This window comes from Chenopodium album, chromosome 2 (assembly GCF_948465745.1).
Source record: "Chenopodium album chromosome 2, dcCheAlbu1.1, whole genome shotgun sequence".
NCBI lineage: Eukaryota > Viridiplantae > Streptophyta > Magnoliopsida > Caryophyllales > Amaranthaceae > Chenopodium > Chenopodium album.
Genome location: NC_137835.1, coordinates 83,335,426 through 83,462,904, shown reverse-complemented (window position 1 = coordinate 83,462,904; position 127,479 = coordinate 83,335,426). Strand labels below are relative to the sequence as shown.

At 34.4% G+C, this 127,479-nt stretch overlaps 11 protein-coding genes across 16 annotated transcripts; 3 read left to right on the top strand and 8 right to left on the bottom strand.

Moving 5' to 3' along the window:
* Positions 1-3,312: 3,312 nt before the first annotated feature.
* LOC145604088 (protein indeterminate-domain 12-like) lies at positions 3,313-8,175 on the bottom strand. Its single transcript, XM_081660038.1, has 3 exons — positions 7,730-8,175; positions 7,001-7,400; positions 3,313-4,602 (listed from the first exon to the last, which is right to left on the bottom strand). The coding sequence occupies exons 1-3, from the start codon at positions 7,902-7,904 to the stop codon at positions 3,636-3,638; spliced, it is 1,542 nt and encodes a 513-aa protein (XP_081516164.1). The 5' UTR covers positions 7,905-8,175; the 3' UTR covers positions 3,313-3,635.
* Positions 8,176-18,111: 9,936 nt separating this feature from the next.
* LOC145590889 (heat stress transcription factor A-7a-like) lies at positions 18,112-21,681 on the bottom strand. 3 transcript variants are annotated; one of them, XR_014102195.1, is made up of 4 exons: positions 20,752-21,681; positions 19,154-20,009; positions 18,850-19,074; positions 18,112-18,747 (listed from the first exon to the last, which is right to left on the bottom strand). XR_014102195.1 is itself a non-coding variant. In XM_081647290.1 (2 exons), exons 1-2 carry the CDS (start codon positions 21,061-21,063, stop codon positions 19,170-19,172), a joined length of 1,152 nt encoding a protein of 383 aa, XP_081503416.1. In that variant the 5' UTR covers positions 21,064-21,681; the 3' UTR covers positions 18,816-19,169. The 3 variants fall into 3 exon arrangements, 1 of the variants encoding a protein (XP_081503416.1); XR_014102194.1 differs by having other exon boundaries at positions 18,850-20,009; XM_081647290.1 differs by lacking the exon at positions 18,112-18,747 and having other exon boundaries at positions 18,816-20,009.
* An 8,450-nt stretch (positions 21,682-30,131) lies between these two features.
* LOC145604084 (uncharacterized) lies at positions 30,132-55,592 on the top strand. The gene is made up of 20 exons (XM_081660032.1): positions 30,132-30,578; positions 32,497-32,752; positions 34,230-34,329; positions 34,417-34,558; positions 34,747-35,011; positions 35,307-35,602; positions 36,149-36,222; positions 36,984-37,137; positions 37,403-37,589; positions 48,616-48,850; positions 49,237-49,740; positions 50,150-50,207; positions 51,294-51,381; positions 51,512-51,586; positions 52,493-52,576; positions 52,765-52,908; positions 53,596-53,677; positions 54,311-54,393; positions 54,486-54,540; positions 54,907-55,592. The coding sequence occupies exons 1-20, from the start codon at positions 30,305-30,307 to the stop codon at positions 54,967-54,969; spliced, it is 3,219 nt and encodes a 1,072-aa protein (XP_081516158.1). The 5' UTR covers positions 30,132-30,304; the 3' UTR covers positions 54,970-55,592.
* Positions 55,593-55,782: 190 nt separating this feature from the next.
* Positions 55,783-59,814, bottom strand: LOC145590881 (putative protein phosphatase 2C 51). The gene is made up of 7 exons (XM_081647275.1): positions 59,678-59,814; positions 58,517-58,807; positions 57,772-57,991; positions 57,297-57,381; positions 57,051-57,198; positions 56,766-56,940; positions 55,783-56,375 (listed from the first exon to the last, which is right to left on the bottom strand). Exons 1-7 carry the CDS (start codon positions 59,697-59,699, stop codon positions 56,090-56,092), a joined length of 1,227 nt encoding a protein of 408 aa, XP_081503401.1. The 5' UTR covers positions 59,700-59,814; the 3' UTR covers positions 55,783-56,089.
* A 730-nt stretch (positions 59,815-60,544) lies between these two features.
* LOC145604076 (ETO1-like protein 1) lies at positions 60,545-65,563 on the bottom strand. 2 transcript variants are annotated; one of them, XM_081660024.1, is made up of 5 exons: positions 64,618-65,561; positions 62,795-64,507; positions 62,194-62,485; positions 61,342-61,651; positions 60,545-60,932 (listed from the first exon to the last, which is right to left on the bottom strand). In XM_081660024.1, exons 1-5 carry the CDS (start codon positions 64,746-64,748, stop codon positions 60,712-60,714), a joined length of 2,667 nt encoding a protein of 888 aa, XP_081516150.1. In that variant the 5' UTR covers positions 64,749-65,561; the 3' UTR covers positions 60,545-60,711. The 2 variants fall into 2 exon arrangements, with proteins under 2 accessions (XP_081516150.1, XP_081516153.1); XM_081660027.1 differs by lacking the exon at positions 60,545-60,932 and having other exon boundaries at positions 61,470-61,651; positions 62,199-62,485; positions 64,618-65,563.
* A 3,579-nt stretch (positions 65,564-69,142) lies between these two features.
* Positions 69,143-70,582, bottom strand: LOC145577933 (hevamine-A-like). Its single transcript, XM_081635351.1, has 2 exons — positions 70,086-70,582; positions 69,143-69,569 (listed from the first exon to the last, which is right to left on the bottom strand). The coding sequence occupies exons 1-2, from the start codon at positions 70,541-70,543 to the stop codon at positions 69,143-69,145; spliced, it is 885 nt and encodes a 294-aa protein (XP_081491477.1). The 5' UTR covers positions 70,544-70,582.
* A 13,147-nt stretch (positions 70,583-83,729) lies between these two features.
* On the top strand, positions 83,730-86,476 carry LOC145590868 (protein LIFEGUARD 2-like). 2 transcript variants are annotated; one of them, XR_014102184.1, is made up of 5 exons: positions 83,730-84,237; positions 84,794-84,907; positions 85,749-85,906; positions 86,000-86,264; positions 86,423-86,476. XR_014102184.1 is itself a non-coding variant. In XM_081647262.1 (4 exons), exons 1-4 carry the CDS (start codon positions 83,994-83,996, stop codon positions 86,204-86,206), a joined length of 723 nt encoding a protein of 240 aa, XP_081503388.1. In that variant the 5' UTR covers positions 83,731-83,993; the 3' UTR covers positions 86,207-86,476. The 2 variants fall into 2 exon arrangements, 1 of the variants encoding a protein (XP_081503388.1); XM_081647262.1 differs by having other exon boundaries at positions 83,731-84,237; positions 86,000-86,476.
* Positions 86,477-87,124: 648 nt separating this feature from the next.
* On the bottom strand, positions 87,125-96,668 carry LOC145604055 (VAN3-binding protein-like). Its single transcript, XM_081660009.1, has 7 exons — positions 96,294-96,668; positions 95,800-95,946; positions 88,792-89,239; positions 88,144-88,362; positions 88,009-88,058; positions 87,849-87,903; positions 87,125-87,691 (listed from the first exon to the last, which is right to left on the bottom strand). The coding sequence occupies exons 1-7, from the start codon at positions 96,633-96,635 to the stop codon at positions 87,450-87,452; spliced, it is 1,503 nt and encodes a 500-aa protein (XP_081516135.1). The 5' UTR covers positions 96,636-96,668; the 3' UTR covers positions 87,125-87,449.
* Positions 91,301-93,386, top strand: LOC145604070 (caffeoylshikimate esterase-like). Its single transcript, XM_081660021.1, has 2 exons — positions 91,301-91,995; positions 92,931-93,386. The coding sequence occupies exons 1-2, from the start codon at positions 91,348-91,350 to the stop codon at positions 93,267-93,269; spliced, it is 987 nt and encodes a 328-aa protein (XP_081516147.1). The 5' UTR covers positions 91,301-91,347; the 3' UTR covers positions 93,270-93,386.
* A 4,126-nt stretch (positions 96,669-100,794) lies between the features above and the next one.
* On the bottom strand, positions 100,795-104,080 carry LOC145604062 (uncharacterized). 2 transcript variants are annotated; one of them, XR_014104925.1, is made up of 3 exons: positions 103,693-104,080; positions 101,126-102,479; positions 100,795-100,813 (listed from the first exon to the last, which is right to left on the bottom strand). XR_014104925.1 is itself a non-coding variant. In XM_081660014.1 (2 exons), the coding sequence occupies exons 1-2, from the start codon at positions 103,963-103,965 to the stop codon at positions 101,361-101,363; spliced, it is 1,392 nt and encodes a 463-aa protein (XP_081516140.1). In that variant the 5' UTR covers positions 103,966-104,080; the 3' UTR covers positions 100,985-101,360. The 2 variants fall into 2 exon arrangements, 1 of the variants encoding a protein (XP_081516140.1); XM_081660014.1 differs by lacking the exon at positions 100,795-100,813 and having other exon boundaries at positions 100,985-102,479.
* Positions 104,081-104,678: 598 nt separating this feature from the next.
* LOC145604048 (serine/threonine-protein kinase Nek2-like) lies at positions 104,679-114,739 on the bottom strand. The gene is made up of 15 exons (XM_081660002.1): positions 114,233-114,739; positions 113,032-113,170; positions 112,851-112,917; positions 109,076-109,141; positions 108,621-108,667; positions 108,464-108,509; positions 108,260-108,340; positions 108,117-108,159; positions 107,986-108,035; positions 107,817-107,898; positions 107,674-107,723; positions 107,365-107,438; positions 107,128-107,179; positions 105,980-106,444; positions 104,679-105,586 (listed from the first exon to the last, which is right to left on the bottom strand). Exons 2-15 carry the CDS (start codon positions 113,115-113,117, stop codon positions 104,972-104,974), a joined length of 1,824 nt encoding a protein of 607 aa, XP_081516128.1. The 5' UTR covers positions 113,118-113,170; positions 114,233-114,739; the 3' UTR covers positions 104,679-104,971.
* Between the last annotated feature and the right edge of the window lie 12,740 nt (positions 114,740-127,479).

The window sequence follows — 127,479 nt, the reverse complement described above, 5'->3', positions numbered from 1 at the left end:
GACTGGATTTAACTAGTATTAGTACCCCCAACCTTTATTAGCTAGTATTAGTACTACAGTAGTGTAAATCAAACCAATTATTTATAGAGTTTATAATGTTCTATTTAGCTTATGATTGTGAATAGTTTATTCAGCTTTTCTGTTCGCAAAAATCGAAAAGACCCGTGATATTATTGAATGAATGGCTATGATTTGATTGATATGAACTTATAATGAAGATTGATGGACCATGTCACCTGAATTTTTTTACCAGTAATCATGGAAGGGGTCAAGGGGGTCATCTAATTGCAAAGCCTTTGTTCTTTGTTGTTTGTTGTTGGATTTTTACACAGAATTTGAGAAAATAGAGTCACATTAATGTTTAAGGGTAACTACATTTTTAAGGATCATTCAAGACTCCTAAAGCTAAGGTTCCTTTAGCATCTTTTCAACAACCTTTGACGTTTTTTTTTAGGGTTTTCATATTTTTGTAAGGAGTAGTAGATCTTACATCATCTCCCGGTCAACTTATTAGCTATTCACTACCCACCATATTCCGGACCACTTGGTATGACACACGCTTGGTTGAAATGTCGTATGTATAAATTAGAGGATTGAACTAATTCTTTTTCACGCTTTTCAACATTCTACACGCACTAAGTTGATCAGTCTTTTGTATTCTTAGATTTTTATGATTTGGATGCCATAGGAAAGTTTCATTTTGGTTCTTTTGGAGATTGGAGGAGTTTTGTTTATATCTTTAAGGAATTTAAGTATGAATATTTATAGGATACAGTTCTATTGATTTTCAATTTTACATGATTAGTTTAGATTACATAATTAAGGATAAAAGTAGAGGTATGTAGTAATTAAATCCATTCATAGGAGGAATCTTAATTATGAATAAATTACTATTACTCTTTTTATATTGAACATTAACTTTCACCCAAAAAAAAAAAAAAAAAAAAAAAAAAGGTGAAAGCAACTAGTGTTCCATGTTTTGTTTAATTCAAGTGTACGTATATATATGGTGGAGGAAGAGGTTCGAACCCGCGTCTGCGGTGTGGAAGGCAGTAGTAAACAACTAATAACTCAACCCAGTTTTTCTGGAAAATTTTCTGCTTAATTAGATTTTTTATTTTTTGAGGGGTTGGGTATTAATTTGTTTAATTATGAATTAAAGAGGTCAAAATTCAAAAAAAGAACAATTTATTTTCATAGTAGTTATTTCCCAAGACAATGAAATGTATCCTTCCTTTACTGCTTGAAAGCAGCAAAATTTTCCTTGTCACCTTTTTTCTTCTTTCTATTAGAAAATTCTCTGATCTTCCTGATTTTTGGGTAGAAAGCCTAGACTAGAAAGCCACCAATTTGATTTCCTCCTTGACTTCTTTATTATTTATTGACCATTATCTTTATTTGAATGATGATGTTTGCATGTAGCAAATTCTACTAGTTAGTCAAAGAAAACCCTAGATGTATTTATCATCATAGAAAGAGTTTTAATGTTGAATTTTCGACTTTTTTTAATCACAAGGTCAGGGTAGAATTATCTCTTATTAGGCACACTATGCAAAATTGCAAATGAGTAAAACATTTTTGTTGTGTGATCTCTGGTCTCTGAATAATAAACTGTATTTAGTTATAGGTCTCACGAACTATTCTTCACTATTTAGCTTTTTAAGTTTTTCTCTATTCTATATAAGAAGTAACATACATTCTTGTTAGCTAAATGCAATATTAAAGGTGATATAGAAAAGATTTGAAGTTTTACTAAATTGAGAAAGTGACCAATTATTTTAAGAAAATCAAAATTGTAAATTTATCATATTATTAAATTCATAAACGAAGATAGATTATTATATAAAAACGACAAAGGCGGCTATTCAGTGTTTAGTAAACATAAGGTTGGTGTTTACTTTAACAAATAAAAGTCTATTTTACTAAGTAGCATTGGAATTCTAGTTAATTATAATAAATAGTAATAATATTCAATAAATTTAAAAATCATGACCTTTAATTATTATGTGCTTGTGGTAGTACTTGTAGTAAGTAATCTAAATAAAACATGTGAACCTTTTGGCATTATTATGGATTACTCCTAGTTTATTGGTCCAGTGGTCCTAATACCTATCACATACATTATCAAACCAATAATTATTGTCTTATTAAGTGTCTTTTATCCACATCTTCCTAACTGAAAGAGGAATCACTAGTTTCGTCATGCCTTGGTTTTTTTTTTCTAGATCTACTAAACTTTACATTACATTTTTACATATACTATATAATTATGGACCATGAGCTGTGTTACTTGTGCCCTGCCATATCATTATCATATTATAAGGTATGATTATTAATTATATTTATGCACTCATGCATCATCACCATATTTTAGCTTAGATTATGACCTGCCACTAGCTAGCTTTACCATGCATGTATAATGCTACTTTACCTAAGATTTGATATGAGAGTATTACAGTCCATGCATGCAGCAGTTTGTATTAGCGGATCTTTCTTGTTATACTCCTTCTGTTTCTAAAAACTCGAAATAGTTTGATTTTTTGCAATATATATATATATATATATATATATATATATATATATATATATATATATATATATATGACAAACAAATGTTGTCATGTACTGTGTTGCTGGGTTAGTCTTAATGTATACAGGATGACGGTTAAAAATTAACAAACAATGTATGTATTCGAAATTTTTTCCTTATAAATCAAAATTAGATGATTCTTAGATGTATATCAGTATATGCATGTTGTAGTGAATCTGGTCTTTTATATAAGCCAATCAATTGCATCAATTTTTAAAACAATCTTAAATAATCAACCACAATAATCCTTAACACATTATCATGTTCTTCAATTATTTATGAAGGGAAAGGGAATTCGAGGTTAGGAATATTCCCTTTACATTGACCCATGTCTTTCTTCATCAATATTTGCAGGAAAGCATATGGATGGAATGCTGTTAATTATTGTTTCTAAAATAGGGTGAGAATACTTATACATGTTTTAGTTTGTTACTCCGTATTTTATATATTGGAAAAATGAATAAATATACCGGAAAAAAATGGCATTGGCATCACATATACTCTTGTTAGTTGTTACTACCCCGTACTTACTAGTCGTAGCATATGTCCTAACACGACACGTGAAGGACCTATCTAAGGGCACCGTGCACATGCTATAATATCACGTGTTTGTATAACTTTTTAAACTTATATATTATTTTTAGGCTTTATCGACATAATTAATTATATTGGTCCCAAGTGATTGGAGATGTTTAATTACAAAATACACTACATTTGGACAATTGTTCTTATGAAACTAGCTATATATAATAACACTTGCTCAAAAATATTACAACATTTTGATGATATAGCATACTATTTAATTGAACTTAAATAAAATTACTACAACGTACAATTGCATGATCCTTAGCTCCTCATCTCTAATTACTCCTTGAAATGGAGCCTCTAAAAGTAACTTAAATTCAAAAAATTAAAATAAAATACAACTAATTTAATTAAACTCTTACTCGTACTAACTTTGCATGTTGTGAGGGGTAAATACGTAATTTCATAACGAGTGACAAAAAAATAATTCATGATGATGCCATTGCCTAGCTAGATAAATTCACCCCCACCTTGACCCCGGCGCAGCTGCGGTTGTAGGAGGCTCAGCCGTCGTAACGAAACCGAACCCGTCTACTTGCTGCTGATGATGATGGTGTTGTTGATGAATGTCAATAGGCTGCTGATGATGCTTTAACAATACAGATGATGATGAATTGTCACGGTCATAAGGGGCTGTCATCCCGTACTGTAACCCACCCGTGAACTTTAGCATATTCCCCACCACCTCGTCGCTATCGAATCCTCCTCCTCCTCCTCCACCGGCATTGGTGTTGTAATCGCCTGCGGTTAGTCCTAGGAAGTCCCTAGTCATACCATCATTGTTCTTTCGCCACGTGTTGAGCATGGCGGTGAAGTGATCAGCATTAGGGTGATCAGAAGGGGTTGTTGTGGTTGTTGCATTAGTCGAATTCGTGTTTGTCGATGAGGATGAATGTGGTGGCAAAACGGATGACATGTCATCGGTGGTAGGGGGTCCCATGTGGCGGGACATTGCTCCTAGCTCATCAAAACCGTTCATCATTGCTGACATGGTGTTGTTTCCGACTGCCCCTACCGTGGTGGCCTTCTGGAGGAGGGCCGTGGCGGAGAGGAAGTGAGCCGATGACATGGCGGATGTATCGGAGGATGTGAAGGGGAGGGAGGTTAGTAGAGTCTTGGATTGGTTGGTGAAGATTGAGGGTGGTTGGAAGAAAGGTGGTGGTGTGGAGAAGTGGGGGTTTTCGGTTTTGATGTGGATGAGAGGGTTAGGGTTAGGGTTTTGAGGGGACGGGTCCCACAGGGACGAGGAGAGGGACATAGACGACGAGGTGGTGAAAGGGAAGAGAGACGAATTAGGGTTTTGGGTGGAGAAAGGCGGTGGTTGTGGTGGTGGGAGGATGGGGTTTGCAAAAGGGTTTGTTGAGAGTCTTGCACTTTCTTCAGCTAATGCATCACAAAATGCTCTATGTGTGATGAAGCTATCTTTCCTGCATTACAATAGTGTTGCATACAAATGCCTAATGGTTAGAATTTAGATAAAGACACAATATAACAACTTTATCAAATAGAAAAACAAGACACCTAAAATGTGATCAACTTTATAGAAAACACTATATGAGAATAAAACGTGTAAGGAATGAAAGCTTTATTGTAACAACATGCATGTAATCTACTTAGCTTGTTTGAAATTATTAGCTTAATGATAGCGCAATTTGAACTAATAGTGTGATAATCTAAAAATAATGTGAGTGCAATTATTATGCAAATATTTGAAACTTATCATTAAAAGGTGATATTAGAACTCATTTCATTTCTTGAAAAATCTCACTATTCTTATAATTATGAAGGTTGTTTGTGCACACAATATATAGGTGATTTTTATGCCAGTGGAGTTTGACTGTAGAGATCAGATTAGCAGCTTGGTGTATGTTCAACAAAGGATAATTAACAATTGAAGAAGATGAAAGAATAATTAGAAGTCCTAAAATAAATACATTTAGCAAAAAAAAAAAAAAAAAAAAAAAAAAGGAAATAAAAGCAGATTTAATACTCTCATAGTTTTACAGGCATCTCTTCCTATAATCCTCTCCCGGCCTCAATTTTAGTGAAGGTTATTGTATGTAAAGTCTGGATATATACAATGCTCCCGCCTTATTGGTACCGAATCATACAATAAATTCTTCCATCTTGACTACAATCTACCTTACATGAAATACTAAATATAGTAATATTTGAATTCATTCTTTCAACTTAGGCTCTATTAGTTTTGACGGAAATCAATTCATTAGAAAATCATATTTCTTTAAAAACAATTTATATTGGTGAAACCAATTCATATTCCTTGTCTTTGCAAGAAGTTAGAATGAAAAGAAAATGGAAATGAAAGGGAGAGGAGAAGAAGAAGGTAAGGGATAGTTCAAGGGGAAAATGTGGTTTCTCTTTCTTACACAAGAACATTGTAGACACTAAAACAAAAAGGAATTAGGAATCTCAAACATTTTTAATCTTCTAGGATCCTATATTCCCATTGACCTATTTTTGAACATATTTTGACTACAAAGTGTATGATTTGTACCAAGAACATGTGCTTATATTTCTATTAGTGTTTGACTAAACATGTGATTCTTGTACCAAATAATAGTCACAAAAAAGTTATCACATTGAAATTAGAGCTTAAACAAAGTGTACTCTTTTAATCCAAACATAGAGCGACCTAGCATGCAAAATTCAGCATATAGGGGGTCCAAAAAAAATAAAGAAAAAAGGCAGACCAAATCAGATATTTTTGCAGGTTATATCAGTTTTTCCTCTATTATGAAGAAATTCTGAGCTACTCAGAAGACAGAAGTGTTCTGCTACTACTACAAAAAAGAGAAAATCTTGAAAAATATTATTACTTTGTAATTAAAAATATATTGTAATTTATCATCACTTGTTTAGCATTACTTTTTCCTCATATACACGAGCATAGCAGTGACCTATCATTGTTATTTTTGGGACTAACATCTAGCATTACAAAAAGAAAAACCAAAAGCCTGCCTTTTTTCCTATTCAAAGATCTTCTTTAGAAAGATAAGTAATCAATTACAACTCCTAAGGTCTTATAGTAGATAAAATCTTAGGGTGGACAATATATATACATTTTAAAACCGTGTCTAAACATGATTTAAGACGAGTATTGACTAATTAGACACGGATAATATGTTTGATACTTATCTGACTCGCTCTAGATAACTTGCATTACTTTATTTGCTCATTAAATATGTTTTATCTAAATTTGATAGACTGTAAAGATTGTAAACTGTGAAAAATAATTTGCATAATTTGGAAAATTAAAGGGATGTTATATAATGCTGATGCATTAATCAGTAGTGAGAAATTGAGGACAAAAATAGACAGCAATTGAATCACTGGACAGAACATTAAATAAAACAAAAGACAGCCTGTTTTTGATTGTTCTTTGTTTGTATAATATACAGTGTTTGTGTGTGTGCTACATAAAACTTGGAAAAAAGGTACAGATTTCAACAGATAAAATTCTCTTACCAATTGCATTTTATTTATTATTATTCTCATCATATATTATTTCATGCAAAACTTACCATTCTTATGTAACAATATTTTCACCAGAAAACAAAAGGCATATATCAGAATCCAAGAAAAAATACCAGTACTATATATATATATTACACACCCTTGATAATCAATATTATGCTCATTTAATTCAAAAAACATAATCAAACAAAATCAATCCCACATAAAATCAATCCCACATAAAATCAATCAAAAAAATGCAAATTATATCGGAAAATATAATAAAGTCTTGTAAAAGACGATCTAACAGCTTTCATTATATTCCACAAAGAAGAATTATAATAATTTTACCTGGAGAAAAGGGTGCCACAATCACATCTATACTCTCTAGTGCCACAAGTTTTAGAGTGAGCTTTCCAATCAGATTGAACAGCATAAATTTTGGAGCATTTTTCACACTTATATTTCTTTTCACCATGTTTTCTGCAAAAATGTTTCTTAATTCCAGTAAGATCTCCAAGTGCCCTTGAAGGGTGATGATGAACACAACTTGGTTCTGGACAAACATAAGCTTTCTTTCTTATAACTTCTGTTTTACTCCTTTGTTTAAGCTTCCATGGTAAATTATGCCCTCTTCTATGAAGCTGAAGATTCTGATCTCTTTGAAACCCTTTGTTACAGATCTCACAAATAAACCTATTTGTTGCTAGTAGTGTTTTTGGTGACAGTGCAATCACCTCAGCATCTGGGTCTGCATAAATCAAATCACAACCATTAGGGCATACTTCTCACAAATTCGGTCGGGTTTACAACAACCTACATACCCGACCTTTATATGTTACTCGGACTCTTCATTTAATTTCAACAACACCCAAATAATCTATAACCACATATGTTACTTAGACTCTTCATATCAACAATATCAAAGTGATTTAGCTATGGATCAATATAATAAAAGGTTGTTTTGACTTCATATATAGATATCGAGCTATATATGTTACTCGAACTCTTTATTTCGACAGTATCGAGATACAATTAATCGATGAAAATAATAAAGATTGAAACTTTTTGAAAATTTACCTGGATTTCCGGGAAGACTTCTCTTTTTCTTGACCTTTTTAGGAGGAGGAGGTTGTTGTTGTTGTTGGTGGGAAGTGATGATATTAGTAGTGTTTTGTAGTAACAAAGGGTTAAAGCTAGAAAGACTATTAGCTTCTTCAGACAAAGTGGAATTGGACATAGCTCCTTGGAACATTGTCTTGCTTCTACAAACCTCCAAGCAAAATAAAACAAAACAAAATATGAAATTTTTTTAATTTTACAAAGTTTTGTTTGTTTGATTATCAAATCTTAAATAAGTTAAACACCACCCACTATACTAAAAAATTTTGTAAAAATCCCATCTTTTTTGGGTATGTACCCTTTGGAAGAAGGGATGGTTTTAGAGAGAGAAGTAGAAAGAACAACCCCAATTGTAGAGAGAGAAAGATAGTAGCAAAGCAAAGGAGGGATTTTTTTTTCAATAAAAACAGGGCCACAGGTGGCAGTGACATATATATAGAAAGCAAAAAAATAAAATTAGAGGAAAATTCAAAGAGAATCAGACAAAATTCATTAACTTTTTTAAAACAAAAAATAAATAATTTTAATTTTCAAAATAAATAAATAAAGAAGAACTAAAACTAAGAATTTCCCGTGAAGAGGTGATGATGATAATGATGAAAGTTACAATCTTTAACAGTTTAACCCCCATGGATTACTTGTCTCAGCTAACTCTGCTGCAAAATTTGCAGAATTCAGAATATTTTCTCTTTTTTAAAAAAAAATTATTTTCTTTTTATGGGTTTTTAATATTTAAAATACATAATATGTAAAATTTGGAAAAAATAAAAATGGGCAGAAAATTGTAGAAAAAGATTCAATTAATTTTAAGAAATTTCTATTAGAATAAGTTAAAAACTCTGAAAGAGATGTGTGGATGAGGCCAAAGCAGGAAAAGACCAGGAAAAATCCTATCCCTACCCTCTATTCTCAAAAATAAAATGTTAAACAGCAATAATTAAAAATAGTGGCAATATTAATTATTTAACAATATTTTCTTGTAATTTTGTGTTTTCTGAGTTTGATGTTGGCATTTTCCTGTCTTTTCCAAATCCTGTTACATAATACTACCCAAACCCTAGAGATGACCTTTGATATGAATGGAATGTTATGTTATGCATTTTATTTTATAATTTTATGTAATTACTTGTATTTACTTACTTATTTCATCTCTATATTTATATACGTAGTACAGAGTATATATTTTTTGAAACTTATTTCATCTTTATATAATTTTTTCATTTTTGACTTTTTTTGTGACACAATCACCGTCTATTAAGATAAAATTTATTAAATAAAGAAATTCAATTTTACATCAGTGATTCTAATTTTAAAAAGCTTTGCTTTTAGCTTAGGAAAATGAGACCCTTATAGTAAAATTGAAAAATTGGAGAACATAAAAAGAACTTTGTGAGACCAGAGAGTTACTTTTTTAGTCACTATCATGAGAAAAAATAATACTCAATTATTGACTCTTTTTAGTTCAAAGTCTTACTGCCTTCTCCTTTATAACAGTCAAAAGTCAATTAATTACATCTTGATTTTTTAATCTATGGTAATGATTTTTGCATGTTAATGCAAGAATGATTCATTTAAGATACTGCACGGATGGGGCTGAAAACTTCAATCACACTCCTAATAAATCTTTTTGTGTAAAAACATGCTGGAATGTACGGAGTAATTTAATAAAGGGCTCTGTTCTTTTAAGCCACTGTAGTATGCTCTGTTCTGTTGAAATTTGTTCTGTTTTGCTAAGTATTAATAATCTGTTCTGCTGACGCCTGATCTACTTTGTTAAAACTGCTCAGCTCGACTCAGCTAAGAAGCTCAAAAGAACATGACCTTATCAACTTATTGTAAAACCAACTTTTGATTCACCATGTTAAAATTTGTTTTACTACATGATAAATCATTTACTTATGTTAATTTCCCCAACTCTTTGAGCTAATAATATAATGTGTTCGAAATGAGCAAAATATTAATTTTATAATTAGCTGTACGACACATTTGTCATCTTATAATACAAAAGATTACATGATTCAATATTGATCACTTATAAGTTACAACTTTATAAGTATTTCATCAAATATATATATAGTTTTTTCATTTATTTACTTTTATTGCGTGGTTTGATTATGACAGTGTTTGTTATAGTATGAAATCTGATGCATACTACGCACCAAAGTCCAACTTTGCAAATCCACTAATATCTTAGGCTTCATTATATGAGCTTTTTAGTCTATTCAGATTCACTATTGAGAATATTGTTGCCTTTTCATTTTCGTACGTAGAGTGTCTCATCATCATTGTGTTGCATATGTATGTGTTTCTCAATTCAATTTAAATTTGAACAATTTTCATTTATTTTAAGAAAAAATTTGAAATACCGAAATTATGTTAGTAACTAGTTATATCTTATAGGAAGTAATTTTTTGAAACTATCTGACTAGCTTATAGAGCGAGTAATTTAATAATTTATTTATTAAATCTCGTTTACATCTGTCTATATCATTTGTCCTTTATTACTTTCTTAGTTTCTTTATACTGAAAGAAAATCCCAGAACCTAGATAGTCAACCATATTCTATCTTCCCCCACTAGCGTAGAAGGAAAGTGCCTAAAGTTGATTAAAACCCCCACCAAGATCCATGGTGGGAAATTGAAAAGCTTTGATCTTCTTCTTTACTTCTTATATTTCCCCACATTATGTGGAGCCTAAAAACGTTACTAACCTTTTTAAGGAATCAATATAAAATATGATCTTAAATAATTAAAAATCGATCTAGCCTTTTTACCTTGCATATATACTTTAACATTCAGCAAAATTTAGTTTAGACACGTTTTGATAAGGGCTAATAAGTCCTTATATAAAGAAAGTTTTGAGTTCGTGATAGTACGTACATAATCTGATTGTACAAAGTTTGTTTGTTCATACATATAAGAGTGAGTTGGGAAGACTTCCGTTGCCCTGCAAGGTAGCCAGCGCCAAGCCAGCTAGTTATAGTTTTTCTCTAAACATGCATCATATATAGTTTTCAAATGCCAAAAAGTAGTGCGGAGAACTTTGAACAACGATCGACGAGTTAGCTGGCTGAAAGGGCCTTTAATTGAATATACTTCTCCCGTTCACTAATAGTTGCGCCATTTTTTATTTCATAACTGTCATCAATAATATACAATTATACATTAGTACACACTAAGATGAATTGAAGCTAACAAGCCTTTTATACTTCTTCTGGTTTTTTTTTTTTTCAAATGCTATATTTGAGATTTTGCACTATTAATTTGAATTTTAAAAGAGAAACAGTGCAACTAATAGTGAACCGAAGAAGTATTATAGTATTTCCTTACATTAGTTGTTGCTCGATATAATATAAACACACATTCCTTTTTCTTTAAGATATTATAAAAGTTGACAGATAATAATATTGAATTTTGAAAGATGAAATTTCCGGAATTATGTCATACGCGTATCAAGCTATCATAACTGGGTTACAATGTACAAATGAACACACGTTCAAACAAAATTAAACTAAATAATTTATATGCTAAAGGGTAACAATATATTGACAACATTATTCGGCCCTACAATATTATTTTTTGGCAGCAAAAATCATGCATGAATAGATGTATACTACTATTTACAAATTTAATTTCATTCAAATTTATTTTCTACTCAAACCTGTTTTATTGCTTATTTGATCAATTTTACAATATTTTGACATCTATATCTCTATTCATGCACGAGAACAAATTAATGGAATTTTATCTAATTTGGTTCATTGATTATTGATAATTGGTAAAGCCCCAAGGGTAAATATATAATCTGATTTATATTAAATTTAAACGCATTACAAAAAAAGTACTAGTATATGTCACAACTAAAAATAATACATAGTATATGATTTAAAGTATTACTTTTAGTGAAACGAAATTTGCTCTTTTCATTACTCCTTTCATCTCACATTACTTTGAATACTTGGCACATATCAAGTATAAAGCCTGTTATATATGTGCAATTAATCTGACATAAACAAGAATAAAACTAATAATAGGATAATAGGGCAAAAGCTATCTATTATTCAATCTATGAAGTTACAAATGAATATAGAAGAACACTTCAACTTTGTCACTTCACACCCAAAAGAACCTAAGATAAACTTCTATAAATATATATATATTAATCATAGAAAAGAAAAAAGTACCTATCTTATATTCTATTTTAATAAGAATGTTAAAAATTAATAATTGCATGCCGACTTAGTACTTACTTGGTACAATAGCTCAAATGAACATGATTGATATGTATTTGGAGTATTTTTTTAATTAAGAGAGACAAATTATTAAGCTACAATCCATATTTTTACGCTTTTAAAATAGAATACTCTTGCATCGTTATACAGACGATCACTTTTTTGAATTGTTTGAGTTTTCTTAACATAGTAAGTCACTTTCAAAATCATTATAAATTTCATATAACGTCCCTTAATAGTATGTACCGTACCATTAACTTACAAGAACGAAGATTATCAATAACATATGGCATGCATGGTAGGGTGTGTCCTAAATTTTGTTTACTAACTACAAGTAAAACACATTGATTTTAGAGAATGTGTAACTAGTTAATTAATTGATCTCTTAGAAACATGTCATAGAACAATAGAGCCAAAAGAAAACGGAAGTAACAAACAAGATAAGAACTGAATCTTTCAGGAGGATGTTTCTTGTCTAAAATAACAGTATGCATAATTATTTTTACAATTTTTACTATCTTTCCTAAATTGTCTTATTGTAGATTTGTTGACAAGTAGTAGGACATGAAATATTACAAATTTGAAGACTATAACTAAGGGAAATAGGAAATAACATAACATTGCCTTATTTTTCTATGGTGAACTAACTAACAATATTGCCTACCAAAATTCCAACAGTGAGAAGTGTGAAACTTCTAGGAAATTTTGAAAAGTAGTAATTTTAGCTTTATCATTTCCTTTTGAAGTTTCCTTCTTATCGACATGACTTGCAAATAATTGTTAGGAGAACATGTTATTGTGGGGTTAGGGGGAGTGTAGCCTTCAATTTAAGGGAAATATTTGAATATGTACAAATTATCATGATTTATTTCGACATTGTTGAGGGTTTTGAGGCAATATATGTAGACAATAAATAATCAATTGGCCGAGTGATAATGTGGATGAGAGTATTGTTTCTTGAAAGAAAAAAAAAAAAAAATTGTTTATGTCGACTAGTTTAGCTAGGCACGACGTGCTGTCCCGGACTAATAGACTTGAAATTAATTCTAATCATGTTGATCAACAACTTATATTGAAAAAATCTAACGACCTATGATAAATTTTGTGTTACTAGGCACTATTATATGAAATGCATAATTAATTAAGGTTGTATTCTTTACTACAATTTAGCCAAGCTATGAAAAAAGATGAAAGGTGAAATGTTGTGTTAGATTTAAACATTTCCGGCAAAACAATGCTTCTTTTATTTTTGTTGAGTTGAGGTCAAAGGTGAAGTATTAATATATATTTTGACATATGACTTGTTGCAATTGTTGAACTTTTTTGGATTGCCTAATGCTCCAAGTCTCTAACACCACTCCTCTCTTTTTCATCACCCACCTTCCTCGATCACTATCCTACCTATCACTGCACCCTTCACAATTTGAAATAAATCAAATAAATAATTTTTTCCCGTAAAAAGAATTGATGCCACAGCTATATCGATCACCCATTTATTAACACGCTACGTAGATAATACAGAATAATAAATGAGGAGGAAGTGATAGAGAAATAGTAGCAAGACAATATCTTGTAAAGGACGATGAGGGTGATTGATTGAAGGCAATATATAAGGTATTTTAATTTCTTGATATTTCCTCTTCTCGAAATACAAAACACAATTACCAATTTAATGTGAATAATGTCTGATATATTTAGGTCGTTTGATCAACACTACTTAAAACAATAATTGTATCGAGTTAGCTTAACAATGCAGGTAAGATAATCAGCTTAACAAGTTTAAGCTCATGTCATAATAGTTGATACAATGCATGTAAGATAATCAACTTAACAAGTTTAAGCTCATGGATGAAGCTAAGTTCCGTCCTTGCATGCATGATTGCTTTTTATTCTCTATAAAAAAAAATCCATATTCCGACTGATTTATGACACGTATATGAGGTGGTGAGCTAACTCGATCGATGTTGTTGAATATGACAAAGTGAGGGGAGATGATATGATGATGGCTCCTATATAAAAAATTCTTGGGGTTGCATCATTAATATTCCTTAGCATACCTTAGATGTTAGATGCATCAATATAATGTAATCGTGAAAAATGCAGTAGAAACTATAGGAAGCAACAGCCAACAGCAAGCAAAGGAAGGATTACATCGCCAGCAACTTTCACACACATTGATGGGGCCACCACAACTTAGCTTGTTGAGGTTCACGGGTTTCTCTATTTCTAGATTCTCTCATGCACTCATCTTCTGTCCCTCTCTTTCTTTCTCTCTCTAAAATTGAACAAAAAGCCCACAAATTTTTTTATTGGTTACTTTTATTTTCACCCTTTTAATTTTTTTGTCTTTCACATGTGCAAAAAATAAAAATAAGATATTGTGTATGTACTCCTACGAGTCCTATTGTTGAGTGTAATCATCTTAGGGCATGTTCCGATTAACTGAACTCAGCTGAACTGAACTGAACTGAGCTGAGCTGAACTGAACTGAACTGAACTGAACTGAACAAAACTTATTAATTAGTGATTTTTAACTACGGATTAGTGATCTTTGATTATTTATTGATTATTTATTACTATACATATGTGTATATACAAATGTACATATTAAAATATTTACGAAAAATATACTATATAATTATAATTATAAAATGTATGGAAAATATATTATAAAATGTATGGAAAATATATTAAAAACTTGAAACCTCTAAACGTTTTAAACACATATACTATTTATTATTATTATTATTATTTATTGATGATTATTATTATTATTATTTATTGATTATTATTATTAGTATTATTATTTCAATTATTATTGTTATTATTATTATTATTATTATTATTATTATTATTATTATTATTATTATTATTATTATTATTATTATTGTTAATATTATTATTATTATTATTATTATTATTATTATTATTATTATTATTATTATTATTATTATTATTATTATTATTGTTTTTGTTGTTGTTGTCGTTGTAATAAGAGCTTAAAAGAATGAAATTTGGCTTTATATCATTAGCAATATCATTAGACATAAATTAAGAGCTGAGCTGAACTGAACTGAACTGAATTTCAACGGAACAGAACATACCCTTAGTAATTGTTTCTAGTAAATGGTAATTATATGAAGTTTATTGTGTGTAAAATTCAATTATTAGGGTCTATTTTAATTTACTAAGCTGAACTAAGCTGATTGGAGCTAAACTAAACTGAATATTTTATGAGAGAAGGAAATTAGGAACTGAATTGAAGTGAACTGAACCGAAAATAAGCTGAAGAGAATAGGCCCTTAGTGTGCCAAAAAAAAGTATATTGTATGATATCATAATCAAGAAAAAATTAGTGACATTGATAACATTTGTGAACCATGAGGTTGCAAACTAATGTTAATAGTCCTTAATACAATTTAGAAAGAAATTTCTTTAGTTGTTAATTGTATATTTACGAGTCTACATGTTGGCTCTTGTAAGAGTTGTAGCTAATTACTTGATATATCCAAAGATTAACAATAGTAATAATACACGTACCTCTAATCAAATAGATTTTCATCATATCATTAGCTAAACATAAGTTGATTAATAATAGAAAAGTAGTGTGGTATATTGTTGGCGCCCTAATAAGAAACTAAGCAAGTAAATGGTTAAACACAGTGCGAGTACAACATATAACTACGTAGTGCATAATATACTTCTTCAATGTTACAGTTTACAACATACCTATCAAGGCTTTAAAAAAACGAGAATAATTGATAACCTAACAAATTAATGACCTTATATTAATTAATAAGCCTCAAAACAAGTCCTTTTTACATTAGCAAAAAGAAAATAACACACTACCTATAGTAAAATGATACGATGTACGTATATGTTTGATAAGTAGCAAACTCGATGTTAATCTAAAAGTCTGATGAGACCGCTACAAAATAGCTAGCTCTAGCTAGTTTACGTCTTCAAGGCTATTCTTCATAAACTGAAATCTACATTATGAAAAATATTCAGCAATTGCTACCAACATTTCAATGCAAGAAATCATTGGAATGAGAACTTTGTTGTGTATGAATGTAAACAATTACTCATAACATATAACACGTTACACTATAACAGAGTTAGTCTTAAAATAATATTGTCCTTACTTTTTGCGCACTTTTTCCCCTTTAAAGAAACAAATACGAAATATGTAACATGTTCGTGAGTTATAAATTCTTAAATCAAACTACACAGAAAAGAATGAGGAAGCCAAGCACATGCATTAGACAAAGGCATCAATCAAAATTATGGAATACCTTGACATATGGTCGTAATACAATCAAAAGGGAGTCAAATACATAGGCCACAATGTCTCCTTTAATTATTTGAAAGAGTTAATAACGGGATGACAATTTAGTCTGAATCTAAAAACCAAAATAATCGTATATGAATCCGAAATCAATAAAGGCCAAATAGTAATAAATCTAAAAATGTGAACGTGTCCAGCGTTTTCTAAGTTGCTAGGCCGGACCCAATTTAAGTTACAGATCACGGGCTTAATTGATGGCCCATAAGATTGTCGTTTGTGGATTTAGTCAATTACAAGGCCCAATCTATTTTTGTTGGTTTTACTAGCCTGTTTAGACCAGTTTTTTTCACCTGCTAAAATTTTATTTTTATCAGCAAATTCTACAAAAGTTTTAGGTATTCTTCCTTGATTTGGCTAGATGATGTAGTACGAACTACGCAGTAATATTGTTTCTTTATTGATTTTAGAATACAGTCCGTACCTCACTGCCTAAGCCTAATAGGCTACATATGGACATCGCTCTATAAATCATTTAAGAGCGATATATATTGATTCCGTGCAATTTTCTAAAGTTAATTCATATCGACATCTAAATATTACTTATATAAGTCTTTACATCTTATCATCGTTATATGTCTATCAATTACGGCATTTGAATGGTTTGATTCTCCATAGTCGATGAATGAAGATTGAATGCATTCGTCAAACTTCTAATATTTGTTCTTCAACCAGATGTGAGTCATGTGACATAAAAATATGAATTTGCTAGAATACTAGATGATAATTTCTAATGAATTTAAATCAATATTATAGTAAATTACTCACTCTGACAATTTTAAGTGTAATTACGATAAAAAGAGACTATATAATTAATCTGCGTTAAACATCTAGTTAACAGCTCGATTTATTTTGTAATAACAGTGTAATATACATATAAACGCGGGAGACTAATGTTTACAACCAAATCAGTAATCATCCATCTTGCAAAGAATTTGACAAAGGCCTTGAAAGGAGTTGAACTGAATTGGTTTATGATTATAATTTACAAATACTGTAGCTAGTAACCTTTCCTTCTCTAGTAAGTCTAAGTTAAAGTCAAAGTCAAACAAATTCTTATATTTCGTATGTACACATTATACAGTGTGTAGCAGTGTACTTAATACAACCATAAGTTCAGAAATTTTAAATCCTTTGAACAGTAAGATTTGGTCTTCCTTGATAATAACACACCTGTTACTATGTAGTACTTGCAGTGTTAGCAGCTAATGTAATACACTATGTTAATAATTGGATTTTTAAGAAAAAGTCTCTACTCAGGAGAGCAACAAGGAATCCTGTCCCCTCCAATCCCCACAAATTCTATAAAAAGTTGGGGTTAATTTGCTTGCTTTGTTATCCCTAATTATCTCATGTTATTGGAGCATTTGTACGTAAATGTATTGTATACAACATGTTTAGTCACCCCAAATCATATAAGAGTCAACTCCGCAAATAATTGACTTTAATGTAATTTAGGAATACTAAACAAGTTATATGCAATACACTCATTTAATACAAGTGTTAAATTTCTAGTTTCACCACTATATTTTATACAACTTCTAATCGTGTGGTAATGTAGGGTTTTGTGCACCAAGTAAAACTCAACAGCTAATTATCATCTTATATCCCCCTCCGCCACTCCAAAATTCTCCCCACCACATATCCCCCCTCTCCCAATCCCCCGTCACCACCACAACTCTGCCTTGCGAACCACCAACTCGCAGACTCACATCCGAGCGCCCTTCAACCCCCCCCCCCCCCCACCCAACAAAGGTACCTCACAAAGGCCACACCCCCTCCACAATTGTAGCCAAGTCCTTCACGTTGTGAGCACTTGGCATCCTCACTGCTGCAACCATCTCTCGACAATTTTTTAAAAAAAGTAAATACAAGGGGATGGACAAAAGTTTTTTCTCCAACAAACCCATGGGGAAACAAATAAGACCTACATGGCCACTGCATAGGTCTTATTCATATAACTATATGCCCCATAAGCTAGGGTGCTAGACGAACAAGTCCATGACCAAAGTGAAACACGTGGAATTTGTTCGTCCCCTCATGGGCTAATGAAAAAACATCCATCAAACTCTTTTCGAATATTTTCTTTTTTAAAAAAACACGTCGAAAACAGCAGGAACAGTGGGGATGTGGTGTAGGGGGAAGGGGTGGAAAGAGAGAAAGTGTTAGGAGGTCTAATCACTAATGGGGGTGATAGGGACATTGTGGAAAAAGATATGACTGGTGTGTGATACTTGCAATTTACAAGGCAGTGAATAAACCAGGATTCCCCAGCTGAATCCTGACCAAAAGCCACAAAACTTTAAAAATTTTCAACCAGAAATTAAACTACCATGTTCTCAATCTTGTTGATTTGTTGGCACAGCAAGCTCTTTTCGATTTGAACTTCATCCAATCAATCTACATGTTAATAAAGCAAAACCATATTATTGGAAAATCTTATGTAACCAACTGTTGAGACAGTAAAATATTACTGAAAGAAATTAATTTAAAAGTAGCAACCTTTGCACAATTTTGGTGCAAATAACTTCAACTTAGCTTCTACATTCTGAAATATTCCTGCATTCCTACAATATGTAAACACAAATGAGAAGGAAAATTCGACAAGTCCAAAGACTTGAACCGAAAACAAAGAGAGGAATCATTAGAAAAAGACTTGAAATTTAAGCATTGTAAATCTTCCTCTAATTAGTTATTGTTGGCTGCAGATAGGTTCTTCCCCCTCTCCTGTAAATGGAACAAACACATTAAGCTACACAAAAACATGGCAAATATTTAAGCGAGCATCAACTGATTAAAATCCTACCATAGAAATGAACCATCTACTTGGGGCTTGAACCTAAGTATCCCAATCTATCAGCTAGCACATTCACATCCTCCTGCTCTTCGCCCCCTTGATCACTAGAGGCAGCAGCCTTAAACCTTTCATTTAGTAACTCCTCCCAAAATTCCTCATCGAGTTCTTTATCATCGCCTTCAAATTGGTCCAAACCACCACGCCGTTCCTCCCCCAGCTCGGTCCCTCCCCTATTATAACCTTGCATCTCAAGGGCTAATGCCTCGAGCTCAGAAACTGGACCAAGAGGATCATATTGATCATACCCATAAGAACCAAAGTCTAATGGCTCAGCCTTAACATGTCCCATTCCTAAAGGTACACTACTACCACTTGTTACACTTGCATACCTACTTGACACCCCACAGTGTAAATGACCCTTTTGCCCTTGATCAATAGGCCGCCTCCTTTTCTTGCTTAATGCTTCCTCAAGTTCTTTCCTTTTCTCCTTTTGTTGGACTAACTGTTGGAGAAATGCAGGGTTTTGCATTGCCCTTGCTAAAAAGTTCATCATTTGTTGTTGCTTCATCTCAGTAGCTTGTAATCTTTGTTCCATTGCTTGTAAGAATGATCTTGTGTTCTGTTGTTGTTGTCTTAGCTTCACTAATTCCATCATTAACACTTGTTTATCGCGTCGCAATCGATCCACTTCACCATCAACCCCAAATCTACCTAGCTCTACACAAGGGTCTATCACTCCCTGTTGAGAAAACATAGGATTAGATGAGTGTTTCCTTCTCCTTATGTTCTTCAGTTGATGCTTTTGCCCCTTTAAAAACCCTTCATTTGCAAATTCCCATCTATCAGGATCAATCTTCCTAAAACCCTGCAAATTTTTCAAACAATTTTGTAAGTACCAAGTTAATCAAATCACTAGAAATAAATAACCGTTAAAAGTAATTAGAGACGGATGGAGTATTAACCAAAATGTCCATATTAAACATCATTTCCATCAAGAGAAGTCGGCAGCAGTATAAAAAAATCAAAATTATTAAATTACATCAAGCAAAGTTGCAAAATATTTTATTAAAATCTAAGGACCCACATCTAGAATTTTTGCAATTTCAAATTTAGTCATGAGATTAAATAAGATAATAGGACAAACTAAAAAAGAATCATTGGGTAGATTTCACATGATCAAGAAAGGAAAGTTGTATTAAAATATATTCAACCACATTACTAAAGTTAATTGACAAGTTGCCAACTCATTTCACTAAAATCCCATTAACATTTTCATTATTTTATTTTTAATTGCTAACAAATCCAATTCTAATTCTAGCACATCAAAATATAACACATGGATATCACAACAAATCAAGAAAGAGAAAGACAATGAGACAGGTGGCTTCTGTCAAGAGGTGAATTTTAATCAACTTTTGTCTTTACTAATTATAATATTAATCAACTTCTACTCCTTGCTAATTGTGTCATTGACTCCATAAAACTAGATATTTAATTAGATTATAATGTCTTATTCAGAAAAGAACGGTTATGATATATGCAATCCTTAACGCGTAAGTGGCAACTTAAATGGTACAAGTAAAAAGGAATGAGATAAGAGTACTTACATAAGTATTAAGCTGCCTGACAAAGCTAGAGAAATTATTATGCTTGAAATTTCTAGGAAGTAAACCAGAAGCAAAAGCATGAGGATCCCAAACCACAAAGCTTTGACCTCCTCTGTTCCAAGACACTATACTATCAGTACTTGGATCATCAACTATTTCATATGTTTTCGTTAAAAATGGAGGTGGACCCACTTCATGTAATCCTTCTCTAGGCTGAGGTGCCGGAAAATTTCTTGAAATCTCACCGGAAAAGGTCAACGTCGTCGAGCTGGATTCTGGGAACTCTTTTTTAACTGGATATAAAGGATTCATAGTTAAAATGTTATAACAAAGGTTGAATTTTTCTGGGTATGCTTTACTTTTGGTGATAAGTCAAAGATAAAAAGCAATTTTTTTTTTCAAAGATTGAGTCACAATGTGACTCAAATTGAAGTGAAAATATTGAAATTGAAGCAAATCAAATGAAATTCAAATTTCCAATTCTTCAAATTGAAAGGGAATTAAGCAAAAAACCAAGATGAAATTTGATCAACTTTGTACAGAAAATATTAAAATCAATAACTTAAAAGGCAGGGAAAGAAGAGAGAGAAAGGTTACAAATTATACAAAAACAGAAGGAAGCTTTGATTGGTATATAAAAGAGGAGAAATTGAGAGAAAATTGAGGAAATTTGAAGAAAAAAGTTGTATGATTTTTGGAAGACAGTAAGACATGCTCTGTTTTAGCTCTGCTTGGAAAGAAGAAGGTAGGTTTTGGCAGTTATTGTTGATTTGTTGGGGAAGATTATGTGATTAATAAGGTTGAGGGGATATAAAAAGTGTGACATTTGGACCCTTAAATAGAAACTTATATAACCTATGATAATAATTAAAATATAATTTTGAGTAGAAAGTTCTAGAGTTTAGAAGGGATGGAGAAAGGAACCATCTAAAATAGCAAAGGCTTAATATTTTATTTGTGGATTTGGGTAGGTGTCCTCTTTTAATTTGTTAAATTTTTTATATTTTGGTTGATATATTGGGATGAGGAGCCTTGGAAAGTTCTGGAATTTATTCAGGAAGGGGAGCAAAAAAAAAAATAATAATAAAAAAAAACTTGTTTTGCTGAGTCATGCTGACCATGCTAATGTGGAGTGGGTTTGATTATCCAACAGAAAAAAATAAAATAAAAATAAAAATATGAGGAATAAAGAATTGTTATTTTGAGCAATTTGATTGGTGTAGATAGGAGAAAATGCCCCACCTGTTATTGGGGGTCATATAAAATAAGGTACTCACTACTGATCACAAGGTTCTAGGTTTTTTTAGAGTAATTATTTTTTATTTATTTTTTGAATTTTGTTTTGGGTGACCCCCTAAAAAGGGAACTTTGAAAAGGAAAAAAATTAATTAAGAAAAGGGTGGGAAGCAAGAAAAATAAAGGATACAGTACTCCATATTAGAGAGACAGATATTAATGAAAGCTGATTTGCAGAATTGACATTGTTGAAGAATGGGAAGTTATGGGCAATTTCAGGATAGAATTGATTGTTTCTAGTCCATGATTTACTTTTTAGAAAAAAAAAAAAAAAATGAAAAACAAAATATTTTTCTGCTCGGCCAAAAACAAAAATTCATTTCTAAAATGTTTCATCATTTTGATTAGACACATTTGTCAATTAGACTATTATTTTTTTAATGGAAAACTTTTGTATACATCCGGTTTTCAGTAATTTACTGTACATCGGGTACACTTTTGTCAGATTTAGTGTCACTTTTGTCAAATTTAGTGTCACTTTTGTCAAATTTATCAATGAAGCATATGTAACTATTATATATGTCAGGGTAACTTTTGTGCGTTTTAGTGTAACTTTTGCACATTTTATTGTCACTTTATAACGGATGTTCACCGTTTTATTTAAAAGTTTGTGTTTTTTAATTACTGTTTTATAAATAAATAAATAAATAATGCATTTTTATGGTTAGCCACATACGAAGTATAAGAATATGTGTTTAACAATATATGCTTTGAGGTTTAATACAACAATAATTAATACTAATAGTATAAAATTTGTTTTCAATTAATAGTAAACAACTAAGCGTGTAAGTTAATGAAAAAAAAAATGATGCAATTATTTAGAAATGGACCGCAATAATAAATAATGTATACACTATCTCATTTTACTTTACCCATTTCATCCAAAAAAATCTATTACAAAAGTTGGTCAAGAAAATAAAACCAATTTTACAAAGATGATCTCATCCGTTTAAGATTGATCTTTCTACTTTGACCACTTTTGTAAAAAAAAAAAAAATGTAAGATTGTAATGTAAACATTGTGATGACTACAAAAGCTATTGCAAAATTGTCAAATTATGAGCAATTTCAAGATTGTATTGATTGTTTCTCCACCTTAATTTTAATTACTAGCACCAAGCTACCAACCATTGTAAATAAGCAAGGACAATCGCTACTACTTATGGCACACAAATGCAAGTACTCCGTAGGCAACTCCTCACATACTCACGTATAATAGGACGTCACATTTCTATAAGACAATCGCTACTACTAATGGCACACAAACGCAAGTACTCCGTACGCAACTCTCGAAAACAATAGTCACATACTCACGTATAATACAACGTCACATTTCTATAAAACCATAACTAATCGAGCCATCTACCCCAATCATGTCATATCATTAATTGTGGGGTTAACCTTAAGCATCGGACTAAAGTAAGGTTTAGTTCGCCTTATTTTTACTTATTTTCCATAAAAATAATAATAATTCCACATAAAGCCAAAAATTGAGCAAAAGAAAACTACCCTTGGAAGATTGTAAATGAGGCATTTGAGTTTTATCAGCTTCTCACTGCATCCTACGCTCCATTTTGCTTCTCATACTCCGCCCTTTCGCCGTCGAAATCCACCGTCGTTAATTATTGAATCACGAGTCCAAAATTCAGGGAGAAGACGAAGAATTTGAGGGAAATGTATTGGAAATTGATGAATCATTTTGTTGAATTTCAGCGTTTGAAGAAGAAAATCGAATTTCTGTGTTGAGAAGAGCAAATAGAGTTTTGAGGGTTTGTTTTGGAGATTTTTGGAAGCAAATACAGTAACTGAAAAAAGGGAAGAAAAAAAAAAAAAAAAAAAAATCCTATTTTGCTGTCCATTGAAGGGTTAGCAAAGGTTTTGGTATGACATACCAAACGAAACTAGCCTTATGGCCCGTGCAATGCACGGGTTATTCATATAAAATTGTATTGAGAGATAAGTGAGGAAATATCAGTAAATCATTATAGGGTATAATATGTAATCGGAAAAATTGCATTAAGAGATAATGAGGAAATATTAGTAAGTCATTATAGGGTATAATATGTAATCGGAAACGTGATTAAAGAAATTAAAATTTTGGAACTTTAATCGAAAAAGAGGTTTAAATAGAAGGTGGAATGGGTAAAATTAAAGAGAGAATAGGAAAAGGTTGAATTAAAGGGGAGAGATGAAGTGTGTATAAAAGATGAACTATAAGTTTAATGAAAAAATTAAAAAAAAATGGTGTAATAAAAAATTAATAGTGTAAGATGACATGTGACATTATGGTTAGAGAAGTGTAATAGAATGGATAGAGACATGTGTCTTTCTTAGTATCTTGGTTATAGTTTTTAAATACTAAGTATAGATATAGATTCCGAAAAATAAAACTAATACAGAGTAGAAAAAGTGAAATTAGAACGCATGATTAGCATGAATAACCCGTATTGTAGAGGTGATAAAAAATCGGGTGGGTCCGAGTCTTAACATAATACATCGTGTCTAAATCTAAAAAAAAAAAAGTAACGGTGTAGCCGGTGGGCAAATTTTAAGATGCACCACCACGCCTATAGTTTTGTACAATTAGTAAAAAAATCTGAACAATTGCAAATTTTGAACATGTAGTAAAAACATCTGAACATCGCAAATTTTGAACATTAAGTTAAAAAATCTGAACAATTACAATGCATCATGCCTATACTTTTGAACATTTAATTTAGTAAAAAAATCTGAACAATCGGGAATTTTGAACATTTAGTTAAAAAATCTGAACATCGCAAATTTTGAACATTTAGTATAAAAATCTGAACAATCGCAATGCACCACATCTATAATTTTGAACTTTTAGTAAAAAAAAATATGAACAATATTAAATTTTGAACATTTAGTAAAAAAAATCTGAACAATCGCAAATTTTGAATTATTATGAGTCAGACAAACTTTGAACTGACTCGTAATAATTAATTCAATAGTTTTGTAATATAAACTGAACATTTAATGTATACAAAATGAACATTTCTTGATAAAATATGAACATAAAAATTGCATGTTTATGCTCAATTTTTGTGACATGCTCATATTTTTTTTATTAAATGTTTATTTTTTGTAAAATGTTCAATTTTTTTTAACTAAATGTTCAAAAGTATAGTCGTGGTGCACCTATTTCTAGGTGCACCATGGTGCACATAATACTAATTGGTAGCCGGTGCTCAAACTCGGAAAAAAATGACGAGCTTGTTGGGCTTTTCAGGTTTGGATAAGGTTCAGGCTTTTAACTAAAAATGCATTTAGGGCTTGTCCAAACATGTCATATTTTCGGGTCGGGCTGATGTTGATCACCTCTACCATATTGAATATATTTCAAAGGTCTTTTTTTTTTAATCGATATCAAGATCTCTTGAAATTGGAAAGGTAGCTCTAACTACTTGAGTTAATTCTCACTCTCAATGGTCCTCCTATTAGACTTTATAGTGTGTCAATGACTCAATATGATTTATTCAAGTAGTCACACGGCTAAAACCTCAAAGAATTTCTCAAAGAGCGTGGATATTAGCCTTCAATTTTGGAATTTTTTTACTTTTTTTCACACGGAAATAAAAATTGCCGAAATGTTTCCCAGGGCCCCTAGTATCCTCTGGGAGTCCAATTGGCTTGGTGGAACCATCCAATTTGCCTTTAAACGACCAATTTACATGTTTACAACTTGCACCAATTTCATTAACTCAAGTCTATCACGAACATTTATGACAACATATAATGATCATATATGGTTCCAAACGGCATTATTTGACCCCGAGACGTATCCCCTAAAATTTCAATGTTTTTCGACACTGGGTCCCGAAACATTCAAAATTTCTCAAAAATCATGGATATTAGCCTTCAATTTTGATTTTTTTTTTTTTACTTTTTTTCGCTCGGATATAAATTAGCCGAAATGTTTACCATGGTCCCTAATACCCTCTAGGAGTCCAATTGGGTAGGCGGAACCATCCAATCTGCCTTTAAACGACCAATTTATCGGTATACAACTTGCACCGATTTCATTAATTCAAGCCTACCTCGAACATTTATGACAACAAATAATGATCATATATGGATCAAAACGACATTATATGACCCCGAGATGTATTCCCTAGAATTTCAAAACTTTTCGACACTGGGCCCCGAAACCTCTAAAATTTCTCAAAAAGCAAGGATATTAGCCTTCAATATTGGAATTTTTTTTACTTTTCTTCATCCGAAAATAAAAATTACCGAAATATTTACCATGGTGCCTAATACCCTCCAAGAGTCCAATTGGGTAGGTGGAACCATTCTACTTGCCTTTAAACGACCAATTAACCGGTTTACAACTTGCACCGATTTAATTAACTCAAGCCTACTACGAACATTTATGAAACATATAATGATCATATATGGTTCCAAACGATATTATATGAACTTGATATGTATCCCCTAAAATCTTAATTCTTTTCGACACCGGGCCTCGAAACATTCGAAATTTCTCAAAAATCGTGGATATATTAGCCTTCAATTTTGGAATTTTTTGAATTTTTTTCGCCCGGATATAAAAATTGCCGAAATTTTTACCATGGTTCCTAATATCCTTCGGGAGTCCAATTGGGTGGGTGGAACCATCCAATTTACCTTTATACGACATTTTTACCGGTTTATAACTTGCATCGATTTCATTAACTCAAGCCTACCACAAACATTTATGACAACAAATAATGATCATATATGGTTACAAACAGTATTATATGACCCCGAGATGTATCCCCTAGAATTTCAAGACTTTTAGACACCAGGCTCTAAAGAATCCAAATTTTCTCAATAAGCGTGGATATTAGCCTTCAATTTTTGAATTTTTTGACATTTTTTCTCCCGGAAATAAAAATTACCAAAATGTTTACCATGGTCTCTAATTTCCTTCGAGAGTCCAATAATTAGGTGGGTGTAATTATCCAATTTACCTTTATGCGGCATATTTACCGGTTTATAACTTGCACCGATTTAATTAACTCAAGGCTACCACGAACAGTTATGACAACAAAAAATAATCATATATGGTTCCAAAAGGCATTTTATGACCCCGGAATGTATCCCTTATAATTTCAAATTTCAAGACTTTTCGCCACCCGACCCCGAAACCTCCAAAATTTCTCAAAAAACGTGGATATTAGTCTTTAGTTTTGGAATTTTTTGACTTTTTTTCGCCCGGAAATAAAAATTGCCAAAATGTTTACCATGGTCCCTAATACTCTTCGGGAGTCCAATTGGGTGGGTGGAACCATCCAATTTTCCTTTGTACGGCATATTTACCGGTTTATAACTTGCACCGATTTCGTTAACTCAAGCCTACCACGAACATTTATGACAACAAATAATGATCACATATGGTTCCAATCGGCATTTTATGACCCCGAGATGTATCCCCAAGAATTTCAAGAATTCTCGACATCGGGCCCTGAAATCTCCAAAATTTCTCAAATGCGTTGATATTAATTAGTCTTCAATTTTGGAATTTTTTGACTTTTTTTCGCCCGGAAATAAAAATTGCCGAAATGTTTACCATGGTCCCTAATACTCTTCGGGAATCCAATTGGGTGGGTGGATCCATCCAATTTACCTTTGTACGGCATATTTACTGGTTTATAACTTGCACTGATTTCATTAACTCAAGCCTACCACGAACATTTATGACAACAAATAATGATCATATATCGTTCCAAACGGCATTATATGACCCCGAGATGTATCCCCTAAAATATCAAGACTCTTCTACACCGGGCCGCGAAACCTCCAAAATTTCTCAAAAAGCGTGCATATTACCTTCAATTTTGGATTTTTTTGACTTTTTTCGCCCGAAAATTAAAATTGTTGAAATGTTTACCATGGTCCCTAATACCCTCCGGGAGTCCAATTGGGTGTGTGGAAACATCCAATTTGCTTTTAAACGGCCAATTTACCGGTTTACAACTTACACCGATTTACTGGTTTATAACGACCAATTTAATTAACTTGCACCGAACCCGACTTGAACCGAAATTGACCGAAACCCGTTTTAACCTGTCAAAACCCGACTTTAACCCAACTTGTTACTAACCTGAGATGAATTCAACCCGACCCGTTCCCAACCCGACCCAAATTTAACCCAACATGTTACAAACCCGACCCAAAATCAACCCGACTTGTTATTAACTTGACCCAAATTCAACCCGACTTTTTATTGACCTGACCTGAATTTTACCAGACCTATTACTTAGTCGACCCAAAAATTCAACCCGATCTGTTACTAACCCGACTCAAAATTAACACGACTTGTTACTGACCCGACCTAAATCCATTCCAAATTGTTCCTGAACCGATTTCAAATCACCTTAAATGCAATTTATACCACCTTATTATTTTTTATTAAAGCATTTTGTTTAGGGAGACCAAGTCGGTCCAGGCCAGCAAAAGAAAGGAGCATCATCCTCAAATTTAAGAGTTAAATATAGTATATATTTGTTGTATGGTCAAAGGAGATAATTATCTTCCTAAATTATAGACTATAGTTCCCTAGTATATTGTCATATATATTATAGTCAAAGGAAATAATTAGCTTGATAAAAATGATAATTATCTATTTATAGTTAGTTGAACCAAATATGACCTGACTTGGAAATGACCCGACCTGATTGTAACCTGCAAATTATTGACTTGAGCATAACCTGACTTGGAAATGACCCAACCTGATTATAACTTGCAAATTATTTACTTGAACTGAACCGACTTGAACCCGACTTGAAAATGACCCGACCTGATTATAACCCGCAAATTATTGACTTGAATCGAACCCGACTCGAACCCGAGAATTACCCTAACCCGTGAAAACCCGAATTAAACCTGACCTGTTGTTCACCCGACCCGAATATAACCCGACTTGTTATTAACCCGACTTAAACCCGAAAAGAAGTATGACCCGACGTGACCCGACTCAAGCATGACCCAACCCAAACCCAAACCCATCTCGCATAGGTTATGGAATTAATCGAAATTGACCCGACCCGAGTTGACCCAACCCACTCTTACCCGACCCAAACCCGACCCGTTTATCCAAATGACAGCTCTAGTTACACCCTTAAAGCACATCTTCACAAGTCTTAAATTTGTCGCATTAAGGTCATAATAAAACATTATCAGTCTATTACGATATTCTACTTTAAGGACATGTTTTGATTAAAAGTAATGTATTATTAAGGTAATAAAAATTTATCTTAAGAAAAATAATTGTGAATATATAAGGGAAAATGAGAGAATGATGGTGTGATTAAATTATTGTTATAAAACTATACAATAATGACATTATGCTCTATTTGGATTTTAAATTGGGCTAATTCTAGTGTTTGGATGAGTTAGAATTTGAAATGTAAATTTAGTTCAAATTCTGAAACAATTAAGAAAACTTTATAATACTTAGAATTTGAAATAATAATAAGTCAAACCATGTCATTTAAATCCTAACCTAACCTAGAACCTTAAACAACTATTGTGTACTTCATAGTTCTTCTATTTAATGATAATTCCCTTCTTCAACTTATTTACTTTATCTCTCCTCTCTTAAACGTTTATCATCCTCCATTATTTCCTCCACCACCTTTTCCTTTATTGACGACAGGTTAATGGAATCGTTGATCAATTTCGATCATAGCAGTGGGTTTGGGCTACAAAATCTCGTTTCTTGATATGATCGACTATTTTTGGGATAATATGTGAGTAAAATATTTGGAATTGATGATGATAAAGGTTATTGTTATGGCTATTGAAAAATTGCAGATTTTTGTACACAGATTGTTTTTCCCAAACAAGTAATTTGTAATTGAAATTCAGGATATCAATTTCCAGAACTGGAATGATATAGTAATTTAAAACGAAATTAGTATTTCCAAACATGCCTTATATTGTGAAAAGTAAAGAGAAAGGGAACTTTAATCCTCATGATCACAAGGACGGGAATGTCCTATGATCTCCTAAAATCAGAATGGAAGTTTTAACCGCTTGATCCATTCCCACTCTGTCATAACTATAAATACACTAAAATTTGATTTTTTTGGCGTAATTTTTCTGTGTGCTCAAACTCACAGAATTCACATTTGATATCTTCCACCTCGTCTTCCCCATCTCTATACAAAATCGAAATTCTAAAATTCTATCCATGGCTGAAAAACCCTAGATTATCGCGCCATAATTACATCAAAAAGCTTAATTTAACAATAATGGATAAAACCCTAGAAATCCATGTATTGGGGTTAAGCTTATTCTTGCTTCTAATCACTTGTTTATCAGCTGAATCATCGACATGTTTGACAGTATACAAGGAAGGAGGAGCTCCGGCTGTATTCAAATCCCCAAAATGCCCTAGCTGGAAGCTCTCCCATCACCAATTTCCGCCGGGAAGCTCCAAGTGCCATGTCGCCGCTTTTCAAGGTCGCCGGAGTTCGATGGAGGATCGTATCTTATGTGCCCTCGGTGTTCGAATTCCGTTTCCGGGTTCGTAAGATTTTGTTTTATTATCTGGAAGAATTAATTTTTAATTTTGTAGTGATTTCCTGATTTTGATGGGTATTAATTTTTATGTCTTATGTGATTATGTGATTATTGCTTGTGTTTTATGTGTTGGATCATGATGTTGGCTCATTTGAAATGGGGTAATAGAAAAATGGGAATTGAATAGTTGTATGGTAGTGAATATTTGAGATGAAGGAGTAGATTGTGGGCAATAGTGATGCTACCCAACCCCAGGATTAGATTGGTGTAATGTATACAATAAGACATTTAATAAAATCCTGACTGTTGAATAAAGGCAAGCTTTATAGGTATATGGATGCTCATAAGTATCATCCAGTGGGAGCAAAAAGCCTAACTTTTATATGAATATTGCTGATATTTCCCTTTAAATTTGATAGTTTTCTTTCAAGATTGCCAATTGAAGTAGTAAAAGTAGGTATATAGCTGGGTGTCATGAGGTTCCTTTGCCGATGTGGACTTGCTTTGTGGTTGGCTCTTGGCTGGTTGTATGCATGAGCGTGTAGCGGAGATTTCTTCTGTGAATGTTTATTCTTTTGCTCCATGTCAATAGGAGAGTAATTAGTAATGACAGCATGATTCTAATTGGTCACGAACGTAAATTTTATCAACTGGACTTAAGCATCTCCTTAATTTCTAGAAGTTTGAACAAGATTTTAATTGGAACATGTTATATTCTGTGGACTATGCATCATGAGTCTATCTGTTCATAGAATGTGGGATGAAAACTTAGGCATTCTGGGTTAGCAGGTCACTTTTGTCTCACAATTGATGCTTATTGTGTTAATTGTACTATGAGTGGCCAAATTGGTAGATTGTTTGGTTTATTCATTGAGTGTTCTATTATTGACTACACCTTGCATGAGTGACAATACTTGTTTCCCCGTATGAGTTGAGGGTTAGCTTACCACAATGTTCTTATATATAAAAAAAAATTCAGGGTGGGTAGGGGGCTGTTAAATGTTCATTATAGCCTGTACAATCTTGTGCATGTTGCTGTATCGGTTTTGGTTCATTTATTGACTTACAAGTTATGTTGTAGGATATTTTTTGAATCTGTTATGTTGGGGTTTTAGTTCATTTTGGTTTTAGTTGCTTAAGCTCTTGTCCAATTCAACTTTATCATTTAGTAGAGACCATTTTCAATCAGTAAATCAATTTAGTAGCTTGTGTTGGTGACTGATGTACAGATGAGATGTTCAAATGGAATGAATGATAGGTTGGACCTGAGAGGGCGGAATTACTGAAGGACTTTAAACTTTAACATTGACACATTCACAGGATATGGGGATGATTTCCTTTCTCATTTTTCTATGCATTGTATACCTCCCTCCTCTCTCACTCTCTCTATACAATATACAAAGATAAGGATGCCTTGGTATTATTATGCAATCAAATTAACTGGGTGTGAAAGAGAAATCAGAGAAAGAAGACTGCAAAAAGAAGAATTTATTGGATGGAATCTTAACAACCATTTCTTTACATTATATCAAGTTATCAACATAAAAAGAGGAAGGGAGCACTTTTGTAATTTGGTGTGCTCAATCATATGCAGCGTTATCAAATAATCTGTCTGTCTGAAAACTGGTAGTATGTACTTTGAGCATTGGGAACTTTTTCAACTGTTAAATTAAGTAATTAGTGTACATGATTCATCGTAGTGCAGGTAAATTTCATTGTGTTTCGTTCTATTTGGATGGACTTGTTTAGGCCCATCTTTTACCCCTTGTCAAAAAAAAAAAAAAAACAAAACGATTCCTCCTAGGTTTTTTTATCCCTCTGCATAGATGACTGCTGGAATTCAAGTTAGTTCAGAATTTTTGTGAGTACAGATTTATAATGAGTACCTTTGGATTTCTAATTTACATTAGTTTTAGAGCAGGTCCAAATGGATTTACAGAGGTGGATGTGAGCATTGTGGCAGTTTTTGATGGACATAATGGCTCTGAAGCTAGTGATATGGCTTCAAAACTTTTGTTGGAGTATCTTATTCTGCACACTTATTTTCTCCTTGATGCAACGTTTCCTTCCTTTTTAAAGAAATCAATGGGAAGATTGTCAAACAAGGAACTTGTGACATTTTCTTCTCAGTTCTTTAAGGATAGAGAATGGATGTTGCATTTTAATGATCAGCAAAGGTATTAAGTTGACATGTCCACAATCTTCTTTATTTATGTATTTATTGTTTTATATGTTCCCCACCATACATCTTTTAACTCTGTAATGTGTTCCGGGCTCTTTTTTGTTCTTGATGAATGGCCAATTACCACATTTGACTAATTTGAGGATAACATGTATGAGCACCGCCAATTTTCATGTACCTAAAAATCTAATACGTAGTATAGACAATACTGTGCTCTGATTCCTCTGAAGTTAGCTAGGAAGATACTGCATGCTATAGATTTTTAGGCCTTGTTCCTCCTTTGAGGTTCCCTGCACCTGGGTCAAGTTTTGAGAGATTTTTTTTATTCTCCCTTATGCTAGACCAGGTTTGTCGCTATTTGAAGTGTGACTTAAAAGATAAAGGATATTATGTTTCTTGATCTTTGAACTGGGGTACCACATAATTTTAGACCACTGTCTTCTGTTAACAGCCGACTATAGTTATGTTCTCAACAAAAAAGGTTATATCAGGATTCAACAAATCTTTTTCTGCAAGTTGAACTTCCATGGAAACGGTTTTTGTAGATAGATTGTTGCCTTGTTGGTTCGCTAGCAATTGTAAGAAAATACTACCTCTGTTAAATTTTTAGTTGCAACAAAGGGGTATTATTTGTGAGACATAAATAAGTTCTTTTGTTGCAACTAAAAATTAACAGAGGTAGTATATTATTCCTACCAATGTATGAAAATGTTTGATTTAAAAATAAAAGATTTCTCCACGGATGTTGCAAGTTGTACTTGCCAAATTTCTTCCTTGATTAGCAATTTCTCATGTCACATGGAAAGTAGCTCTTGGGAAACTTGGAGTTCTTTGCACATTAGCAAAAAAAAAAAAAAGAGTGCAAAATTATTTTCTTCCTTATATGAATTTACATGTATGCTTCTACTCAAACAACATTCCTCTAAACGAACAATTATAGTCCTTTTTATTTAATTATTTGCTTATTTTTTAAAAAAATTGTCTGTTTTATAACATTCTTTAAGATCAAACTGAAAATATACTAACCTTGGATGAACCATTAGAATGTTCAAAGAGTATTCCTTCATAAGAATAAAATATATAAAAAAAAAAAAGAAAAAAAAATCAGTTAAATGTTGAAAGAGTATGCTTTTCTAGTTAGTGATTGAAATGTACTCCATCTAAACTAAATTCTGAAATTAATAGTTGATAAAGAATAGAGAGGGTATCATCTTTTTCTCATTTGATTTGTTGGTAATCTTTTGACATATTGATATATGCAAATTGTGTTGCCTAGCTTTGATTTAGACACATAGTAGCAAAAATCTATGCCTGTACAAAGAACATAGTTGTAGCTTGTAGGTTTAAATCTTGGCCGTGTAGGTATCATTGGTTATAAACTTATAAGGTTTATTTATTTATTTTATATAAAAAAAAGTAGAAAAGGAGGTGTTTGTGAGATTGTTAATGTTTGTAATGCTATATGATTTTAGGTTTATGTCTCAAGAAATTTTTGGAGAATCATTTCATTTGGAAATATTGAAGGAAGCATTGCTGAGAACAATCGCTGACATTGATACCACTTTTTCCAAGGCAAGTTTCAAAATATTTTTCTGTTGAGTTGCCTTTCTAGTGTTAGATTATGTTTATGGTTGACAATCATTGAATTGAGCTGTGAAGGAGGCCATCAGATTACAACTTGATTCGGGTTCTACAGCCACAATTGTTTTGATCGTAGATGGTCAGATATTGGTTGCAAATTTAGGAGACTCGAAGGCTTTTTTGTGCTCTGAGCATTATCAGCCCCCTGCTGATGCTAAAGGTAACATTATCTTCCCTGAGAGCACCCTTTTTCTATGGAAATGTTCACAAAAGTGAGATAGAATTTACTATCTCGTTTAACCCATTGGTCTATGATTGTATATTACGTGCAAGGGGTAGTCGCCTTGCAGGCTATTATGTTTTGCATTGACCATGTGGTAAAGTTCTAGTTTGCTGGAATCATTGCAGCCACTGCTTTAAGGATATATAGGCAGAAACAACGTGATGGTACTGTACTGAGATTTAAGGATTGTGAAATCTGTAAAATGGTGGCTTCCAAAGGAGTGAAACTTTTGGTTGTGAAAGAATTGACTAGTGATCATCGGCCAGACAGGGATGATGAGAAGTCCCGAGTTGAAAATGCTGGTGGTTATGTTATTGAGTGGAGTGGAGTTCCTCGTATTAATGGGCGTCTTGCTGTGTCAAGGGCTATTGGTGATGTGCCTTTCAAAAGGTAATAAAGAAAACTGTGCTCTGTAGCACAATCCTGTCTCTTTAATGTACTCTGTGTGTGTATGTGTTTTTTTTTTTTTTTTTTTTTTTTTTTTGGGGGGGGGGGGGGGGGTGTTCACACTACTTCACTGTGACATTCAGAAATTTCTTGTGATCAGTTTCGGTTGAGTGTGTGTTTATTTTAAATATTCAATAATTAAAATGTTTATTTGGTCTGTGCGAGTGTGCATTTTTTAAATTTATTTTTAAACTTTTCTAAAATAACAGGATTGTGTATTTTATTTCATTGGTTGCAGGTATGGTGTTATAGCTGCTCCAGAGATTACAGATTGGCAACTCCTGAATGACAATGACAGCTATCTCATAGCTGCATCCGATGGTGTTTTTGAGGGGTTGGACTCAAAGGATGTTTGTGATCTTTTGTGGGAAGTGCAAAATGATGACCTATTAGGATCACAGGTTTCTCCAGCTTGTTCAGATTCTTTAGCTGACTGCATAATAAGCACAGCTTTTGAGCGAGGAAGTGCAGATAATATGGCTACTGCTGTTGTTCCATTAAGATTGATGAGTTTATCTAAAACCTCTCTAAATGGTAAGTATGCTATTTATTAAGGATTTTGAATTTAATCTTGAAAATGGTAGTGGTAGTGTGATAGAAAGAAGAATCCATGGAGATGGAAATCTATCTCCATCTCTGTTTGAATATGTCCGGGATTTAATGTAAAGCATAACTAGATAATTAACATGATTAAATGTTAATTGTTACTTTATTGAGAAGGTATGGCCAAGATATTGATTTATTGAGTTGGCTTCTCAATATCAAAATCATTACAGGTCCTCTTGTAGATTTTTTTCAGCCTTGTTGTGATTGGAAATAACTTGGTTGAAATGTTTGGGCTTACATTTCTTGGTTCTGGAACTTTCATTTAAGTTCAATCTGTAGCAGTTTATTTTATTTATTAACTTTTAAATACAGGTTTTGCATGGTTACATTTATTGTCCATTGTGCTGCGCTTTCTTTGGTCAACATTTTTATTGATCCATAATCCATTTGTTGCATTGATTATCTTTACCATGCATTGTCTCATCAGTCTTGTTCTTCTTTGCTTATTCTTCTTTGCTTTTGTCAATGTTTTAGCTGCAGAAATTCCCATCAGTCTTGTTCAACTGAAACATGCTTACCCTATTGTGGCAAAGTTTGACAGGTTATTGGTAAGTAAAAGCCAAATTTGTCTTGAACAAAGTAGTAGGGGGTTCTAAGGGAATTTGTTCGGCATTTATTTAATTATCCTAAAAGGAATGCATAAATTTTCTTCGACTCATGGGGGCTTATGCTGACTTTGTATATCACTTTGCTGTTGTGAGTTCTGCTTTTTCTAATTTTCCTTTCTCATTCTGGTCATAATTTCCCTTCTAAACTCTTGCTAACTACACTTGAACTGATGTCCTTGTCGGGTCCTTTCGAAAAAACTTGAATTAGTACAATTGACTATGCTCATAAATCCCTTTGATTACTGCACTTTTGTTGCTTTGTTTTCTTTTGTATGTTGTGCGTTAGTGCCATGATTGTATGTATAACCTCTTTGATCATCTTACCATTTATATCTCAAGATGTAGGGATGGCAGCAAAGATTTTTCATTTGGTCCTGAGATGTAAATGGTAAGATGAACCTACCTCTTTTTTTACTATGACTTTGACTAGGAGAAAACTTAATGCCATAGCCTGTTTGCATTAATGTTCTAGGTACCAAGTAATCCTTTTAATTCTACCGTTCCTCAGAAAGATAAAAGCATATTTGGCTATGTGCTTTAAAGTATTTGTTTTAATTTTTTTTTTCGAAGCCCGTGATTTATGTCATTAAATTAATAGAGGCCATTAAATTTTTTAGTATTAAGCTATGCTGGGTTCCCATTTGACCATGTCTATGGGCCAAAATTTTCTTGTAAAGTTTTGACAGTCATTTTTGCTTCAGGTGGAAAGCAAGCAAGGTAATTTTGGCTGTTACTATTTGTATGAGAACCTTAAGGAATATGAGGAGGATACTTTTAGTCATCCAGAGGATGAAATATATGAAGATCTTTATGACATCCCTCATGCTCTCCCTGGGCGCCTTGATCATACCTGTGGTGAGTGGAGCTGTCCCCTGGTTTTGAGTTTGTATAATATATATCGTTTTATTGAACAAAATGTGCTCTCTTTCCTCCCAATATTTTTTTCTTTAATCATTATTAAGTTAGGAGGGAAAAATGGTGATTGGCGTGGAAAGTTCATCCTTTTTACATTCTATCAAGTAGTTATTATTTTCAGCTACGGATTGTAGTGTCTTTTTCAAGTTTTACAGTGTGACAGTATGCGAAGTATGACTATTAGATTGTTTACCTTTGGAATTAGGAGAATCTGCAAAGTTAAATGTGGAGAACGACTTTTGCTTTCACTCTGAGATGATCTCTGATGGTAGTAATGATGATAGCCGATATCCTGAAGATCTTTCCAGTTTCCTTTCCCTGCTTGAATCAATCCCTTTTCAGCATGCTGAATCTAGTTTTGGATCATTTGAGGAAGCTAAACCTGAAATGAGGTATAAACTCTTTTTTCTTTGCCACAACTCTTTGCAGTACTATAGTATTTAGGAATCTATGTATCTTTTGATTTTCGAGCTCTGTTTTAAATTTTCCTTTAAGCTTAAAGATAGAGATGTCAAAAGTTGACCCGACCCGAAATACCAACTCAAACCCGATTATTAACCGACCTATTTGAACCCGAAAAAATGGTGACCCAAACCCGACCTGACCCGACCTGAAACCAACCCTAGACCCGAGTTGACCCGAGTATGTGAGACCCGAACCCGAACATAAACTGACCTGGAGATGACCCGATCCGAATGTAACCCGTAAATTATTGACCTGAACTGAACCCGACTTGAACCGAAATTGACCTAAACCCGTTTTAACCCGTCAAAACCCGATTTTAACCCAACCCGTTCCTAACCGTACCCGAATTTAACCCAACCTGTTAAAAACCCGATCCGAAATCAACCCGACTTGTTATTGACCTGACCCTAATTCAACCCGACTTGTTATTTACCTGACCCGAATTTTACCAGACCTATTACTAACCCGACCCAAAAATTCAACGCGATCTATTACTAACCTGACTCGAAATCAATACGACTTGTTATTGACTCGACCTAAATTCAACCCAAATTATTCCTGACCCGATTTCAAATCACCTTAAATGCAATTTAGACCAACTTATTATTGTTGATCAAAGCATTTTGTCTAGGGAGACCAAGTCGGTCCAGGCAGCAAAAGAAAGGAGCATCATCCTCAAATTTAAGAGTTAAATATAGTATTACCTCCGTTTCTTTTTAGTTGACACGTTTTGACTTTAGCACTATTCATCCACCTTCCTTTGACCATATTTTGTGCTTTGTATGTAATGAAAAATATAGTCATGTGGGATCTTGTTAGATTTATCACGTAACATACTTTCAAAATATCAACTTTTCAAAATTTTTGCTTATCGATAATTAAAGATATTAATGAATTGAATAAGTGCATTGGCAAACGTGACTAAAGAAACGTGTCAACTAAAAAGAAACAGAAGAAGTATATATTTGTTGTATGGTCAAAAAACAAGCTAGCCATACTTTTCAAGCTAGCATAGCTAGCGAGACTAAATGCTTTCGAAATTGCCTCAAATAGCCAAGGTCGGTATAGAGCTTGCGAGCAAGCAAGCGAACAAGGAGATAATTATCTTCCTAAATTATAAACTATAGTTCCCTAGTATATTGCCATATATATTATAGTCAAAGGAAATAATTAGCATGATAAAAATGATAATTATCTATATATAGTTAGTTGAACCCGAATATGACCTGACTTGGAAATGACCCGACCTGATTGTAACCTACAAATTATTGACTTGAACATAACCCGACTTGAAAATGACCCAACCTGATTATAACCCGAAAATTATTGACTTGAACCAACCCAACTTGAACCCGAGAATGACACGACTTGAAAATGACCCAACTTGATTATAGCCTGCAAATTATTGACTTGAACCGAACCCGACTCAAACCCGAGAATGACCCGACTTGATTCTAACCCGCAAATTATTGACTTGAACCAAACCCGACTCGAACCCCAGAATTACCCTAACCCGTTTTAACCCCTGAAAACCCGAATTAAACCCGACCTATTGTTCAACCGACCCGAATGTAACCCGACATGTAATTAACTCGACCTAAACTCGACTCAAACCCGATAAGAAGTATGACCTGAATCAAGAATGACCCAACCCAAACCCAACCCGCATAGGTTATGGAATTAATCTGAATTGACCCGACCCGACCCAAGTTGACCTGACCCACTCTTACCGACCCAAACCCGACCCGTTTAGCCAAATTGACAGCTCTATCTGAAACCTCAAAATTTTTTCAAAAAGCGTGGATAATAGCCTTCAATTTTGGAATTTTTTGACTTTTTTTCACTCGGAAATAAAAATTACCGAAATGTTTACGATGATCCCTAATACCCTCCGGGAGTCCAATTGGATGGATGGAACAATCCAATAAGCCTTTAAACGACCATTTTACTGGTTTACAACTTGCACCGATTTCATTAACTAAAGCTTACCACGAACATTTATGACAACATATAATAATAAAAAATAGATCCAAACAACATTATATGACCCCAAGATGTATCCCCTAAGATCTCAATGCTTTTCGACACCAGGCCCCCCGAAACATTCGAAATTTCTCAAAAAGCGTGGATTTTAGCCTTCAATTTTGGAATTTTTTGACTTTTTTTTCGCCCGCATATAAAATTTGCCGAAATGTTTACCATGGTTCCAATTATCCTTCGGGGGTCCAATTGGGAGGGTGGAACCACCCAATTTGCCTTTAAACGTCCAATTTACCGGGTTACAACTTACACCGAATTAATTAATTCAAGCCTACCACGAACATTTATGACAACAAATAATGATCATATATGGTTCCAAACGACATTATATGACCCCGATATGTATCCCCTAAAATTTCAAGACTTTTTGACACCGGGCCCCGAAAACTCCAAAAATTCTCAAATTTGAATTTTTTTTGACTTTTTTCACCCGGAAATAAAATTTACCGAAATGTTTACATGGTCTCTAATATCCTTCGGGAGTCTAATTGGGTGGGTGGAACCATCCAATTTACCTTTAAACGAGCAATTTATCGGTTTACGAGTTGCGCCGATTTCATTTACTCAAGCCTACCCCACCAACGTTTATGACAACATATAATGATCATATATGGTTCCAAACGGCATTATGACCCCGAGATGTATCCCCTACAATCTAAAGGTTTTTCGACACCGGGCCTCAAAACCTCCAAAATTTCTCAAAAGCGTGGATATTAGCCTTCAAATTTTGAGTTTCTTTTTTTTTACTTTTCTTCGCTCGGAAATAAAAATTTCCGAAATGTTTATTATGGTCCCTAATATCCTTCGGCAGTCCAATTGGGTGGGTGGAACCATCCTATTTGCCTTTAAACCGCCAATTTACCGGTTTACAACTTATACCGATTAAATTAACTCAAGCCTACTACAAACATTTATGACAACATATAATGATCATATATGGTTCCAAACGACATTATATGACCCCGAGATGTATTCCCTTAAATCTCAAAACTTTTTGACACCGTGCCTCGAAGCATCCCAAATTTCTAAAAAAGGGTGGATTTTAATTTTGGAATTTTTGACTTTTTTTTGCCCAGAAATAAAAATTACCGAAATGTTTACCATGGTCCCTAATACCCTTCGGGAGTCCTATTAGGTGGGTGGAAGCAACCAATTTGCTTTGAAACGGCCAATTTACCGGTTTACAACTTGCACCGATTTCATTAACTCAAGACTAACACGGACATTTATGGCAACATATAATGATAATTTATGGTTCCAAACGGCATAATATGACCACGAGATGTATCACCTAAAATTTCATTTTTTTTCGACACCAGCCCCGAAAATTCTCAAAAAGCATGGATTAGCCTTCAATTTTGGAATTTTTTTAATTTTTTTCGCCCGGAAATATAAAAAAATGGCGAAATGTTTACCATGATCCCTAATACCCATTAGGATACCAATTGGGTGGGTGGAACCATCCTATTTGCCTTTAAACGATCAATTTACCAGATTACAACTTGCACCAATTTAATTAACTCAAGCCTACTACGAACATTTATGACAATATATAATAATCATAAATGGTTCCAAACGGCTTTATATGACCCCGAGATGTATCCCCTAAAATCTCAAAAAATTTCGACAACGGGCCTCGAAACATCCCAAATTTCTCAAAAAGCTTGGATTTCAATTTTGGAATTTTTTACTTTTTTTTTTTCTTGAAAATAAAAATTGTCGAAATATTTACCATGGTCCCTAATTCTCGCTGGGATTCCAATTGGGTGGGTGTGTGGAACCATCCAATTTGCCTTTAAATGACCGATTTACCGGCATACAACGTGCATCAATTTCATTAACTCAAGCCTACCACGAACATTTATAACAACAAATAATGATCATATATGGTTTCAAACGGCATTATATGAACTCGAGATATATCACCTAAAATTTCAAGACTTTTCGACACCAAGGCCCCGAATCCTCCAAAATTTATCAAAAAGTGTGGATATTAGCCTTCAATTTTGGAATTTTTTGATTTTCTTTTTTTGCCCGAAAAAAAAAATTGTCGAAATGTTTACTATGATCCCTAATATCCTCTGGGAGTCCAATTAGTTGGGTGGAACCATCCAATTTGCCTTTAAACGGCCAATTTACCGATTTACAACTTGCACTAATTTCATTAATTCAAGCCTACCACGAACATTTATGACAACATATAATGATCATAAATGGTTCCAAACTACATTATATGACCCAGAGATGTATCACCTAAAATTTCAAGGCTTTTCAACACCGGGCCTCGAAACCTCCAAAATTTGTCAAAAAGCTTGGATATTAGTCTTCAATTTTGGAATTTTTTGACTTTTTTTCGCTCGAAAATAAAAATTGCCTAAATATTTACCACCGTCCCTAATACCCTCCGGGAGTCCAATTGGGTGGGTGGAGCCATCCAATTTGCCTTTAAATAGCTTATTTACCGGTTTAAAACTTGCACCGATTTCATTAACTCAAGCCTACCATTAGACCTGGTTATTGGGCGGGTCGGGTCAGGGTCGGTGCGGGTCAAAGAGGGTCACATTTTATAGGGTCAATATAGAATCGGGCCAATGCGGGTTGCGGGTCGATAATGGGCGGGCCTACAAAATATCAATTAAAATGAATATTGGATAAAGCCATTATTAAATACGTAAGAATACAAATTAATCTATATAATTATTTTTACATTATGTATTTTCTTTATCAACTAAATTGGAAAAACATGTTGGCCCTATATTGACCTTACCCAATAAGGGCCCTGTCCATTAATAGCCCTGTCCATTAAAAGCCTCATAAGCTTGGCCCTGACCCTATTATCATTGGGCTACCTTGTCCAATAACCACCTCTACCTACCACTAACATCTATGACAACATATAATGATTATATATGGTTCTAAACGTCATTATATGACCATCCAATTTACCATTAAACGACCAATTTACCAGTTTACAACTTACACCGATTTCATTAACTCAAGCAAACGACGAACATTTATGACAACAAATAGTGAACATATATGGTTCCAAACGACATTATGTGACCTTGAGATGTATTCCCTAGAATCTCTAAGGTTTTCAATAACAGGCATGAAATCTCCAAAATTTCTCATAAAGCGTGGATATTAGCCTTTAATTTTTGAATTTTTAGACTTTTTTTTCTCGCCCGGAAATAATAATTGCAAAATGTTTACCATGGTCCCTAATACCCTTTCGTGAGTCCAATTGGGTAGGTGGAACCATCCAATTTGCCTTTAAACGACCTATTTATCGGTTTATAACTTGCACTGATTTAATTAACTCAAACCTATCACGAACATTGATGAAAACAAATAATGATAGTATATGGTTCCGAACGGCATTAAATGGCCCCGATATAGATCCCCTAGAATTTCAAGTATTTTCGACACCGGGCCCCGAATTCTCAAAAATTTCTCAAAAAGCGTGGATATTAGCTTTCAATTTTGAAAATTTTGACTTTTTTTCGCTCGGAAATGAAATTGCCAAATTTTTTACCATGTTCCTTAATATCGCCCGGGAGTCCCATTGGGTGGGTGAAACCATCCGATTTGCCTTTAAACGAACAATTTACCGGTTTACAACTTGCACCGATTTCATTAACTCAAGCCTACCACGAACATTTATGACAACAAATAATGATCATATATGGCTCCAAACAGCATTATGTGACCCCGAGATGTATCCCCTAAAATTTCAAGACTTTTCGACACAAGGACCCATAACCTCCAAAACTTCTAAAAAAAACGTGGATATTAGTCTTCAATTTTGGAATTTTTTGACTTTTTTTTCTTCTCCCGGAATAATAATTGCCGAAATGTTTACTATGGTTCCTAATACCCTCTGGGAGTTCTATTGGGTTAGTGGAACCATCCAATTTGCCTTAAAACGGCCAATTTCCCGTTTACAACTTGCGCCGATTTCTTTAACTCAAGCCTACCACAAACATTTATGACAACAAATAATGATCATATTTGGTTCCAATAGCATTATATGACCCCGAGATGTATCCCCTAAAATTTCAAGACTTTTCAACACTGGGCTCCGAAACCTCCAAAATTTGTCAAAAAGCGTGGATATTAGTCTTCAATTTTTAAATTTTTTGAATTTTTTTCTCCCGAAAATAAAAATTGCTCCCGAAAATAAAAATTGCCGAAATTTTTAACATGGTCCCTAATACCCTCCAGGAGTCCTATTGGGTTGGTGGAACCATCCAATTTGCCTTTAAATAGCCAATTTAATTACCGGTTTATAACTTTAGGGATTTCATTAAATCAAGCCTACTACGAACATTTATGACAACATATAATGATCATATATAGTTCCAAACGGCATTATATGACCCCGAGATGTATCCCCTAAAATATTTATACTTTTCTACACTATGCCCCGAAACCTTTAGAATTTCTCAAAAAGCGTGGATATTAGCCTTTAATTTGGAATTTTTAGACTTTTTTTTCTCGCCCGGAAATAAAAATTGCAAAATGTTTACCATGGTCCCTAATACCCTTTCGTGAGTCCAATAAGGTGGGTGGAACCATCTAATTTGCCTTTAAACGACCTATTTACCGGTTTATAACTTGCACTGATTTCATTAATTCAAGCCTATCACGAACATTTATGACAACAAATAATGATAGTGTATGGTTCCAAACGGCATTGAATGACCCCGATATGTATCCCTTGGAATTTCAAGTATTTTTGACACCGGGCCGCGAATTTTCAAAAAATTATCAAAAAGCGTGGATATTAGCTTTCAATTTTGAAAATTTTGACTTTTATTCGTCCCGGAATAATAATTGCAAAATGTTTACCATGGTCCCTAATACCCTCCGAGAGTCCAATTGGGTGGGTGGAACCATCCAATTTGCATTTTAACGACCTATTAACCAGATGGTTTATAACTTCCACTGATTTCATTAATTCAAGCCTATCACGAACATTTATGACAACAAATATTGATAGTATATGGTTTTAAATGGCATTAAATGACCCCGATATGTATCCCCTAGAATTTCAAGTATTTTCGACACCGGGCCCTGAATTCTCAAAAATTTCTCAAAAAGCGTGGATATTAGCTTTCAAATTTGAAAATTTTGACTTTTTTAACCTCGTAAATAAAATTGCCAAATTTTTTACCATGATCCTTAATATCGTCCGGGAGTCCCATTGGGTGGGTAGAACCATCCGATTTGTCTTTAAACGAACAATTTACCGGTTTACAACTTGCACTGATTTCATTAACTCAAGCTTACCACGAACATTTATGACAACAAATAATGATCATATATGGCTCCAAACAGCATTATGTGACCCCGAGATGTATCCCTTAAAATTTCAAGACTTTCCGACACTAGGCCCCGAAACCTCCAAAATTTCTCAAAAAGCGTGGATATTAGTCTTCAATTTTGGAATTTTTTGACTTTTTTTTTCTCCCGGAAATAATAATTGCCGAAATGTTTACCATGGTCCCTAATACTCTCTTGGAGTTCTATTGGGTTAGTGGAACCATCCAATTTGTTTTTAAACGGCCAATTTACCGGTTTACAACTTGCACCGATTTCTTTAACTCAAGCCTACCACTAACATTTATTACAACAAATAATGATCATATATGTTTCCAATAGCATTATATGATCTCGAGATGTATCCCCTAAAATTTCAAGACATTTCGACACTGGGCCTCTAAACCTCCAAAATTTCTCAAAAAGCGTGGATATTAGTCCTTAATTTTGGAATTTTTTGACTTTTTTTCTCCCGAAAATAAAAATTGCCGAAATTTTTATCATGTTCCCTAATACCCTCCATGAGTCCTATTGGGTTGGTTGAACTATCCAATTTGCCTTTAAACAGCCAATTTAATTACCGGTTTACAACTTGCACGGATTTCATTAAATCAAGCCTGATACGAACATTTATGACAACATATAATGATCATATATAGTTCCAAACGGCATTGTATGACCCCAACATGTATCACCTAAAATATTAATACTTTTTTACACTATGCCCCGAAACCTCCAAGATTTCTATAAAAGCGTGGATATTAGCCTTTAATTTTAGAATTTTAAGACTTTTTTTCGCCGTGAAATAAAAATTGGCGAAATGTTTACCATGGTCTCTAATACTCTCCGAGAGTCCAATTGGGTGGGTGGAACCAACCAATTTGCCTTTAAACGACCTATTTACCGGTTGGTTTATAACTTGCACTGATTTCATTAAATCAACCTATCACGAACATTTATGACAACAAATAATGATAGTATATGGTTCCAAACGGCATTAAATGACCCCGTTATATATCCCCTAGAATTTCAAGTATTTTCGACACCGAGCCCCGAATTCTCTAAAATTTCTCAAATAGCGTGGATATTAGCTTACAATTTTGAACATTTTTATTTTTTTTCGTTCGGAAATAAAATTGCCGAATTTTTTACCAGGATCCTTAATATCGTCCGGGAGACCCATTGGGTGGGTGGAACCATCCTATTTGCCTTTAAACGAACAGTTTATCGGTTTACAACTTGCACCTATTTTATTAACTCAAGCCTACCACGAACATTTATGACAACAAATAATGATCATATATGGCTCCAAACAACATTATGTGACCCCGAGATGTATCTCCTAAAATTTCAAGACTTTTCGACACTAGGCCCCGAAACCTCCAAAATTTCTCAAAAAGCGTGGATATTAGTCTTCAATTTTGGAATATTTTGACATTTTTTTTATCTCTTGGAAATTATAATTGCCGAAATGTTTACCACGGTCCCTAATACCCTCTTGGAGTTCTATTGGGTTAGTGGAACCATCCAATTTGCCTTTAAACAGCCAATTTACCGGTTTACAACTTGCACCGATTTCTTTAACTCAAGCCTACCACTAACATTAGAGACAACAAATAATGATCATATATGTTTCCAATAGCATTATATGACCTCGAGATGTATCCCCTAAAATTTCAAGACATTACGACACTGGGTCTCGAAACCTCCAAAATTTCTCAAAAAGCGTGGATATTAGTCGTCAATTTTCGAATTTTTTGACTTTTTTTTCTCCCGAAAATAAAAATTGCCGAAATTTTTATCATGTTCCCTAATACCCTCCAGGAGTCCTATTGGGTTGGTTGAACCATCCAATTTGCTTTGAAACAGCCAAATTAATCACCGGTTTACAACTTGCACGGATTTCATTAAATCAAGCCTACTACGAACATTTATGACAACATATAATGATCATATATAGTTCCAAACGACATTATATGACCCCGAGATGTATCACCTAAAATATTAATACTTTTCTACAGTATGCCCCGAAACCTCTAAGATTTCTAAAAAAGCGTGGATATTAGCCTTTAATTTTGAAATTTTTAGACTTTTTTTTCGCCTGGAAATCAAACTTGGCGAAATATTTACCATGGTCCCTAATACCCTCTGAGAGTCCAATTGGGTGGGTGGAACCATCCAATTTGCCTTTAAACGACCTATTTACCGGTTGGTTAATAACTTACACTGATTTCAGTAACTCAAGCCTATCATGAACATTTATGACAACAAATAATGATAGTATATGGTTCCAAACGGTATTAAATGACCCCGATATGTATCCCTTAGAATTTCAAGTATTTTCAACACCGGGCCCCGAATTCTCAAAAAGCGTTGATATTAGCTTTCAATTTTTAAAATTTTGACTTTTTTTCGATCGGAAATTAAAATTGCCGAATTTTTTCCCATGATCCTTTATATCGTCCGGGATTCCCATTGGGTGGGTGGAACAATCCGATTTGCCTTTAAACGAACAATTTACCGGTTTACAACTTGCACTGATTTCATTAACTCAAGCCTACCATGAACATTTATGACAACAAATAATGATCATATATGGCTCCAAACAGCATTATGTGACCCGATTTCAAATCACCTTTAAATGAAGATTAGACCACCTTATTATTGTTGATCAAAGCATTTTGTTTTGGGAGACCAAGTCGGTCCTAGCCAGCAAAAGAAAGGAGAATCATCCTCAAATTTAAGAGTTAAATATAGTATATATTTGTTATATGGTCAAAGGAGATAATTATCTTCCTAAATTATAGACTATTGTTCCCTAGTATATTGTCATATATATATTATAGTCAAAGGAAATAATTAGCTTGATAAAAATGATAATTATCTATTTATAGTTAGTTGAACCCGAATATGACCTGATTTGGAAATGACCCGACCTGATTGTAAACTTCAAATTATTGACTTGAACATAACCCGACTTGAATTCGAAAATGACCCGACTTGGAAATGACCCAACCTGATTATAACCCGCAAATTATTGACTTGAACCGAACCTGACTTGAACCTGAGAATGACCCGACTTGAAAATGACCCGACCTGATCGACTTGAACCGAACCCGAGAATGACCCGACCTGATTCTAACCTGCAAATTATTGACTTGAACCGAACCCGAGAATTACCCTAACCCGTTTTAACCCGTGAAAACCCGAATTAAACCCGACCTATTGTTTACCCGACCCGAATGTAACCCGACTTGTTATTAACCCGACCTAAACCCGATAAGAAGTATGACTCGACGTGACCCGACTGAAGCATGACCCAACCCAAACCCGACCCGCATAGGTTATGAAATTAATCTGAATTGACCCGACCCAGTCTTACCCGACCCAAACCCAACCCGTTTACCCGAATTGACAACTCTACTTACAGATTTTGAAAATGAAATCAAAGACGAAGAAGGTTTACTAGTTTTCTTCTTCAATTTTCTTTTTTATTATTCCTGTTTTTCTAATTATGAGTTCATGATGCTGATCTCTGGTTCTTCCTCATATAGCATTAAACTATATTTTTATTTTTTTTTCAATGAATAGGTATATCCTAAGGAAAAGGTTTGGCCAGGGAGCATATGGTGAGGTTTGGTTGGCTTTTCAGTGGAATTGTTCTCAAGGAGAAAATGCCAGGAATTGGAATCAGAATAACAGAACTTTTTCCAGACACCATCTTAATATGGAGTCATGCAATGAAAATTCAGAAAACTCCTCATCACGTTATGATTGTCCTAGTGGTTCCTCTGATAGTAACCTGTTCATTTTGAAGCGCATAATGGTAGGTCTGAGTAGTGAGTACTTATGATTTATTTCTATATCGTCCATTTGGTGGTCTTTTCTCCTGCATATTGCTAAGTTACCATTATCATTCTGCTCTTTTGACTTCAGCTTATTAATCATGCTGTTATTTTCTGTTGTCATTCATTGGAAGAATTTCTTCTATGCGATATGCCTGGTAAGCTGCATTAAAGTACATTTGTTTGTGTTTAGGGAATATATTTTTGCTTTTTTTGTGGAAGCCTATATTATGTGTGCATTTATGTTAAGCAAAGGGTTATCGTCATGTTACTCATGTACCTTAAATGAATTGTCTGCTATCATTTAAAAGGTGCGGAGATTTATCAACTTAAATGCAAGTATTTAGTTTCTTTTTATTATGAACAGGTGGAGAGAGGATCCTCTGTTTACCTGAGTGGGTTGCGGGAGAAGTATTTTGGTGAAATATTCTTAAATGCTTCAACATCTCTAGGAGGGTTTCTACCATCTACAATGTCAAGCTTATTATTTAGAAAACCTGGAGCCAATTCTTATGGTCCTTTTGGAACAGACGAAAATCTTAGAATTGTTATTCAGGAGAGTGAGGATTTTGAGAATCCTGGAGATGGGTTTATGCATGGAAATGGAACATGGACAGTGATTTATGAAGACGGCCTTGATCATATTGCAAGATATGTGGAATCTTTTGAGTCTCGTTCTAATGAAATATGGCTTGTTTTTAGGCATGAAGGCGTTTCTTTGTCAAAGCTTATGTACACAACTGGAGATGTCGATGAAATCCCGTCAGAAAGAACTGGACATGCTCAGGTATTGCGCCCGTCAAAATGGTGGCATTGGCTTAAGACAACAAAAGCAGGACATGAGGAAATGCGGAGTGTTATCAAGCAGTTGGTGCGTGCTTATAAAGGTTTTTAATGCAACGTCGTTATTTGAGTTGTTTTATTCAGTTATCTTATCTTGTTCAGGTGCAACTTATGGCTTGTGTTTTTAATGTTAAAATTTAAATGAAGAATGAATAGGAGCATGCTTATGCTAGAAAGTTGTCTTACATATTCAGAATGCTTGTCTTGGCCAATCTGTTAGTCTGACCTAGCAATTGGAGTTCCATATTTCAATTTAGCTTCGTGCATATGTAGAAATTTTTTATTATTTAATTATTTTGGATCTTAGGACTAGAACTTTACCAAGCCTTTTTTTTTTTTTTTTTTTTTTTTTTTTTTAAACTTCCGTATGCTTGTCATTGTTACCTGTTTGAGTTCTTACTTGGACTTCCTGAGATAATTTCTTTTCTTTGTCTCAGTTGGTGGCACTTAAGTCTTGTCATGATCGTAATATTACCCACAGAGATATAAAACCTGGTGAGGATCTTGATACCCTGTCTGTTACTATTCATCCTGAAATGGTGATGCATAATCTCCATTTTATTTCTGCATAATTAAATAATAAGAAAATTAGAAGGATTTGTAAAACATATTAATAGTTGTTTATAGGCTATCAATCATTTAAGAGATGAACGTGGCATGTTAGGGTCTCACGAATTGTATGTAGTTTTTTTTCATGTGCTTAAGGTTCTATTCAGGTGATTTATCTTTGCAAAATATTGAAGGAAACTTGCTTTAATCTTTTATGGATCTCTTTCTATGGACCTTATGAGTAAACTATGTGATCAGTCACTAATCAATCATCCTAGTCAAAGCTATATCTCATAATTGTGGATTACAATAAAGTCAGGGCTCTTAAGTTTAATTGTCTGTTTTCAATCAAATTAGTAAGTTCAGAGAAGGGAATACAAGGTGAAATCAAGAAGATTTACGGTTTGTTTGGATAGCAAAGAAGGAAAGAAAAGAAGGGGAGGGAGAATGGAGGAAGGGAAGGGAAAAGAAAGGGAGGGGGAGGTGAGCTCCATTTTCCCTCCAAATCTCTCCAATTTTGGAGAGATTATGGTTATTATAGAGAGAGGGAAAATAGATCCTTCCCCTTCCTTCCCCCAATCTTTTACCCAAACAAGAGATTTTGTCCCCCTCCATTTCTCTTCTCTTCTTTTCCTTCCATTTCTTCCTATCCAAACAAAGTGTTAATGTGTGGAATTATATGACTGGCCTCTCTTTATTTTGCCTGTTATTTCTTTCTATTTTCAAATTGATACACTGTGAGAATTGTTTCTTTTTTTGGTACCTTTTTTTTAAAAAAAAATTAAAAAAAAAAAACCTATATTTTGGGTCTTTCCACTAAAATCTTCTATTGCTTCCATATTTCATTAGTTTGTTAAAATTTAATATTGGATCAAGACAAAGCAACCTTGCATATTAAAATTTATTATGGCTCCGTTAAGCTCACACATTGGCTATCTCCTTTTGATTTCTGACCATACAATTAATTTTGACTCTTAGATTTAAATTGAATTTCTGGTTCTTGGATATTGATTTGAGAATTTGTTTCTGCAGAGAACATGGTAATATGCGTTGAAGATCAGGATACAGGGGAATGCGTTAAGGGAAAATCAATTGGAGATCTAAAAGTTGCAGGAAAAATGTATGCACTCCTTTCACAGTATTTTTGTAAAAAAATTAATTTTATTACTGGTTTCTATACATGAAAATGGATATTTTAGACTCCAATATTACCTCAATTGTGCCACCTTTGGTGAATGTTGGTCTGTCAGGCGTATTATTGACTTCGGTAGTGCAATTGATGACTTCACCATGAGGCGTTTATATGGATTTAAAGGCCCATCTAGGTACTTTCCAAACTTGAGACCTTTGCATTTCCTTTAGATATCTTTCATTAATTCTAATCAGAATTGTTGTTCACAGCCACAGTTCATGTCTGGTTTTTTCATACTGTTATTAGATCATGTATGATGTGATGAAGTGTTAAAGTTCATAGATTATATGTAATTCTATTAATGCTTTCTCCCTTTCCTAGTTAGGATCATATTAAGATTTCTTTGAGACTAGATGAAATCTGTTTCTCAGCCTAAATATAGTTGTTTTTGTTGGTGCTACTAAGCTCAGTTGGTAGTCTTTGGAGGATTAGATATTGTTTACATTTCTGCCCTTTATGAAACCTTTTAAACCAAAAGGGGAAAAAAAGGGTTGCTAGAGCTAGAGCATATAGAAAAAACAGCACTTCTAACTTTCTTATTATGATACAGATTTCCTGAATTCAGATAGGGCTATTAAGATGTTCATATGAAAACATACGACTACATCATTTGAGTTGCTTATATGTGATATATTATCTTCAGAGGCAGGTTCTATCCTTGCTGACTGCATTTATATCACACGTGGACTGCAAATCTTCATTTGTCTTCTATCTATTGCTGTAATTATTATTATTTTGTTTTTGATCCCTCAATCACTAGTCATTGCGAAAGGAGAAAGACAGAAAGAAGACACAAGTCGAATCATGATCTGTCATTTCAAACAATGTATTATCTTCAAAGAGGGAAATTAACATAAAGTATTATTTTCATCCATAATCTATCAATCCTGTATTTGAAGGTTTTTATGACTGAGAATTTGTAGTCAGAAATATACTGTGTTCTATTGTAGGTTTCTACTGTGGGTCACATATTTTCCTTTTTTAAAAATTTATTTTGAAATTTTTTTAATTTTATTTATTTATTTTTTTTTTATTACAGAGCTGAACAGACATTTGAGTACACTCCCCCGGAAGCTTTATTGAATACAAGTTGGTTTCAGGGACCTACAAGCAGAACTCTCAAGTATCCAATTCAATTAGCTGAAAAGTTTATCTTCTTGAAGCATCTTTTCATATTTATTTATTTATACTTACATGTACATACCTTTACGTTAGCTACAACACTCAATATTGGAACAACCCAATAATGAAGCACATAAATGCCCTACCTGTTTTCCAGATACATATGTTCTAAGTTCCTTTTTTTGGTAGGTATGATATGTGGAGTGTTGGAGTTGTATTCTTGGAGATGGTATTGGGATCAACAGATGTTTTCCAGATTAGCTCTTTATCCCATGCCCTTCTAGATAAGCTTCTTGAAGGTTGGAATGAAGACTTGAAGGAGCTTGCTTATAGGTGAGATCTGTCATAATGTTTTATGTTCATAAATGATCTACCTACTTCACCGAATTGATTCTTTGCTGTTGACACTATAAGTGATTGAAGTGACGAATGTTTTTTTATTGCATGGAAGAAGTTCATGTTGTCCCATGGAAGGATTTCCTGTTGTCCTGCTAGCCTTGCTTTAAAAGATGTTTGCCTTTTTTTTGCTCACCTATAACTGTGTCAGATGATTTATGGGTGTTTTGCTCAGTGAAAAGTTAAAACAATTTCAAATGTGAATTATTTGTGCAGGAGATAGTTATATCTTCTGTGGTCAGCTGTTTCTCATGGAAATTCTGAAAATTTTCTTTTCTTTGATTGCAAATTTGCAATGCTGCATGCTAATGTGTTATCAACTTATCATTATGATGTCAAAGATAGTTTTATCATACACTTGATAAACTGGGGTTTAAGTTTGAAATTGTAGTTTGAGCATCTTACTACTATGATATCTTTGCCTTAGTTGAATGATCACCGGCAATGAAGCATTTAAAATTCTGCTTCAGTATCTATCTCCACAAGTGAAATATGGCTTATGGACTCATGGTGTTGAATGATGCTAATATGTTGTTTAATGAATAATCATGTACATGAAAGTATTATTGAGAAACTAAAGCTGTTATTGCTGATAAGATGCTACTTTTTATCTCACTTGGTCAGGCTTAGGTCCTTCATGGAAATGTGCATATTAGTCCCTGGCCATTCCACTACACGTCATCCTGGCAAGGGTCCACAAGACCAGGTGAATGTCTTATATGTAGAATCTGTTTTAGGCTAACCTTGAACTTTATTTTAACTTTCCGTTGTTCTGTATTGATCAAGATAGTCATGTCACGTATTAAACATCTGTTTGCCCCGAGTTTAAACCTGATTGCCCTTTCTTTTTGATTGATTTTATTTGATCCCACTAATTATATAATGTATTATTTTATATAATAATTTGGGTAGGTCTTGATTTATTATTTTGTGACTACTTGCACTCACATAGTGGTTGTGATTATCACAATCAGTGATTGTGCTTCCACCTGCCATCTCCAAAGTCCCAACCATAAATGTTGGGTGTTTGGTTCACATTTCCCTAACTCAAATATTGGGTGGGATTCATTGTCACCTTGCTGGGTTTGCTTTCCCAGCCTTTAAGTTATTTGGTCTTCTTGTGGATTGAGCCCCCCACCCCCTTTCCCCCCACAAAAAGAGCTCTCTGGGGCTGGTCCTCTAGAAGGAAAAAAAAGGCAGTGCTTGTGCTTGGCAAACAGAGATGACATGATCTACAGAATCAGAACTATTTGCTTTACTGTTAATACTATTCTATGTGGTTGACTGTATTCCAATTCATTCAAATGTGCTGGTTAATATACTAAATTTATATCTGCAGGCTAAAGCTTCACCGGCTTCATGGAAATGTTCTGAAGAATTCTTCTCGAATCTTATAAAAAGTAGAGACCCTCTTAATATAGGGTTAGTTACCATTACTCATAATTATTTGGTTGAACTTACATCATACTGGTCAGGTTATAGACACTCTTGAACCTGACTCACATTGTTATCAGGTTTCCAAATGTCTGGGCCATGCGTCTAGTACGACAGCTTTTACGTTGGGATCCGGTAAGTCTCTGTAATTTTATTTTTCTTCTAATTATTATCTGGTGAAGTGTTTTTCATGATGTAAAAAAATCTCTTTTCCATTATTATACAAAGTAAATTACCGATGTTCAGTAACCAAATTAGCTTTGGTCTTTGGATGGAATTGAGTCTATTGGCTAATGGCTATAATGGGTTGTGTGAATATTTCGATACTAGTAACTAAAAAGTGTGCATAAAAGGCAGCATTTACGCACGTTTCTGCTACTAGGTTGAATGGTTTAACTTCATAGTTATCTGGTGATATGGATCGTATGCTCTGCATATTACTTTAAGGTTAACTTCTGCTTTGTGTTTTATAGAATTTTTGTTCTCGTGTTATGTGTACAGGATGATCGATTGACTGTGGATGATGCTCTGCAGCATCCTTATTTCCAATCACCTCCCAGCTGATCATTGAAAGTTTGGAACTATAAGTGCATTCTTTCGTGAAAAAGAATAGTTAGCGTCAGGGGTCAGCAACTCAGCATATAACAATTAATGAGGGGGCAGAGGAAAGGAGTGAATGACTTATTTATGGTTTATATAAACCATGCCCTTCAGGATGAGCTGGATGTGACAAGAGACAGAAATGCTTGGTGTTGTTTCTGAGGGGGTTTCTAGATCATTGTACTTTGAGACCAAGAATCAGAATAGTTAATTCTCTGTCAAAGTTGCAAAAAGATGATAAAACCCTGAAGATATAATCTTCTCGATGTTCAGAAACACACGAAGAGAAAGCCGTCACTAATTTTCCCATCAAGACGATGCCAACAAGGAAGTGGCAAGGAAAGACTTGCCTACACCTATTTTGTGTCGTCTTTTTTTTACCTTTGTATGTAAGCCATCCATGCACATGTTGTAGAAGTAACTATACGTGCTTACTGAAGTATCAAATCAGAAGTATATGATTTCATTATTCAGAAGCAGGGTTGTAAATTTGTAGCAGGATTAGAATTTTGACAGATTTTAGTGCAAATTAGCTGATGTATTTGGAGATTTCATTTCAACATCTAATATACCTTTTACTTTGCGTATATTTCATTCGCTTTTTTTCCTTGAAAAACCTAACCAGAATTAGAACGCAGAAAAAGAAGTTCGAAAAAGGAATATCAACAAAATGCTTAAAACAGGAGGCTTGAGTAATCATGCAGACAATCAGACAGGAGATTTAAGAAAGACAAGGAAGCACAGTGACATACTGGTATGTATTACAAGCACAGGGAATAAACCAAAAACCAAGTGATGAACATATAAATAGAATAAAGGTGTTTCGAAACTACTTGTTTCTGATCTGTCTACTCAATTGCCAAAAATGTGCTCTACTCGGGTCTCCAGTTTTCTGTATCTGGATTATAGACTAGACAGAATGCACAATAATAAATCCTGAAGATTAGAATCTACAGTAATTGGTCACTATTTTTTTTTTTTAAAAAAATGGCTAAGATACTGAAGTACTGAACAAGCCAGTAATCCCAGTATTACAGTATGATTTCTTAAACTGACCTCGGTAGAATAAATTTCTCAGTTAATTTCAAGTAATCACATTATTTCTCAAGGGAATTACAACAACAGACAAGTTATCTGTGCTGCCTTTCTCATATGCTTTATTCACAATGCATTCAGCCCATGATGAGAATGGACAATTAAATGATCTCGAATAATTTTGGTTTTCATCCTGAGAGTATGCTTCGTGCAAGAGTCTGCAAACCTCTTGTGTGTTCAATCCCTCGAAGATGCCATCAGATGCAACCACCAGAAAGACTTCACTTGCATCCAAATGGTGCCATTTAACCTCTGGTTCTGCTATCACCCCATACCTGAAAGAGTTCATTATTAATAACCATTTTTACTATGTTACTTTCTAGTACGAGGAATATAATATAACCATTTATGCATCTCACAGTTAGATAACAAGTCACAAGATACAAAAATTAAATCTATCATACGCTTGAAGAAGTGAATATCAGCTTGCTTGTTAAAGTTTTTAAGGGGTTGTACCAGAAACTGGGTTTCCCAACTTGTCTACATTTACTTCCCTTTTGTGCAGTCACGATATTCACTTACAAAAACAGAAGAGCATACTTGCAGCAGAGTACTGAAACTCTGAGAGCAAGGTTTTTCTTAGTTTCGACAAGGGACACAATGAATCTAAGGTTACCTTCACTCAAGGCATAACTACTGAAAGCAAGTGTGTTGAACATAATTACCTTTTTAAGTACACATCACCAATGGATCGTGATACAGCAAGGATACCATTGACTCTAGGCACTCCCAATAGAGAAACAAACCCTCCAGCAGCTGTAATACGGGCATTTTCGTCATCTCTATCAGGATGATGATCTTCTGTTAGTTCTAGGACCTGTAGACTGGTCATGGAGGTACCTATAATAGTTCAATTACATAAATCATTGGCCACAATTTCTGAACCAGCAGCAATATAAATTATACAGTCCATCAATGTCGACATCATTGAAACCCAAATAGCCAATTACTTTTGCTGTTTGTATCTACAGAGGTTTGTAACATCTCTGAGCATAAAAATGCCTTTGAATCACCAACATTTGCAACCAGCAGTTCATTATCCACGAAAATAGCTATGGTCGCTGTTGTTCCTGATAGCAGATGTTTTCTTAAGGCCACCTGCATTAATGGATGAACAATAAAATTAATTTCACACTCAGGCTTTCACTAAGTTTAATCCGGTTTTTGATGCAAGATGCCAAGATAGAAGAGCAAACTTCAGAAAACGTCAAATCAATGTCGTGAACTGCCAGGAGAACTGCTTCCTGTATAACTTCCATTGTCTTTGATTCATTCATACGCCTGAAATGTAATACAAATTGATCGCTTCAATCTGATGTACAAAGTCATTATGTACCATAAATCAAACTTAAATAGTTAAATGCAACAGAGTTCAAGATTTCAGCATATAGGTGTTATTCAACACCTTTAATTTACAGTGGAATGAGTGAAAGGTTCAAATATTATGAACAACCACATCAAAAAAAAAAAAAAAAAGGAATAACTTCAGGTAAGGTCAATAATATCAACTAGGTTCAGATAAACTCAGATCAGGAAAAGTGTTCAGATGAACGAAAAAAAAAAAAAAAAAAAACAGATAAAAAAAAATGCAATCAGTAAACAAATAAAACAAGCTAACAGGTTAAAATCCAAAGCGTCCTGATATGTCATCTTAGAATTATTGACATGAACCTTCTAAGATGAGTCTCCAAAGATTTAAACTCCGTTTCCAATGGGAAAGCCATATGGTGCCCGTCTTCAAAGAGCTCCATTTCTTTCTGACTTAAAAAACTAATGTGAAGTTGAATATAGTAAGGAAGGAGTTGAGCAGCTAATTCACTGGCTTCTTTTCCGCCATGACCATCAAACACTGCCGCTACACCAATCTTCACATTTTCTGGACCTAAGTTACCTGCGTCAAAGTTTAATCTTATGATTTCTCCTCTATTTGTTTTCTTCTGTTTTTAGCTCCATTACCAACACAAACTTTTTATAATTTTTTAGGTTCAAGGTGATCAAACTGAGCATCATCATAAATAGTCATGCTGATGTCCATATCATAATAGGGAACAAAATGGTAACATCTTTTAGTGCATGCATCAGCTCACACTCATCAGCCCCATGATAATTCCTCGTGATAACAACGAAGGAAAGTAAAACATTCTGTCTCAAGCAAAAGAAGGCAAGTTGGAAGGCATTACATGGTTATGCATAACTTTATTCGAAGTATATATTTCACAATTGGTATCCTGATGAAAAATTATTAAAAAATCATGCATCATTTGGGACTGTTTATTAAAGCAGAAAGAATGACCTTTTGGTATCTATGACATTGTTTAACTATGCACTGTATTCTCAAGACATTTCAATGTATTGGTAAAAAGAAATACAAATGCAAGGGAGGTCAACAAAGAAGAGGCAAACAATGAGCAATTACCAAGAAGATCAATCTGCATATCGAGATCACAGAAAACACGATCCTCTTGGTACTTCCTTCGCCCTTTTAGTGAAGCAAACTGGCATTTAGTTGTATGATTCGGGTTCTTAGGATGAATATACTCAAAGGAACATTCTGGAGATTGAAGAACAGCTGGAGCGCCACCTTCATTGTAAAGTCTCATACAAGAGTCAGACCTTCCATGGCATCCTACTATCACGTTAAAGAGAACTCCAACCAAAATGCACTCAATCTTGAACTTCTCCATCAACAATAACACAGTGAAGCTATCTGCAAAAATCAGGTTTGCTGTTATGATTCCAAAGAACAGCATGGAACTCATCTAATTTTGATCTATTGGGATCAGACTAATTAAACCCTGATATTTTGGTGATTAAACAAGAAATCAAAAATAACAAAGGTAGTGGAAAACACACATGAATTCTAACACGAACGAACGAGGAATTCATCACTACACTATATTACTTAAATTCAAGTAATACACAACATAAGTCAGAAATTCTCAAAATTGGCTATGCAGTAATGCAGACATATACCACAGAGAACAAATAAACTCCTAATTTATATCTGTCAATTCCATTCGACTTACTTCGTATTTTTTTTGAACTTATCTATGAATTAAGTGAAAATAAGTCGAACAAAACAAGACCTAAGACTATATTCAACCTAAATCCTATACCAACAAGATCATGAAACTAAAAAACTTTCCAAGAACCATCCACTAGATATTCAATTATTACTCCAGTCAATTATCTTTCTAAGTCTCCTACATGAACCCACCCCACCCCCCCCCCACCAAAAAAAAAAAAAACAAAACAAAACAAAACAAAACAAAAACAAAAACAAAAAAAAAAAACAAAAAAAAAAAACTGAATTTTCCAAGAATCAACTTTTATAACAATGGGTGCCCTGATGGGCAGTAATCATATTACACACATATATATATGGCCAAGATTAAGCTGTTCTATCTAACTTTGTCAATGAATTTCATATAGAAGTGCTCTGTCCCAACAAAATAATCTATACATGAAAAGTTGTATGAATGAATTCAGGATTCCACAATTGATTGAAAATTGAAGAATAAATGAGCAAGAAATCATAATTAGATCATGGGAAAGGAGTTAGCTTCTGAATACTTACCCGATTTTACACTTTTTTTCATGATCTCCTGATATAATCCTGCAGAACCTTCAACCTTGGACGGTCGAACTTGAGAGGTAAAAGTAAAACTTCTCCTATTCCAAATTCTGGAAAATTGGTTGTGTTTGTATTCATATTCGTATCTGTGTACAATAATACCGTGTCATGTGTCATGTGTCATGTTTATATTTTTTATGTTTCGTGTTAATTCAAATTGTATTACGTAAGTAGTCTTACTACTCAATAACGTTTTACTTAATTTTCCGTACCATAGTAATGAAAAATCACTAGAGTGATGACACATTTTGATTACCACCTTATATTCATCATTAATCAAAATGTGTGCCTTTTCTTGTATTAAAAATATTGCGAATTTCATACAATACTAATGTTATTGGTTTCAGAGGAAAACACGCATACATATAACATGGTCTATTCCAAAGTTAAGGCAACAAAGATCAACATAAATGCAAGTACATAAGTTGTCCCGAACAATTAACAAGGAAAGGCTAAATGATTTTTTAAACAATTTTCTAAGGGGAGCATTTATGTAAACTTTGAAGCTTCATTGGATCACTAAATAACTACTATGGAAATTGTAAACATTAAATTTGAGAAAGATTATGTATCAAAAAGGTCTTAACCTTGCTTAGGAACACAATTTAGGCTTGTAGAATGTCATCTTGAGACATTTTGTGAAATATGTAAATCATTGTAGTAAATCAGTTTGAATATGTTCCTTAATGGAAAGAGTTTCTTAATGGATTGTGTAATAATTGTAATTAGAGTAATTAAGATTAGTGTTGATTAAAATGTTGGGTTTCAACACTTTTTAGGATGCAGCGAATGCATCAATGGTAACAGCCCTTCCAGAAGCTATAAGAATTTCTTCATTTTCTGTTCACTGTAATTAAATACACTACACTGAACATAAAGGTTACAAAACTTGAGGCGAAAAAAAATAATGACACCTCATTCGAATACATATGCTTGGGAATTTACAAGAAATGAACATGCAAATTTCTGTAGAATGATCAGGGCTCATGGGTGTTCACCCTACTATGAAGCTCCAACATCTCTTGATGGTTCGGATCAACAGAAAGAGCAGCTCTGCAATCCCGGAGGGCACCCATGACATCACCAATGTGCTCATGGAATGCTGCTCGTAAGTGCAGCAGGTGGACATCGGCTTTGAATGCTATCGCCCTTGAAAGCTCTTCTATGGCTTCTTTCTCCTTGTGGCTGTCCATCAACACTGTCCCAAAATAACAAAGAAATCAGTATTGGGTGTTACAAGGAGAGATCAATATGACTAGTTGTAGCATCTGATCACCACAGTATGTCCTCAATCCATTATCATCAATTTTGTGCCTCAGTTGAAGGTACTGACTACAGTATTGTTTATTGGAACTTATAAATTTACTACTGTATAACAGATGACGGATCTGAAGGACAACCAGGGAAACTACTAAAGCACAGAGCCACAGACATCTGTACTTCCAAGTTTCAAACAATGAACCACAAAATAGGAAAAGGCAAACCGGAATAAAATAAGCGACAAGCCCCCAACAACACCCTACAGAAACCTTTATTGAGACGCACAATCAGAGGTTTTCCAACCCTTGAGTTCTATTATGCAGAAGTTCAAGAAAAATATACTTTACCTGCAGCTCGATAACGGTATGGATATACTCGAAGTGGATCTAATCGGGTAACCATTTCCAGGTCTGCCTTGGTCAAGTCACGATCACAGTACTCTGACCTCTTTTCGTATGCAGATGCATTGTTCTGCGCCTTTTCAATTAGCTTAGTCATTTCTTCATATGCAGCAGTCTTGTCATTCTTGAGGAAATGAACTCGAGCAAGGCCTTGATGAGCTCTGGTATGACGGATCTTAAGGGCATTAACATAGCAGTCGGCTGCCAAGTCATATTTTCCACAGTCAACATAGACGCTCCCAAGATTGTTCAGAGCCTGTCATGTTTGCATTTTATCAGCACATACTAAACATGGAAAATAATGATTCCACATACTTAAAACAGTCTATTCTGTTAAACTAGGAATTGAGAAACAAAGGGAAGATAATCTACTAATCTAGGAGTAGCTTATGTACAATTCTGGAAGGACCATGAAATAAATACACTCTCTAGCAGTAACTAACTAGCAACAGTGGCTAATTCATAGCAAATTCAATTGCATCAATATTCTCACGGATAAATCCAGTTGTTAGCTCAATCTTATGTACTAATAATATTTCTGGCAAAGATAAAAAGACAAAGATGAGGTAATTAGTCCCGAATAAGCTTAACACCTTTGAAGAACAGAATGACAGCTTTCAATACCTCGAAAAAAACATTTTAGATGAAACCATGGTATCAAAGTGCAATAAGAAAGTAAATTTGAGTGTAAATCTATGCAAAGACCAATTTCGATTACAGTAGTTATTTGTACATGCCTTCCCAGTCAAATTGGAAATTGACAAAAAAAATAAAAAGGGTGATGCCAAGAAACCATACCTGACCTTTTCGCAGCCTATCCGAAGGGCACTTAAGAGCATCCTCAAGAAGTGTAATAACAGCTGAAGAACAAGATGGATCCTGACTAGAGTCAGCCAATGCATAAGCTTTCAAGAAGAAAGCCTCAAATGATCTCTTAAGTTTTATCGACTCTTCTGCCTTGCGAAGCCCTTCCTCACAGTGTCCAGTGTCATACAATATCCAGCCTTCATAAACCAGACGCTCATCTTCACTTGAAGCATGTTGACGAGCCAACTGCAAACTTCTCATGGCTGCTTCAGGACAATTCAACCTGGTTGAGAACAGAATTAGATGCCTATAAAGCAAGCAGCATTCACGTGTGTCCCATAATGTAAATGTGTCCTAGTTTCCAAGTATTTAAAGTAAGGAAAGGCCATGTTTTTAGTTTCCATATCATAAAGCAAGTAATCTACAAATTTTAACTTTTCAATGCTTCAAAACTAGTGCAAATAAATGCCGCTTTAAAAAATCCTACAGCACTGTTAACACGATTATATAAACTGACCAAGACAAAACTAGTGCAAAAAAGCCCTTTAAAGCTGGTCCATAAGATTTAAAGTCAGAATATGATAGAGCATACCTTAGGAGAAGTAATGATTGTCTGAAGTACAGGACACCTTTTGCTGCATCGGATTCAAGCATCTGATAAATTACAGATAAGGATCCAATATCATCTACTGAAGACCACCTGTCATATAACTTCAACCAGCAGTCTGCAGTTGTCCACTTCTCGACGTGCTCACGCACCAACATACGAAGTTTGGTTGCTGCAACACGGCCTTCAAACATTCGATAGCCAGGAGAAAGAGTGAGAATGGCCTGAACATCACAAAAGGCTGCTTCGTAATTCTCTAGCGCTAGATAGAAGCAAAATCTGAGTTCCAAGCATTCTAAAGCTAGTTTAAAACCAAGAACACGATTTATTTCACCAATTGCAGCTTCAGCCTCTTGTCTCCTCATAAAGGTTGCGGCCCGATACATGTATGGATAAGTAAGTGTTGGGTCTAATTCAGTTGCTCTCTCAAGGTCATCCCACCTCTTATCTCCTTCATAATAGAGGGCCCTCTCCTGGTACATCCATCCCAAAGGAGTTGATGATAAAACTAAAGAGTTAAGCTTCTCAAACGCCCAACTTTTCTTGCCCTTATTGTAACTTATTCTAGCCAGACCAGCAATTGAGTACGTGTGGCCTTCTTTAACAGCTTTCTGGAAAAGCTGTTCAGCTTCATCATATTCTTTCCGAAGAAGCCTCACGCAACCTAGCTGATGAAAAGCTATCATTTTTTGTCGATTATCCTTTGCGGATTGCACCAATCGTTCCAAGAATAACACAGATGTGTCAGACCTAGCATCAAGACTCATGGAAACTTCACTTAATAAACAGAAGAGTGAGAATGAGGCTTGTCCAACCACAATAGACAACTGTTCCCTGTTAGCATTGCCTAAAATTTCCACAACCCTATCATCATTTAAACAATCGGGAAGGTCATGTAAAAAAGTTTGCAAACATGAGGCTGCAAGTATTGGAGAATTCTCCTCTATTGCACATTCCAGAAGATCCACTGCATCCTGCCTGGAGGAAACAAGTGATGCAAGTTTTCGATCACATGTACCTTTCAAGCCCTCACAGCAGAATTTGTTAGCAAAAATCAATATCTCTACTAGTAGTTCTGGAGAGACTTCATCTAAACATCCAGCCTTGCTAAATTCACTGATTGCTTCCATACCCTTTGGTGATATATCATTCTCCGAAAAATCAATTTCCTGACAGTATGATTCAGTAAAGCAACCGTTCAACATAGCACGAAATGGAGCTGAAAGACGAGCCATTTTTTGTCTGTCACAATGTACTCTCTCATTCCCAATCCGAAAAACAACAGTCTCAGCACTATCACTCCCACTGATGGACGCATCCTCAGAGGACCGCGAACCACAATCAACTTGAAGTTCAGAAGACACATCAATCGGCCCAGTCTCTCTAGCACATTTACTACAAGAACCAAGCAGATCAAAGATAATCTCCTCTCCTTTCTTCTCATACTTCAACCATGACCCAAATATAATCTTCTCATGAACACTACTAGCCTTAAGCCAAGCAGTCCTAAGACTCCTACGCATCAATTTAACCTCTCCTAGTCCCCTAAACACCTGAAACTGTAGTAAATACAAATTTGACCTCTCATTCTTCGGACACGATTCGAGTTCTTCATGAATTTGAGCTAAAACTTGTACATAATCAAGAGGCTTAAAGTGCGGGACAATAGGTGGTTCAGGAACCTTGATAAGAGATCCACTACAAATACCAAATTACAACTACCAATCAACAAAACATTCAACAATCATCTAAAATAAATTCTAAAAATTCTTTAAAAAATCAAGCAAAACTTAGAAATTGCAACTTACATTGAGGTAGATGCTTGAGCAGCTGCTACCTTAGAAAATTTTCCTCTTTCAACTTGAAGCCATGATTGTGGATTTAGAACATTGAGATAATGTGTTTCTTTACAAGATTCAGAATTAAATAATGTCCTCATAGGACATAGAGCACGGAACAATTCCCAGATCTCCACAATGTTAAACCTTCCTCTTAGCTCTTCAGCCAGAGGAAGAATCTAGACTTTAGGGTTCTTATAAATCACAAATTATTACTACCAAAAAAAGGTGAAATTTTTACAGAAATTCACCAAATTTTGAACTAATATACTCATAAATAGTGAAAAAATTAAAGGGGGGGACTTTTTTTTTTTGACAGAGTTTTACATACACTTTGCTATGAAAATTTACACTTTTATAAGCCCAGAAAACACCAAAAGAATCTCTACCAGAAACCTAAATAAGAACAAATCAAACCAAACCCACTTCAAATAAATTAAAGCCAACCAATTTTTTTTTACCTAATCCAATAAATTGGAGGAGATAAACCCAGAAATCTCTCGATTTGTTGCTGCATAAACAACCCAGAAAATAAAAAATTGGAGCTTAAACAAGAAAAGAGAAGCAACCCCAGAAATTAATTAGCTTGAATTTAGAGAACCCAGTACAGAAAAATGGGGAAATGAGCTTGTAGGCGTGAGATCAAAGTGAGAGAGAGAAAAGAGAATGAGAATCCAAAGGAAGAAATTTCTCACTTTTTTTTATGTTCTCCTTTTTGTTTGTTGGTTGAATTGAAAAAAGTTTTTAGCTTTATTAATTAGAGTGTACTCCGTAATATGTTTGTTTTTCCCTCCTTTATTTATTTCATTTATTTTTTCCTATTGCTCATTTGCTTACTTTACCTTGCTAATTTGATTTCTTCCGTTGGGAAACCCAGAAAAGATTTGCAGTTTACTGTTATGTTTGGTCAGACCTTAGACTTGGGAAACTATGTCATTAAATAAATACACTTAATATATACGAGATTTAATTTTAATTTTAATTTTAATTTTAATGTACTACTGTACCTCAATTTCATTCTCGTATTTATAAGGCAAAAACTAATGAGCGTTCCCGATGCGTTGGATAAGAGAATTAAAAGTGAAAATATTAGAGTAAAATTAACATTAATTACACCGAACGACGCGTGATTTTGTCATGCATTCCTAACTTAATACCATATCAACCAATATATTTATTCCTTATCTAACGCCCCAGAGCGCTCGTTAACAAGATCCATGTAGTTACGTTACTTTAGAAAAATACTGATAGAGTTAAATAAAGAGTTCGATATCAAGGGTTGTATTTAATTGACTAAATTAATTTGCATAAATCTACAAGATACCAAAAAATGAATTTCGTGCTACGTAAAATTTAAGAAAAAGAAGTTCATGCAATTATTAAAACTATGATTAATTAATGCGATTATTATATTTGTCGGGTGAGAAATGCTACGAGCAATAAACGTTTGAGATGTGATGCCGAGGTGTTTGATTAGTGTGAGGTGGGTGAGGGTAAAACGACGACGTTTTTGCATGTGGAACAGCAAGGATTGTGGGCCCCACTCACATAACAAAGATGAAATGGTGTTAGTGGGCCACCTTGACTTTGATGATTCTTGGTTTAACACATAATAATGGCAGATAAAAGAAAAAATAAAAAAATTAATAAAATTAATAAAGTAAATTATTTAATTTAATTAATTATAATGATAATACAGAGTGGAAATTATTCTCACATGTGTATGATTCCCATGGATGAACAAGAAAAGATGGTGATGGGAGTTAGCCGACTGTCATCTTCAATCAATTTCTTATACTCTACATTTTTGTGATGCAAAAGTATTAATGTGAAATTGTTAATTTTTTATTTTAGAGGAAAAATACAAATAGTAGAAACTTTGTTTTGTATGTTCTTGCCTTTGGTGCAACTAATCTTAATTTTATTGTATATCTATGATTTAAGTTATTGATTATGTGATTGTACTTATCTTAATATAGGATAATGGCTACTCTCAATTTGCATACTTTAATTGAGTAGGTTTGATTGGATTGGAATAAGGTTTACTTTAGTGTGTGGGTTTATATTTTTGCTCTTATTGACGTGATCATTATTTTTATTTAGCTTGCCATTGTAGTAGCTTGAAACATTTGTTGATTATTACTATTATTTTGTTTGCAAATAAACTAAGAATCCTTATTAAATCTTCCACCAGTCTCATTTTATTTATTTCATTTGACCTAAATACTTTTACATTTGTTTTACATCAAATGAACTGGGCAATGCTATATTATAATTATATTTGCTCATATATACACGAAATTTTTACTCATTTGCACAAAATTATTCAGCCCATTGCAATAAAGAAGCCCAAAAACATATTTTATTGCAATAAGCTATTTTCATTTGCTCGTTGTACTATATAAGTATTTTTTTTTTTTTTTGCACATTCTTATAACAAGACTCAATTTCCCTCTTTTCTTTTATTCGATTTTTGGATTTATCATACTTAGGGTTTGTTCGCATTTACTGAATTGAACTAAACTGAATAGAGCTAAAATGAATATTTTATGAGAAAAGAAAATTATAAGTTGAACTGAACTGGACTGAACTGATTGGAGTTAAATTGAAATGGAATTAAGCTGAAGTGAACAGACCCTTAGTTTCTCTCTAAATATGATTCATACTATCTCTCTAAATTCATATGACTCTTATTTTATAATTTGTTCACTCTCAAACGCACATAAGATTTATTTCTATGTCTCTTTTTAATTTCAAAATCCATGTACTATTTTTGCATGATGGATGGTAGTTTCAATTTAGGGTTAAAATGTTGTTATTTTTATGCACTTTTTTCTCTTTTTCATTGTTAAATAATCTTCAATATTGCGAGATGTAAAAGTATTGGGTAGAACGGACTCGCGTGAGTCTGATCATAAATAGAAAAATTAAAATATCTAATTCCTGATGAAAATTAACTAATTCCTGACTAAATGATTTTATTCTTGACCAAAAATATCTAATTCCTGATGAAAATTAACTTATTCCTGACTAAAAATATCTAATTCTTAACGAAAATTAACTTAAACCTGACTAACAAAATCTTATTTCTGATTTAAAAAAATACTAAAATTACTTAATATTTTTTACGAATCACTAGAAATATCTGATTACCCACAAAACAAAGAAATGTCTGATTACCCATCAAGTAAGATCCATGTCGGTGATTAACAAGGACCAAATCAAGTACATGGTTCCACCATTAAGAGCACCACAAGCAGCACCAAAGAGAAACGACGCAATGACACTGAGAATATCATTGGTTCTTTCCCTCAAAGAATTGAACCTTAGAGGTAGGAACTCGGGTCTTTCATTGATGGGTTGTTCGGGTTGCTGGGTTTTGTCGATGACGGAAAAGGGCATGAAACGAAGGGGGCGAAGGTGGTGGTGGTGGTCGAGACGGCAGAGATCGGCGAAAATAACGATGAAATGGGTGGGGATGGGTGTGTTCATTATAATCTGGAGTCACGTAAAACGGTGTAACGCAAAACCTTCTCAACTCTATAACAATGATAATAACTCCAAAAATTCAAGTCCCAAATTGAGAGTTTGAAACCAAGGTTTTTTTTTTTTTTTTTTTTTTAAAAATGTACTGGTAGTGGAGGTTTATTTTTCATTTGCTTTATTTAAACCGGGCTTGTCTCTTAAAAGAGGCTAAGTCACTGGGCCCATAGACTGGTCAGCAGAACGCACACAACCCAACAAAATCATTAAGTGCATGAACAAAAAGCCCAACCATTAATATAGCCGTTAGAGGCTTTTTTCAAACGGTGGTTTTGTGCCGTTGGAGAAATTTTGTTCATCTTAAACTTATAGGGGGGCCTCAAGGGTCAAGGCCCTCAACGGCTCAAACTATTTGACTAATGGTATACAAATGTTAGTCAATTACTTATTAAATTATAGTAAATTGATAAAGCATACTCATACATATGTATGCTATCACAAGTCAATTTCACAACTAAATAAAGTATCACTATCACCACATCTAGTTAAACAAATCACAACTATTTATTGTGTATGCAGCTTTAATATGAAGTACATTAATATATATTTGCTAATATAATTAAGTGTAATGATATACACACGGAAAGTTACACAATAACGTATACTCTAATACAATATATCATGAAGTGTACTCCATATAAAAAAGAAATACTTGTATTAAGTTTTATTAATCTTACTTAAAATACATACATAATTTTATATCGGCTATTTTACCAAGCCTATGTTGATATAAACTGATACGAAGAGATGAGAAATTGAGAAGTGTTTCTATTCTCTCCTCCCATCTTATAACTACACCCTCTTTAATTCTTTATTTATGTTAAACTACATGCATACATAAAATGAAAACAACAACATTAAATAAACATGCACGTAATTAAATTACGTACACACATCCTTTTAGCTTATTCATGAGTAACGTAACGTTTCTTGATAAATTTGTGAGTATTCATCAAACGTAGTATTTAATGGAAGGACTGTATTTTTCAATTTGATCCCAATACCTTGACCAAAGCATCACACCTCCATACTTGGGAGATTTCTTAATAACAGGAAGCACTTGTGACTTTAGTACATCTACCGGAATAAACCCGGTATCGGCGGCTTTAGGGGATGCAGGCAACCCTAAGAACACATTTCTTGCTTTGATTGATGTCCAATAATTCCATGTCTTAAAGAAGTTTTTCTTATTCCAAGCAGTGTACTCACATGAAGGATTGTTAAAGAATCGAACCCAAACGTAGTCGAAAAGGCCCGTGTTTAGGGCAGCATCTAGATGCTTGTCTGGGATGAGGCATTGAGGAGCTGCACTTAGGTACACCTTTCTTGGAGATTTTGTGTTGTAGGCAGCCAAATAACGCGCCAATAGGTCATAATATCTGCATCAATACAAACTATATTTTAGAAATAAAGAACTAAAGGGGTAAAGGTAATATGTTTTTTTTTTGGTGTTCCACCCGGTTCACCCTTTGGGCTAATCCGGATTCGGGGATCAATTCTGGGTGGTTAGGTTCCAGTCCCCTCCCGATTGTTGTTGCGGGGGATCGAACACGAGTCCTCCCTACCAAGTGTAGTCCCAATCACCACTACACCAACAACCAATTGGTAGTAAAGGTAATATGTATTATTTGATTTTTTTTTTTTTTTTTTTTTTTTTTTTTTTTTGGTGTTTAGTGAGCCACAAAGAAAGGGTGATGAGAATCGATTCTAGGTTTCCGAGAATCAGGAGGGAAGCTCTAATCACTTTAGCTATCCCTCACTTTCTATTTATGGTGTATGTAATAGATTGAATAAATTATTTAGTTGTAATAAAAAAAAACAAGAAAAAGTTTTAATAAGTCGTAATTGATTCAATTTAGAATAAAAAAAAAGTTATAAGTTACTGTGATTCTTACTTTGTTGATCCGCTTTGAATATAAAAGTCGATCCCATCAAGCACAGCATTATCAAATGGTCGTGTACCAGAGTAGCCTCCCAAGAAATTGTTCCACAAATAATTTGCTAGGTCTTTAGCTTCAATTGGAGAGTTCAAGGTGTAATCCGCGCCATTACCACCTATTGAGAGTAAAACCTTAACCCCAATCGATTGACAATACTTTATTTCGTTACCTAGGAATCTGCAACCACCTGATGATGGATTGCAGTGTGTAGCAAGATCTAGCATAGGAGTTCTTCCTTTGCCAAACTTACTAAGAAAGGCTATGTTAACATGTGAATATAACTTGGACGAGCATGCTTGGCTGAGAGTACTCTCACGACCTTGGCCCCAATAGATCGGAATGCTACCCCCATAGGCGGCATCAATCGCTAGGACTAGGACAAGGAAAGAAACAAACAGGACTTTTGTAGTCATTTTGTGTATGTGATTTTTTTAGTAAGAGATATATGTGTATATTTTTGTGTCTTGGTACATTTTAAGCTCAATAAGCGATCATATTTATAGAGTTCAAGAATTATGATCGATTCATGGCTTTGTACATAGTCTAAGCAAGACACATTATATTAAACAACGTGCAATTATAGCTTGTAATAATAAAACACACGGCTTCATGTTGTAAATTTTAGTACTTGTGTATGTACATAGATTGAGAAAGGCCAGTTTATGAAATCTATTGCTCAAGTTCAACGGAATTTAGAGGATATTTCAATACCATGCATTTTCAAAATACAGCAAATTAAACTGGTTGTGATTGTTAAACTATTCATGTCTTTCCGAAATTTGAATTCAATAATCAATGGCTATTGGCTAGTAGCCATTGATTAGCTAGGCGCCTAGGCTATAAACTGAGGAATAATTTTTTGATAATACTAAGCTAGTAGCTATTACAGCTTATTTAAATACCAAATATACAGTATATATTTAGCTGTAGTAATCTACTTTATTTGATCTTTATGTTTACTGTGTTTAAAAAGGAGATGATTGTGTTGTACGTGTTGGGCCAGTTATAACAAGAGTTTTTTACCTTGCATAATTAGGTTTTAATAAAGTAGTAAAGATGACATTAGATCGTGTTGAGATATACTACGTGTATAAGAGCAGGGTTTTGTTGGCTATACCTAACGACTTAGGTCAGTTCTCATTGACTGAACTCAACTAAATTGAACTTATTATAGCTGAACTGAACTGAACTGAACTGAATATTCTATAAAAGAAGAAAATTAGGAGCTAAACTGAACTGAACCGAACTAAACTTATTAGAGCTGAATTGAACTAAACTAAACTGAAAATAAATATATGAGAAAAGACCCTTACTAGCTTAATTAATACATACTCCCAGAGTCCCAGGCTCCCACCAAAGTAAGTTGAAAAGATTAAATTTAATGTGTAGGGGCATAGATTTGATAATGTAAAGTTGTAATCTTGCACTTGTAATAAACTAGTCGTAGGATCGCGGAGTATTATTTTGAAAGGGTAGTTGACTTCATATTGAATACTCTGCATGAATTTGCATTGAAAAGATTCACATATGTTTTGTCAAAAAAAAAAGATTCACATACGGAGTACTTAAGCCCACAGGGTTCAGTTGCATTATGATTCCACTTTGACGTGCAAGTTTTCTTTATAACTGACAATATTAAAGAACTTGAGGTCTAAAGAACTTAAAGATCAAAAGGTATAACAAAAAACCCTATTGATTTGATGTAAAACATTTTCAATGAAATTGTGAAATGCATATTTTCAAGCGGTGTCAAAACCAAGAAACACTAACATTAAACAAAGATCAAAATCTCAACCTCCTTTGGTTTCCATGTTCTCCTTCTTCCTTTATTTACTCAGCTAATCTTATTGTTAGGACTGTCATCTTCCAATTCTAAGACATTCTACAACTGAATTAACTTTTCAAGTAGCAGAAATTCTTTTTGATTCTTTAGAAAAATGAACGTGTTTCCCCCAAACGTGTTTCCCCCTATTCTAAGATAAAGGCATAAAGCAAGGAATTTCGAGTATTTATATATACCTGCATTAGTTCCTCCGTTCTACAACGATGTTCTTGTTTGGAATCTTTGATTTTTTATTTTTTTTTTTAAAAAAATGTTCTAAATTTCTCTTAATCTATAAGAACAAATGTAGCTTAGTCATGTGGGATCTAGTTTGATTCGTCTTAGTGAGTAGATTAATTAACAGGAACCTCATTCTGAAACGGAGGGTGTATTAAACAAAAAAAAATTTCAATTAGGTATTTACTTAGGTAGCGGTTAATGGTAATGGTGGTTGTAAGACCGGTAACGTTTGGACATCATTAAACATAGTCCCTCCTCATTTTTTAAATGCATCACTTGCATTTATATGGAGTTTTAGGAGTGTTTATATGCTCTAAGCCTCTAATTTTATATTGTGTAAGTGGGATAAGTGATGATTAATTTATTTTGATAATAATACATTGCAGATCATAAAAGAGAAAGTATGTGTAGACACCCATTTGTGTCTCCCCAAAACCAAACCTAGTGATGAGTACCTTTCACGTCGAATCATAATCGAATGAAGTGAAAGTGTGGAAAGTTTAGTGTTGCCGAAAGTTTTAATTTCTTTTCTCTTCTCTCTGTTTTTTGAAAACCTATTTAAAGAAAACAGTCAATCCAGTTTGGTTGGTCCATGACATGGGTCCAATAATGGTGTAGTTGTATAGGGTTTGAAAAGAGCTTTCCAACGATATATTATAAGCCCAATTCCGATGAATATTGAGGAAGTTATGGCCAAATTACTGAACTAGGCCCGGTTTGAGCCTTATATGCGGCCCAATGATCTAGAGGAGGGCCTAACATGGATTTATCATTCCTAATGCAATTAGGAATGATTTTAGTCTTCTAGATTCTTCTAGAAGGTTCTTTTCATTCCTAATTCAATTAGCATTGATAAATTGACTTTTGTTGACTTTTTAGAGTTTTAATTAGAATCAAAGAACATTTTTGAGGAAAATACGATTTTATCCTCCTATACGGCAATTTCTATCTGATTTTAGAAAATGCGTCAAAAAAGGGATTAGCGCCTAACGCCAGACATTAGCGTCTGGCACTAAGCCTGGCGCCTGGCGCTAATCAATTTTTATCCGCGTCAGAATTTTGTTTTGATGTTTTATCTTTTTGGTTGATTTTCTTTATAAATAGCGTTCTAAAAACTCCGTTTTAAATCATCAATTCTCATCAATTCTTATTCTTTCTAATTCACCAACTCTCATCAGATTTTCTTGATTACTCTCTCTCTCTCTCTCTCTTTTCTAAACTAGCCTTCTCTCAAATATAAAAATTCCGCATTCATTAGACTTAGATACACCTAGCATAATTCGAAGTTGCCTTCGCCCTAGACGTGAAAGGTTTAATTTCCGAGGGTTTGGTCCCAAATCTTTATTTCAATTATTTAATTTAATTTTGTTTTATTATTTTCCTTGAAGTTACTAACGTGTGTATTTTGTTATTAGAAAGAGGTACGAGGCATCCAAGTAAGTGCTTTGATTGATTAATTGATATTTTGATATATAAATCATGTTTAGGTTATTATTTTGATTCCTAGTATCATGTTTAGGATAATTTCTAATATTAAGTATGATTAAAAGAATGCTTCCTAGTATCAAGTTTAGGGTAACTTTAATATCAAATATGATAATTATGATTTCTGCAATGCCTTTTATTTTCTTCCTAATATTCATGTTAGTACTTAGTATCATGTTAGGGTTAAAGCTTTGATTTTTATTGCTTAGTGACATGCTAGGGTTTGTTATTAATCTTGTTAGTATCATGCCTAGGATCTTGCTATTATGCTTTAGCATGATTATTTTTATAATTATTATGATTAATTATGATGATTATTATTATTATTAATTTATTATGTTGCTTGATTTTTATTATTTATTGCTTGATCACGCCTTTTATTGCATTATTAAAGGGAGTTTGTACTTGTAATCACGATTAATAAGATAATTGATAATCTTGTTTAGGGTTAATTTGATTATAATTCAAGTGATCGCCAATAATAGTTTATTTGTGCATTAAATTCAACCAATATAGATAAACAGGTTTAGGGTTAATCCTATTGATTGTATGTTAGTCAGAAAGCGCACATGAATACGATCAGTATAAAGTAGAGGCCTATTATTAGGGAAGGTTCAATCTCTTTTAGGTTGGATTTATACCTTCATCCCCGAACCCTATTTGGTTCAAGACCTTATTGGAGTTGACGATCTCTTGGATTGTTAAGGGGTGTAACCTTCACCTCGTGAACGGTTTACAAGTTCCTAAAAAAAACTTGTTGGCGACTCTTTTGCTCTATCTTCTTTCCCTTTGGACACCACCGTACTTTAGTGTATGATCACAGTGGGGTTCAAGCTAGGGGTTAATGCTTGAAATATTCCCTACAGTATGTGAAATTGTGAGTCTTTTAATCATTAAAGTAGGAAACATGAAAAATAGAGAAATGATAAAATATTTTGTACTCGTATGTAGAGTTGTTAATTCGGGTAAACGGGTCGGGTAAGAGTGGGCGGGTCAACTCTTGACCCGTGTCAATTTAGATTAATTCCATAAGCTATGCGGGTCGGGTTTGGGTTGGGTCATGCTTGAGTTGGGTCACGTCAGGTCATACTTCTTATCAGGTTTGGGTCAGGTTTAGGTCGGGTTAATAACAGGTCGGTTTACATTCGGATCGGGTGAACAATAGGTCGGGTTTAATTTGGGTTTTCACGAGTTAAAACGGGTTAGGGTAATTCTCGGGTTCGATTCGGGTTCGGTTTAAGTCAATAATTTGCGGGTTAGAATCAGGTCGGGTCATTCTCGGGTTTGAGGAGGGTTCGGTTCAAGTCAATAATTTGCGGATTATAATCAGGTTGGGTCATTTTCAAGTCGGATCATTCTCGGGTTCAAGTCAGGTTTGGTTCAAGTCAATAATTTGCGGGTTATAATCAGGTTGGGTCATTTCCAAGTCGGATCATTCTCGGATTCAAGTCGGGTTATGTTCAAGTCAATAATTTGCAGGTTACAATAATCAGGTCGGGTCATTTCCAAGTCAGGTCATCATATTCGGGTTCAACTAACTATAAATAGATAATTATCATTTTTATCAAGCTAATTATTTTCTTTGACTATAATATATATGACAATATATTAGGGAACTATAGTTTATAATTTAGGAAGATAATTATCTCCTTTGACCATACAACAAATATATACTATATTTAACTCTTAAATTTGAGGATGATGCTCAGCTCCTTTCTTTTGTTGGCCTGGACCGACTTGGTCTCCCAAGATAAAATTCTTTGATCAACAATATATCATAATGTGGTCTAATTTGCATTTAAGGAGATTTGAAATCGGGTCAGGAACAAATTGGGTTGAATTTAGGTCGGGTCAATAACAAGTCGTGTTAATTTCGAGTCGGGTTAGTAACAGATCGGGTTGAATTTTGGGTTGGGTAAATAATAGGTATGGTAAAATTCGGGTCGGGTCAATAACAAGTCAGGTTAATTTGGGTCAGGTCAATAACAAGTCGGGTTGATTTCGGGTTGGGTTTGTAACAGGTTGGGTTAAATTCGGGTCGGATTGAATTCAAGTCAGGTTAGTAACAAGTCGGGTTTTGACGGGTTAAAACGGGTTTGAGTCAATTTCGATTCAAGTCGGGTTTGTTGCAAGTTAATTAAATTGACCGATGTAAACCGGTAAATCGGTGCAAGTTGTAAACCGGTAAATGGTCGTTTAAAAGCAAATTGAATAGTTCCACACACCCAATTGGACTTCCAGAGGGTATTAGGGACCATGGCAAACATTTCGGCAATTTTTATTTCCGGGCGAAAAAAAAAGTCAAAAAATTCCAAAAATGAAGACTAATATCTACACTTTTTTGACAGATTTTGGAGGTTTTGGGACCCGGTGTCGAAAATTCTTGAAATTCTATGGGATAAATCTCGGGGTCATATAATGTCATTTGGAACCACTTATATATGATCATTATTTGTTGCCATAAATGTTCGTGGTAGGCTTGAATTAATGAAATCGGTGCAAGTTGTAAACTGGTAAATTGGTCGTTTAAAGGCAAATTGGATATTTCCACCCACCCAATTGAACTCCCGGAGGATATTAGGGACCATGGTAAACATTTCGGCAATTTTTATTTCGGGCGAAAAAATCAAAAACTTTTAAAATTAAAGGATAATATCAACGCTTTTTGTGAAATTTTGGAGGTTTCGAGGCCCAGTGTAGAAAAGTAATAATATTTTAGGGTATAGTGTCATTTTGAACCATATATGATCATTATATGTTGTCATAAATGTTCGTAGTAGGCTTGAGTTAATGAAATTTGCGCAAGTTGTAAACCGGTAATTAAATTGGTTGTTTAAAGGCAAATTAGATGGTTTCACCAACCAAATTGGACTCCCGAAGGATATTAGGGACCATGGTAAACATTTCGGCAATTTATATTTTCGGGGGAAAAAAAGTCAAAAAATTCTAAAATTGAAGACTAATATCTACGCTTTTTTAGAAATTTTGGAGGTTTTAGGGTCAGTGTCGAAAAGTCTTGAAATTTTAGGGGATACATCTTGGGGTCATATAATGCTGTTTGGAACCATATATGATCACTATTTGTTGTCATAAATGTTCGTGGTAGACTTGAGTTAATGAAATCGATCCATGTTGTAAACCGGTAAATTGGTCGTTAAAGGCAAATTGGATGGTTCCACCCACCCAATGGGAATCCCGGACGATATTAGGGATCATGGTAAAAAAATTGGCAATTTTTATTTGCGAGCGAAAAAAGGTCAAAAATTTCAAAATTGAAAGCTTAATATCCACGCTTTTTGAGAAATTTTTGAGGATTCGGGGCCTGGTGTAGAAAAGTCTTGAAATTCTAGAGTATACATCTCGAAGTCATTTAATGTCGTTTGGAACCATATATGATCATTGTTTGTTGTCACAAATGTTCGTGGTAGGCTTGAGTTAATGAAATCGGTGCAAGTTATTAACCGATAAATAGGCCGTTTAAAGGCAAATTAAATTAGATGGTTCCACCTAGGGCTGTACATAGTTTGGTCTGGACCGTAACCAAACCAGACCAAACCGTATTTTAGCGGTTTGGTTTGGTTTACGGTTTATAAAATTACGGTTTGGTCTCGATTTTTTTGTAAATATGGTTTATGGTTTGGTTTGGTTTTGCAAAAATTATAAATCAAACCAAACCGTATTTTAATATTTATATGATTTTTCAATAATTTTTTTTTATATTATATAAAAAAAATTAAAGAATAAATAAAAAACCATGAAAAATAGATAAAAACTATACCGTCAATACTCTATAATTAATGACTATAATGTAGTACTCATATGAATATCTTTTATTGTTATGTATTATTTTTATTATGTGTTAGCACTTGATATTTTTATTGTAACTTTGTAGTACAATTTAATCCGTTTGGGCTACTTATTTAAACATTATTATAAATTAGTGAAGTATTATTTGACAATTTTTGGGAAAAAAATATCATCTCATCATAAACCACAAACCAAACCGCACCAAACCGTATTATTACGGTTTGGTTTGGTTTCAATACTAATATGGTTTGGTTTGGTTTGAAAAATTTACCAAACCGTATTTTGCGGTTTGGTTTGGTTTGGACTCAAACCGCACCAAACCAAACCATGTTCACCCCTAGTTCCACCCACCCAATTGGACTCACGAATGGTATTAGGGACCATGGTAAACATTTCAGCAATTATTATTTCCGGGCGAAAAAAAAGTCTAAAAATTCCAAAATTAAAGGCTAATATCCACGTTTTGTGAGAAATTTTTTAGGTTTCAGGGCCCGATATCGAAAATCCTTGAGATTATTTGGAATATATCTCGGGGTCATATAATGTCGTTTGGAACCATATATGATCACTAGTTGTTGTCATAAATGTTCGTGGTTGGCTTGAGTTAATGAAATCGATGCAAATTGTAAACCGGTAAATTGGGTGTTTAAAGGCAAATTGGATGGTTCCACCCACCCAATTGGACTACCGAAAGGTATTAGGGACCACAGTAAACATTTCGGCAATTTTTATTTCCGGACGATAAAAAGTTAAAAAATTCCAAAATTGAAGTCTAATATCCACGCTTTTTGAGAAATTTTGGAGGTTTCCGATTCCAGTGTCGAAAAGTCTTGAAATTTTATGGAATACATTTTGGGGTCATATAATGTCATTTAGATCCATATATGATGATTATTTGTTGTCATATACGTGGTAGACTTGAGTTAATGAAATCGGTGCAAGTTGTAAACCGGTAAATCGGCTGTTTAAAGGCAAATTGGATGGTTCCACCCATCCAGATGTACTCCCGAAAGATATTAGGGTCCATTTTAAAAATTACGGAAATTTTTTTCGGGCGAATAAAAGAAAAAAAAAATTCCAAAGTTGAAGTCTAATATCCACGCATTTTGTTAAATTTTAGAGGTTTCGGGTCCTGGTGTCGAAAAGTCTTGAAATTCTATGGGATACATCTCGGGGTCATATAATGTAGTTTGGAACCATATATGATCATTATTTGTTGTCATAAATGTTCTTGGTAGGCTTGAATTAATGAAATCGGTGCAAGTTGTAAACCGGTAAATTGGTCGTTTAAAGGCAAATAAATAGGATGGTTCCACCCACCCAATTGGTCTCCTAATGGGTATTAGGGACCATGGTAAACATTTCGGCAATTTTTATTTCCGGGCGAAGATATAAAAGTAAGAAAATTCTAAATTTGAAGGCTAATATCCATGCTTTTAAAGAAATTTTGAAGGTTTTCGAGACCCAGTGTCGAAAAACCTTTAGATTTTAGGGGATACATTTCGGGGTCATATAATGCCGTTGGGAACCATGTATAATCATTATATGTTTAAATGAATGTTTGTGGTAGGCTTAAGTAAATAAAATCGGCGCAAGTTGTAAACCGGTAATTAAATTGACCGTTTAAAGGCAAATTGGATGGTTCCACCCACCCAATTGGACTCCCGGAGGGTATTAGAGACCATGGTAAACATTTCTGCAATTTTTATTTTGCAATTTTTATTTTCGGGTGAAAAAAATCAAAAAATTCAAAAATTGAAGGCGATATCCACGCTTTTTGAGAATTTTTGGAGTCTTCGAGGCCCGGTGTCGAAAAGTCTTGAAATTCTATGGGATACAACCCGGGGTCATATAATGTCGTTTGGAACCATATATGATCATTATTTGTTGTCATAAATTTTCGTGGTAAGCTTGAATTAATAAAATCGGTGTAAGTTGTAAACCGGTAAATTAGACATTTAAAGGCAAATTGGATGGTTCCACCCTCTCAATTGGACTCCCAGAAGGGTATTTGGGACCATGGTAAACATTTCGGCAATTTTTATATCTGGGCGAAAAAATGTCAAAAAATTCTAAAATTGAAGGCTAATATCCACACTTTTTTTTGAGAAATTTCGAATGTTTCGGGGCATGGTGTCGAAAAGCATTGAGATTTTAGGGGATACATCCCGGGGTCATATAATGTCGTTTGGACCCATATATGATCATTATATGTTATCATAAATGTTTGTAGTAAGCTTGAGTTAATGAAATCGGTGCAAGTTGTAAACCGGTAAACTGGTCGTTTAAAGGAAAATTGGATGGTTCCACCCATTCAATTAGACTCCCATACGATATTAGGGACCATGGTAAACACATCGGCAATTTTTATTTCCGGGTGAAAAAAAGTCAAAAAATTCCAAAATTGAAGGCTAATATCCACGCTTTTTGAGAAATTTTGAAGGTTTCGGGCCCCGGTATCGAAAAGACTTGAGATTCTAGAGAATACATCTCGGGGTCATATAATGTCGTTTGGAACCATATATGATCGTTATTTGTTGTCATAAATGTTCATGGTAGGCTTGAATTAATGAAATCGGTTTAAGTTGTAAACCGGTAAATTGTTCGTTTAAAGGCAAATTGGATGGTTCAACCCACCCAATTGGACTCCGGAGGGTATTAGGGACCATGGTAAACATTATTTCAGCATTTTTTATTTTCGGGCGAGAAAAAATCAAAAAAATTCAAAATTAAAGGCTAATATCCATGCTTTGAGAAATTTTGGAGGTTTCGAGGCCCAGTGTAGAAAAGTATTAATATTTTAGGGGATACATCCCGGGGTCATATAATGCCATTTAGAACCATATATGATCATTATATGTTGTCATAAATGTTCATAGTAGGCTTGAGTTAATGAAATCCGCCCAAGTTGTAAACCGGTAATTAAATTGGCTTTTTAAAGGCAAATTGGATGGTTCCACCAATCCAATTGGACTCCCGGAGGGTATTAGGGACTATGGTAAACATTTCGGCAATTTTTATTTCCGGGGGAGTAAAAATATTCTAAAATTGAAGACTAATATTCACGCTTTTTGAGAAATTTTGGAGGTTTGTCTTGAAATTTTAGGGGATACATCTTGGGGTCATTTAATGCCGTTTGGAACCATATATGATCATTATTTGTTGTCATAAATGTTCGTGGTAGGCTTGAGTTAATGAAGCTAATTTTTATCATTTTTATTAAGCTAATTTTTTCCTTTGACTATAATATATATGGCAATATACTAGAGAACTATATTTTATAATTTAGGAAGATAATTATCTCCTTTGACCTTACAACAAATACTACGTATATACTATATTTAACTCTTAAATTTGAGAATGATGCTCCTTTCTTTTGCAAGACCAACTTGGTCTCCTTAGATAAAATGCTTTGATCAACAATAATAACTTAATAAGGTGGTCTAAATTGCATTTAAGGTGATTTGAAATCGGATCAGGAACAATTTGGGTTGAATTTAGGTCGGGTCAATAACAAGTCATGTTGATTTCGAGCTGGGTTAGTAACCAATCGCGCTGAATTTTTGGGTCGGGTTAGTAATAGTTTTGGTAAAATTCGGGTCGGTCAATAACAAGTCGGGTTGAATTAAGGTTAGGTCAATAACAAGTCGTTTGATTTCGGGTCGGGTTTGTAACAGGTTGGTTTAAATTCGGGTCGGGTTAGGAAAGAGTCGGGTTGAATTCATGTCAGGTTAGTAACAAGTCTGGTTAAAATCGGGTTTTGACGGGTTAAAACGGATTTAGGTCAATTTCGGTTTAAGTCGGGTTCGGTTCAGGGCATTTACGGGTTACATTCGGGTCGGGTCATCTTCAGGTCAGTTTATGTTCGAGTTCGGGTCTCACATACTTGGGTCTAGGGTTGGTGTCAGGTCGGGTTTGGATCACCATTTTTTCGGGATAAGATAGGTCGGTTAATAATCGGGTTTGAGTCGGTATTTCGGATCGGGTCAACTTTTGACAGTTTCACTCGTATGTGGTTTTAAAGAAGAGATATATAATAAACATATGATATAAAGGTACTAAATATAAAAGTGATGCATTTAAAAAGTTTAAAAAAAAAACCACATAAAATGACATTAAAAAAAAGGGAGTACAATGCTAAGTAACGTCTATTAAATAATACTCGTTCTTTTAATTTTCATTTAAATATATATATATATATATATTTTGTGTGTTTAAAGAGCCACAAGGGCGGGGTGAGAATCGATTCCAAAATCTCCTGAAATCGGGAGGGAAACTCTAACCACTTCAGCTATCCCTCACTTTCAAAAATAAATATGATCAAGTATAGCTTGTTTTAGTGGTCAAGTTTACATCTTAACATTTTAAAGGTGGAGATTCACCTACATTTTTCCCTACTTTTAAAGTATCTAGCCCGCTAATTTCTCACTTCGTTATATTTATATCAAGTATAGCTTGCTAATGAGCGCCCCGGGGTGTTAGATAAGGATAAATTATATTGGTTGAAATGGTATTAAGTTAGGAATTCATGACAAAATCACGCGTCGTTCGGTGTAATTAATGTTAATTTTACTCTAATATTTGCACTTTTATTCTTTTATCTAACGCCCCGGGACGTTCATTAGCTTTTGCCTTATTACATTTACATGTGTCCCTTGTATGAAAAGATCTCCTAGTATAGAATACGCGTATTTTCCTTACCTTAAAAAAAAATACATGCCCACCCTCAAAAGTCATAATCAATGATGTACCATGTCCGCATGTCGTATACTTGCAACTAGAGGTGTCAAAACCGAACCGACCCGAAAAAAATTATCCGTTTCGAACTGTAACCGATCCGATTTTATCCGAGAAATTCAAGACCCAAACCCGATCTGTTACCGAACTGAACTCAACCCGAATTCGAACTTGACCCGATCTGAACTTAACCCGGCACCGATTTGATCCGACCTGAACTCAACCCGAATCCGATTTGACCCGACCTGAACTCAAACTGAACCGATTTGACCCGACCCGAGCTCAACCCGATCCGTAATTGACCCGAAAAATAACCGATCTAATCCGATCTGTTTTGACCTGAACTGATATTAACCCGATCCAATTTTAACTCGATTTGATTTTTACCCGATCCGAATTTAACCCGATCATAATTAATTATTTACTTTTTTATTCAAGTTCTTATACTACATATTTACTAATTATTAATAAGTTAACTTTTTGACTACAAAGAAATAATCCAGAGTCTTAAGTTTACTTCATGTACATATCAATTATATTAATTTACTTTCTAAGCTTTAATAAATGCCACAAGATCTAATAAACCTAAACATTAAGTGGGAGTTAATTGATTTGCTTGTAAAGCTCTAGTTAAATGCTGCCAAAAGCCTATTGTCATTTTTAATGAATTTCCTCCCATTGTGTTATATTTTATGAACTAATAATTCTTTTCTCTAACACCTACAACGAATTATATCAATATAAATCACATTACTACTAGTCTGATGCAACCTATAAGAAACAATTATGAAAGCAAAATAAATAAAGTTTTAAAGGATATATCAAGCGCTTACATTTTCATTATAATAACTAAATATATTACATATACATAATCCAATGATTCAAACTTAGGTATTTTTCAGTAGTTTCATTTTCATATACAAAATACGCTGCATATAATATCATTGCAATGTTTCGAATCCAATAATATGTTATGGGTACGGCTTCCTCAAAAATAACAAAAGCCTTGCACTTCCAAAAAAATTCAGCCAAACACAAAAAGGAATTGAACCGAACTTGACCGAACCGAAATCAACCCGACCCAAATTCATCCGACCCTAAGTTACCCGGCTAAACCCGTTTTAAACCCGATCCAAATATATCCGAACCGAAAGTGAATCGATCCGAAGTTGACCCGACCCGTATCCGACCCGGACTCGATAGACCATGACCCGAATTTGACCCGACCCGAATTTGACCCGATCCGACCCGATCCGAGTTAAAAGGATAATTTTGATCCGAACATATCCGACCCGAACAGACCCGACCTGAATAGACCCGACCCAAACTCCATCCGGTTATCCGAATTGACACCTCTACTTGCAACAATCCAATTTTGCAATTTGCAATTTGCAATATTGCAATAATGATACTTTATATGGATAATGGATTACTCGTAGCTTTTAGCCATCTTACAAGTTCCAACCTTTGAAAGAAAATCCTAGAATTTCATTTGATAATTTCATTTAATCTTGACTTCACTTTTTAATTTCATTTTTAAAACGCACATTTCCAGATTCTTCCACCTCATGATCCTCCCCTAACACCGCCTTCACAAGAACGGTAGAAGAGTAGAAGACTTCTCAAGAACTTTCGTTTCGCTTTCTCTCTCCTTAAAACCCACCAAATTCTCTCTCTTTTTACAGGAAAACACAAACCCAATTACCCAGGAAAACCCGATTAAAACCCCTGATTTTCTCTCTCATTAAAAACAAGCAAGAAACTTAGAAATCATGTGGCAATCTGGGAAAAATGATCTTGAAGGAGGATCAACACAACTTTATCCTGTGATGCTTGAAGACCCAAGACTTCGATGGAGTTTTATTCGAAAAGTTTACTCAATTATCGCAGTACAATTGCTTGCTACCATTGTTGTTGGTGCTATTGTTGTTTCGTATAAACCAATTGCTCATTTCTTTACTTCTAGTAGTGGTGGTCTTGCTTGTTATATCATTCTCATCATTACCCCTTTTATTGGTAATTTTTGTTCAATCTCTTTTATTGGTTTTCTGCGATGTTTGTGATTTTTATTGTAATTTGGTTGTATTGTTGGTGAATTGAACTGGGTATTTGTTTAATTTTTCTGGGGTTCTTTTGATTTTTTTTGTTGGGGGATTGAATTGGGTTAATTGCTGTTAATTTTTTATATGGCTTTGGTTGATTTATTAAAGGAATTGGCATCATTTCTTATATTTCGTTGGAATGCTAGCCTAATTGTTGGATAATGATTCGTGGGTTGATTAGCATTTTTAGTAACTTTGTTGCAGATGAATTGGGTGGGGAATTGTATGACAATTATGTATCTAATGTTACTCAAAGTTGGAAATGCGCTTATTTTGATGATTTAGCTATATGACTGCTTGTTTTAATTGATATACTGTGAATTTTAGTTGATTGTTTGGTTGGGAATGTGGTTATTATGATGATTTTATCAAATTAATTACTCAATTTATTGTGACTTTTTTGTTGAAGAACTGTTTAGAATGTTAAGACTTTCATGGTGTGGCTAACTGGTTTGATTATTATGTTGCAGTGCTATGTCCGTTGTACTATTATCATCAAAGTCACCCGGTGAATTATTTGCTGCTTGGGATCTTTACTATCTCGCTTGCCTTTTCCATTGGGCTGACATGTGCATTCACTAGTGGTAAGTTTTCCTCGCCCATTTCGTATCGTTTCATTTATAATAGTTTTCCTTGATGTTATTGTGGGTTTTCTGATCAAATCCTTGCCTTTGTTTGAGTATCTGTACTAGGTTAAATTTGTGGTAATCATGGATGACTTTCTTGCAAGCAACCATTATTAATTATTCTTTGCTGTCATAATGGTTCAATGTACCCCTTTGCATAGTTTTGAGAATCTGATACTGGGATTTTGGGACAGTAAAAATGAAATTTTCAATTAGATGAACATGTAGACAGCATATATAGTAATATACCCTCACATAGTCACATTGCTACTTATTATTGTCCAAGTGGATAAATTCGTATCTCGGTAGCTAACTGTACAAACTTAACTTTTTGTTTTTAACTTGCTGGTGCTATAACATGTAAACCGATGTTTTGGCATGGTATCCTGGATTCCTAGTAATGCTTGCGCTTTAAAGTACAGTATGTGTGGTTTGTTGTTGGTTATTATTTGCGAGCTTGTTTGGTTAAAGATAATACCATCTATGGTGGTTCTGGTCTTATAAAGTGTGCATTGAAACAAGTGATGACATAAAAAATATAGGAGGTTTCCACGGGACAGAGTTTAATGCTAGAGACCGTGATTGAATGTGTTAGCTGCCAACCTTTTACCAGACTTATGTTTGTTGCTGGTTCGTCCAAGTTATTGTCTTTTTTATCTAAATTATGTTTGGCAATTTGTTCTGGTTGTGGCAAACTTACCTTCTGAATAGGTCATTCGTCATTGCATGTGATATTGTGATGCAAGAAACTAGCCTAACTTGGCATGCTTAAGCTCACTAAAACTTTTAAAATGGACAGGGAAAGTTATTTTGGAGTCTGTGATTTTGACGACTGCAGTGGTTCTAAGTCTCACTGCGTACACATTCTGGGCAGCAAAGAGAGGCCATGACTTCAATTTCCTTGGTCCCTTCTTGTTCGGGGCTTTGATTGTGCTGATCATATTCTCTTTGATTCAGGTAGAATGCTCTTTACCTTCTAAATAGCTTATTGCATGTGATCCAATGTTTGTTTGTTCAACATTCTGAAAATGCTATATTCTATAATTATAGATATTCTTTCCATTGGGCAAGATTGGTGTGATGATCTATGGTTGTGTGGCATCCATCATCTTCTGTGGCTACATCGTTTATGACACAGACAACCTTATCAAGCGATACACCTATGATGAGTATATATGGGCTGCTGTGGCATTGTATCTCGACATTATCAACCTCTTCCTTTCTCTGCTAACAGTTTTCAGAGCTGCTGACAGTTAGGCGAGAGAACTTTAAACTTTTGCCATTGTGCCTATTAAAAAAAAATGTTAACCACTTTGTAAGTACATAGCTATTTTGTTATTCTAGCAGGAGAAAAATTGTACACGAATTTCTTTTCCAATTTATACTGTTGTCATTTTAGTCTATGTTGTATAAAATGCATTCAATTGTGAAGCAAGTTCATCTTGTCTTTTTGATGCATTGTGTTATTTTTAGGCCTTTACTAAGGAAAGGGCGTTAATAAAGGATGTATTTTGTCGATGTTGGTAATGCCAGATTTGGTAGATGGTGTCACTGAAAGGGAAAGGCTGTTAGACAATTGCTAGCAGCTTAGTATTGTGTGTTTTTTATGCTTTTACTCAAACAAATCAACTGCAGAAATTTCCTTCCAGCTGACTAAGATTTCTGATGAAGAATTCCCAATTATTGTATGATTTTGTACCTGTGAATTAGATATGCTTGCAGATTGTGAAATATAAGAGAGGAACTAGTTACAGAAACATTATGCCTAGTTCAAGGCTAGTTAGAAAAACCTTATACTCGTTGATTACTTGCCTTGAACTAGGCATAATGTTTCTTGCCTTCACAAGGTAAGAATCTTCTATATTACGCTAAATGTATTCGTCTCAATGAACAAATTATTACTCTGTAATATTCAATTATTATATTTTTCATTAATAAACAAATGTTTATGATTAAAGTATTACTTTGACAAACATGCACAGTCTAAATGGGACAAACATGTGGGGATGGAGTAGCTTCTATACATACTCCATAGTATTAGATTATCGTGTTATTAAGGATGAGGATTACTACAATACATACTTCACATAAGTATTTAATGAATAATGTGAATAAATCTAAGTACTTGTACTAGGTATAACCGTATAATATATACTTATATAATGTTCCTTAAAGTCGAATTTAAAGCTCAATTAAACTTGAGAAAATTGAGCTACAAAAGGCAGCAGTCAACTCAAGCTCACATGTGAGTTACTCATGGAGTCATGGTGCTGTGTAACTTGAGACAAACATCAAAGTATGGACAGAGACTATATTTGAAGCTTTAGCTACATAGGATTTATAAAGAGCTAAGGGTACCTCAAAATTCATCCCTGCCTTCCCACAAGACTTAAAGCCTTCATACATTTATGAACACCATATCAACAAAACGAAGCAAAAAAGATCTGACCAAAATAGCTTACTCTATCTGTATTAGCTCTCATACTTTAAGTCCATTCGTCTAATTCCAGTAAATATTGTTTCTTGGACACGCATTGGTTTTCTTCTTTTCATTGACCAAGGAGAGCAGCCTTGAGACACCCTGAGTCCATACATCGTACTCCTGCTGACTCTTACACTCAAACTCGATTACTCTATGTGTGGCTGTCTTTAGCCCAAAGTACCGTCGTTTTTCTCCTCCAGTTTCAACGGACCGCCTCTCTGGCCATACTGGCAAGTCTTTGCACACTTCCATCAGTATCTCTGTCACAAATTACACAATAAATCTCATCAATTCACCAGACATCCAAATTCAGAATTTGCTAGTACCATAAAAATTCAGTGTTTGACTTCTGCAATAAATTTTAATAATAGAGGAATATGCAGAGCACAAATTGGGAGAAAGAGGATGGTGAAGTACTTTTTTTCTTCTTGGTAATTCCTGTTACATGTCTACTCTTCATTTTGAGCACAACCTGCATGAGAATAGAAACACGATTAGGAAAATGACTAACAAATGGAACAAAATGGACAAATGGAACACAAGTGACAGCCCTGAGTGGGTTTTGAAAGAATTTAACCTGGACTGTTTTGTCGATGTATACTGAGACGACTTTCCAGTGAAGATCACCTGGTAAAACAAATGAAATAATTCAATCAATAATTTTAATTACTGATAAGCTTTGATTAAATCTAGCCAGAGAAGCTGAAATTACCAGTTCGAGTGCGTTTGAGAAGCTCGGAGCCCCTGGCAAGTAGTTCTTCATTACATAAACCAAGAAAGTTTTCACCTTGCAGATCAGGCTCGCCATTGTAGCTACCATTTCGACTGTGCCTATTCTCACCTTTTATACCTTTCTCAACGGGTAAGACCGCTGCTATATTACATACTTCTTTCATTGTCCTTGCCTTCAGGGTTGCTGCCCCTCTTAAAGCTGCATTATGCATTTTAGGATGTAATGATTTGTAAAATGCAATCTCCTCATACAATACACACTTCTACACATACACTGTATAATGTTATTTCAAAATATCGTTGCTATAAGGTAATACTTCCTTGATCCTAACTTCCTAAACTGAATATACATTCAATTATCTTTTTTAGGCCATCCCAAAAAATAGGCCTAGGATGACAAAATGACTTCCTAAAGTGATTATTAACATTCCATTATTTTTCTGTGGCATTGAATTTTGGCAAATTTGACATTGCAATCTATCTGTTATTACTTCAATTTGTTAATAGCCAGAAACGTTACATGATCACATCAATTTTCCACGCATTATCTCTCTTTCTCCAAGAGACACTCCACTGCAGAGAATGGGTTAACAGAATTTGTAGGAATAAATAACAGAAACACTCTAACCTGTTGCAGCAGCAGCAGTGAGAGTCATGATATCGCCATGGGATTGAACATTAACAGCAGAACTAATTACAGTAGCTAACTGTTCTCTCTCTGCTCCCATTGCCTCAGCAGCCTCCACACACCGTGCAGCCACCAAAGTAGCAGCTGAAGCCATTGCCATGTCAGTCTGCTCTGCCTGTTCATCCTTCCCAGATGATCCAGATGCTGCAGCAGTTGCAGCCGCAGTTGCTGCCACAGCTGCAGCAACTGCAGCCACAGAAATTGCTGCATGGAGTTGTGCATTGTGCACCCGCAGCTCCTCTTTCTTTTTCTCACGCCTCTCCTTCAGCCACCTTCCTACTGTCTTACCCCCAACAGAACCACCAGCACAAGGAGTGGTACCACCACTCCTAGGACCCACACGGATGGGAGGTAAAAGAGGTTGTGGGGTACTACTGTTATTCAGATACTGCAAACGGAACAAGTAGTGACAAGGTTATATAAACTAAAGAATTTTACGTACATAATTCTAGTAATTGAAATTGAATTTTCTCAAATGTTAAGGAGTAAAGGGAGTAGAAACGAGTCAAAGTGGATTGTCCTACACTTGCACTTCCTAGTTACTCTTTAAACAATGAGGTCGTCCTCTCTGTACATGATACAGCCCTTAACTTCATTTTCAGAATATATTACCAAAAACACAATGAAATGATCAAGTTTATAGCATTTGTTCTTTTCTAATACGAAGTACTCCAGACATAACTTCAAAAACTCAAAATGTCCATGACATGTAATGGAACAAATACTAATCAAGCTCATTTATGATGCTAGTAGAGTCTAGTACATCTGTAATGTATTAGGCTCAATCAATCAATCAATCAATCAAAGCCTTAATCCCAAAAGTGGGGTCGGCTAACATGAACCAAATTTGATTATTCCGTGTAGTCATCAACATAAATCTTTCTCCTCCATCCCTTACGATCCAAAACTTCATCCTCACGTAAATCCATGCACTTCATATCCTTCCTCACTCCTTCCAACCAAGTCATCTTTGGTCTCCCTCTTCCTCGTTTAATCCCTCCATGGTCCCACTCTTCCACTCTTCGCACCGGTGCACCCTCGGGTCTCCGTCTTACATGTCCAAACCAACGCAGACGATTTTCCCTTAATTTATCTACAATGCCCGCCACACCTACTTTCTTGCGAATAACCTCATTTCTGATTCTATCTCTTAAAGTGTTTCCACACATCCACCTTAACATGCGCATTTCCGTAACCTCCATCTTTTTAATATGCTCTTTCTTAGAAGCCCAACATTCTGTACCATAGAGCAACACTGGTCTTATGGCAGTCCTGTAGAATTCTGTACCTCCATCTGTAATGTATTAGGCTAAGTACTTTTTTATTGGCCTTTAGGGGAAGGGAGGGAGGGAGTAGGGGAGGAGGCATCACATGCTAGTCACATGACTAATTTCCTTTATAGCAAGCTTTGTAAAAGAAGGTTTTGTAAAAGCTCTTTGGAAATAAATCTATCTATAACATCAAAAATTAAAGGGTAACGTTTTCTTTTACTTTTCCCTTGGTTTAAGAATGGTGTCACTTTCTATTTACTAAAGAAAAAAAAAAGTCCTTTTGTAGCAAAGATAGCAGAAATTGTTCAAATGAAGATTGGATTTTAAAATTTTCAAATTTGCACATTACCTAAAAGCCAAGACTAATGAGAGAAGCACTACTAAACTACACTGCCAAGATCCCAAAAACAGACAAAAAATAATGGCCTACATTAAATAACACAATAAATAGATAGTTTCCAGTTGGGCACTTGGGGTGATTTTCTAGATTGATCATGTCAAAATCATTTCTCAACTACTCAGATAATAAAATTACATGAAAGGGGGATGTTAGTTTTGTGTAGTACGAATGAATTGTCTGTTAACAAAAACCTATGCAGATCTTACGCTCAAATAATGAAATGGTTGCACTTAATCAGTCCATCCCACAATGATTCTCACAAACTCGTTTATTTGTTTATTTTAGAGTTGATTGATTCGTAATCACACAAATACAGGATATTATACACTTTACACTTCAAAACTAATGAATACAGAGTACAATTTTAATCATACACTTGAACCCATTTGGATTTCACCTTGTGAAAAGGGTAAAATATGGGGACATGGTAACTTTCACAAGTCAATTATCAGAAAACCAGTCAGTGATATGCTACAAGTACCTTGCAGTCTTGCACAGACTTCCTACAATTAGTGCATCCAGGAAAGAGTAAAAAAGCAGACAGTAAAATATGGACTGTAAAAATAACGACCATCCAAAACATGCTAAAAATTTCACCTATAGATCTAGTAAGAAAGAGAAACATTTCAGCTAAAAAAAACTAAACCCAACAATATTTCCCCAACTACCTTGGTTGGTTGATCTTATTAAGACTTTTTATTAGCACCAATTAACTGTTATTTATTTTTTATATTAATAACATTTACTGTACATACACTGTTATATATAAATAAAATAAGGCGAAAATTCTTTCAGAAAAAAAAAGAGATAAGAAAAAAAATAAAAATGGTGCACCCAATCGCAGAAGCGAACGAGAAGAGCCCTTTTGGCTCACTTTCACCGGAAGAGTTCTACGCAAAGCACTCAGTGAGCCACTCATCCGAGTACATCACCAACTCCCGAGGCATGAAGCTTTTCACCCAATGGTGGACCCCACTTCACGGTGAAAAACTCGGGTTAATCTGCGTCGTCCATGGTTACACAGGCGAGTCAAGCTGGACCGTCCAACTCACCTCCATCCATTTCGCCAAAGCCGGTTTCATTGTTTGCGCCATTGACCACCAAGGCCATGGGTACTCCGACGCGCTTGATGGGTACGTGGCTCACATCCCCGATATCGAACCCGTGGTTGATGATTGCATTTCGTTCTTTGATGCGTTTCGTGAGAGACACGCGCCGGGGTTGAGGTCGTTTATGTATGCGGAGTCGCTTGGTGGGGCGATCGCGTTGTTGATTGCGTTGAGGAAGAAGCGCGTAGGGGGGGAGAGTGGTGGGGGGTTTGATGGGTTAGTGTTGAATGGGGCTATGTGTGGGATTAGTCAAAAGTTTAAGCCACCTTGGCCTTTGGAACATCTTCTTGGGTTAGCTGCTACGGTTTTGCCTACTTGGCGCGTGGTTCCTACTCGTGGTTCTATTCCTGATGTGTCCTTTAAGGTTTTCATTCACCCTCTGTCTAATTTCTTGTAATTTTTTTTGTTTGGGTGTTTGTTATTAATTAATTATAAAACTGGTTTTAAAATAAAAAATAAAAAAATTAATTATAAAACTTGTAGGACATAAATTACATATTGCAGCTCTTTTTTTTTATTTTTTTTGAAGGCCATATTGCAGTTCATATGTAATCATAATTAATTAATATTGATATGCAGAGTAAGGCCCTAATCTCTTGTAAAAATAATTTCAGTTCAGTAAAAATAAGTTCAGTTGAATAAAATTCCGTTTTCTTAAAGAAGAATTATAATAGAAAATCAGTAAAAATAATTTAAGTTCAGTAAAAATAATTTAAGTTCAGTAAAATTAAGTTCAGTTCAGTAAAAATAATTTCAGTTCAGCAAAATTAAGGTGAATCAAACAGGACCTAACAATTATAGTACTTTCAATTTCAAATACAATGTATACTAATATGTAGTATATAACAATTGTAAAAACCAATTTAAAATTGATAAACAAATAAAAACATTAGTCATTTCAATTACAATCATATTTGTTCACCTTATTTTCAAATGTTATAGGAGAAATAAGTTTTATAAGTTAATAAAAATTAAGGACTAACTAGTTTCAGTTTAGTTGAAGTGAGTGTAAACCAAGTGAATCATGCACCCAAAAAAAAAAAAAAAAAAAGCTAGAGTATTGCTTGGTAAATAAAAAAAGAAAAAAAAAATCCAAAATGGACGGATGATCTAGTTGGAGTACCCACATTCATTAATATGTAGGTCCTCTCTATTGACTTTAGTACAACAAGCTCTCATTATATAGTCAATAAAGATACTTAAACCTGCTTATTCACTTTTATTTACTGGAAAACTCTAATTGTCCTTATATGTTTCGTGCTCCCCACACGTTGGTCTAATGTCTAATGTATCCTTAAGGTGGAATGGAAGCGTAAGCTAGCAATCGCGAGCCCAAAGAGGTACATGGGGAAGCCACGCGCTGCCACGGCATATGAGCTGATGAGGATATGCAGGGAGGTTCAAGGAAGATTTGAAGAAGTGGATATTCCACTGCTGATCATTCATGGTGGAGACGACGTTGTATGTGACCCAGCATGCGTAGAGGAGTTGTATCAACGCGCCTCTAGCAAGGACAAGACACTGAAGATCTATCCGGGTATGTGGCATCAGCTAGTTGGTGAGTCTGAGGAGAATGTTGAGCTTGTCTTTGGTGATGCTTTGGACTGGCTCAAGTCTAGAGCTTTAGGAAGCAAGTGATCAATATCAAATTGGTGTATTAGTGATTTAGTTCTATCCTAAATGGTGTGTTTGAACTTCGACTTCTTATTGTGTGCAAGTTTTCGAAATTAATAAAATGGACTCTAAATTACAATAAAGGCGTAAAATTGGTCTCTTAATCCGAAAAGAATGTGATAAGTAATTAAGAAAGGGTGATCAATCTAGATATTGGGGATTTTGGTTCTAATGATTAGTAAACTTAAAAAGCTCTAATAAGTAGGTGATATTCAAAACCTACAAATCCCAAATACCGCTTATATAGAGTATAGACCTCAAGGCCACCTCATGAAACATGTTAGAATTCTTTATAAAGAAAAAGAAAGGATGGTACTATTTATTGTCTTATTATTGGCTTTTTTCCCTTTGTAAAATTTTTAAAAGCAAAGATTAGTCAAAAAAGGGAGGGAAATCCTTTTACCACGTAAAAAATGAGCCAAACAAGGAAAAAGATTGGTCACTCTACTTTTCCAGTTTTCCTTCTCTGTCCCCTTTCTTACCCTTTTGAGAATCCTTTTCCTCGTATTCAGTTTGAATGCAGCAATAATAAACAATAGTTCAAAGTAAAAGCAAGTTTAAACAAAGAATTTAACCCTAATTAAGTAGTAAAAAGGAGCACTAAATCATTTAGAGTCATAAGAATAATGATGTGCCAATTTGTCCACACTCTGCCTCCCTTTAGAAAAATTTGTCTTCTTTATACCTTGACTCCGGTTTAATAGAGAACATCTACGATAAAAGTGATTTCGAATTGAAAATTTTCTTAGCAAACATACAATTGCAAATTAATTCTCCTTCGTTTGGTTCTTTAAAATTAAAGTAGTAGAGAAAAAAAACGAAAAACGAAGCAAAAGGTTGAGATGGATGGAAGAAGGCAAAAAGGGGGAGTAAAGATGAGAGGGAAACAAGCCTTCTTCCTTACAAAAGGGAAAGAAATATCAACTAGGGTCTCCTTTACAAACCAAACAATGGAAAATCATTTTGCCGAAAAATAATTTACACCCAACGAAACCAGAGTTACTAACTTTTCGAGATGGAGAGAGTACTCGTATCAATTTACTCAATGCAACCCATGGGTGAGTAGCTAACAGTACAGTAATTTCTTGGAGCTACATTGCACGGAGTGAGTATACAAGACCATGCAATACAGAACCAAGTTAAGGGTTCAGAATCTAAGAAAAAATTGATTTTATCCAAACCAATTAGAGGGGCCTATGGTAAAGAAGGAAAAGGATAAAAAATTTACAATCACTAAACAATGCTATAGAAAGACCTACTCTATAATAGTGGGAAAAAAATAAAGTTAGCATTGAAAGAAACAAAAGCAATATCTCCATATTACTGTAAAAAAAGCGTACTAACAATAACAACAATCATAATTGATAGACCCATTGAATAGAGGACAACCTAAAAAGTAAGCGTCAAATTTGGGAGAATGGAGAAGCCTCAGGAAACAAAGCTGACATCTCTCTACTCTCTGCAGGTCATTGCTGTCTTCTCTGTTTCTCTCTAGCCTAAATCTGTTTTTAGCTAGAACTAACTATAATTAATAATCTTGGTTTTTAGTTTTGAGTGAAATTTAAGGCAAAGATGAACTTTAAACTGGGTTTTCCTGACATAAGTTTATTGTAAACAATGTTTATCCTGTACTCCCTACATATACTGTATAAAGTTCGGATAAAGGTTGAGTTGAGTCATTAGTTTCAAGTCGGGTTTAAATCTCTCTTAATAATATGAGGTTGTATAGAAATACTACAATACTCCTTTTGTGTTCCGTCCCTATTTGATTATTTATGGTCTTTAACATACGTCTTAAACTCATAACATGAACACATACATAGTAAATAATTCCAACTTAGGGAGTAGTAATACTATATACTTTAACATGCTCTTTGTTACTTATAGTTTGAAATTAGTCAAAACCATCAACTTTTAAGAGTATTTCTTTTGAATTTTCTTTTAAGTGGCAATCTTATCTAAAAAGCAAAAAGACTCTTGAGGGTGAAGTATTCATACTCTTTCATTAGATACCAACTTTAGAAGTTTTAGATGTCCCACCATATCAATTTTCAACAAAATCTCATAATAAGTTCAAATCAAGCAATAAGTATGTGAAATGTTAAGTGTCTTTAAGTACAACTTAAGCATGTTTAATGTTTAGACAATGGTACTTGGAAGCAAAACAGAAAAAGTTCACATCACACAATATTTTAACAAGTCAAAAAAATAATTCCTAGAAGGCAAAAAGGTCACATAGTATGTATTATCGGCATGTCTTTTATAATACTACCTCCGTTACAGGTTATGTGCAACGATTAGACATTTTCCCTCTCTGCTTTATGTCAAATCGTTGCACATAACCTGTAACGGAGGTAGTATTTAGGTTTTAAAACTAGTCGTATTTTTAATGTCTCACAATAGATTAAAACAATACTCGACTCTTCCATAAGGTGTATATTTAATGTCGAAATTAAAACAACACTAGACTCATCCAAGACTGAGGAAACAATACCTTGTCAAAATCCACAGGAGGAGAAATAGGATCAGTAGGGCTGTCAAACATTTCAGGAGTAAGAGAAGAAGCAGAGAAACTTTGGCCTCCAATTCCATTTGGTGGCTCACTACATGAAGGCCTTCCTGATGTCATTGGTGACACTTCCTGCAACACACACAATGACACAAACATACAACATTCAAAAACTATACCATAAAAAGCATATGTACCCTTTAAATTTGAATGTATTAAAGTGAAAAAAAGGTAAAACAGATCTTCAATTGTGTGAGCAAAATCAATTAGACCCCATGAAAAACAGTCTTTTTCTGAATTAATTTCATGAAAAAGTCCAAATATAAATAAATGTAAACTTTGCATGAAAAATAGTCTTTTTTTATGCAAAAGTTTGTTTGTTTGTTAAGCATTCTTAAAAAAATCCTACAAAAATAAATTAATTCTAACAACCCAAAAAATAAAAATGCAATTTGGCAATTTTGACAGAAAAAACTTACAGATTGAGACATGATGCGCTCAAGAACAAGCTGAGAAGTAGCAGAAGAAGCAAAAGAGAAAGAATTCCCAGAAATAAGCCTCTTTTGATCATCTTGTTCAGCAGGAAAAACTAGAGAATGATGTTCTTCTTCAAAGATAGGAGGGGTATTACAGGGAGCAACAGTTTTGGAGACTAAAGAAGGAAGAGAGAGAGAAAGAGCTTTTGAGAGTTGAAGAGCAGGTAAACTCCATGATCTTGACAGAAATTCCATCGGTAACCTTGGACTTTCTGGTAGCTTATTGTTATCATTGTTGTTGTAATTGGATTCTTTGGTCATTAGCATTGGGTTTGTATCCTCCATTTTTTCAGGGGATGCTTTTCTTAGGTTTCTCTCTGTTTTGTTTTTCTTTCTTAAATATGGGTTTGTTTAGTTGTTTACTCTTTTATACTACTGTGGCCTTATCAGGGACTAAGGTGATTAATTTTTTTCTTTTTTATTTGTGCTGCTTATTTCTCTCTGGGAGTTTTGCAATGGCCTTGGCTTTATAACTTTACTAGAGTATTTTTTTTCCCCAATGAAAATGAGATACTTTATGGGAGGACAAAACATATAAGAAGCGAGATAATATTATTTTATTAAAGAGATGAAAGAAAAAATACGCACTAAGGGCCTATTCTGATTCACTGAACTAAGCTGAGCTGAACTGAAATTATTAGAACTAAGCTGAGTTGAACTTAACCGAATATAGCTGAAATGAATTGTTATAAAAGAAGGAAATTAAGAATTAAACTAATTAGAGCTGAACTGAATTAAACTAAAATTAAGCTGAAGAAAACATGCCCTAAGTATCGTTTAGATCAAGTAAATTCAATTTGAGTTATAATTCAAATAATGAGGCCAATGAGGTTTTGACCTATTAGTTAAGACTAAAGGACATGTATACAATAGGTTACATGTCCAAATCCCTCGACCCTATTTGTAATTTGTATTGTCTTTATGACTCATTCGACTTTATTTTAATTTTATGATAAATCAATTAATAGTAGAAATGTGAAATTTCAAGCTACATAAATTTGGATAAGAAATCTTCATTCAATCAAAATCAGTATTTCTTATTTCAAGTACAATTCAAATCTATTCAAATAATTTGGTGCAAGCCATTTTTCATAAATCTACAATTTACTTTAACTTTTTTACCTTACTCAAAAACTAACTTTCTTATACTATTCCAATAACCTTAGGAGAAAATGAGGGTAAAAAAGAAAATACTTGGTATTTTCTTGTTAAGAGTATCCTTTGTGAATGAACGTATCGCAATGACAACGGGGCTAGATATGGGGATGGGGTGTTTCGACACAATTGAGTTGGGGTTACAGTCAAAGGTGCATTGAGCTGATTACTGATGCCTTTGTTCAGCTCACTTTTAACAGTAAGCTTATGTCCTATGGTGGTCCTCTTGTACTGCAAGTATAGACAAAATCCAATGTTCCTTAAGAATACTACACAATCATCCTCACTACCAAATTCTTGGATCTTTAAATACTGATTATTGGGGTCAAGTCATAATCAACTATCATGAACCCAATAAAGTACGGAATAGGGTTTTTGCAAAATCACTCTTGCGCACATTCGCATTCCATGGATAAGAGGCTTGCCTACTGATTTTTAAGAGTGCTAAGTTTGTAATAAAAGAAATTGTTCAGGTGCCATGTATGGCACATTTGGTGTTGGACTAAGGATAGTTTAATTCTAGTTTTAAGCAAGTCGTGGATCTTTTCGTTTTTTCCCCTTAGGCTAACTATAAGGAATGTGTCCACTATGATGCTATTATCGAATAATTGTGAAACTTTTTTAAACCTTTTTAAAAAAGAATTAAAAAAAAAAAAGGTGTGATAAAGGAAATACAAAGTATATGCTAAATCTATGCAAATGATTGGTTGATAATTTTAAGTTTAAACATTTCCTAGAAGGTATGTTATGATTTAAGCTAACAATCACTATAGTATTGATTTCTACACCATTCTAGGAAATGAAACATACTACCTCTGGTCCAAATTACTCGCAACTTTGGGGTATTATTTGTGAGATATAAAATATTCCAAAGTTGTAAATAATTTGGAGCGGAGGTAATATATAAAGTTCCCATTGACAGTGGACACCCTACAGTCACAGTTCCGTCATCTAAAAAATCAAAATGCAAGAATCCCAAACAGTTACATTAATGGTAGGGAAACTGGGTAAATCTTGAAAGTGATTCTTAGAAGCCTTCATACCTCACATCAATGAAAAAAAAATTCCCATAACTGAATCTAGTTTCTAGTCGACGTAAACCACGTAGTCACACTTGAATTTCAAATCCAAATGACATTACAGTGATGAACCAAGAAAGTATACAAACATAACATTCCACAAGTAAACTGAATGGTATCAAAACTTAGAATGATCGTAAAAATGAATTGATGGGTGTCGCAACATCTACAGGAATTGGCAACATCGTAGACTGACAAAAGGACCTTTCCTTTTTGAAGGTCAGACCAAGCCAACATTGCCCCTTAATCTAAAACCATTTTGGGGGTACTATTCAATTATAAAATAAAGGCTGAAATATAACTGAGAAGATGAACTTCAGCACAGAAGCGTGCCCTTTTGATACCTTTGCAGTTTGCAACTGTAAAACGTCATCATCTCCTACTCCACACAAAGTTAAGCCTCACTTGATGACAACCAGTATCAACAAAAATAGTTACGGAAAACTATTTACTTGTAACTCATCATACGGACACACAATTTAAGGAAGAAATTATAAGGGGCAAATGAATTATTTAAAATAGCTTTACCACCGATTACCCTCTCTAATCTCCTTAACTAGCTACCCATGATATGTTACTCAAACGCTTCATTTTACATCAAGTATCATTATTATACATTCTGACACTCTAACATGGATGGGACACTTGGCACTTTATTTTAGGTCAAAAACATGGAAAAACTTCACAAAATACCCATGTTAGACACTTGGACACTTACCGGTGTTGGACATGAATACCTTAGCCCGAATACATAGATCCCATGTAATGAGTTGTATGTAACTAAAAAGAAATAATGAAATACATTTTAATGCCAAAAAATGCTTCTCTTTTATACATAAAAAATGTTGAAAAAATATCGAAGAGGGGGACCTTAATAAGTTGGGACTCCTGCAACAATTCAGAGGAAGAAAACCCTTTATTCCCTTTGCCTATACTGAGGAAAAGTTTAAATCATATTTCATTTTCATGAATGTGGTTGATCTCTTCAACAAGCCATCAGCCATGCAAATAGCTAGCTAACCAATAATTTCTCTACTTTACCGCCCTTTCCCCTGTTGTTTCCTCCCATTTACTTTGAAATAACTTGGACTTGAGAAGATTCCCACTACATTTGTTTGGGGGAGAAACAGAATGTTATTAGCTAAATTAACACAGATCAATATTACTGAGTGGATGCAAGGATCAAGCCTAATCTAAAGTGTTATGTCATACTTGATTGTCCGAAAACGAAGAATCGGGAGAGTAATATTCTGGGTTAAAATTCGGAATGAATAACACCATACTGCATGATCATAATGGAGTATTCAAGTGTAACCCAGAAGGAAGGGCAGAGTAATGAATATAATCCACATTTATGATAAAACAACTAAGTGAAAAACTATGATCTACTAATTACCAATGATAAAACTACTAGTCCTACATAAAGTTGTGGCTGTAAAGGTGAAGAGAGAAAAATCCTAGCAAAGGTGGACAACAAACAGTCCACCTTAGAAAGTAAGATTTGAAAAGCTTGAGTTTGATCTTAAGTTTTAAAGATGGAACTCCCAGATGTCATCCGTGATACGTACTTTTCTTAAAGTGTTTGGGGGTGAAGCTGCCACATATATAACCCCCCCTCCTCCTCTCTTTTTATGCAATGGGTCAATTAATTGGTGTACCTATAATAGCTATACTTCAGAAAATGAGTCTTATTAAGAAGGGCAATAACTAAAAGTGCAAAGTAATAAACCAACAAGAATTTTGTTCACCTTTTTATTATTAATTTTCCTGATCTTAATCATATTCTCCTCCATCTTCCACAATGATTTAGATCCGTACTCTAAAATGACGCTATCAAAACAAGTACTAAGATATGTTATAGGTCAAACTAATGAGAATATCTTAAAAGGGAAACTGTTTACACTTGGAAGTTTGAACATATGTAATTAGATTTAGCTAAACAAGAATTTTGTTACTATTTCAACAAACTACTGAACAATTTAATGAAAATTCCAGATCCATGATTGCTATTAAGTTCTATATTTAAAAGTCTATCCCACACTCCACCATAGTAAACCAAAACATTCAAAATCACTCTTCAAACATTGAATTCACTGAAATGATGAAACCAAAGGGCTTAAATCAAAGCTTAAAGTCGCATGCGAGAAAGATTCCATTACCTTGTCAGGATTTCATAGAGAAATGATCATGTTGTGATTGTAGGCAAAGCATGCGTCAATTTTATTCACCCTGCCAAAAATAAGAAATTTAAGAGCCTCCTCAATGCTAAAAAATTACATCTGAGGTGGTCTGAAATCATTTCATACATTACAGAAGTTCAAACGTCTTCTTCACAATAACTAACAAGAATTTCAAGTTCCATAACACTTTACAACAACAAATGCAAGATGATTTGGTCATTCAATAATCATCAGAATGAATGGACAAGGGAATAAATTATGACATAGACAAATGCAATTAATGTTGCTTCAAAGAGAATAATCCTTCTGCAGGTTAAAAATTTACAGCCCTAAATCAATCTACAGGAAATTAGATAGCTACCTATCTAGGAAGCTTCATGTGGTTTGGTCGAGACTAGAGAGTAGATGTACAGTAAAACTGCAACATTCTTCAGTAAAGAACTTTGTCAATTGAACTTATACATGGATAGCAGAATCCTCAAATAAGATAGAATTCCTCTGCAGATGCTTCCTCAACACCAGAGCAAGTAGAGCAACCACAACAAGAATACAATGCTTATGGCAGAGTCAAATGCAATCTCACTGCTTCGCGACCCTCATCTGTTTGATTGTAAGCCACTACCACCATAGTATTGCTTGGTTGTTTCGCGGGAGAATTCAGCAAATGTCTTCCCATCCTTTAGCCGTGCAGAGAGTGGGGGGATGATTCTGTGAATCTCTTGTGTAAGTTTCTCAAGCTCTCCTTCGCCTTGAGGTTGAGGCCTCTCCCCATGATTCCCCTTCTGATTATTTAATGTTAGCTGCTCCACTGGATAATCTGAAATATCAAAAACCTTATTCCACGCAGGATGCAAAAAAACAACAAAAGTTTCCCTGCTCAAGTTTTCTAGCTCTACTGGCCGTGATACTGAGTGAAGAGTTGCCTGGAGCTTATGTCTTGACAAAATATCAGCTGATTCCCCCACCTGAAGAATGAAACTCTCAGGAGGAGCCTTTATAGCACAAATACTGTTCTTTTTTGGATGAAAAATCTGCAAATAAGTATTCCCACTGGGTGACGAGCATTCTAACCCACTGAATTTCTTGCAATCATCGTCCCCTTTTTCTGTGTGGCAGCGTTTTAGTTTGATGAACTTTGGACTAGTAAGAACAGTGAAGGTACCATAGTCATAGTGCCACTGTTGCCAAAGATCAGAGTGTTTCTTGCATGCCCTTCTATCACCATCTCTATGCATTTCCTCACTCCTACACAACCTCTTTTCATCCTTGAAATGAAAGCTCTTTGGTACAGATTTTTGTTGTCCTTTCATAGACCCCTGTCTTCTCCCAGATTCTTTGATTATACAAGTATCCAGAAAAGAGTGATAGTGAATGAGACGACCCTTTGCTGTCCCTGACTCTAACAAGCTATTCTCCAATGTCTTCCCACCAATTGCCTTATCACAAATCCGTGCTACACGAAGTCCCAGGTCCATCATACATAACCCAAGTTCCCTAAAGCTACAACCAAGATCCTTGAAGTGATCATTCATTGATTTGACATACTCATCAGCATCAATATTTTCTTCACCCACATTGTGCTTCTCGAGGCCCTCAGAACATACATGGCTCAACTTACTCATATCCAATTTATGCCCATATTTCAGCTGCATAGCAAATGATGAGACACATCTATCCAAATTCTTCAATGGAACATCGCTCCCTAAGCCATGATCCTGCCATTTCTCTTTAATTACAAGTCAACAGTACAGTATGGGAGACAGGTATGAAAAACATCTAGAAGACAACTGCTGAAAAGATCAAGGCAATTATTAAGTACATGTTATAGTGTTGTATACAAGGAACGGTAAACTGTCATGGAGAGTGGACAAAATAATACATTCTAATGGGTTTATATCCAAAAATACAATATCCTTATTTATTCAATAAAATTCTAATATCACTCCAAATTTCTCCGGTATATGGGATGTGCCACTGCCTATCATCCCTCAAGGCTCAGGTTGTACAAGACACTCCTAAGTATGTTTTTCCAAAATTAACAAATGAAGAAACTCACTAAAAAAATCTCATAAAGAAGCCATTAAGCAATATATAAAGCAGTATGACTTAATGAGTAAAGGGTTTGCAAAAATTGCAATATTTTCGCATGTCATTGCGAGGAGCTCCCATATATCTCAAATTCTCAACCAAAGTAATGTTTAACAGTGCATCATAGCACACCAATTCCAACCTCGTTAAGAACAACTGACTAATAGATATCTCATATCTTTTGCCATTTTGGGCACCATCATGCCATTTCCTTAGCATTGTTCATTCAACACTAGACAAACATCTTTGACACCTACTATCAGAATTTCTCCATATATTTCAACATGACCAATCAAAATTCCTGAAGAAATAAATTAATCAATAGCTAAAATTTCACTGACTGAATGACATACTATCAATTTTATCAATCAAAATTATCCTATAACTTAATTTCCAGATTAAATCAATCAACATCTTAAATTCCAATGCCATAACTATCAATCTTACCAATCAACAATTCCCCATTCCCCATAACATCAATACCTATCAACATTTCTCCATAAATATGAAGTTATCCAAGGTCAATTATCACTTAATTCCTGCCATCTCTAACAGCTTGAATTTTGAATTTCATCAATATTTCTCGAGTATCCTCAACCACACGATTCGCGAAAATTCATCATTTTCATCAACAATCATGACAGTTTAAACACTCCAAAAAAGAACAATTATGATCTTCCAAATTAAAAACCTTTTTACCAATTAAATGATTGAAAACATTCACTATTTACAATTTATCACAATCAATCAATCAGAACAAGTCTCATCATTCCTAATTCACACTAATTTCAGCAAAATTGCAAATAAATGAAAACAACTTTTAAAATTAATAAATAAGACCTTGAGAATGCGATTGCGATGACGATGATGAAGGAGGGAGAGATCTCGTGCGCGAGGGAGCAGGTAATTGCGGAGTTCCGCAACATTTGGAACTCCAGTAATGGTGAGAAGACCTGGACCAGTGGGCCCTAGGGCTTCCATTACTGCTCTCGTGACTGATTCCAACTGCTCGATTTCAATCGATGATGAAGATGAAGATGATGATGAAAGTTTGAGAAGATCAGAGTAATGGAGTTGGTAGGGTTCTAGAATTTCTATCTTCTTATCCTCCATTGAAGTCTCTGCAAATTCTTCTTTCTCTCTCCTAAAGTTGACGCTTTCAGAAATTTGAATTTTAGGGTTCTTAAGAAGATTCTAAGTCAATTAAGCATTTCCCGCTATAAGTTAAAGCTTTCCCGTCAAAAGAAAAAATAAAGGGTAAATTTTAGGGTTCTTTATACGTAGTAGATTTTTGAATGGTGTGATTATTAGAAATTTAATTACTAGAGAATGTGATCGGCCACTCGTGTTTTAAAATATAATCTAATTGTTAAATTAGTTTTTATGTCATGGTAATTAAATTGTTCATAAATTTACTCATTGATTGTTATGTATGATTAATGACTACAGAGTAAAAGAGTGATTATAAGGTGTTTCCGTCATGTGTGTAGTTGTAGACATGTAGGAGTACTTAGCATACAATAGCTTAGCGTTTACTATATCGTATTAGTATTTCCTCAACCATGACGACCAACCTAGCATACTCAGTATGATTTAGAAGAAACGGTGCCCTATCTTGTGCTTTAGTATCAAGTTTATGCAAAAAATTTACATGCAAAATCCAAACAATTGTATTACATTTGAGATTGAGAGACATGTAAAACTCGCATAATCTACATTCCACTCTTCCAGAAACCTCTTTCCATTCTAGAAGCATCTCTTTCTCAAGGAGACGAGGAAGAAAAAACTGATACTAACATACCATTACGGCATTACTCTCCGGAAAATTCACATCTTAGAACCCATATCCTTAAGAGAACTAACTTGTTAGAATCACATTACTACATTATACAAGTGCATGTAGCACCGTTTGCTTGCACCTGCAATGGTTATCTCGGGGATTAACAAAATTAGAAACGGCTGCAACTCTAAACTACAGCTTCAAGCCTCCTTAACAAATCAAAAATCCCATCCAAGGATTTTGATCCTAGGGCCTAGATTCACTAGTTCACACAATTTTAAACTAACATTGCTAGCCAATATACAAGGGACTAGTTGTGGAAGAAAGTTAGTACCATAGCTAGGTTCCAGTCTCTTTGATGCTTTTAGCTAACCATATAGCAGTTTCTCTTGGAGATACTTTTTCAGGACCGAACGGCTTCAGGAGTACACTAAGCTCATCATGTCTTCCCTGCTGTAAAAGTCGGGCACTAAACTCAAGCAAACCTTCTAATGCTTCAGCACGTTGTTGATATGAGGTGGTATCAAACCGCCGTTGCCTAGAGTCTGATGATGATTTGCTGGATAAACCACTGACTTGATTATGCTCTGAAATTTCATTGGCCATACTTGGCTTGTCCAAGGCTCTGTCTATGATCTGGACTGTACACTTGTCCTTCATCATTGAGCGATCAGCGGCCTTTGGGGAGGTGGAAGAGCACTGAGCAGAAGTTGATGAGGTTCTATTTACAGGGTAAAGTGGGCTCTCAGAAGATGCTAATGGGAACTCGGCCATCTTGTCAATACGTGGGGCATTGACAGATACATCAGGAGACTCAACACCGTGAAGAAATCCTGTCTTGGATTTATATTGAGTCTCATAGTCTGCTGCCTTGTTGCTTGAGACTGAAAGCGGCAGGGAAACTCTACGTGTTGATCTCGAATAATTGGTCGTCGGAGTATGCGACATGGGAAGCTGCACATTTAAGAATTCAAAGCTTAGAGTTTAATGGTGCCAAATACATACTAGCAAGAGAAACACGTACTAACACGGCCCATCAGAAAGATTTTATCAGGGGGAAATGATATCAATGTACAACCCCCTAGTTCTTTCATCCCAATTCTAAAGGACAACCATTGATCGGTTGAATTTTTCTATAACTTCAATTGAATTGAAATTCCACAAGCATCTTTCTCCATGCAAGTTTTTCAGCTCACTTTATATTTAAAATTTTAGAATTACGTATCTTTGTATGGGCAACATAAAATTCACTTGAGAAATTTTAGATAAGTGGTCTATTGTTATGGCATGTCCCAAAACAAAGATGTGGCCTATTAAACTGAATAGTAATGGCTTAAATGAACTTACAGATGAACGACTGGATGCATTTGTGGACATCTTAGAGGGTGTTGACAACCTCCTGAAGGCAGAAGAACCTTTTGAAGGCGTTGAGAACCTAGGGGTTTTTGCCACAGTAGAAGCTTTGCCAACTATTGGCTTATCAACACCTATCTCCTTGTGTGAGCTACCAATGGACATTTCCTCCAGCTTTCGATTCATATAAGTAGAAAATTCCTGTTGCTGTCTGATAGAATACGGGGAGTCTGGTTCAGCTCCAGAAATGCTGGGATTCTGGGTTCGGTCATTACTGTATGACAATCTTCTGTTCTGTCTGTCAACACGCTTTGGAATCTCTTCCGCTTCGAGAAATCTGGTTTTCCTTGGATTGTCATAATAGGATGTTGGTAAGGTGTTTCTTCTGAGGCTCCCAAACTTTAGATTTATTTTGAAAACGTATGGCTGAAGATGAGGATGCCTGAGCAGTTCAGTAGCCTGAAACAGTGAAGCCAAACCATATCCACATCAAATAATTATAGCCAATGTGCTGATAGGGGGGAAAAAAAGCTGTAATCAGAGTATTGATTGAAATTCAGATGCAAGGACATAAATTGTTTCAACTTGTAATTTAAATGATTGCAAGACCTATGTAGCTAAAATAATTTCACAGTTTTACATATAAAAATTCATTTTCGCTGATGAAGTGATATTTATTGAATAAAGTATAGAACCTGAATTTTTTTTTTTTTTTTTTTTTTTTTTCTCAATTCACTAACATATTTCTGAAATGAAGTTACTGATTTTAATCAACTTTATTTTCACCTAAAGCTTACTGAGCCATAGTGAGAAGTACTCCCTCCGTTTGTAAATACTTGCTCCATTTCTCTTGGACACGCATGTCGATGCTAATCTTTGATCACTAGTATCTTTAATTATCAATAAGTATAAATTCCAACAATTGAAAATTAATAATCTATTCATTGAGATGATTCCAACAAGTACCCACAAGACTATATTTTTTCTTATGTATAAATCACAAACATTAGTCAAAGTAGGACAAATGAATAGTGCAAAAAATAGAAATGGAGCAAGTATTTAAAAACGGAGGGAGTATATTATTAGAGCAAAGTGGCATGCAGCATTGTAAGTATGAAACTAAAAAAGAAGAGAATTCATACACTGGGCCGAAGTTCAGGGTTTTTCCTCAGCATCGTCTTAACAAGACCCCTACTGCAAAATGAGATGATACAGTGAAATGAGAAAAACCATAGCTAAATATACCTTACACAGCCAAAAACAAAAATTAAAAAAAAAAAGGAACAAAGGCAAGCCCTTAAGCAAATATTTCCTACTGTACAAGTGTGCAACTCATAACACACATGAAAGTTTTCACATACTGCAAAAAAAGCACTTACAATCGACCAGAATACATAGTCGGAAGCGGGGAAACAATCGACCTATTTATTTTGTTAATCAGTGCTTGCATGTCCTGCACAACAAGTTTAAAACAAATTTACTCAAAAATATTAAGTGCAGAACCACAAATGCAAGAGAACAAATACACAAATGGAAAAAACTTCATAAAAATGTCTAGGTGAGATAACACCTAAAGAAGGTTTTATATATTTATAACATAGACTCTAAATGAATCTTTCAGAGGCGCAAATATGATGCCATCCAAAACTACATAAATCAGTGCTGGAAAATGGATACAAGCAACTTACAAAGGCCTTAAATGCGGGTCTCAAAGCAGCCATTTCATAGATACAGCAGCCTGAAAATGACACATGACAAATTGCGATCACCCAACAAATAGGAGGGAATAGAAAAATCGAAGTGTCAGGTAGGCTTTAACAGATTAACAGACCTAATGACCAGATGTCAGACTTTGAGCCATAAGGTATATCAGCGAGAAGCTCAGGACACATATAGCTAGGAGTTCCAACCACCTAAAATTGAAACAGGTAAACCAAGGAGTCAGACACATTTAAAACATTAAATTCTCGAGTTAACCAATCGATAAAAAAACTACTTACAGACGAAGCAAGATCATCTGAAGTTAACAGTTTAGCTAGACCAAAATCACCTGCGTGCATCAGTTTAAATGTTAATATATATAGCATTAATACATGTTATAATACAAGAGTTGATTTAGACACAATCTTACCAAGACGAATGTCTTGCTCTTTCGTCAAAAATATATTTGACAACTGTGGCAAGAAAAGAACAAGGATCATGTGAGAAGACCTATAATTATGACAGACACATGGCTTAGATCTAGGCAAAAAAAAAAAAAAAAGCCTGCCTCACCTTAACATCTCGATGCAGAATATGGTGCATATGCAAGTAATCAAGCGCCATTAGAAGCTGAACCAGCCACTTGCAAAGTTTCTACAAGAGCTCAATATTTTAAGATAAAATAAGTAGCCACATAAATAAGATCAAGTCTGGAAAATTTTAAGTGATGATCAAAGCAGAAGAAACTTAAACTGTAGCTAACTACTTAGTACTTACCTCTTCAGAGAAATGAGTGCAGTTAGCTTTCTTAAGGGCACCTGCCCTACAAGCACAGCAAGACAAAAACCACAGATTACAAACTGAACGCCAACAGGCAAACAATTTAACAGCAGTGCAGCACAGGCACGTATAAAAGAAAAGCAGGATAACTTACATGTCACCTCCTTCACAATAACCAATAATAATGCAGACATAGCAACCCTGTGATCAAGCATAGAAAAATTATCAGAATTACTACGAGTATACACAACATGAACAACTATAGCACAAAACCCTGTGATAAGAAAGACGGAGCTGGCTTTCTCTCACATTATACAGTAAGGTGGCACTTCTGCACTAAATGTACTTATCATGCCACGTTAGCACTTCAATAACAATTAAGTTTTCAGTGCCAAAATGCAGATGGTAGTTACAAGTTACAATCCCAGAAGCAAATTAGAATAGAATTTCAAGAAATAGTCAGACAATGTTCTAGCCAATTCAACAGCCATTATCCAATGGATACCATAGAGAATTGAGAGAATTATAAATACAATATGGTTTAGGCATGAAAATGATTGATATACTTAAGAGACCTTTTATAAAGCTATCAAAAAGGGAACTACTTACCCTCTCCACCCATGAATCTTTATACTCCACGATGAATGGATTCCTTATTTTAGAAATCAGCTCCATCTGCATATCATAAGACACATAACATACTAGTCATTAGGGAGAAAGTGAATAGCCTGTTTTCAGGAACAATCAAGGGGATTATACAATACTCCAAATTTTATTGAAAAAGAAGCCACTTGTCCCATTCACTCAATGAAGCCATGGAATATTGTCAATAGCCGCACTTCATAATCCATACGTAATGAAAATAGACTAACATCTTTATACTGCACAATCAATCAATCAATCAATCAAAGCCTTAATCCCAAAAGTGGGGTCGGCTAACATGAACCAAATTTGATTATTCCGTGTAGTCATCAACATAAATCTTTCTCCTCCATCCCTTACGATCCAAAACTTCATCCTCACGTAAATCCATGCACTTCATATCCTTCCTCACTCCTTCCAACCAAGTCATCTTTGGTCTCCCTCTTCCTCGTTTAATCCCTCCATGGTCCCACTCTTCCACTCTTCGCACCGGTGCACCCTCGGGTCTCCGTCTTACATGTCCAAACCAACGCAGACGATTTTCCCTTAATTTATCTACAATGCCCGCCACACCTACTTTCTTGCGAATAACCTCATTTCTGATTCTATCTCTTAAAGTGTTTCCACACATCCACCTTAACATGCGCATTTCCGTAACCTCCATCTTTTTAATATGCTCTTTCTTAGAAGCCCAACATTCTGTACCATAGAGCAACACTGGTCTTATGGCAGTCCTGTAGAATTTTCCCTTCAACTTTAAGGGAATGCTGCGGTCGCATAGCACTCCCGTGGCCGCTCTCCATTTAAGCCACCCTGACTTAATCCTGTGGGTCACGTCTTGATCAATGTCACCATTCTTCTGGATGATCGACCCTAGGTACTTAAAACATTCACTCATGGTCAAATCCTTTCCATCCAAACTCACCACTTCATTGCTTGTCCCCCTCTGAGTGCCAAAACGACATACCAAATATTCAGTCTTACTCCGACTTAGCTTAAACCCTCTAGATTCCAACCTTTGCCTCCATTGCTCCAACTTGACATTAACCCCATCCTTAGTCTCATCCACCAAAACGATATCATCTGCGAACAGCATACACCATGGACCCTCATCTTGAATTGGTCTAGTTAATTCGTCTAGAACCGTTGCAAAAAGAAAAGGGCTTAATGCAGACCCTTGATGCAATCCGATTGTAATAGGGAAATCTTTTGTCAACCCTCCGCATGTCCTCACATTTGTTGACACATCCCGATACATATCCTTAACTAGGTCTACATACCTTCGTGGGATACCTTTCTTCAACATTGCCCACCAAAGTATCTCTCTTGGCACCTTGTCATATGCCTTCTCTAAATCAATAAAGACCATATGAAGATCTTTCTTCTTTACCCTATAAAACTCCATCATTTGTCTTATCAAATGGATTGCCTCCATAGTAGATCTCCCAGGCATAAAACCAAATTGGTTATCTGAAATGCTTGTGCATGCCCTCAACCTTTGTTCAATCACCCTTTCCCACAACTTCATAGTATGGCTCATAAGCTTAATTCCTCGATAGTTAGAACAATCTTGAGCGTCTCCTTTGTTTTTATAAACCGGGACCAAGGTGCTCTTCCTCCAATCTTGTGGGATCCTTGTAGCCGTCCATATCTTGTTGAAAAGGTTTGTTAACCAATCAATACCAATCTTACCCAAACACCTCCACACCTCTATCGGTACCCCATCAGGGCCAACCGCCTTCTTAGGTTTCATCTTCCTCAGTGCAATCTCCACCTCTACTCTCCTAATCCTTCGCACATACTCCATGTTGATTTCTTCATCACTCATAGAGGTATCTCCTATCACAACTCCATTACTTCCATTAAATAATTCATCGAAGTACCCCTTCCACCTGTCCTTGATGCCCTCCTCTTGCACTAGGACCATTTGGTTCTTATCTTTGACACACTTCACCATGCCAATATCCTTCCTTGCCTCTTGTCTTCTCTTTGCCATCTTATAAATGATCCTTTCTCCCTCCTTGGAATCAAGCTTTTCATAAACCTCCTGATATGCCTTTTCTTTTGCTTGGCGAACAGCTGCCTTTGCCTTACTCTTAGCCTCCTTATACGCTGCAAAGGTTTCATCACTCCTACATTTTCCTAAGGCTTGATAGCATTCCCTTTTTTGCTTAATTACTGCTTTCACCTCTTCAGTCCACCACGAAGTATCTCTCTGTACCGAAGTTCTTCCCCTTACTTCCCCTAAGACCTCTTTGGCCACTCTTAGGAAACAGTTCTTCATTCGTAACCAGGTCATGTCCGGATCCACCTCTCCATCCCAATCCGCTTCTTCAATTACCTTTTCTGTAAAAACCTTAGCTTTTGCATCCCTTAGGGTCCACCATCTTATCCTTGGTTCTTCTTGTCTAACTTTTTTCTTCGCCTTCTCTTTCAGACGAATAGTCATTACCAATAGCCGGTGTTGGGTGACCACACTCTCCCCTGGGATAACCTTACAGTTTATGCAACTTTGGCTATCTATGCTCCTTGTGAGCAGGAAGTCTATTTGAGTTGCATTTGCTCCATTCCGAAAAGTTATCAAGTGTGAATCCCTCTTCTTAAACCAAGTATTAGCCAAAATTAAATCATATGATTGGGCAAAATCCATAATAGCTTCACCACCGGCGTCCCTCTGCCCATACCCAAAGCCTCCATGGACACTCTCATAGCCATCTCGGCTCGCCCCAACGTGCCCATTTAGATCCCCTCCAATATATAACTTCTCTGAGTGGTGGACACCCTGCACCACCTCGTCTAGGTCCTCCCAAAATTGTCGTTTCTCTTCTGCATCTAAACCCACTTGGGGAGCATAAGCACTGATAACATTCACAATCTCCTTGCCACATAGCAACTTCAGCCTTATCAACCTATCGTTCTTCCGATAGACCTCGATCACCTCTTTTGCCAACCTCTCATCGAGAACCACACCAACTCCGTTCCTAGCTCCACCATTCCTTGTTCTGTGGCTCGTTTCTTGCCCAACATACCATACCTTATACCCCAAAACCAAGCCTCGAGCTCCTTCTCCTGTCCATCTTGTCTCTTGGAGGCACATGATGTTCACGCGTCGTCTTTTCATTACTTCTACCAATTCTGCTGATTTTCCCGTAAGAGACCCCACATTCCAAGAACCAATCCGCAAACTAAATTCTTTTCTCCCACGCTCCCTCCTGATCCCAACTCCAAGTCCTTGATTATTTGACACCACAATTGGGCAATATGGCGCGTCGCTTCTGGGCGACGACCTAGCAACCCTTACATACTTATCACTGCACCCGGGTCTGGGAAGTGCAGCGCGTCGCTCAGTAGGGAACGCCCCAATGGCACGCCCTTGCTCATTTGACACCACACTCGGGCAATGTGGCGCGTCGCTTCTGGGCGACGACCTAGCAACCCTTGCATACTTATCACTACACCCGGGTCTAGGAAGTGCAGCGCGTCGCTGAGTAGGGAACGCCCCCACGAAAATATCTGTTTGGCTCATGTCATGGGATGTGACGAAGTTTTATACTGGCTGTCACTGGCCTACCGTAACCCTCCTCCTTTATCCAGGCTTGGGACTGGCAGCGGGAAACCCACTGGCGGAGTTATCTTTATACTGCACCTATTCGTCATATTTTAACTCTGGCATGAAAGCTTTAAATTATGCCTGAATAATATATCTGATCAGTAGTCTGAAAAATGCACATCTAGAACTGACCTCTTGATGGGCAGACCTGCGAGTTCTGTCAGTCTGACGAGCAAGTCGGATCTTCTTCAGGACATACCTAGGAAGAGTATGGCCATAAGATTAAGATAATAGCCAAAATAGGCCATAGACCTTGCATCACTAGAAACTTAAAACTGAATATTCAAAGCACATAGTAAAGGAATGCACTCACTTCTTTTTCTCGAGTTTGTGTCGCACAAGAAGGGCTGAACCAAAGGCACCCTTGCCGATTTGTTCTAGTACCTCATACTGATCCATTTCTACCACCGGTAACTCTTAAGTTCAGACAACTTCAGGAACAAATTCTAATCCTACAATATAAAACAAGCCAACATAAATTACATTCCCTGGAATCATAAAGATGAAAAGTAAAGAGCAAGGCGGCAAGAATTCAAAAGGCAGTTGCACAGTTTCGGATTTGACTGTTATTAACAGCCTTTAAATCAAATAATCAATAACATTAGCATTCTATAAATGATTCCTATTGCATCTAAGCTTAGACCTGCAGCAACTATCACATACATGACACATATTACTAAACATTACTGGTAACAAAGAGGCCAGAACACTCCCAAACTTAATTACTAGAATTCTTAACACCAACAGTCAGCCTCGAACTTGTTTGACAAGCAGTTGCATGGATATAAATAAATAAAAATTATAGCATCCCTTGTCACAAGAGTTTTTAGCAGGTACTGTAGAAAGCTAAGTGAAATCTTTCATACCAACAAAGTGAAGTAAAAGAGAAACAATTTCTTAATTTCAGGCTCTTTAATAAGCCTCCCAGAAGTGCTAAAGTTCAAACTAAAACAGGATATGAAAGTGACTAATCCTCTTAATATACCACATTAATGCATAATACAAAGTTTCAATTAGTCATAAATCATAAACATTGGCTAAAACCCTAGCACAAAATTAGCTAACAAAAAAACTCACTAAAATCAATAAAATGTGCTTTCAACAATTGGGTTTCTACAACACATGCTAAACAAGCATTATTGAGTTATTCACCCACATAAAAATAAAAATAAAAAATCACCCTTTTCCATCTTACTAAGCAACTTAAACCCATCTTCTTCAATTAAAAGAAAGTAATAAATACAATTTTCCCTCAAATTTTGGGTTTCTATTACCAGAAATATACTCAAAGCCAAAATTAATAAAGTACCCATTAAACATTTTAACACAAGAAACAAAACCCAGACCCCAAAACCCCAAAAAAAAAAAAAAGGTTAAAAAATTCACTTAAACCCCAAAACTTCATAAACCCAGAAATTAACCAGGAAAACTAAACTGCATTGCATACAATTTTAGCAATAAAACCAAAAAAAAACCAAAACTTTAGAAAATAAAAAATAGGTAGAGAAGAGTACCTGAAAATGGAGCATTCTTGGCTAAAACAGATCTCTTAGTTCTCTTCTTTTTCCCGCTCTTCAACAAGTATAAATGAGAAAGAGATAAAATTGAACCAGAAAATTTATTTAAAATAAACAAAGTGACAAAAAAAAAGTTATAGAAATTAGAAATTCAAACTTCAAAAAAAAGAAAAAGAGGAGAAGTGAAAAAATGGGGGAGTCAAAAGAGAGAGTGGGGAAGAAGAGAAGAAGAGTATCCTGAAAAAGACAGGAGAAGAAGTAAAGCAATATATAATTAAAAAAAATAAAAATTAAAAATACTGTTGGAAAATGGGAAGATCCCCGTGCTTTGGAGGTTAACTAATCAATTTATGCCACGTGATTTGATTAATTGCTAAATTAATTTATTACTAATAGTAGTTAGTGTTTAATTGCTAATTAATGTTTTAAAGTATTTGGGAATTTATATATGAGCACTTTCAAGGAGGTTAGAGGATAATATAAAACTTAGGATAAAATTCCATGCTTTGTCGGTAGCTTAGCACTTGGAATGGTGGTGGGTAATGAGGAAATTTTAAGGTTTTTTAAGTTAAAAAGATACTTTTGTGTTAAGAAGTTAGGAAGATGGTATCTTTATGTTGTGATTTTGTATGTTTATGTGATGATATGATTGTATGTGTATGTAGTTGGCTTAATTTGACTAAGGAATAAGGATAGATGTTTGCACCTTGGAAAGTTGATTAACTGACTACATTTGATTGATTATTGATTAGTAGAAATAACTATATGATAGTTGGTCTTGGGTAAGGGTGGCGATTCAGGTTAGCAAGTTGGGTTCAGGTCATATGCTTAAAAATATCAAAAATGTTGCGTTCAGGTCAAGTTGGGTCCAGGTCAAATTGGGTTAATTTCGAATTATGCTTAAAAATATCAAAAACAATATAAAACTTTTTTTTTTTTTGAATAGCAAAAATATTTCATTAATTAAAAGTCATACGACATTTACAATAGAGATTCGACGTTAACAAATACATAAGATATTGAATCAAATAGAATTTTCCTTCATAAAAACTACGATCGTCGAGTAGATCTTGCACTGCGGAACATCTCCCGCTTATATCGCTGAAAATTACAGCCTTGTTGGAGAGACAATCTAACGATCCTTTGTAGTCGTGAGGATGTGTTTCCTTCTGATTCATCTGTTCGTATTCGAAAACTTGATAACTTTTTCACCAACGAAATAATTTCACGACAATCCATTAGATCTGCTACCATGGATTTAAAACTAAGAGATTTCTCCATCGAAAAAAGGAGATAAACCTTGTCTTTCGAAGGAGGTTGAAAAACCCTTGTCTTTCGAAGGAGATCGGAAACCCTTTCTTTCGAGGGAGAAAAGTTCCTCCCAAAAGGAGGAAGCATTAGTATAAACCTAAAAAAAACAATAAAGAAACAAGGATGGAGGCTTTCCACCGATTAAAATCGATGGAAGCCCCTTCAAAATTCAACAATGGAGGTTAGGGTTTTGGAGAGAGAAAGGAGGAAAAAAGAGGAGAGAGATATTTTAGTATATATGTTGACATCAAAACTTAAAACAGTATAAAACTTAATTAATATTATTACGAAATATGAAATTTGAGTCAAATCGAGTCAAATTTGTTGGATGTTCAATTTGGGTCAGGTTTGGGCTTCTCTCAATAACTTCAAATTAGGGTATGGAGTAGGGTCAAGGATAGAGATGGCAATGGATCGGATTCGGATCGGGTGGAGCTTCACCGCATCCATCCATTACTCTAATCGCTCCATCCACATCCATCCATCATCCGCTTCACCCATCATCCATATCCATCCGTCCATCATCTGCGGATGAAACGGGTGGAGCGGATGACTAATGGATGAGTATTAAAGTTGAAAAAAACTCACATAACTTTAATTTTCGGTTATTTGTACAATAGTTTTATTAATTTTATTAATTAAAAAGGAAACAATAACAATATATTGTTTGAAAAATTAATTTGCAACAAAAATACATATAATTTTCTTGCACATTTCAGATTTTATTATTAAAATTCTTAGATTAAAAAATTAATATATGTTAAACGGGTGGGTGGATGATTAGCGGGTGAAAAAAGTATCATCCATATCCGATCCGATCCATCATCCGCTTCATCCGTCACCCGCTTTTCATCCATTTAATTCGGGTTTTCATCCATTTATTTATTGCGGGTGGAGCGGGTTAGTGGATATCCACTTAATATTGACATCCCTAGTCAAGGATTGCTAGCCCTGATCTTGAATCTCGCCCATGTATGGTAGTTTTAAAAAGAGTCAACAATTATCCCTGTGCATGTAAAAATGAGTAATGAATTTTGTCAAATGAAAAATTGTACATATGTAGTATTTGTACGTTCTAAGAGCAATAATACATGAATGAAGATTTAACGACTATGGATATTTACCGGCCAAAATCTAAATTCAACAAACTTTATGTAATAGTGTGCATGGAGTTAGTTGGGGATAAACACGATTGAGCTAAAGTGATAAGGTTTAAGGTGTTATTTTTCTTCTTAGCTGGTACCAATTACGTCCTAGTACACACTTGCTCTTTTTTTTGGAAGAGAGGGTTTGTATGTTCTCTTCAATTTATTTTCAGTTCACTTTAATTCTTAATTTTCTTTTCTCATAAAATATTCCGTTCACTTCAATTCAGTCAATTAAAACAAACCCTAACTTAGAAAGAAAAGTCAGCAAACGATGATAAGCAAAATAAGTATGGGTTTACTATGTTCATGCATGCTTTTCCATTTGAAAACTATTGTAATTTTTTCGTAAATACTATTAAGGTGGTTGGACACTTTTTTCATAAGCTTTATGTATTTTATTTTTCCAAGTACTAAAAATAATTGAGGTGCGTCACATAATAATAAAACGAGGAAAAGACATTAAGCACTCGTGCACTGTATTATTGTTTGTATGTAAATATGTAATGACTAATGAAAAACTAAAACACTTGTTGAATTTTATAAGATGTGGACACAATTCATGCAAGTAGTAGATAATCAAATATTAAAACCCTAAGGCATTTGGTGTCCTTTTAACTTTGAAGTAGACACTTAAGCTACTCAGACAATATCAGATTTGATTATGACAAATTAAGGATGATCCAGTTTGTAATACAATATTTTCAAAAAATTAATTAATTAAAACAGAATAGTAGATCGAAATATTTAGTCCTTAATTATTATTATTCTACATATACTTTGTGAGATAAATTTTTCGAAAAAATTGCTAATTTTTGAATCCATATTCTAGTCATTAGGGAGTGTTTGTGTTGATTACCCATACAATAGCTAGGTGAGTGTTGAATAGCAAGGTAAGTGTTGATTTACTAAAGTGAACTGAACTGTTTATGAGAGAACGAAATTAGGAGTTGAAGTGAACTGAACTGAAAAGAACTAAAATTAAGCTGAAAAGAACCGGCCCTAAGTGGTCCATGTGGATAAGGGTAAGGGAATTCTTACCCTCAAAATGCTCCTTTATATTATCATGATATGATTTCAGTAATCTTTCTACCTAATCAAGTACTCGTATATGGTCTCAGAGTAAGCTTCAATGAACATTCATTGACATTTTACGGATAAAATTATTAGTTTGACAAGCAAGTTACAACCCAACATGTTTTAGAAAGGTTAAATTTAAACGCACCGCTTGATAGTGCATTTTATGTATATATAAAATTGAAAACAAAATAAAAAAATAATAATAATAATAATAAAAAAAAAAAAATAATAATAAATCATTTATGGTTGTATTTGATTTATGCACCTAAATAATCAAGTTGACTGAATTGAATATCATGTACACAAAGTACAAGTACTTAAAAGTTAATTAAGGTCCCGATAATATATCCTCCACAACTACTCACAATATTCGAATTAGTACATGCTTAATTATGATATTATGTCAACCTCATACCAACGCTAGGGCAACTTCTACTAGTGTCCACTATTTTCTTCAAACACCATAATCCCATGAACAGATGAACAAAATCATGGTAATAAATGATCAACAAAGAAATATCATGCAAATTAATAAAATGGGGTAAGATGTCTTTATCCAATTTGAGACATAATAATAGTACGTAAATATATTCAACCATATTGATTCTTGTGTGCCAAAAAATAGTATACTAGCTATTTTAGGTGCCCAAAATCATTTGAAAAACAAACAACTCTATCTAAGTATATTGTAATTCTAAGATATAAGGTGAGTTACATTATTAGCTCATCTGAATGTCCGATCCTATCCTATCTAAAAAGTAATAGAAGTAAGCGGTATCAAATTTATACCCTCTGGACTAGGAAATATATAAGATATATAAGGCTGAATGCTCGATCTCCTTAGAGGACCGAGGGATTGATCATTGAGGCATATCGCCATATATAGGCATGCTCTATCCAAAATTAAGGAGTAGCTATTACTACCTCCGTTAACTTTTAGTTGCAACTTTGGGGTATTATTTGTGAGATATAAAATATTGCAAAGTTACAACTATAAGTTAACGAAGGTAGTATTTAGCTATCCCTTGGCCAAGCACAAATTTCTCCGATTGACGGCAGGTGAACATACAAAGGAAGATGCATGGAAAATTAGAATAGTCCCTTAAAGATGGGACATTGTAAAGGAAGGTTATTTGGGTATCTCAATTATCTAGCTAGGGTTGGTGCCACACGGTTGGATGTTTAATTAATTACTATTTAAAGAATTAATAATTTCAGCTACTAATATTAATAGTACTATAATAATCTAGTAGTAATATTAATGGTTGGTATATTGTCATATTGTGAAAGGAATTTCCAATCTTTTCAATCAACATGCTTTTCGCCTTGATTTTATGGATATAGGCACACCATACATTTGAGAGTCACCATCCGTCGATTACGCCAACTTATTACTCAAATCTAGTGATAATATTTGGAAGGTAGGAAGATTAGATTTTTGAAATGATAATATATTGGTTCTCAATAATTTTAGGGAAATTGGAGTTTTTGATTGACTATCGATCAATTATATATGTGCTAGACTTTTCGGTTTTCACTAATCACTAATGTTGATGTGGTTAATGAGTTTTCAAATAATCATATAATATTATATTTTAATCTTGATTTTATTTGTAGGTAATCTTGTTGCTTGTTCTATTTCTGTGTGTTTATCTTACATAAAATGTTGTCTTGATCACAAAAAAAAAAAAAAAAAAAAAAAAAAAAAAAAAAACAGACAAACTTCGTCTTTAATTTTTACCATTATTAACATTCATCCTAGACCTGATCGCATAGCATTAATTCTTAAGTGAACCTGGTTCGCACTAATTTATCATGGACCACTAAAATTAGAGAAATTATGGTTGTTTTATTAATAAAAAAAAAAAGTCACTATAATAAAAATAAGGTCACTATGTGTTGAAATAAAAGTCATTTTGATAATATACAGGTTATTTGATAAATATTTTATATACCGGTCAATATGAATAAAAAAAGGTCATTATGTTAAAATTAGGGTCATAACGTCGCATTCAATTTCACAATAAATTAAACGTTATACAATTTTTAATAAAGGTTACTATGTTAAAAATGAATGTCACTATGTTCAATATAATGTCAGTTGCATGTGTATAAATCTCGAGTCCACAATAATATTATTGTGGACCAGGTCCACGCATGTCTTTCTGATTACATAGAGCTCGGCCCGAGTTTGGGCGGGTTTTGTGCAGAATTTTCCAGCCCAAATTTTTACAAAAATTGGTAGGCTTGGAACAGCACTTTTATGCACTTTTTGCTTGATTTTTTTGGTCCGGCCTGAAATTGGCCCAAAAAGTCAGCACGACCCCACTAGTTTGGAGGGGTTTGGAGACACATTTTCCGGCCCGAAACTTGGCCCGACCCCGCCCGGTCCGAGGAATGGGCTAATATTTTTTTACAGACCTAGCCTGTCCAGTGATCACCTCTAATTCATATATATATTTTAACGAGCACGAGTCGAGCAGGTTTATTTGCTCAAAACTTTAGCGAGCACGAGTTGAGCACATGTAAAAAGTTTCCGAGTTGAGACGAGCACCCCTCAACTCGTGATCGACTCGCTCGAGATTGTAGCTAAAGTCTAAAGAAAGAGGATTGGGCTTGGGATACTTGGACTAGCGGTCCTGGTAATAAAGAAAAGGAGATTTGGGCCGCTAATACTTTGGGTAAAGCTTTTCAAACACATTGTCCGGAGTCAAAAGGCCCAATATTTTTCTGTAAGTAAATGTTGATCCAATAAAGTCGCCTAGAATGATATCCATACAAAATCAATCCACACCACAAGGTGGTGGTTGGTCTTTAAGGCAATGATCATTCCAAAATACTCTTCTCATTATATCTAGTGGAGGGCATTTAATTTTCTCATTTGTAATTTTTTTTTTTTTTTTAAAAAAAAAAACCCTCATAGTTTTTAAGGTAGCCCTAGACTCTTAGTTAATCAATTTGATGAATAAAATTTGCTTATCAAATGATAAAATAATAAATAAAACAACATATGTATCCAGTTATCATGACATTTTTATAAATAAATTGATAACATTAGGACCCATATATAATGCAAATTGTTGATTTATTTACAATTTTGCTATTTGATAAACAAATTTTGTTCATCAAATTGATTAACTGGTATTTTCCCATAGTTTTTCCTATATCAATAATCGTATTAATTGTTTGTATAGAAATATATTTTAAATAATTTATACTCCATATTTTCCAGTCAATTTATTGCATACAAAAGTAATAATTAAGAATTATATTGATAGAATTTTTTTTTAAAAAAAAAACTCCTTCGATCAACGTTTTCAAAATTAGTCTTTTAGGTTCAATAATGTTCAAACCTTTATATTTTTTTCAACCCTCTAACGCTCTCTCTAATTGGAATTTTGAATCAACCAGTCCTCGATCTCTTTTTGGCTCAAGCCTCTTTTAACTAGCAATGATTGGAGCAACCGACCACGGACCACCTATGACTCTATGAGCTATATATGGTCATGCACATCTTTTTCCTATTTGGACTTCACGATTTATGCATATAAGTGACTTAAGATGTGACCTTTCATCTTCCAAATTGTATTAGATCACTACTACCTCACTACCACTTCTATTATTTGGCATTTTTTTTTTATTTTGTCAAAACATAGCAACCATTACTTTTAAAATGTACAACAATACGAGTATTTATTAATTACTTGTATTATTTTAAACTCATCACATAATATACAATAAAGTGATTAATGGACTGTTAGGGTCGTACCCTACAACATATATACCACAATTTCGACATGAAATATTAAGGCCGAAAATGTTTTGATTGTGGTCACCCCATACACCACTAAACCTTGCTAAGGAGGAAGAGAGTTTCAGAAGCAAAGTACAAATTACATAAGGTTTTGTGGTGGAAAGCTTTTCAAATATAAAGTGAGTTTTAAAAGTGATTGTCATTATTATATTGTTGATGAGTAAGGTTAATTAAATTAGGGTTGATTTGACTTTCTCCGTTTTGATTTTAAGCTATATATAACAAGTTGAGTTTTACACTTTTATATTATGTTATTAGGCATACAATGTAAAACTTCGGTAATAATGAGAAGTATTAATTAACTACTTCAAGGGTGATGATGTTTCAAATTTGTACGTATGTTGAGTAAAATAATAACAACATAATTATAATTTATACATAATATATATAGCGTGTTTTTTTTAATATACTGACAACTTATGTGGTCAAATCATTGTAATTTATAGCAACAGACAAAAGGCGATGTATATATATCTTTGACATTTGAAATTTTCAAAAATTTCAGTATATTCGATTATTTTGTTTCATGCTCCTTTTTAACAAAATTGAAATGAATGGACTAGCTAGATAGTGGGTTTAAAGAGCTACTTGAAGGAAACGAATTGAAAAGGAAGCATGAAAACATGGGTTTCATTTTCATTTCATTCTTTGGCGTTTCTTGGAAAAGAGATTTGGGCAATGGACCTAACAAGTAACACCATGGTGAAGAAAAGCTTGAAAACTTTTCATCCCCCTTTTTCCATGTGATGTTTTCGTGGTCCTCAACTCAGTGTGTGGCAATAAGCCAATAACAATTTGCGTATATATTGACCTACCAAAATAAATAAAATAATAATAAGGAGACAATTAGCATATTGTTCGTATTATTAGTTAGGGTAAAATGTAAATGTACAAAGAAGTACAAAATGGAACGTATTTTATTTTCATTCATTTTAGGTCTTTTGTATCTTGCTTGCTACATACTACTACTAGTGGTGGTTTATAAATTTGAGATTTGACATAATCCTACTCGCAATGCAAGTTATTATTTGCAATTTGCCAACGAAAGACCTCACAAATGAATTGTCATAACTCATAAGTCAAATTTGTCTTCATTTTACCCAATTCAGTTAGAGGGGCCGGGGTTAAGTGGATACGTAATTAAAGGACTAAACAAACTTATTGATAGAGTATATAATTTAATTTTGGGATTCAACCATAAAATTAAGTTTTTGGTTAAATTGGTTATTAAAAATGGTTGAATTAAGCCTAAAAAGTATGACACTCCTTAATAATTAAGTGTTCGTTGCTTAGTAGTAAACTTTATCTTGCATGAACATGTTTAATAATAATCAACAATTGATTATCAAATAATACACGCATGACTGTGTGACCATAATGTATGGGATGGTAATGGTACGGATATGATTACGGTAAAATCGGGTTGGATCTTGCCTTTTAAATCACCTTCATACTGGCATATTACCCATATTAGCGTGCAACGCTTGCCATGTGGTGAGCTGCTTCCGACCATGTGGATACCCACCACCCATTTGACATGCTAGCTACATGGACCAACACATGACACCGGCTTGATTATCTTCCTATAAATACCAAGCACCATTCATTTTTAAAGTTTATTTATTTCTCTAAACCTTTCTCTAGAACACTCTCTCTCTAGGCTCTCTCTAATACTCTTTCTTTTTTGACACTCTAGGCTCTCTCTAATACTCTTTCTTACTCATATTACCTTATTACTGTTTTTATTATTATCGAAGCGGTTATCCCCATATAAATCCCCAGACTAGTTAATCCACATTGACTGTGTAGGCACTCAGTTGGACGATAAACCTTTACCGACCCCTGTTACAAGTTACCGGAGCTGACCCGGAACACATAACACTTAACACTGAGAGAATGTATGTGAGAATATTTTGTGTGCCTTCTCATTGATTAAACATTATTAGTATATATAATATATACAAGTGATACCATGAGAGAATGTGAGAATATTTGTCGTTCCTTCTCATTGATTAAACATTAGTATATATACAAGATAATACTAAGGTTAGGGCTAAGGATACATTAGTAAATTACAACTAATAATATACACTAGATTATTTACATAATCTAACAAACACAACAAACTAATTAAATCTTTTGTAAAAAAAAATAATTAATTAAAATAGTGATGATGAATGATTTTTTTTTTTTTTTTTTTTTTTTTGGGCATCAGTTCAATTGAGAGCCTCATTGATATGCATTATGATTGCATGAAAGACCATATGCTATCTTACAGCCCCAAATTAAACTACAAATACGAAGTTATATTTTACACGCCGTACGTCCACATGTTACATACGTGGCCTATGAAACGGATAACATTTTCGTGTATGCATGCAGTGCATCGCATCTTCATGAGCGCACCCGCAGCAGTCAGCAGTAGCACCATACTAATTACTAAGATCGACTTATCTAAAACGCCGACCTTTTCAAACCAACGACTCGTTTATTAATGGTAGGGTCGTCCACGTACAATATCCTTCCTGACTAGATGAGTAAGACTGTAAGATAGATGGATGTACTCCGCGCTTGCATTGACTACTCGGCATACAAAATTTTAAGTATAATAATTGGGTCGTAATAGTACGTAATAGGGTTGTACACAGGTCCAAAATTACATTGAACTGCTATAATTGAAAATAAATAAATTAATAATTCTCAGATAATGGTCCGCCATTAATCTGAGTATATAGTCTAGTGTACATTCAAACAACATTGAATCGGCTCGGTTAAGGTCGAGTTTGTAAACTTTGTTTTGGTTACAACCTTACAAAGAAAAGACATCCATCACAATCACGTACAACTTCTCAAGTAGGCCGAAATACATGCATGTTATATTGTTATGTTATTATATTATCAACCAATACACATGTACATTACTCCTTATGAGCAAAGCACTAGTAAAAGCAACCGTCAAATAACGGAAAGCTAGGTAGCAAACAATTTAGGTATGTAATATGATTTGACTTTGATTATACGTTGATTAGGGAACTTAATCATGTTTATATATAATTTCTTGATATGGTAAAGGGAAAATGGAGGTACGTATACAAATATAGTAACGCCATGTGAACCTGTTATATGATGGCCAAGAAGGTGGTAGTTGCTTTCAATTAGGGATGGGACACCTTTTCTTCTCAAAATTTTGATTTAACGGTTGGCACTTAGTGAGATGGTGAGATCCAATTTTTCATGAAAGAAATAGAAGCCAAATTTTGGACAAACTTGTGAGTTTAGGTGTAAAATTAAGAACGATTCCGTTTCGTTCTACTGGCTATAAATTATTTCGAAAAATAAATTTAAATATTTTAACTCATCTATATAAATTTAGACAAACTCCGTTAAATTTAGGCAAAATGTATTTCAAAGGTTCTAATAGATTTAAACAAATTAGCTGGGTTAGAATAAAATAAATATGACAAAATAAGTGTGTAAACAATGCGAAGTATGTCAGATTATATAATACACAATCCTCAAGTCATGATTAGCTATATATCTTTGATCGAGTGTGCAAAGCCAAGAAGATCATTGTCGGTAAACTCACCCATACCTAGTTTTCTCGTGATTTTTAACATTAGGCTTAGATCGATTAACTAAAAACGGTAGTAAAATAATTAACTTTTGTATTATGTGAAGCTTAGTGAAATTCAACATTGATTACCCATGCATGCAGATGGATTCTATAATTCAATACCTACATATTCGATCTTGTTAAACATGACAATAACATATGCCGCTTATGGTTGAGTTAGTCCTTTAACATGGCATTAAACTCTCAATCGTGAATTTAAATTTATGGTTGAGTTGGTTCTTTAATATGGTATCAGAGCCAGTATAGGGGCGTAATAAGGTATAAAACATATTTATGGACCTTAACCATCAGGTTAAATTTTTGGTTAAGTTGGTCCACTAACAATATTATTAGACCTCACTTTGACATGAATATTGTATCAACATGAGGTTTAAAACTTTAAAAGTACTAATAGTGTTGTTGGTGCTATTTAGATCAGACCTTTCATTATTACAATGCTTGTGTTAAGGCGGGAAGCCTAAAAAGTACCAATTACGCTTGTTATTGTCATGTTTGACAAAAATAGTTATTGGTAGAGAGTTTCTCCTCATATTATCAATGTTTCTATTTTAATAGGACTTATTAATAAATCTTCAGTGGATGAGTGACGCATGACTAAAAATTGACACTCACTTGTTGCCTAGATACCTAGATTCTAAAAAAACTTCAATTTCTCTGTGGATACTATCCGATCGCCCCATAGGCCAGGTTAACCCATGTATGTTGCAAGACAAAGACTTATTGTTCAAGCATAGTTCCTTGTTAAAAATTTTAAACAATATTCCTACTTGGCATGCAATGCCTAACCCTAACAATACAATTTCAAACCAACACTATTCAATTATTAAGGTCACTTAAGAAAATTCACTAAATGTGGGTGTGTGGGCACACCCATGTTTTGGGATTAAAGATACACCCCAATATGATATAGACACGTTTTGTAAAACTTATGTTATTTATTATTTAAAATAATAAAATACATTATGTGGTGGGTCGTCGAAACAGTGTAACCAAGCAAAGTTTGTAAGGGTAATAAAATCTGTGCTTTATCTTCTTCTATTCCTTTGTAGTTGACAATTTCGTTTGTCAATTTAAGATATATAAGGTTGCACAAACTTTTGGTTGGTCATACTGTATGGTCAACTATTATTGGGGTTACTTTGTTAGTACTATAAGGGTTACTTGATCTGGTGTTACTAAGTCGGTTAGGAGTTACTTAGTTTGGTGTTACTAAGTCAATTAGGGGTTACTCGGTCGATAAGGAGTTACTCACTCAGTCAGAGATTACTAAGCCGGTTAAGGGTTACTCGATCGGCTAGGGGTTATTCGTCGCTTAGGGATTACTTGGTGTGTGTCAGCTGAGAGACGGTGTGACCAAATTCACACAAAAGTTGTTGAAAAGGTTGAAAATATAATAAATTTGATAAAATTTTAACAATTTTAAATGACTATATTTTTTATAGATATAAATCACAAAATATAGTCAAAATAAACAAATTAAATGGTGTCAAAAATCAAGATATGACAACTACTCCCTCCCTTTTTAAATGTTTGCTCCATTTTTTCATGCGCGGAGTTTTAGGGGAATTTGAAGAAAATAATAAAATATGGCGATAGTGGGGTAGGTGAAAGAATAAATAATTGAAAAAAACAAAATTAGTTGAGAGAATTGGAGGATAGAGAATATGAAATTAATAAGATATGATTTATATTATTGGATTCATTAGTTGAGAAAAATAAATTAAATATTGTAAAAACTTTTCAAATAGTTGAGAGGAAAAATGTCTAATCGTTGCAAATAATATGTAACGGAGGTAGTAGAACAAGTATTTAAAAACGTCGAAAATAAAAGAGGAGCAAATATTTAAAAGCGGAGGGAGTAGAAAAGAGTGGAGGAAGAAGTATAAACTTATGATTGGCAAACTATTTAGTCACTGTAGCCATTGACCCATTAGCCACCAAAATGCTTGCGCAATCGGCAATAGTATTGTATCATCTGTGTTTGCTACTTTCTGTATACATTGACTTGTTGCATTATTTATAGCACTCCTAATTCCCTCATTAGTCCTATATACTTCAATTCTATGTATCAATACATGTGAAATCCCATTATTTTTAATGGATATCAAACAAACAACGCAAAAAGAACATTTATCAATTATCAATTTATCATTGATCACTACTCTAGACTCTAGTGTGTGGACAATAAGCTGTTACATTCTTTTTATTCCATATCTGATTATCTATCACAATGTCAACTCGGCCCCTTGAAGGTTTTCTT

Coding starts and splice junctions, on each gene's coding strand:
- LOC145604055 (XM_081660009.1), bottom strand. CDS start 96,635: ATGGAGGATACAAACCCAATGCTAATGACCAAAGAATCCAATTACAAC. Junction 89,240..95,799: donor CTCCTGTGGATTTTGACAAG/GTATTGTTTCCT, acceptor TTCCGTTTGCAG/TATCTGAATAACAGTAGTAC. Junction 88,363..88,791: donor CACTGCTGCTGCTGCAACAG/GTTAGAGTGTTT, acceptor TGCATAATGCAG/CTTTAAGAGGGGCAGCAACC.
- LOC145604076 (XM_081660024.1), bottom strand. CDS start 64,748: ATGAGGACATTATTTAATTCTGAATCTTGTAAAGAAACACATTATCTC. Junction 64,508..64,617: donor GCTCAAGCATCTACCTCAAT/GTAAGTTGCAAT, acceptor TGGTATTTGTAG/TGGATCTCTTATCAAGGTTC. Junction 61,652..62,193: donor ATAGGCTGCGAAAAGGTCAG/GTATGGTTTCTT, acceptor CAAACATGACAG/GCTCTGAACAATCTTGGGAG.
- LOC145590868 (XM_081647262.1), top strand. CDS start 83,994: ATGTGGCAATCTGGGAAAAATGATCTTGAAGGAGGATCAACACAACTT. Junction 84,238..84,793: donor CATCATTACCCCTTTTATTG/GTAATTTTTGTT, acceptor ATTATGTTGCAG/TGCTATGTCCGTTGTACTAT. Junction 85,907..85,999: donor TCATATTCTCTTTGATTCAG/GTAGAATGCTCT, acceptor CTATAATTATAG/ATATTCTTTCCATTGGGCAA.
- LOC145604062 (XM_081660014.1), bottom strand. CDS start 103,965: ATGGAGGATAAGAAGATAGAAATTCTAGAACCCTACCAACTCCATTAC. Junction 102,480..103,692: donor ATCGCAATCGCATTCTCAAG/GTCTTATTTATT, acceptor GAGAAATGGCAG/GATCATGGCTTAGGGAGCGA.
- LOC145604070 (XM_081660021.1), top strand. CDS start 91,348: ATGGTGCACCCAATCGCAGAAGCGAACGAGAAGAGCCCTTTTGGCTCA. Junction 91,996..92,930: donor TTCCTGATGTGTCCTTTAAG/GTTTTCATTCAC, acceptor TGTATCCTTAAG/GTGGAATGGAAGCGTAAGCT.
- LOC145604088 (XM_081660038.1), bottom strand. CDS start 7,904: ATGTTCCAAGGAGCTATGTCCAATTCCACTTTGTCTGAAGAAGCTAAT. Junction 7,401..7,729: donor AAGTCTTCCCGGAAATCCAG/GTAAATTTTCAA, acceptor TGATTTATGCAG/ACCCAGATGCTGAGGTGATT. Junction 4,603..7,000: donor TGTGGCACCCTTTTCTCCAG/GTAAAATTATTA, acceptor ATTGTAATGCAG/GAAAGATAGCTTCATCACAC.
- LOC145590881 (XM_081647275.1), bottom strand. CDS start 59,699: ATGAAAAAAAGTGTAAAATCGG. Junction 57,382..57,771: donor TTGGAGACTCATCTTAGAAG/GTTCATGTCAAT, acceptor ATTACATTTCAG/GCGTATGAATGAATCAAAGA. Junction 56,941..57,050: donor TGTAGATACAAACAGCAAAA/GTAATTGGCTAT, acceptor GAACTATTATAG/GTACCTCCATGACCAGTCTA.
- LOC145604084 (XM_081660032.1), top strand. CDS start 30,305: ATGGATAAAACCCTAGAAATCCATGTATTGGGGTTAAGCTTATTCTTG. Junction 34,330..34,416: donor TTGATACCACTTTTTCCAAG/GCAAGTTTCAAA, acceptor TGAGCTGTGAAG/GAGGCCATCAGATTACAACT. Junction 34,559..34,746: donor GCCCCCTGCTGATGCTAAAG/GTAACATTATCT, acceptor GAATCATTGCAG/CCACTGCTTTAAGGATATAT.
- LOC145604048 (XM_081660002.1), bottom strand. CDS start 113,117: ATGGATCAGTATGAGGTACTAGAACAAATCGGCAAGGGTGCCTTTGGT. Junction 108,341..108,463: donor GCACTCATTTCTCTGAAGAG/GTAAGTACTAAG, acceptor GAGCTCTTGTAG/AAACTTTGCAAGTGGCTGGT. Junction 107,899..107,985: donor CAGATGATCTTGCTTCGTCT/GTAAGTAGTTTT, acceptor TTTCAATTTTAG/GTGGTTGGAACTCCTAGCTA.
- LOC145577933 (XM_081635351.1), bottom strand. CDS start 70,543: ATGACTACAAAAGTCCTGTTTGTTTCTTTCCTTGTCCTAGTCCTAGCG. Junction 69,570..70,085: donor ATTCAAAGCGGATCAACAAA/GTAAGAATCACA, acceptor GTATTGATGCAG/ATATTATGACCTATTGGCGC.
- LOC145590889 (XM_081647290.1), bottom strand. CDS start 21,063: ATGAATCCTTTATATCCAGTTAAAAAAGAGTTCCCAGAATCCAGCTCG. Junction 20,010..20,751: donor TCAGGCAGCTTAATACTTAT/GTAAGTACTCTT, acceptor AAAAATTTGCAG/GGTTTTAGGAAGATTGATCC.